The 143,689-nt window shown below is 42.7% G+C and overlaps 1 protein-coding gene and 24 non-coding genes across 28 annotated transcripts; 18 read left to right on the top strand and 7 right to left on the bottom strand.

Annotated features, from left to right (window-relative positions):
• Positions 1–28,375: 28,375 nt before the first annotated feature.
• On the top strand, positions 28,376–28,448 carry trnaa-ggc (transfer RNA alanine (anticodon GGC)). The gene has a single exon. It is a non-coding gene; the product is annotated as a tRNA-Ala (tRNA).
• Positions 28,449–42,174: 13,726 nt separating this feature from the next.
• Positions 42,175–78,171, bottom strand: LOC142391919 (NLR family CARD domain-containing protein 3-like). 4 transcript variants are annotated; one of them, XM_075478097.1, is made up of 21 exons: positions 78,097–78,171; positions 73,292–73,427; positions 72,439–72,549; positions 71,915–71,985; positions 70,416–70,700; positions 67,239–69,021; positions 66,978–67,151; positions 66,529–66,702; positions 66,112–66,285; positions 61,833–61,879; positions 61,177–61,706; positions 60,454–60,500; positions 56,484–56,524; positions 56,327–56,388; positions 51,396–51,451; positions 50,268–50,482; positions 49,771–50,039; positions 49,348–49,464; positions 49,104–49,245; positions 47,062–47,108; positions 42,175–43,475 (listed from the first exon to the last, which is right to left on the bottom strand). In XM_075478097.1, exons 3-21 carry the CDS (start codon positions 72,504–72,506, stop codon positions 43,185–43,187), a joined length of 4,593 nt encoding a protein of 1,530 aa, XP_075334212.1. In that variant the 5' UTR covers positions 72,507–72,549; positions 73,292–73,427; positions 78,097–78,171; the 3' UTR covers positions 42,175–43,184. The 4 variants fall into 4 exon arrangements, with proteins under 4 accessions (XP_075334212.1, XP_075334214.1, XP_075334215.1 ...); XM_075478099.1 differs by lacking the exons at positions 72,439–72,549; positions 73,292–73,427; positions 78,097–78,171 and adding an exon at positions 72,109–72,407; XM_075478100.1 differs by lacking the exons at positions 42,175–43,475; positions 47,062–47,108 and having other exon boundaries at positions 49,126–49,245; positions 49,341–49,464.
• Positions 78,172–90,231: 12,060 nt separating this feature from the next.
• trnat-agu (transfer RNA threonine (anticodon AGU)) lies at positions 90,232–90,305 on the bottom strand. Its single transcript has one exon. It is a non-coding gene; the product is annotated as a tRNA-Thr (tRNA).
• A 641-nt stretch (positions 90,306–90,946) lies between these two features.
• Positions 90,947–91,020, bottom strand: trnat-ugu (transfer RNA threonine (anticodon UGU)). Its single transcript has one exon. It is a non-coding gene; the product is annotated as a tRNA-Thr (tRNA).
• Positions 91,021–91,436: 416 nt separating this feature from the next.
• Positions 91,437–91,509, top strand: trnav-cac (transfer RNA valine (anticodon CAC)). Its single transcript has one exon. It is a non-coding gene; the product is annotated as a tRNA-Val (tRNA).
• Positions 91,510–91,951: 442 nt separating this feature from the next.
• On the top strand, positions 91,952–92,023 carry trnaq-uug (transfer RNA glutamine (anticodon UUG)). The gene has a single exon. It is a non-coding gene; the product is annotated as a tRNA-Gln (tRNA).
• Positions 92,024–92,359: 336 nt separating this feature from the next.
• trnav-cac (transfer RNA valine (anticodon CAC)) lies at positions 92,360–92,432 on the top strand. Its single transcript has one exon. It is a non-coding gene; the product is annotated as a tRNA-Val (tRNA).
• Positions 92,433–92,873: 441 nt separating this feature from the next.
• trnaq-cug (transfer RNA glutamine (anticodon CUG)) lies at positions 92,874–92,945 on the top strand. The gene has a single exon. It is a non-coding gene; the product is annotated as a tRNA-Gln (tRNA).
• Positions 92,946–93,281: 336 nt separating this feature from the next.
• trnav-aac (transfer RNA valine (anticodon AAC)) lies at positions 93,282–93,354 on the top strand. Its single transcript has one exon. It is a non-coding gene; the product is annotated as a tRNA-Val (tRNA).
• Positions 93,355–93,795: 441 nt separating this feature from the next.
• On the top strand, positions 93,796–93,867 carry trnaq-cug (transfer RNA glutamine (anticodon CUG)). Its single transcript has one exon. It is a non-coding gene; the product is annotated as a tRNA-Gln (tRNA).
• A 336-nt stretch (positions 93,868–94,203) lies between these two features.
• On the top strand, positions 94,204–94,276 carry trnav-aac (transfer RNA valine (anticodon AAC)). The gene has a single exon. It is a non-coding gene; the product is annotated as a tRNA-Val (tRNA).
• Positions 94,277–96,559: 2,283 nt separating this feature from the next.
• trnaq-cug (transfer RNA glutamine (anticodon CUG)) lies at positions 96,560–96,631 on the top strand. Its single transcript has one exon. It is a non-coding gene; the product is annotated as a tRNA-Gln (tRNA).
• A 3,955-nt stretch (positions 96,632–100,586) lies between these two features.
• Positions 100,587–100,668, top strand: trnas-aga (transfer RNA serine (anticodon AGA)). The gene has a single exon. It is a non-coding gene; the product is annotated as a tRNA-Ser (tRNA).
• A 304-nt stretch (positions 100,669–100,972) lies between these two features.
• trnas-uga (transfer RNA serine (anticodon UGA)) lies at positions 100,973–101,054 on the top strand. Its single transcript has one exon. It is a non-coding gene; the product is annotated as a tRNA-Ser (tRNA).
• Positions 101,055–101,746: 692 nt separating this feature from the next.
• Positions 101,747–101,828, top strand: trnas-aga (transfer RNA serine (anticodon AGA)). The gene has a single exon. It is a non-coding gene; the product is annotated as a tRNA-Ser (tRNA).
• A 690-nt stretch (positions 101,829–102,518) lies between these two features.
• trnas-aga (transfer RNA serine (anticodon AGA)) lies at positions 102,519–102,600 on the top strand. Its single transcript has one exon. It is a non-coding gene; the product is annotated as a tRNA-Ser (tRNA).
• Positions 102,601–102,726: 126 nt separating this feature from the next.
• trnas-aga (transfer RNA serine (anticodon AGA)) lies at positions 102,727–102,808 on the top strand. Its single transcript has one exon. It is a non-coding gene; the product is annotated as a tRNA-Ser (tRNA).
• A 2,955-nt stretch (positions 102,809–105,763) lies between these two features.
• trnaq-uug (transfer RNA glutamine (anticodon UUG)) lies at positions 105,764–105,835 on the bottom strand. Its single transcript has one exon. It is a non-coding gene; the product is annotated as a tRNA-Gln (tRNA).
• Positions 105,836–116,406: 10,571 nt separating this feature from the next.
• trnak-cuu (transfer RNA lysine (anticodon CUU)) lies at positions 116,407–116,479 on the top strand. The gene has a single exon. It is a non-coding gene; the product is annotated as a tRNA-Lys (tRNA).
• A 1,365-nt stretch (positions 116,480–117,844) lies between these two features.
• Positions 117,845–117,917, top strand: trnak-cuu (transfer RNA lysine (anticodon CUU)). Its single transcript has one exon. It is a non-coding gene; the product is annotated as a tRNA-Lys (tRNA).
• Positions 117,918–118,445: 528 nt separating this feature from the next.
• trnal-caa (transfer RNA leucine (anticodon CAA)) lies at positions 118,446–118,556 on the top strand. The gene is made up of 2 exons: positions 118,446–118,483; positions 118,511–118,556. It is a non-coding gene; the product is annotated as a tRNA-Leu (tRNA).
• A 13,974-nt stretch (positions 118,557–132,530) lies between these two features.
• Positions 132,531–132,604, bottom strand: trnat-agu (transfer RNA threonine (anticodon AGU)). Its single transcript has one exon. It is a non-coding gene; the product is annotated as a tRNA-Thr (tRNA).
• Positions 132,605–135,733: 3,129 nt separating this feature from the next.
• On the bottom strand, positions 135,734–135,807 carry trnat-ugu (transfer RNA threonine (anticodon UGU)). Its single transcript has one exon. It is a non-coding gene; the product is annotated as a tRNA-Thr (tRNA).
• Positions 135,808–138,981: 3,174 nt separating this feature from the next.
• On the top strand, positions 138,982–139,054 carry trnav-aac (transfer RNA valine (anticodon AAC)). Its single transcript has one exon. It is a non-coding gene; the product is annotated as a tRNA-Val (tRNA).
• A 2,940-nt stretch (positions 139,055–141,994) lies between these two features.
• Positions 141,995–142,076, bottom strand: trnas-uga (transfer RNA serine (anticodon UGA)). Its single transcript has one exon. It is a non-coding gene; the product is annotated as a tRNA-Ser (tRNA).
• Between the last annotated feature and the right edge of the window lie 1,613 nt (positions 142,077–143,689).

The raw sequence follows: 143,689 nt of genomic DNA, 5'->3' as shown, positions 1-143,689 counted from the left end.
GTGTTTTGAAAAACAATAAATAATTTGTTGCTTGAACTTCAATAGCTGTGGCTTGGCTCCATTTGTAGATGCAAGATCAAAGTCTCTTTGAAGCCTTATCCACTCTTTGAAGAAGTTATACGGTTGGGACGCCCATTTGTCCCCGACGTCCCTGTAATTTATGTGACTGTAACATGGGAGAGCTGGGCTTTGTTCTTTCTGTAATGGGGTTCATTTGAGCTGATCACAGATCAGTCTATCGTGAACCCAGGGTCTCAAAGCAGAGAACACTCATGACGGTCTACAGTTTGAAACCTGCCTTTACTGTACATACTCGGAGATGGTGTTAGTCTTATTTGGTTGGGTGGTTAATAACACATTTTTCTGTGATGTGACGTCTTTCTTCTGTACTCTGAGTTTCTATTCTGAATTTGACGTGAGCTCAGAAATATTTGCGATCCAGTTGAGAACCGTTTTTAAGTGTTAAACTTTCCTCCTTAACTCCCATTAGATGTTAAACACAAGGAGTAAAAAAAAAAGGGGTTATTTATGAAAACTGAACAAAAAAAACAAACAGTTTAAGGATACTTGTTTTTTTACACCAGATACAAAGAAGACACTGACTCTGTCCACGGACCAGAACCATTTACAATCATGGGGCTCCTTAGGCCTCCATCACAATCCACTCCAGGCACCTCTAAAAATGTCAACATAATCGCCATCATTATCTGTGAGTCACCCTTTCTTTTCTTTTCTTTTTTTGTCTTAAGTTTTATTTAAGTAAGGAAACTTTATTTATACCATCACAAATATGGAAAAAAATAAATTAAAAAAAAAGGTTTTCCTAACAGATCCCATCTCTCTCCAGTGGTCCTAGTGATTGTTTTAAGTGTGCTGCTGACTGAGGCCTTGGATTACCTCCAAAGGAAAGAAATATGGACCATGCTTCTAGTCTGTGCTCTTTTGTTGATGCTGGCCTTTGCAGTCTTTATCGTCTGGAGACAGCCACAGAGCACAAATCAAGCTGCATTCATGGTAAACTGGACAGTTGACGGTAGATGGAGCTTTGCTCAAAATACAAGATTTCATGCATCTTTAAGAGTTTTTCTGGTTTCTATTGGGCTTCAATTCTTGTTTGGTGAGTCAGTTCAGGGGACTGCTGAAAGAAACAAGACATGAAGTGCCAACTCAGACTTGTAACACGCTTAATGACATTTGCATTGAGGGGACAAAAATCTGGTCCACTTCTTATATAGAGCTGCATCATTGTATATAGATATTAGGGCTGGGCAACGATTAAAATGTTTAATCTAATTAATCACATGATGTCCCTGATTAATTGCATTTGTACGCAAAATCCAAAAATGAATCCAAAAGTAGTGTATAGCTTTTAGCATTTAGCTTTATTTTAAATTTGCTGCCATATGAATGAAAGTGCCATAACATTTGTTGTGCAAACACACTTTTAACATCAGCATCTTTCTGTAGTTCGCTCCACTGTCTGTTTCCTTGAATGACTTGCTGCTATCAGTTGTGTGTTTTGCCTTTAAGTGATATTTTAGACTGGAACTACTACGCTGAGAAGACAATTCAACTTGGCTGTAAATGCAGAAGTTTCTTTTTAAATTTATTTTTAAATACATGCTTTTATGCTGAAACAAGTAAAACAGGAAGTAGCGCCGGTTAGCTCCGTTAGCTACACACCTGTAACGGTGATGTTACCTGCTAGTTTATCTTTATTTTATTCCTCCATGCTTCGTGGTGTTTGCTGTAACTGTGTGAATGTGATGCAGGGGAGAAGTGGAAGTTAAAGAATCCTAGTTCTGACCGTGAAGATTGCCTCTGGGGAATGACTCTGCCGCTGGTTGAGAAGCAGCTAAAGTGCCCAGTATTACTCTGATTATTTATTGGTACCAGCGACAATGCTAAGAATGCTATTTCTTTAATGATTACAACAACTAATGTTGTTTTTTACTTTGTTTACTTGAACATTTAGTTCTACGGTGTTGATGTGGCGTCAATAAACATCTGTGAAAAGAACCGGAGTCTCGCATCCAATCAATGGGCGGCATATTGGCAGAGTTTACAGATGACTGTCGACTCCACCGTACCCTTCTTCATGTTTGGTGGATCCGCCATTTACTTTCTTTTCCGGTTCCGCAGAAGACTGCAACAGATTTTTACAAAATAAAAACCAATGAGCAACAGACTTTTACAGTAATAAAATAAATAATAAAACCTGCGTTAATGCGCGATACAATATTTATCGGCGTTAAATAATTAACAAGTTAACGCGATAATAACGAGTTAACTCGCCCAGCCCTAATAGATATATGAGCATATTGCACAAATACTAGCAAGAATGGAAACAAGCATAACTTTGAAAATATAACCAGTAGACATGCAAAACACGAGTTGGGTTTGTTTCTGTAGGTTCCTTTTGTGCCTGTGATTCCAGTTTTAAGCGTCATCATCAATACCTACTTAATGGTTCAGCTGAGCGGAGAAATATGGATCGGCTTTTTTATTTGGAATGCAATTGGTAAGTATGCAAACTACCACAAATAACCCCTTTTATGTTCAATTCCAGGTCTGATCACAATTCATAGATGGGTAAGACAAAGGGTGTCCAAGAATTAGTGTAGTTAATGACACAATTTCCTCAATGTCCCCAGGGCTGGTGATATACTTTGGCTATGGGATTCATCACAGTGTCGAAAAACGAAGACGTCATGAGACCCGAAACCAGCTCAGTATTGTTGATGTGAATATAAGTGTTGCTGATTTTGCGGCTTGATGGTGTGTAATATGGGTATCAAGAATTTGTCTGCCTATACGACATGCTTCAGATGATTAAGTAATCACCTTGAAATCCTTTTTTAGAACGCAGCCAGATTTCGACTGGACTGTCTCCTTTAATGTATATTTTTTAATGCTAATAATTGTCAAAAAATATATTCTTAACAAGCATTGTTATGCTACGCAGGTTAACGTCTTAGCTGTCATTTTATCCTTAATGGCTTGATCAGTCATTCAAGATTTTAGAATATTGGATATTGTTTGTCAGTATTTTCTGGAAAATTTTACTCTGTAATGTTTATTTAGATTAGGACAAATAAATGTTGATGTAAAAAAAAATCAAACTGAAGTTAATGAAAAATAAATGTCTTAAGTTTATACTAAATAAGCTGGCTTTTTGCTTTTTATGTTGCCACTTGTGGAGGAAGCTGATAAAGCAACATTCTATCGTCCTGACATGGTAAATTTGTTCTGATGAGAACTAACAGGAGAGATCATATATTTCTCCAGTTTTAGCTTCTCTTCATTGGCTCCCTGTTAAATTCAGAATAGAATTTAAGATTCTTCTCCTTACATATAAAGCTCTTAATGACGAGCTCCATCATATCTTAAAGATCTCATTGTAAGATGTTTTCCTAACAGAGCACTTCGTTCCCAAACTGCAGGTTTACTTGAGGTTCCCAGAGTTTCTAAAAGTAGAATGGGAGGCAGAGCCTTCAGTTATCAGGCCCCTCTCTTGTGGAATAAGCTGCCAGTAAATGTCCGGGAAGCAGACACCCTTTCCACTTTTAAGACCAGGCTTAAAACTTTCCTTTTTTATAAAGCTTATAGTTAGGGATGGCTCAGGTGATCCTGAAACATCCCATAGTTAAGCTGCTATAGGCCCAGACTGCTGGGGGGCCTCATCTGTCACACCTTTCCTCACTTTACTCTCTTTATGTATATGTGACATTATTGTGGTCATTGACTCGTGTTTCCCTGTTCCAACAGATATCCTTTGAATGGTGTTACAGTGCTTTTGAATTGGTTCTATATGAATGAATTGGATTATTTTATGAATAAATATGATTACAATTAATTGAATTCCAATTGGCTTGAATTGGACTTTATTATCTAAGTGCCTTGAGAGGACATTTGTTGTATTTGGCGCTATATAAATAAAAATTAATTGAATTGAATTGAATTGGAGCTCTGGCAGGAAGAAGCTTTTGTTCATGTCAGAATTCAACACTGTCGGCTGACTGGAGAAACCGTAAGTTTGGTTTGTTCGATACTTTGAGTAACACGACTGTTTCAGCTCTATAAGGTTTGGGCTTTTTCAGTTATTCTAATAGAGAGTTTGAATAGATTTTTTTTTTTTTAGATCTAAACCCTACAGAACAAATTTTGGGGGGGGCGCGCGGCGGCGGCGGCACTGTAACACCATTCAAAGGATATCTGTTGGAACAGGGAAACACGAATTAATGACCACAATAATATCACATATACATAAAGAGAGTAAAGTGAGGAAAGGTGTGACAGATGAGGCCCCCCAGCAGTCTAGGCCTATAGCAGCTTAACTATGGGATGTTTCAGGATCACCTGAGCCATCCCTATTCAAGGTAAACGCAAGAAACTTGTGCTAACGAAAATAAATAAATAAATAAAGGACCAGACTCAGTGAGTAATTCCCTATACTCCCTATATAGATCCATATATAGAACCATCTTTTACAGCCCCAAGCTACCTCAGCCTCTCACCAACTGCACACCAGTCACAGCGGGGTGGGGATGCAAACCCTGGTTCGGGTAGGGGGACAAATAAGAGGTAAGATAAGCGGGAATGGGATTCAAACCCTGGTTCGGGTAGGGGGTAATGAAAGTATAGAAGGTGCCAGAGGTGGAGGCAGGACAAGACACACTAGCAGATTCAGCAGACAAACTCACCTAAACAGTCCTATAATCACTAAAAATACCAGCAAAAACAAAGCCATACAACTCACTCTCACCAACTGCACACTAGTCACAGCGGGGTGGGGATGCAAACCCTGGTTCGGGTAGGGGTAGAAATAAAAGAGGTAAGATAGGCGGGAATGGGATTCAAACCCTGGTTCGGGTAGGGGGTAATGAAAGTATAGAGGGTGCCAGAGGTGGAGGCAGGACAAGACACACTAGCAGACACACTATCAGATTCAACAGACCTAACTATAAGCTTTATCAAAAAGGAAAGTTTTAAGCCTGGTCTTAAAAGTGGAAAGGGTGTCTGCTTCCCGGACATTTACTGGCAGCTTATTCCACAATAGAGGGGCCTGATAACTGAAGGCTCTGCCTCCCATTCTACTTTTAGAAACTCTGGGAACCTCAAGTAAACCTGCAGTTTGGGAACGAAGTGCTCTGTTAGGAAAATATCTTACAATGAGATCTTTAAGATATGATGGAGCTCGGTCATTAAGAGCTTTATATGTAAGGAGAAGAATCTTAAATTCTATTCTGAATTTAACAGGGAGCCAATGAAGAGAAGCTAAAACTGGAGAAATATGATCTCTCCTGTTAGTTCTCATCAGAACTCTGGCTGCAGCATTTTGGATCAGCTGAAGGCTTTTCAGAGAATATGTGGGACAGCCCAATAATAAAGAATTAAAGTAGTCCAATCTTGAAGTAACAAATGCATGGACTAGTTTTTCTGCATCACTCTGAGACAAGATGTTCCTGATTTTAACAATATTACGAAGATGAAAGAAGGCAGTCCTAGAAACCTGTTTTATATGCGAGTCAAATGATAAGTTCTGGTCGAAAATAACTCCAAGGTTCCTCACTGTAGAACTAGAAGCCAAGGAAATACCATCTAGAGTAACTATATAGCTAGACAATTTCTCCCTGAAACGCTCAGGTCCAAAGATAACGACTTCAGTTTTGTCTGAATTTAGAAGCAGACAGTTCTGAGTCATCCAGGTCTTTATGTCTTTAAGACATGCTTGTAGTCTGACCAACCTATTGGGTTCATCTGGTTTTATAGATAAGTACAGCTGAGTATCATCAGCATAGCAATGGAAATTTATGCCATGCTGTCTAATAATGTTACCTAATGGAAGCATGTATAAAGTGAAAAGAATCGGTCCAAGCACAGAACCCTGAGGAACTCCATGACTTACTCTGGTGTGTGAGGAAGATTCTTCATTTACAAGAACAAACTGAAATCTATCAGATAAATATGACTTAAACCAGCCTAATGCAGTTCCTTTAATCCCAATAACATGTTCAAGTCTGTGTAATAAGATACTGTGATCGACCGTATCAAATGCAGCACTGAGATCCAACAGAACAAGCACAGACACAAGTCCGCTATCAGAGGCTAAGAGGAGATCATTGGTAACTTTCAGCAGTGCAGTTTCTGTGCTATGATGCACTCTGAATCCTGACTGAAACTCTTCAAACAGATTATTTCTGTGTAAGTGATCACAAAGCTGAGCTGCAACTATTTCAAGACTGTAAATATTATTCGGACCATCTGCAACTTGTTTTCTAAAGCTCAACTATTTCAATTATTCGCCGAGTATGAATCCATGAAGTGTAGAGATGTTTAATACTCAGTGTTGACATTAATCAGCTCTGTTCTCACTGAAGTGGGAAGAAAAGCTGCCCGCCTGCCTCATTCCCACACTCATGAGAAGGTTGAACGTGTTTTCTTGTAAAAGTAGGCTGTTTTCCTGTTTCTGTTTCCTCTGTGAAATTCCAGGATGATGAAATCCCACTGGTGTCTACTCTCGGGTTCAGTGTTTACAACACACCCACGTGTCACGCTCAAGCGATACACGGACAGATTAATCTCATCACGTGTTCAAATCTGAAGTTAGTAAAGATAAAAAAAAATGTACACGTGACACACCAACCCTTACCTGAACCCTAACCCGTAGCTTTAAAATATTCCAGCGTCTATCTGGAGGGTATTCTACGGGCATCTGCCTTCTTTCTGTTGGCTCAGTAGAAGTCTGTGTTGATATAGGTGAGAAGACATTTATGTGTGTGAAAACAGCATTATGTTGGGGATAAAATAACTGCCACTTAATATTTACTTTACAGTGTAAAACATGATCAAAATGAGGTACCTCCATGCCTAGGTCTCACCTGTTTGAACAATGGGCCTCATGGAAGAACCGTTCGTACGCACACATTTGTTCTTAAATCGTGCGTACGAGTGATTTAAGAGAATTTGCGCATTCACCAATCTTTTCATATTTTACGTTTTCTTTCAGGTACGAACAGATATCACGAGTGATCCAGACCTGTCGTAGGAGTTTCCTAAAATAGTCTGCTGTTATTCAAATCAAGTTTGCTTGACTAATGAATTGTATATTTAATTACTTTGAAGAAAACATAAATAAATATACATTATACCCCATAATTATGCTGACATTATTCTGTTTGACTTAAATTATGCACTAATCGAAGGTTAATTTGACTCTGTATATAACAAGGTCAATGGGAAGCGTAACCAGCGGCTGTCTTGCTACTTCTGGATGCCTTAGTGCGTCAGGCTCTTGGAAGAGACCGTGTGGAGACAGACAAATGGCTGACATCGCGATTAAGATTCCCAAGGACTGTGCTGCTACAAATATACAGCTTGCTAGAGCCACAACTCCAGAGAAAAACACGCCGATCAAACCCAATTCCACCACACGCCCAGGTCCTCACCATCCTTGGATTTTTGGCCACTGGAACCTTTCAGAGGGAGACTGGAGACAGATCGGGGGTGTCCCAGTCCTCTGTGAGTCGTGCGCTCCCCTTGGTCATCAAAGCTCTCATCAGTTTATCACCCATGGTACATCAAATTCCCACACACCGCTGTCCAACAAGTACAAATTAAGAGGGACTTTCATGCCGTGGCTGGACTGCCAATCATAATTGGAGCACGAGACACATATACGCATCAAAGCACCCGTGCTGTCGTAGAGCGCACTGAGCTAAAGGCCAGGTGGGTGTGTCGATACAGCGGGGGGCAAACTGCTCTATAGCCCAGAGAAGGCATGCCAGATTTGCACAATATTGCCATGAACGAGGGTCTCCGCCTGAACCAGCCCTGGCAGACCAGAAGCTGTGGTGCCAGAAGACCCCCCCTCATGGACCACCCCATCAAAGTGCCATCATGATGAGGCAACAACTGATTGCACGGCTTTAGTTGAAGTCATTGTGCGCCTGGCCATGGTGAGACGTTTTTTTTTTTTTTTTAAGCCATTTTCATATCAAACCATTTCTTCTTTATTTCGTTGACATTACGAACTACAGGTGACAATAAACAGCACTCGTAATTGCTTCCCATTTCTTCGCTTTAGCAGGTCCCGTAATTCCACTGCTGACACTGCTAAAAATGACAGATTTTCCTTTTTGGATCTCTGAAAGCAGAACTTCAGTCTCAGAGCCCCTAAAGTTGTTCTTTCTGGATCTCTGAAAGCAGAACTTCAGTCTCAGAGCCCGTAAAGTTGTTCTTTTTGCGCCTTGATGCCATTCTCATGACTCAACACTCAACACTTCCTGGCACAGGAGCGAGGAAGCACAGCCTTATATGGTATCATTTTGGGCGTGGAGTATGCAAATCTACTATCCTCGTGCACGTGCACTTAAATACGCACGGGTGGGATTCATCATTTACGCAGGTCGTTTACACACTTTTTTACCGAAGTTAAGAGCGTTTGTTGAATCTGACGTGGCGTGTTCGTACGAGACCTTCGTACGAAAAAAGTGAGAGAAATTTAGAATAAAAATACGAAAATGTTCTTGCATGAGGCCCATTGTTTTTATATTTCATCTTAAGATGCTGCCAAGTGCACTTCCCCCCCGCGGGATTGCACCTAAATGAAATAAATGAATGGGTTACTGTTATAAATTGGCTTTATTCTTAGACTTTATGTATTCATATTCTGTAGTTCACTAGATAATCTATGTTCCTAGTTTGTACGTGTACACTCTGCTCATACAAACGCAATGTATGTCCAACACTTTAAGATGACGTAGCGGGATAAAATAACTGGGTCAGATAAAGCGTCTCTATTAGGACAGATAGGTCTGGTGCAGCAGATGCACGCCTGAAACAACACACACACGCACACATCGCTTATCACATCCAAAGAACATGACGGAGACGGTGGATGGCCTGCTCACATCACTAGTAAATGTTCAATGATACGTTGTCAAGTGAAGGTACAACCTCTGAGATAAAGGTGAACATAAATATGAAATGTTACTGAGGGGTATTAGAACACATCTCTAAAATACATTTGCTTTATTCATTTTTTAATTTAAATATTATTAAATATAATAACATCTATGGTGTTATATATGCTGTTATATATATTTACTTCTAGAAAAAGGCTACAAAGTATTTTTTCAGCAATAGAACTTTAATAGAAAGTTGAGACAACAGTGGTGGTGTCTGTAAAAGCAAACTTTGAGGAAAGTGTCAGAGGAGCCCTGTCCTCAGCTCAGCTTTATTTTTCTTCACTGTGCCCACCATGGTAAGTCTCCTCCTGAGAAGTTCTTGTCCGAGGCCACAGCTGGTAAAGAAATAGTCACGTGATATTGTGACCCTGAAGTCCAGCAGTCATATGGAGGACCACACGTTCTCCTTGGTTTCCCTCAGGGATCCACTCGCAGCTTTGCCTGTGTAAATCTGTAGATTCCAGGAATGGCTGGTTGTTGCATCACAGGCTGCCCAGATTTCTGTGCTGTGCTTCCCTGGCTTTCTGGGGATGTATTGCCAGAAGGGGCATTTTCCTCTGAAAGGGAGAAGACGTTCATCCGCTGTCACCTTCTGCCCGGGTTGAACATCAGTGGAAGTAGCTGCACCCATCTGCCCCAGACATCCCTGATGGGAGCAGGCTTGTCAGATCTCGCTCTGGTATCTCTGTTGTAGAATCTGAGGACTCTTGATATCATTTGAAAGGTCTGAAGTAGGTTTTTGCACTTCCGATCCGATACCGATACCGATTTAGCCTACTAACTTAGTTGTCAGACTCATGTTGAAAAGGGTTTTCCTGTTTATTCAGGGATAAACACAAAATTGACAAAATTATAAATAACAAACAGAAATGGCATCAGTTAACAGTAAAAAGTGCAAATAATATTGTAAACTGTATTAAAAAAGCAAATCACACAAACAACCTGAGTAGAAAATAGTCCATTAACTCAGCATCAGCACTCTGCTCTTGAACAAGTGTAAACCAAGGCTTTTAAAAAATCAGTGCAAATAGTATTGTGAACTATTTAAAAACAAACATGACTTCTACTCGCCAATCTCCTCCACACGTTGCTGCTCCATCTCCATCTACACACTCCTTTCAACTGTTTGCCCTGGCTGCAGTCCCGAGCATGATGGGGAGATTATTTTTTACAAAGACAAGCATTTCAAGATGCTCAGGTGTCAGCCTGCTCCTGTGTTCATCAATGATGAGTGAGACTTTGCTAAAAAGCCTCTCGCTCTCAACGCTGGTGCAAGGAGCACTGAGGAACTTGGCTGCTGTTGCTGCCAGGGTGGGTAGTCGAGCCTGATTGTCTCTCCAGTATTGAAAAGGATTGTGCTTACGCCCAAGTGGAGGCTCACTGAGGTAGCTCTCCAACTGAAACAGTGCCCCTGGGGTGATCTGCTGCTCAGGTGGACCTGCTGTCCCGCTCTTCTCCAGTATCTCGTCAAAGTAGCTGCCCAGGCTGCTGGTTGAGCTTCCGGCCTCCATTCCTGGTGTTTGCCTTGCTGTCTCAGCCTCAGCCACACCTTCCCCAGAGGGCATGGTCTTCAGTTCTTGTTCCATTTTCATCACCTCTACCTTTAGTGCCTCCTTTGCCTGATCCAGGTTGGTAGCATTAGTGAGGAACCTTAATATTTGGATATAATGTAATAAAGATGTATCAATTATTTTATATTGTTTCAGCCAGTCTCCATATATTAATGTTCAATGACAACAAGTAACACACAAAATAGATCACAAATGATCAGCAAATGATCAACAGTGATGTTAATTTCCTCACCCATCAGATAACTGAAGAAAAAAAATAATAATAATAATAAATTCCCATCACCTTATATAACCATAAATAATAATAATAATAATAAATTTCTATCACACTTATAAAACAATAGGCTACTGAAATACTGACAAAGTTGGACTTCTGTGCTCGTCACGGACTGTCCATAACGAACACCATGTTCAGGCATAAGGGTGTCCATATGTGCACCTGGCACCAGGACACCCTAGGCCGCAGCTCGATGATCGACTTTGTGGTTGTATCGTCGGACTTGCGGCCGTATGTCCTGGACACTCGGGTGAAGAGAGGGGCGGAGCTGTCAACTGATCACCACCTGGTGGTGAGTTGGCTCCGCTGGTGGGGGAGGAAGCCGGTCAGACCTGGCAGGCCCAAACGTGTTGTGAGGGTCTGTTGGGAACGGCTGGCGGAATCCCCTGTAAGGAGGAGTTTCAACTCCCACCTCCGGCAGAGCTTCAACCATGTCCCGGGGGAGGTGGGGGACATTGAGCCCGAATGGGCCATGTTCCGTGCCTCCATTGTTGAGGCGGCCGACCGGAGCTGTGGTCGGTGCCTGTCGTGGCGGCAATCCCCGAACCCGCTGGTGGACCCCAGTGGTGAGGGAAGCCGTCAAGCTGAAGAAGGAGTCCTATCGGGCCTTTTTGGCCAGTGGGACTCTGGAAGCAGCTGATGGGTACCGACAGGCCAAGCGGAACGCAGCCTCGGCGGTTGCTGAGGCAAAAACTCAGGCTTGGGAGGAGTTCGGGGAGGCCAATGAGAACGACTTCCGGACGGCCTCGAGGAGATTCTGGTCCACCATCCGGCGGCTCAGGGGGGGGAAGCGGTGCACCGTCAACACCGTTTATGATGAGGGCGGGGCTCTGCTGACCTCAACAAGGGAGTCGGTGGGGGGAATACTTCGAGGGCCTCCTCAATCCTACCGACACGCCTTCCGATGAGGAAGCAGAGTTGGGGAGCTTGGACGTGGGGCCTCCCATTTCTGGGGTTGAGGTTGCTGAGGTGGTCAAAAAACTCCTCGGTGGCAAGGCCCCGGGGGTGGATGAGGTCCGTCCTGAGTTCCTCAAGGCTCTGGATGTTGTGGGGCTGTCTTGGTTGACACACCTCTGCAGCATCGCGTGGACATCGGGGGCAGTGCCTCTGGACTGGCAGATCGGGGTGGTGGTCCCCCTCTTTAAAAAGGGGGACCGGAGGGTTTGTTCCAACAATAGGGGGATCACACTCCTCAGCCTCCCTGGTAAGGTCTTTTCGGGGGTACTGGAGAGGAGGATCCACCGGATAGTCGAATCTCGGATTCAGGAGGTGCAGTGTGGTTTTCGTCCTGGCCGTGGAACAGTGGACCAGCTCTATACTGTGGAGGGAGGATCCTGGAGGGAGCGTGGGAGTTCGCCCAACCGGTCTACATGTGTTTTGTGGACTTGGAGAAGGCGTTCGACCGTGTCCCTCGGGGACTCTAGTGGGGGGTGCTCCGGGAGTATGGAGTGCCGGACTCCTTGATATGGGCTGTTTGGTCTCTGTATGACCGGTGTCAGAGTTTGGTCCGCATTGCCGGCAGTAAGTCGGACATGTTTCCTGTGAGGGTTGGACTCCGTCAGGGCTGCCCTTTGTCACCGATTCTGTTCATAATTTTTATGGACGGAATTTCTAGGCGCAGCCAGGGCGTTGAGGGGGTCCGGTTTGGCGACCTCGGAATCGGGTCTCTGCTTTTTGCGGACGATGTGGTTCTGTTGGCGTCGTCAGGCCGTGATCTTCAGCTCTCACTGGAGCGGTTCGCAGCCGAGTGTGAAGCGGCTGGGATGACCATCAGCACCTCCAAATCTGAGACCATGGTCTTCGGCCAGAAAAGGGTGGAATGCTCTCTCCGGGTCGGGAATGAGATCCTTCCCCAAGTGGAGGAGTTCAAGTATCTCGGGGTCTTGTTCACTAGTGAGGGACGAATGGAGCAGGAGATTGACAGGCGGATCGGTGCAGCGTCTGCAGTGATGCGGGCTCTGCACCGGCCCGTCGTGGTGAAGAAGGAGCTGAGCCAGAAGGTGAAGAAGGAGCTGAGCCAGAAGGCGAAGCTCTCGATTTACCGGTCAATCTACGTTCCTACCCTCACCTATGGTCACGAACTGTGGGTAGTGACCGAAAGAACGAGATCGCGAATACAAGCGGCCAAAATGAGTTTCCTCCGCAGGGTGTCTGGGCTCTCCCTTAGAGATAGGGTGAGAAGCTCGGTCATCCGGGAGGGGCTCAGAGTAGAACCGCTGCTCCTCCGCATCGAGAGGAGTCAGATGAGGTGGCTCGGGCATCTGGTGAGAATGCCTCCTGGACGCCTCCCTGGTGAGGTGTTCCGGGCCTGTCCCACTGGGAGGAGGCCCCGGGGAAGACCCAGGACACGTTGGAGAGACTATGTTTCTCGGCTGGCCTGGGAACGCCTCGGGGTCCCCCCAGAAGAGCTGGAGGAAGTGGCCGGGGACAGGGACGTCTGGGTCTCTTTGCTCAAGCTGCTGCCCCCGCGACCCGATCCCCGGACCAGCGGAAGATAATGGATGGATGGATGGAATACTGACAAAGAAATAAATGCCCGCTGTACAGTCAAATATTTTCAATTTTGTACTAAAGCTTATAACATGCTCAAATAATTATAAACCACTTACTTGTCTTTGTAGCGTGGATCTAGCATTGTTGCCATGGCATAGAGGGGTACAGTTTCCACATGGTCAAAACGTGTGTGAACCGCATCGAGTAATGTGGCCTTCATGGTTTGAATCCCTCGGTGTTCTTCACTCTCACTGTTCAGAAAGCGTGGCAGGACACGGACAGATGGGATAACATCAGCTGCTGTGGCGGAGGCTGCACTGACCTCGGCTGTCAGCTCTTGAAAGGGTTTAAGAACTGTCGCCATTTTCTCTAGCAGCGACCATTGGTTGCCTGTTAATGTGGCTGGCAGATTGCTGTCGCTATCCGATGCATAGGCCTGCAGTGCCCGCTAACAATGCATCATCTTCGTACTGCTCCATCTGGTCTTAACGTCCTGTTGCAAACGCTTCGGGTCAACATTCAACTCTTCTTCAACATCCTCAAGTTCCGCGTAGGCCTTGGGGGAGTGTTTGAAGTGGGTCACAATTTTTCTCCCGTTGGCGATGGCATCGCTTACAGCTCGCTGTGCCAATAGGCCGTGTTGGACAACGAGCTGTAAGGTGTGCGTAAAACATCCCAGGCTAGGCACTCCAAGCTGATCCATTGCCTTTTTCATATTGGCCGCGTTATCTCTTAAAATGACATGGACCTTCTTTTTGTCAATCTTCCAAGCACGTAGCATATGTTCCATGGCGTCTGTGATGGCATTCGCTGTGTGTGAGCCTCTAAACTCACGCACATGTAAAACAGCTCTCTTTGGGGTGAAGTCCGGCCCAATCCAATGTAAACTTAATAAAGATAAAGGACGGTGATCACAGCTCCATATATCAGTTGTGAAACTAAGATAATTTGCACTCTCTACTTGTTTGGCAATGTAATCTCTAACATCTTTGTGAATCTGGGGGATAGTTTTCTCAAGGATGGAATGACGGCTGGGCATGTTGTACCGTGGTTCCAGGTGCTCGATGGTGCGTCTTAATCCCACTTTACTCACGAGAGATAATGGCTCGTCATCCAGAATGATTTCCTTGGCAATGACTCGTGTTATTCCCTGGGCTTTAGCACTGTTCAGTGGCAGCATGTCACGCTTCGCAAACGTTTCTGCTAGAGTTAGATGTGTTGGACCTTTCTTTTTCTTGTCTTCGGTTTTCTTTAGAAACTCTTCATGTTCTTCATGGTGGTATTTCGCTAAATGCTTGATAAGATTGGTTGTATTGAAATGTCTTACAACTCTACCACCACGCTTGACTTTATTGTGGCAAGTTTTGCACTCCACCTCTTCATCTGTTTCGTCTTTTAGGGTAAAATAATCCCACACAGCTGACATTTTTACCGGTAACTTGGCCGTCTTAATGGTTAGGACACCTGTGGGTTAGGAGATGCTAATGCTCGTGTGTTGAAGGTGTGCTGGAAAATGCGGACCGGATATTAGGGAACAACACAGAAAAAAGTGGAATGGATTATTTAAATCGGTGCGCTGGAAAACACGGACCGGATTTTAAAAAAGAACTGGATCGGCATTTTTCCATGCCGGCCGATACGCATTTTTTTGCAAATATCGGCGGCCGATCCGATCCAAATATCAGATCGGGACAAGCCTAATGGAGCTTACACTATCATGGAGGCATAAAATGGAGCTGAATTAATCACCAGCTAAAATTGCTCCATCGCGATGATAAAACAGCAATAAAATCTTTTTTTAGCTCCAGATGATCTTAATTTCAGATGGTGAAATACTCTGACAGTTAGACCTGAACTCACCTCTCTGAAACTAAAGCTTGAAAGGAACCTAAAATGATCCTTTAAGAAGCCATTAGAGGTGAGAGAAGTGGCTGATAAATGCTTTGACTTCCCCCCAAAGTAACAGTGACCATAAGAATACAGAATCCAATGAATACAGATAAGGAACAGATTCACTTCCGTGTTGTTCTGTGCCTTGTTTCAAGTTGTCTGACGGCATTAATAATCAAAAACAGACGTCATGCCATGTGAGTGACAGCGTTCGGTCTGACGTCTCCGAGCCTGTTAAAGCACAAAAAAACCAAAGCTAGCCAAAGTCACAGGGAGCTAACATGCTAACGCCGACAACGTACCGTGTTTGGGTCCCAGCGCAGTCAGCCTGCGAGTTCAAATGACCGAGAATGACTGAGAAATGCGAAGAAACAACAGCCTGTTTGAAACAGGACTCACGTTGCTTAACCGCTCTCTGAACACCGGAAGTAAACAGCATTCCTTCCGCTAGGTACTTTCAAAATAAAACGTTTCCCGTCACGAACAATCCGACGGGATTTCATTTACTTTCTATAAAGTTTCTATCGTTAGAGTCTTCTACTTCAACAGTAGAAGAGCGCTGTAATATATCCGCTAAATATCCTCCTTTAGCAATCATTTTCCAGAAATAAACAGGCATTTTTCAGCTGTTCAGCAGTTTTATCTTTATCATGTGCCATCTATCCTCCCACCAGCCTTTATTTTAGCTTGTGTAATTCAACAACATTTATGACAGATTTTAAAATCTTGGAAAAAATCTCATTGTGTTCATACAGCATTTACGCGCCGAATACATGTAACCTGGTTTGAATTTAGTGAAGTTGATGTTATTTATACCGTTTCGTACCATCCCTCTTTATTCACATGTTGGCAGAAAAATTAAAAGATCATTTCTGTAATTTCCTGAACATTGCAAACAAAACAGTCAGTATTTGAACACCTTTATTCTTCAACACAACCTGAACCCTCTAAAATAATCTTTCTTATCATTTCTTTAAATCAAATCAAATCAAATCACATTTATTTATATAGCACATTTCATGTACAAACAATTCAAAGTGCTTTACATAAAATAAAAGCATTGCAGCAGGGAGTGGAAGAAGCATTAAAATACATAAAAGAATATAAAGAGAAACAAATAAAATAATTTAAATGAATTTAAAAACAAGCAACAGTCCAGATAAATTAAAAGATATCGTGCAGATTTCATGCATAAACACATGAGAAAAGAAATGTTTTCAACCTGGATTTTAAAATGTCTACATTTGGGGAAAGTTTAATCCCCACTGGCAGTTTGTTCCACTTGTTTGCAGCATAACAGCTAAATGCTGCTTCTCCATGTTTAGTCTGGACTCTGGACTGGACCAGCTGACCTGAGTCCTTGGATCTAAGAGCTCTGCTGGGTTTCTATTCTCTGAACATATCACAGATTGTAAACCATCAGCAGGCTTTTAAAATCTATTCTGTGACTGACTGGAAGCCAGAGTAAAGATTTTAAAGCTGCTGTGATGTGTTCAGATCTCTTAGTCCGGGTTAAAACTCCAGCAGCAGCGTTCTGGATGAGCTGCAGATGTTTAATGCTCTTTTTGGGAAGTCCAGATAAAAGAGGGTTACAGTAATGGAGTCTACTGGAGACGAATGCATGGATGAGTTTCTCCTGGTCTTTTTGGGAGAGGAAACCTTTAATTCTGTTGATGTTTCTGAGGTGGTAAAAAGCTGCATTGGTGACAGCTTTGATGTAGCTGCTGAAAGTCAGATCTGAGTCTATCAACACTCCGAGGTTACCAACTTGGACAGTGATTGTAAGATCCCGAGTCTCAAGATATTTACCAACGCTGACCCTCTTCTCTTTGCTACCAAACAGAATGATCTCAGTTTTGTCTTCATTTAATTGTAGAAAATTCTCTCTCATCCAGGTGTTTACTTCCTCCAGACACTGACACAGTACGTCTGCTGGGCTGCAGTCGTCCGGTGACAGAGACACATAAAGTTGTGTATCGTCTGCATAACTGTGATAATTGATGTTAAAATTCTGCAATATCTGACCCAAAGGGAGCATATACAAGTTAAACAGAAGAGGTCCAAGAATTGACCCCTGGGGGACTCCACAAGTCATGGCCACTCGCTCAGATTCATAGCTGCCAATAGTAACAAAATAACTCCGGCCTTCTAAGTAGGACCTGAACCAGTTAAGGACCGCTCCAGAAAGTCCAACCCAGTTTTCCAGCCTGTGCAACAGGATTCTGTGATCTACAGTATCAAACGCAGCGCTGAGGTCCAACAGAACCAGGACTGAAACATTACCAGAATCAGTGTTCAACCTAATGTCGTTTAACACTTTGACCAGAGCTGTTTCAGTGCTGTGATGACGTCTGAAACCTGATTGAAAGTTATCAAGACTTCCACTTTCATTCAGAAAGTCGTTGAGCTGGTTAAATACAACTTTCTCAATAATCTTGGATATAAAAGAGAGATTAGAGACAGGTCTGTAGTTGTTCATCATAGAGGCGTCTAGAGTTCTCTTCTTTAGGAGTGGCTTAATGGCAGCTGTCTTTAGTGACTTGGGAAAAATGCCTGATGCCAGTGAGCTGTTAACTATTTGTTGGAGATCACTTTCTACTGAGGTAAAAACAGTTTTTAAAAAGTCGGATGGTATTATGTCCAGAGAACAAGTTGTTGATTTCAGCTGCCGAACTGTTTCCTCTAGGATTTTTAAATTAACAATATTAAATTGTGACATAACGTCAGAGTTATTTCTAGGTTTTAGACACAGATTAGTTTTCTTGTTTGTCTGTGTTGCGTGAATGTTTTGTTTAATTATTTTGATTTTTTGGCTAAAAAAGTTGGCAAATTCGTTGCATTGCTCAGTGGAGAGGTTTGGGTTTGACTGTTTAGGAGGATTTGTGAGTTTTTCCACCATAGCAAACAGAGTTGGAGAATTGTTGACATTCTTATTAATCATTTCAGATAAATGCAGCTGTCTGGCCTTGCACAGCTCATTGCTATAACTACGCAGGCTTTGTTTGTACAGCTCATAGTGAATCTGAAACTTTGTTTTCCTCCATTTACGTTCAGCTTTCCTGCATTCTCTTTTCAGGTTTTTGACCATAGTGGTGTTTCTCCATGGGGTTTTCTGTTTGATCAAGGTGCTCTTGATTCTTATCGGTGCAACAGCTTCCGTTACATTCAAAATTTTCAAGTTGAAATGATCCAGCAGTCCTTCAACCGACTCTGCGCTCATTGTTGGTAACATAGCTATGGCCTCCCTAAACTGAGCACTTGTGTTCTCATTAATGTACCTCTTCTTAACTGAGAAGCTGGTTGTTTGAACATTCTGAATGATCAATAAATCGAATAAAATACAAAAATGGTCAGACAAGGCCAAATCAATAACCACAACAGAAGAAATATCAACACCTTTAGAAATTACAAGGTCCAGAATGTGACCTCGAAGGTGGGTAGGTTCTGTTACATGTTGCCACAAACCAGAGCCAGTCTTCCTTCTCAGCAGGCGCGTCACCGTCCCCAGTGGAATGACGCCGGGGAAGGTGGGGACGCGTCCCCGGCACTTTGTCTGACGAGCAGATTTGTCCCCACCACTTTAAAAAAGTAGAGAAAGTGCAAACGCAAACGTGCTTTTGCTAAAAACTATAATTTTATATCATGGCATTCTCCTAACCAAAGACTATTTGATCCGCTCTGCTTTCACTCTCCTTGTATGAATGCGCTTGCGATCATCAGCCCCCATTTCTGAATAGCAACTATGTTGAATCCGCTCCGCTCCCACCAGGCACGGACTGAGCAGTCACGGTCGGTCATCACGCTCCCTCGTCATGCTAAAAAGTTCCTTCTTACTGACCTTTCAATGGCACCTTTTCGCTATTTTTTTTTTTTTTTTTATTCAAGAAAAAAAAACATGTTTTACAATACACATTAAACATTTCGATATTAAACGCCAGGGGACAAAAGAGGTCATAATAAAATATTCAGGTGTTCACAGATATCAACAGTCTTAATCGCTTTCTGATTATTTGAGTATTTAATGGAGGTCATGTACTGCCTGAGCTCACCGAGAAAGGCAAGAATACAAGGTTTTCTTTTCATCAATTTGCATTTATGGATATGAAATTTTTCCATTAAAATAATAAGGTTGATAATAAAAGTTATGTTGGCTTTTTCTTTGGTTTTGTTAATGTCGTGGAGCCCAAACAATACACTCCTCCAAGATAAAATAAACTCATTATCAATGTTGTTAGCGATGAAGTTACAAATATCACTCCACAGTCTTTGTACAATAGGGCAGTGCCAAAATAAATGGGTAACAGTTTCAGTCTGTATAGAACAGAAAGTACATTTCACATCAATGTCTTTTTTGAATCTTTTAACAATGTGCTCATTGGATGGATAAAATCTATGAATTAACTTAAAAGAAACTTCTCTGACTTTATTTGTTAACAGGTATCGGTTGGGTAAGAGCCAGATCTTCTTCCAGTTAGTGTGTTCCAAATATTTGTTCCAGTATGAGACCACGTATGGAATTGTGGTGTAATCCCTTTAAAACAGGAGTCTAATTAGTTTGTTATTTTTACCATTACTGGTCAAACAAGCTTTACCTACTGGGGTGTCTGACAAGGACAACAAGGAGAAATGTTTGGTTTCCACTCTTGGTTGATATCTAAATAACATGCAAACACCAGAAGGGATTGCTCCAAAGACTTTAGCAAAATCTGCAGGTGATACAGGGATATTATATTCAATTCAATTCAATTCATTTTTATTTATATAGCGCCAAATACAACAAATGTCATCTCAAGGCACTTAGATAGTAAGTCCAATTCAAGCCAATTGGAATTCAATTAATTAATAATAATCATAATTCATAAAATAATCCAATTCGTTCATATAGAGCCAATTCAAAAACAATTTCCTAGCTAAGAAAACCAACACATTGCACTGAAAACTTTTTGTTTTTCGGTCCAATCTCCCGGCCTGAGCGGCGTGCCTGAGGCGACTGTGGAGAGAAACGACTCCCTTTTAACAGGAAGAAACCTCTGGCAGAACCAGACTCTGGAAGGGTGGCCATCCGCCTCGACCAGCTGGGGTTTGAGAAGACAGAAAGGGAGGGGGGCCACCGCGACGGCGGCACTGTAACACCATTCAGGATATCTGTTGGAACAGGGAAACACGAGTTAATGACCATAATAATATCACATATACATTAAAGCGGCAGTAGGCAACTTTTTTTTAGTCATATTAGCTTGAACTGTCATGGGATTCTGGAAGTAGAATATTAAATAGGCTGTTTAGGAAAAATAACGAATTCTGTAGCTCCCTCTGAAGCCTGTAATCATGCTTACAAAAACCGAGCGCTCCCGGCTGTTTTTAACCAATCAAGTTAGGGTGGAGGAATCCTACCTGTCAATCACAGCTTGTGCACACGCTGCTGAGCGTGAGTCTTCCCCAGCTTGTGTGCGCTCACACTGGTGTGAACTCACGTGCACAACCTCGTCCACAGAGGGGGAGGGGTTTGGGGGGCGATTCGGAGCTTGTTAGAGGTTGGGGGAGGGACCTGAAAGTTGTATCAGTTCGAATTTTCCGACTTTAGACTCGCAATTTTGAAAACTTGCCTACTGCAGCTTTAAGAGAGTAAAGTGAGGAAAGGTGTGTCAGATGAGGCCCCCCAGCAGTCTAGGCCTATAGCAGCTTAACTATGGGATGTTTCAGGATCACCTGAGCCATCCCTAACTATAAGCTTTATCAAAAAGGAAAGTTTTAAGCCTGGTCTTAAAAGTGGAAAGGGTGTCTGCTTCCCGGACATTTACTGGCAGCTTATTCCACAATAGAGGGGCCTGATAACTGAAGGCTCTGCCTCCCATTCTACTTTTAGAAACTCTGGGAACCTCAAGTAAACCTGCAGTTTGGGAACGAAGTGCTCTGTTAGGAACATATCTTATAATGAGATCTTTAAGATATGATGGAGCTCGGTCATTAAGAGTTTTATATGTAAGGAGAAGAATCTTAAATTCTATTCTGAATTTAACAGGGAGCCAATGAAGAGAAGCTAAAACTGGAGAAATATGATCTCTCCTGTTAGTTCTCGTCAAAACTCTGGCTGCAGCATTTTGGATCAACTGAAGGCTTTTCAGAGAATATGTGGGACAGCCCAATAATAAAGAATTACAGTAGTCCAATCTTGAAGTAACAAATGCATGAACTAGTTTTTCTGCATCACTCTGAGACAGGATGTTCCTGATTTTAACAATATTATGAAGATGAAAGAAGGCAGTCCTAGAAACCTGTTTTATATGCGAGTCAAATGATAAGTTCTGGTCAAAAATAACTCCAAGGTTCCTCACTGTAGAACTAGAAGCCAAGGAAATACCATCTAGAGTAACTATATAGCTAGACAATTTCTCCCTGAAACGCTCAGGTCCAAAGATAACGACTTCAGTTTTGTCTGAATTTAGCAGCAGACAGTTCTGAGTCATCCAGGTCTTTATGTCTTTAAGACATGCTTGTAGTCTGACCAACCTATTGGTTTCATCTGGTTTTATAGATAAGTACAGCTGAGTATCATCAGCATAGCAATGGAAATTTATACCATGCTGTCTAATAATGTTACCTAATGGAAGCATGTATAAAGTAAAAAGAATCGGTCCAAGCACAGAACCCTGGGGAACTCCACGACTTACTCTGGTGTGTGAGGAAGATTCTTCATTTACAAGAACAAACTGAAATCTATCAGATAAATATGATTTAAACCAGCCTAATGCAGTTCCTTTAATCCCAATAACATGTTCAAGTCTGTGTAATAAGATACTGTGATCGACCGTATCAAATGCAGCACTGAGATCCAACAGGACAAGCACAGACACAAGTCCGCTATCAGAGGCTAAGAGGAGATCATTGGTAACTTTCAGCAGTGCAGTTTCTGTGCTATGATGCACTCTGAATCCTGACTGAAACTCTTCAAACAGATTATTTCTGTGTAAATGATCACAAAGCTGAGCTGCAAGTATTTTTTCAAGAACTTTAGACATAAAAGGGAGATTGGATATAGGTCTATAATGAGCCAACACTTCTGAATCAAGAGTAGGTTTTTTAAGTAAAGGTTTAATTACAGCAACCTTAAAAGTCTGAGGTACATATCCTGTCAACAAAGACAGATTGATCAAATCCAATATGGAAGTGTCAATTAATGGGAAAACCTCCTTGAACAGTCTGGTTGGGATTGGGTCTAAAACACAAGTTGATGGTTTAGAAGAGACTATTGCTGTTGTTAGTTCAGAGAGATCAACTGGGCAGAAGCCGTCTAAATACAAATCAGGTTCTAAAGATACTTCTAAAGCTGCTGTACTTGATGATACATCACTGATAATAGTGGGAAGGACTCCATCAATCTTCTCTCTGATAGAAACAATTTTACTAATAAAGAAGCTCATGAAATCATCACTGCTGAGAGTTAAAGGAATAACTGGCTCAGCAGAGCTCAGACTCTTAGTCAGACTGGCTACAGTGCTGAAAAGAAACCTGGGATTATTCTTATTCTCTTCTATCAATGATGAATAATAAGCAGTTCTAGCTTTACGAAGGGCTTTCTTATACGTTATTAAACTATCTTTCCAGACTAACTGAGACTCTTCTAAATTAGAGGAACGCCACTGTCTCTCCAGCTTTCTTGCAGTCTGCTTTAAAGCACGCAGCTGTGAATTATACCAAGGAGCCAACCTCTTCTGACTGATTACCTTCCTTTTCAGAGGGGCAACATTGTCCAGTGCTGTACGCATTGAAACTATAGTGCTGTCAACAAGAGAGTCAAATGCTGCTGGAGTAAAGTTTATGTAGTCGTCCTCTGTCATATCTGCACATGGCAGTGAAGAAAAGGATGATGGAATTAATTCTTTAAATCTGGTTACAGCATCCTCTGATAGACACCTTCTATATGTAAATTTCTTCTCAGAAACTGTATAGTCAAGTAATGTAAACTCAAAGGTTATGAGAAAATGGTCAGAAAAGACAGGGTTATGAGGGAACACTGTTAACTGTTCACTCTCAATGCCATAAGTCAGAACAAGATCAAGGGTGTGATTAAGGCAGTGAGTCGGTCTGTGTACACTCTGAGAAAATCCAATAGAGTCCAATATAGAATTAAAGTTCATATTCAGGCTGTCATTTTCAACATCTACATGAATATTAAAGTCACCCACTACAATGACTTTATCTGTACTCAGCACTAACTGGGATAAAAACTCTGAGAATTCAGACAGAAACTCAGAATAAGGGCCAGGTGGAGGATACACAACAACAAAAACAAGAGGTTTCTGGGATTTCCACTTTGCGTGGTAAAAACTGAGAATCAGAGATTCAAAAGAGCTAAAACTAATCTTGGGTCTGGGACTGATGAGTAACCCTGATCTGAAAATAGCTGCCACTCCTCCTCCTCTGCCTGTGGTTCGAGGAACGTGAACATTTAAACAGTCACAGGGAGTTGCTTCATTAATGCTAACATGATCCTCCTGCTGCAGCCAGGTTTCTGTAAGACAAAATATATCAATATGATGATCACAAATCAACTCATTCACTAACAGAGACTTGGAAAGGAGAGATCTGATATTCAGCAAACCACATTTAATAGTTTGATGTTTTTGTTTAGTTAAAGTTTTTGTTTTAATAATTTCTTTTTGCACAAGAGGATTTGCTCCTTTTGTGTTAATTGATTGGGTGGGTAGCAGCAGGTGGGAAGCTGCAGAGAAGTGTGTAAGACTACAACTCTGCATCCTGGTCTGAGCCCTGGGTTGTCATGTTTTAGGGTGGCAAATAAATTCATCCATATTTCTAGAAATGAGAGCTGCTCCTTCCAAAGTGGGATGGATGCCGTCTCTCCTCATCAGACCAGGTTTTCTCCAGAAAGATTGCCAATTATCTATGTAGCCCACGTTATTTGCTGGACACCATCTAGACAACCAGCGATTGTAGGACGACATGCGACTAAACATGTCATCACTGGTCAGATTTGGCAGGGGTCCAGAGAAAACTACGGAATCCGACATTGTTTTGGCAAAATCACACACCGATGCAACATTAATTTTAGTGACCTCCGATTGGCGTAACCGGGTGTCATTAACGCCGACGTGAATAACTATTTTACCATATTTACGTTTATCCTTAGCCAGCAGTTTTAAATAGGATTCTATGTCGCCCGCTCTGGCCCCTGGAATGCATTTGACTATGGCCGCTGGTGCCTCTAATGCCACGTTTCTGACTATGGAGCTGCCAATTACCAGGGTTTTGTCCTCAGCGGGTGTGTCACTGAGTGGGGAAAATCTGTTAGAAGCGTGGACAGGTCGATGGTGAACAACGGGCTTGACTTTAGAGCTATGCCTCTTCCTGACAGTCACCCAGCCACGATGTAATCCTGGCTGCTCAGGTTCTGCTAGGGGAAGGCTAATGGAGCTAGCTACGCTAGTTGGCTCCACACTGGCAAAAGGGGCCTGGCTCGCTATCGGTTGATTTTCAACAGTGCAGAGCCGAGCTTCCAATTCAGATAACCTCGCCTCCAAAACTACAAAAAGACTACATTTGTTACATGTACCATTATCGCTAAAGGAGGCAGAGGAGTAACTAAACATCTGACACACGGAGCAGGTGAAAGCAGGAGAAGGAGGAAGAGAACCGGTAGCCATGCTACGCTAGAGAACCAGACACACCGCTAAAAAGTGAGAATAAAGATTAAAGATCTGTAGGAGTGTGTTAGAACAGAATGGTAAGCTATAGAGTTTAACTATGCAAAATTGTGTAAGTTATAGATCGAAATAAAGTGATTATCAGTACTCCAAGCGGAGCAAGAAATTCCACAGTGCACAAGCAAGGTAACAGGAAGTGATGCAACACGTCTTACCGCAAAGCGTCACAGCGTCCATCCCTGTTGAATAATTGAGCCACATGAACAATGTTATTTTTAAACCAATACTCAATAAAAAGGGATTTGTGTTTAAACAGAATGTCCTTGTTGTTCCATATATAATAATTATGAGGTGAGAAATTATGCTTGAAAATAAGGGACCATGAGAGGAAGGCCTGCCGGTGGAAGGCTGACAATTTTACTGGTATTTTTTCAAAATTGTAGTTACATACTAAAAAAAAGTTTAGACCACCCATTTTTGACAGAATGTGAAAAGGAATAACATTCCAAATAGCATTAGGGTTCCTAAAAAATTGTTTCAACCAGTTTATCTTAAAAGTGTTGTTTAAGGTACAGAAATCTAGATAATTGAGCCCACCATTTTCATAGTCGTTCATCAGAACAGATTTCTTCACATGGTGTGTTCTATTTTTCCACAGGAAATTGAGAAGCAGTTTGTCAATCTGAGAGATACTTTTAGTGTCCACATAGAGAGATAAAGATGCATATATCAAGCGTGACAATCCTTCTGCCTTCAAAAGTAAAACTCTACCTCTAAGGGAAAGATCCCGTAAAAGCCACTGGTTTAACCTTTTTTGAGTTCTTTGAATTATAGGATTAAAGTTCGATGAAGTTCTTTTTTGTTGGTCCTTGATAATTGTGATACCTAAGTATACAATTTCATCTTTAACTGGGATTCCATAGATGGAAGATTTTGAACAATTCTTAATGGATATAATCTCACATTTATTGATGTTGAGACTTAAACCAGAGGCCTTGGAAAACTCTTTTATGGTATTTATTGCAGTGGAGACTTGGTTTTCAGTTGGGTGATGGTAAGTTCTCTGCCTATAATATTAATACCTTTCACCTCACTCGATTTGATGTGATCAGCCAAAAGTTGAGCCACAAGTAAAAACAGGTATGGTGAAGCAGGGCACCCTTGCCTAATGCCTCTAGATATATTGAATCTAGGGGACATGCCACATGTTAGTTTAATTGAGCTGTTACTTTTATGGTATAGACTTTTGATCGCTGAGGAAAAAAAATTGCCAAAGCCAAATTTCTTAAGGGATTGTAGAATGAATGGATGTTCGACGGTATCAAAAGCTTTGTAGAAATCTACAAACAGTATAAATCCATAATTTTCTACCATATCTGGATAATCCAAAATGTCTAGGACTCGCCTGACATTATTCGCAATATGCCTCTTGTTCATAAAGCCTGATTGTGTTTCCTCTATGATAGAGTCTAAAACTGATTTTAATCTTGATGCCAATAAGTGAGCTAATATTTTGTAATCGTTATTTAGTAGGCATATCGGTCGCCAATTGTCTAGGAGTAGATGGTCTTTTTTCGGTTTGGGTATTAAAACAGTAATTCCTTGGGTCAGTGTGGTGGGAAGAGATTCATTAGAAATACATTCTATAAAGACTTTATGTAAAAAGGGAGTCAGTTCCTCAATAAAAGATTTATAAAACTCAGCTGTTAGTTCATCAGACCCTGGAGATTTATTGTTTTTGAGATGATTAATAGCCTGCTGTACTTCTTGAGGAGATATAGGCCTGTCACAGGAATCTTTATCTGCTTCACCTATAATTTTAACTGATATTGGATTTAGAAAATTATCAGCAGCAGTTTAGCAGAATTTAGAACTATACAGGTCTTTATAAAAATTCGAGCAAAAGTCTGCAATTTTATGATAGTCTTCCATAACAGCACCCTTAATACTTAACTTACTAATGTTATTGTTAGTGAAGTGATGTTTTTCAAGGTTAAAGAAGTAATGTGTATTTTGTTCCCCTTATTCTAACCACTTAGAACGAGACCTGATAGAAGCACCCTTTGCTTTTTTGCGATATAATTCGTCAAGTCTAGATTGTGAGAATGCTAGCTCTTCTTTTTCTACCTCTGTTAAGGAGTCAGGGTCTTTGCTAGATAAGTTAGTTATGCTTAAGACAGTTTTTAATTCTTCTGCTTTCCTGGCTTTGACAACTTCAGCACCACTCTTTCTTAAAAATAGTCCTATCTCATATTTAAGGAGTTCCCTGTTAGTTCCAAAAGTGTTTTCCTTAATTGCTTTGGACCAATAAACTGAGATTAAATCCCTTATCTTTTTTTTATTTTCAACATTTTGTAGTATAGAGCAGTTGAGTTTCCAGTAACTATAATGAGTGACAGGAGTTGAACCATTGGAGAAATTAAAAGAAATGTATATAGCTTTATGGTCAGTCAACGGCGTTGGGCAGATGCGAACATCTATATTATTTTTGTCCAAAATGAAGGCTAGCCGCAAATTCAACATGGCAGACTCACCAGGTGTTGGCAATCGCTCATCAACTTCCAGGTGTTGGCAATCGCTCATCAACCATTCAGATCCACATATAAGGCGCTCCTGCATGGGGCTTTACCGGTTCATCGGCAAGCTGCATGTATTAGCTCTCGCTTGTTGGTCAACCCCACAGGATTATCATGTCTGACTCGGATTCTGACGCCGCTCAGAGGCCTCCGAGCAGTCATTCTGGCATTTCCAAACCTGCTTTACCCGCTCCCTTTCGTCGGAGCGCCCGGCTCGCTCCTCTCTCTGCTGCCGGCTCTTCAGCATCTGTTCTCCGGTCCAAGAGCATCCACCCAGCCGATGGCCTCGGCTCCGATCAGCTCGCTTCTTTGGCAGAGCTTCTCCAAACCGGCGATTCATCCTCTCCTTCCCCACCCACAGCTGGTAAGGTCCAAGAAGCGATCCCCGCCTCCGGCTAAGCGAAGCCGAGGCCGTCCCAGCCCTGCGGTTCCTCCGCTCCAGCTGCGGGGCCCACCTCAGCCGCGAGCCGCTCGGATTATTCCGCCCCGGTTGGTTCTCCGCTGGCTTCGACTTCTGCCCTTCTGCCCCCCTCCTCGCTTCCCGATCTGTCTTCAGCTCTGCCTCCCCTGGACGCCCAGCAGCTCACGGCAGCTCTCATCTCCTCCATGGATATATTGCAACAATCCATCGCAGCTCTCTCCACACACCTCCTGCCCGCCGCACCTGCTAGCCGCACAGCCCCCCTCCGACTTCTTCGGTGCAGCCGAATCAACAGGCTTCTCAACTTCTCCAGGGTGCGTTTTCCCTCGCCGAAGCTCGCCCCGGCTCATCACAGGGTAAGATGCGGGACTCTGTCTCTGTTGTTTTAACATGCCTCACCTGGTCTCCCTGTTTGCTTCCTCATGCTAGGCCGTCGGCCACAGTAGCGCCCTCTGTCCCTCCATTCCGTTAAGCCCGCCCCCTCCGCTCCCCCAGCTGATCACCGTACAGGTAACAGCCCGGCTAGCTCAGTCGGTAGAGCACGAGACTGGCAACCTCAGGGTCGTGGTTTCGAGCCCTACGTTGGGCGTAGCAGTATCATCAACAGATGTTTGCACTTAAGTCAAAGTTCAGCTCTGTTACCACCATCACAGCATCCGCAGTGGTGCCTCTTTGAATGATCACAAAAAATGATGTCGTGCTAACAAGGACCATTTATTTCTTAGTCTAACGAAATGATGTTGCAGCCCAAAGCCAGCCAAGAAATGACCAAACTGTTGGGTAAGGCATAACATATGATCAGCATGTAAAGATGTTGGTGACACCATGTTTCATAAGTGTTGCAGCTCAACTATGATAGATATTAACTTGTAATGATATTGACTAAATCAGACCAGGAAGAGAAAAGATGACCGGAATATCGATAACGATGGAACTGACTATGATGTTGACTCTGATGTGAAAACAGTTGTGTGCGTATTAAGTGAGAAATGCAGGCGTATTTTCTCTTGCTGTCTGGAAGGCAGAACTTTACAATTGGAGGAAATGTCTTATTACCTCATACGGTCTTCACATTGCATTTCCCACAAGGGAAGTCAGGGCTGTGCTGTGACACAATACGTTTGGTATGTGGATATGTTGCAGACCACATAAAGATCCTTCAGCGTGGCAACATGTACACAGCTACACCACTGCATTCAAATGTATAGAGGAGCTCCTCGAACAGCTAGCTGCGATTGTGAGTGCAGCCTTGAGATGAAATGGCTGTCACTGGGGCCGCTGTTGGCGTTGTTAGGATTATGGCGGCAGCACATTTGTTTTAGTGTTCATGACATGCAACAGCTCGACGCAAAGCGACGGCTGCTGCAATGCAGCATTACAGCTGCCGTGTTCTGGAGCAGCATAAACTGTTACAGCTGGACATAACCACAGCAGTAGTCATCACAGCGAGAGACTGCGCTCACATACCTGCTCTGCTGTGCTCTGCTCTGGTCTCCAGTGCTCTGCTCGGCTGTGCTCTGCAGTGCCCTGCTGTGCCCGGTTCTGCGCTGTGTGCTCTGCTCTGCTGAGCCCTGCTCTGCTCTGCCCTGCTGTGCTCTGCTGTACCCTGCTCTGTCCGGCTCTGCTCTGCTGTGCCCGGCTCTGCTCTGTTCTCCCGTGCTCTGCTGTGCCCGGTTCTGCGCTGTGTGCCCAGCTCTGCTCTGCAGTGCCCTGCGGTGCCCTGCTGTAGCCGGCTCTGCTCTGTTCTCCCGTGCCCTGCTCTGCTGTGCCCGGTTCTGCGCTGTGCTGTGCCCGGTTCTGCGCTGTGTGCCCTGCTCTGCAGTGCCCTGCGGTGCCCTGCTGTAGCCGGCTCTGCTCTGTTCTCCCGTGGCCTGCTCTGCTGTGCCCGGTTCTGCGCTGTGCTGTGCCCGGTTCTGCGCTGTGTGCCCTGCGCTGCAGTGCCCTACTCTGCTGTAGCCGGCTCTGCTCTGTTCTCCCGTGCCCTGCTCTGCTGTGCCCGGTTCTGCGCTGTGTGCCCTGCTCTGCAGTGCTATGCTCCTTGGCACTGCCTCAAGCCCTGCTGCCCCGTTAGACAGGGCTTTAATCTTTACTGCTGGCAGCTGCTCGAATGTTGTGACGCTTCTGCCTCTTGCACAAGGCCACACTGATCTGCGGGACATTTGCAGACTATCGTGCCGCATGATAGATTTTGTTATTAGTTGTTTTTAAACCGACGCCACCGTATTCTCAATCAGCCGCTCCCAAGGCAGTGTGACAGCAGTCATCTCTCATTGTGTCTGGGCGCACCTCACACAGCTACTTTCGTCCCAGATCAATGAAATATTGTTTTTAAAAGATTTTAGCCACTCGGAGCTACTCCGGACATTAGTTTCGGATTGGGGCAGCTACCTCCGCAGCCGTCCAGGGTGTTCCTGAGGCATCTCTCCAACAGCTCAGTCGCTGGTCTTCGGCAGCCTACTCCTCCTGCCTCCGTCCAGACCTTCAATCCGTGCTTGCTGCTCAGCGCTCGCTCAGCTTATAGGTAAGCTCTCGCAACTACTGGTGGTGGAGTCCTTCAGCTCTAATTGTCGCTTCTCTCTGGCAGCACTATCTCTTTGGCAGAAAAAGGGGGCTTTCGATCTCTATGGCAAATCAAGTGAGCTCACTCTCCCTGTTCTCGCACTTCCCCTGCAGCCCAGGCGGGCTCACTGTTCCTGCCGCAGCCCAGGCGGGCTCACTCTCTCTTTCTCTCTGTCCACAGGCAGCCCAGGCGGGCTCAATCTGCTGCAGCCAGGCGGGCTCACTCTCACGTTCTCTCTCCTCAGGCAGCCCAGGCGGGCTCAATCTCACGTTCTCTCTCCTCAGGCAGCCCAGGCGGGCTCAATCTGCTGCAGCCCAGGCGGGCTCAATCTGCTGCAGCCCAGGCGGGCTCAATCTGCTGCAGCCCAGGCGGGCTCAATCTGCTGCAGCCCAGGCGGGCTCAATCTGCTGCAGCCCAGGCGGGCTCACTCTCACGTTCTCTCTCCGCAGGCAGCCCAGGTGGGCTCAATCCACGGCAGCCCAGGCGGGCTCAATCTCACGTTCTCTCTCCTCAGGCAGCCCAGGCGGGCTCAGTCTGCTGCAGCCCAGGCGGGTTTAATCTCCCTTTCTCTTTCTCCTCAGGCGGGCTCAAATCTACTGCAGCCCTGGCGGGCTCAATCTACTGCAGCCAGGCGGGCTCACTCTTACATTCTCTCTCTCCTCAGGCAGCCCAGGCGGGCTCAATCTGCTGCAGCCAGGCGGGCTCACTCTCACGTTCTCTCTCTCCGCAGGCAGCCCAGGTGGGCTCAATCCACGGCAGCCAGGCGGGCTCACTCTCACGTTCTCTCTCTCCTCAGGCAGCCCAGGCGGGCTCAATCTGCTGCAGCCCAGGCGGGCTCAATCTGCTGCAGCCCAGGCGGGCTCAATCTGCTGCAGCCCAGGCGGGCTTAATCTCCCTTTCTCTTTCTCCTCAGGCAGCCCTGGTGGGCTCACTCTTACGTTCTCTCTCTCCTCAGGCAGCCCAGGCGGGCTCACTCTTACGTTCTCTCTCTCCTCAGGCAGCCCAGGCGGGCTCAGTCTGCTGCAGCCCAGGCGGGCTCAATCTACTGCAGCCAGGCGGGCTCACTCTTACATTCTCTCTCTCCGCAGGCAGCCCAGGCGGGCTCAATCTGCTGCAGCCAGGCGGGCTCACTCTCACGTTCTCTCTCTCCGCAGGCAGCCCAGGTGGGCTCAATCCACGGCAGCCCAGGCGGGCTCAATCTGCTGCAGCCAGGCGGGCTCACTCTCACGTTCTCTCTCTCCGCAGGCAGCCCAGGTGGGCTCAATCCACGGCAGCCCAGGCGGGCTTAATCTGCTGCAGCCAGGCGGGCTCACTCTCACGTTCTCTCTCTCCTCAGGCAGCCCAGGCGGGCTCACTCTTACGTTCTCTCTCCTCAGGCAGCCCAGGCGGGCTCAATCTACTGCAGCCCAGGCGGGCTCACTCTTACATTCTCTCTCTCCGCAGGCAGCCCAGGCGGGCTCAATCTGCTGCAGCCCAGGCGGGCTCAATCTGCTGCAGCCCAGGCGGGCTCAATCTGCTGCAGCCCAGGCGGGCTCAATCTGCTGCAGCCCAGGCGGGCTCAATCTGCTGCAGCCCAGGCGGGCTCAATCTGCTGCAGCCCAGGCGGGCTCAATCTGCTGCAGCCCAGGCGGGCTCACTCTCACGTTCTCTCTCTCCGCAGGCAGCCCAGGTGGGCTCAATCCATGGCAGCCAGGCGGGCTCACTCTCACGTTCTCTCTCTCCTCAGGCAGCCCAGGCGGGCTCAGTCTGCTGCAGCCCAGGCGGGTTTAATCTCCCTTTCTCTTTCTCCTCAGGCGGGCTCAATCTACTGCAGCCCTGGCGGGCTCAATCTACTGCAGCCAGGCGGGCTCACTCTTACATTCTCTCTCTCCGCAGGCAGCCCAGGCGGGCTCAATCTGCTGCAGCCAGGCGGGCTCACTCTCACGTTCTCTCTCTCCGCAGGCAGCCCAGGCGGGCTCAATCTGCTGCAGCCCAGGCGGGCTCAATCTGCTGCAGCCCAGGCGGGCTCAATCTGCTGCAGCCCAGGCGGGCTCAATCTGCTGCAGCCCAGGCGGGCTCAATCTGCCTTTCTCTTTCTCCTCAGGCAGCCCAGGCGGGCTCAATCTGCTGCAGCCCAGGCGGGCTCAATCTGCCTTTCTCTTTCTCCTCAGGCAGCCCAGGCGGGCTCAATCTCCCTTTCTCTTTCTCCTCAGGCAGCCCAGGCGGGCTCAATCTCCCTTTCTCTTTCTCCTCAGGCAGCCCAGGCGGGCTCAATCTCCCTTTCTCTTTCTCCTCAGGCAGCCCAGGCGGGCTCAATCTGCTGCAGCCCAGGCGGGCTCAATCTGCTGCAGCCCTCTCTCTCCTCAGGCAGCCCAGGCGGGCTCACTCTGCTGCTCTCTCTCTCTCCTCAGGCAGCCCAGGCGGGCTCACTCTGCTGCTCTCTCTCTCTCCTCAGGCAGCCCAGGCGGGCTCACTCTGCTGCTCTCTCTCTCTCCTCAGGCAGCCCAGGCGGGCTCACTCTGCTGCTCTCTCTCTCTCCTCAGGCAGCCCTGGCGGGCTCAATCTGCTGCAGCCCAGGCGGGCTCACTCTCACGTTCGCTCTCTCCGCAGGCAGCCCAGGTGGGCTCAATCCACGGCAGCCAGGCGGGCTCACTCTTACGTTCTCTCTCTCCTCAGGCAGCCCAGGCGGGCTCAGAATACCGCAGCCAGGCGGGCTCACTCTCTCGTTCTTTCTCTCCTCAGGCAGCCCAGGCGGGCTCTCTTCTTTTTTGGAGGGTGGGCAACTCTTCTCACAGGCTCCTTCATCACCTTGCAGCCAGTCCCTCACCAGCTCGGCCCCGGCTCAGTTTTTGGGGGGAAGATATTCAGCATCTATCTCCCTATGCCGGACTTGCAAGCTCACAGCGGTTCAGCTTGCATGTCCTCCGCCGGGGCCCGAGCGCCAAAGAAATATTGACAATAAACCTTGCAATTGTTTCCTATCTCTCCGTCTGAGTCTCTCCAGGTTGAAATGTCAGATATAAGCCAATAGTCCAAACGAGACTGTCTAGAGCCAGATTTATTACTCCAGGTGTATATTCTACTATTAGGGTTCTTCTGTCTCCATATATCAACTAGATTGTACCTTTCTATGAAGTCAGTTAGCTTAGAATCTGCTCTAGTTTGTTGAGAAGGTGGCATTTTGTCTAAAGAGTCATCCAAAATATTATTGAAATCCCCACCTAGTATTAAAAATGCATTTGGGAATCTAATCAGCCAACTTGCAAGAATATGATCTAACGCTTGCATTAGAGTTTAATTTTCTTTTTTTGTGTTGTAACCATAAATATTGGAAATAATATAGATTGAGTCATTATGTTTAATGGTTTGGCAAATGAAGTGACCGTTAGGATCACATTCTGTGATCAGAACATTACCTTTAAAACAGTTGTTTAAAGTAGCAACCCCAGCAGAACGCTCTGTTCCATGGGAGAGCCAAATAGTGTTACCCCATTGTGATCTCCAGAAGTTTATATTGTCCACAGTAGAGTGAGACTCTTGAAAGAAGAAAAAATCTGATTTGAACTGTTTTGCAAAAAGAAATGAAGCCTTTCTCTTAATGTTATTGCGTAACCCCCTGGGGTTTAGTGAAACAAGTGAGAACATGAATGAACAAACAAAAGGAACAATATGTAATAGGAAAAATGTAACCAAAACTTAAAGTCTTATGTTACAGAATATTGTTGAAAAGTAAAAAGTATTTATTGGGAAAACAACATTACCTCTTTATATAAAAGTAAACAAATCTTTATAAAAGTGCAAATTCCAATCAAAATCAAAAGGTAGGTAAATAACTTAACAACAACAAAAAGACTGAACCCTTTTTAGACCAGTAGGCATATTACCTGATATTTAAGTGGAACAGGGAATGTCAAGGAACTTGAGAAATTGTGAACATCTCGTATATGACAATTAGACAACCCTGCGTTTATAAGGACTGAGAAAAAGGCACTTATTCAAACCTAGGCATCTTCAATTTGACATATCAAGGGAGAATTTCTGACCCATTTATGTAGCCTTTACCTCCTACAAAGTAGGCTGTTTTCCCTTCATCCCGAGCTTTCTTTATAGAGGGCCACAGCTTTTCTCTGTTCTCTCTGTCCTCTTGAGTTAAGTCCTCTGCGAAGCGTAGGCCCTTATTCTGGAGAAAGGAGCTGCTTTTTGCCGCTTTCCAGACTGCATCCCTAAATCTTCGGGAGATGAATCTCATGATAACCCCTCATGGTTTCATGTCATCCTGTCGAGGTTTTCCTACTCGGTGCGCAACATCTACAGCGTCAGCAAGCTTCACCTTTTCCTCCGGTAGAACCGCCTGGCCTACGCTGATCACTCGTGCCCGTACATCCTCCTCCCTGGTTTCTGGCAAGCCATGTAGCCGCAGATTCCACCGCCGACTGTAGCGTTCCAATTCGGACACCCGGTTGGAAGTTTTTTGAGCATCGTTTTCTGTTCTTTCTACTCTTCTTTCGATGTGTATCACCTTTTCATCCAGTGCTTTAATTTCTCCGCGGACAGACGCCATCATTTTTTCGAGGGTGTCGCTTCTGCTATTGATGAGTTCAGCCAGGGATTGAACAGCATCATCAGACCCGAGCGCATATTCTTTATGCGGCTGGATTAGGGTGGGTTTCTTCGAAAGTGGGGGCTTACTTGGAGTGACCGGTAAGAGTGGGAATTCGTCCTCACAGAGTGTCTGTAGGTTGCACTCCATACTGTTTTCATAGTCATGGTCACTAGCTTCGAGGCTAGCCTTAGCCTCCTGGCTGGATGTGCTATGTCGCTTTTGTCCGATTTTTTTCGACATTCTGATTGGGTTAGCCTTAGTTTTGCACTACACTTGGCTTGATAGGTCACTGGTGGATTGTGCCAGCTATTTCAACAGAAGATAGACGGTCAAAAAAAAACTTTGTAGAAGTTTGGTGCTGAGAGCTCGATAACTTGGTACCGCTTACGCCGCCATCTTGCCGGAACCCCCCTTTTTGCTATTTATACCACTGAAATCGCTATACATTACATACTGACGGTGGGACCTTGATGATGTGTTTTATTATGGTTAATTTACATTACATTATTTTATTTTATCTGAATATATCTTCGTACGATGTAAAAATGTTTAAAATAAAAGAAATGTATATCTCTCTATATTTTGTATGTGTTTGAGACAACTGGAGTAAAGCACTGCCTTGTGGGAATTTCATTTACCCGGCTCCCGCCAAAAAAAACATAGAACGTAGAAGATTCAACATTCTGTAGCTTGTTGGTCAAAGTAAGAGATAAACGGGGACGGTAGATGTCACGGATGGATTACTTACAACAATTTTAAAAAATGAATCAAGGACCAGGAGGAGGTATTAAACGACAGAAGGGGGGAGCGGAGAAAAAGAGGGACAAATTGAACAGATTTGTCTCTGCAATCGCCAAGAAATACGTTCACAATGGGATAGCAACTACACAAATATGAATATTAACAAGATGTGTTGCACAGACGCTACGAACAAGACAAGGTAGGGGCCGAAGGATTTCCACTAATCATTGGGGGGGGGCGGCTTTTGGCAAATGCTGGTCTACTTGTGGTTGCAAAATGCCAGGCCGTTTTTTTACCCCAGTCCGTCACTGGCTCCCACACACTGCGCTTGCGGTCTGCAGTCTGTTACAGTGTCACGAGTGATGAAAGACGTCGCTGGTGTTGCAGGTGAAGATTTGTCAGTGTTTATGATGCATATCAGGTGAGATAGACAATGAATGAAAACTTATTTCATAGAGGGGTTGCTGCTCGTTCACTCTTGCCCGTCGTTTCATAGCCTGGCAATGTTTGAAAACTTTTTCAGGGCAAGGGCTGTTTGTAGCCAGGCTACGTCTCCTGATGCGCTCTTGCTTGGTCGAGGTTTGTCTGAGATTTGTTGGTGTGTCAAGGGCTGTGTTATAACCGAACAGGATGTTTCCGACGGCCTAAACAAGACCGCGCAGATGGCTTTTAACTTTTAATATGGGGACAATATGGCATCAATACGCATCATCTAATGCAATGCCTATTATTTATCATGAAACCTCAATTCGGAAGTAATGGACCTAGCTTGTACCCAGCACTTTTCAAACCTTACTCAGGTTTATGGTAATTGTCCCCAGCACTTCTGAAATCAAACTGACGCCCATGCTTCTCAGAATATCAAAAGACCCTGTGTGGACAATGATCCTCGTGCCATCTGGATGAATGGTCGGCAAAATATCTATCACTTCCCTGACTGATGTATCAGAAAAAGTTATATTTTCCGTCTTTGCCATTCTGACATGCTGTGTTATAGAGTCCCTGATTAGAATGGTGCCTATTGCTTTTTGTGTGGAGGTGTGCATCGCTTCTGTAGTCCTCACCTTGGTTGTGGGATTTGGGATTCTCCTGATGATCTGGTTAGCCCTTGGCTGAGGTTTGGAGCCATTTCTCTTGTTTGTCTTCATGTTTGGGTTACATTCATCATCACACACTCTATTTGAAATCAACGGATCGTATTTATTATGCAATAGAACTTCAGGTGGCGGAGTGAGTGCTGGAGGTTTAGGTTTGGTGCTGGGTTTACCTCTGCGACGGACAACATGAGACCAGATCCTGGCTGGGGTTGATGATTTGGGTTTTGCACCAACACTGTTCCAGTGGGAGATGTCAGTCGGACTGTCCGGTTTGGAAGCTTCACCAGATATTCCAGTGTCATTTGGACACATCCAGGGAAGTGTGTCAGCCAGGGCTGCAGTGTGAGATTCCACATCAGCTGTGATCCCGTGTAGAAAGATCCGAGTTAGTCCTTTGGTACATGAAGGCTCCACAGCCTGCACATGAGCTACAATAGAGTCAATGAATTTCTCGTTGTTACGAATGTCTTGCAGCGTTTCAATCCTCTTCTCGAGCTGTGTTATCCTAACAGAGAGTAGCTCACTGATACTGCAGGGTGAGGAGAGATTGTTCTGTCCGATTCTCTTTGTAAACAGGAGGGCTAGTACCGTTTACAAATATACAATTAAAAGAATAAAAGAATAAAATTTATATCCAAGACTTGTGGAAAGAAGTAGAATGATTTAAAAGCGAATAAAGCTGTAAGCAGCAGGAGGATATGAGAGGCCATTTAGGACTTAACTATTGAGATACTCTCACACTCACTACTGAGACACTCTCACACATACTAATGAAACACTCTCACACTCACTACTGAGACACTATAACACATACTAATGAAACACTCTCACACTCACTACTGAGACACTATAACACATACTAATGAAATACTCTCACACTCACTACTGAGACACTCTCACACATACTAATGAAACACTCTCACACTCACTACTGAGACTCTCACACATACTAATGAAACACTCTCACACTCACTACTGAGACACTCTCACACATACTAATGAAACACTCTCACACTCACTACTGAGACACTATAACACATACTAATGAAATACTCTCACACTCACTACTGAGACACTCTCACACATACTAATGAAACACTCTCACACTCACTACTGAGACACTCTCACACATACTAATGAAACACTCTCACACTCACTACTGAGACACTCTCACACATACTAATGAAACACTCTCACACTCACTACTGAGACACTCTCACACATACTAATGAAACACTCTCACACTCACTACTGAGACACTCTCACACATACTAATGAAACACTCTCACACTCACTACTGAGACACTCTCACACATACTAATGAAACACTCTCACACTCACTACTGAGACACTCTCACACATACTAATGAAACACTCTCACACTCACTACTGAGACACTATAACACATACTAATGAAACACTCTCACACTCACTACTGAGACACTCTCACACATACTAATGAAACACTCTCACACTCACTACTGAGACTCTCACACATACTAATGAAACACTCTCACACTCTCACACACACACACACACACACACACACACACACACACACACACACACACACATATATATATAAATAAACACTAATATATGATAGAGAAGCAGATTGTGTACTACTCAGCTATTTTATTAAGTTGAAAAATGAAGAAATAATACATTATACATATAAGATAAAACACAATAGACAGAAGTTATATATCAGAAAAAATAATATCTATATCTACATATATCTCAGAAGAAATGAAAATCTATATCAGGATTGATTCAAATTGTCTTTATTAGATTTCTCAGAATCTGCCGGACGACAAACCCTGCGATGTAGACCAGAGCTATTTCCACCAGAGCACCAAACCTAGTGGGAAGATGGCTCATAGACATTCCCTCCTCAAAGCAACTTCCTACTTCTTCCTCATATCTTTGTCTTTGGGAAACCTTGAAAATAAAAACGTGAGATTCGACAAAGTCAACACAAAAACATTTTAAAAAGGAGGTCAAGCTTATTTTCTTCCTTCTTCTTCCATCAAATTTCTTAAGAGGGTTCAGGTCAACAAACTGTTGATCCATCCATCCATCCATCCATTATCTTCCGCTTCTCCGGGGGTCGGGTCGCGGGGGCAGCAGCTTGAGCAGAGAAACCCAGACGTCCCTGTCCCCGGCCACTTCCTCCAGCTCTTCCGGGGGGACCCCGAGGCGTTCCCAGGCCAGCCGAGAAACATAGTCTCTCCAACGTGTCCTGGGTCTTCCCCGGGGCCTCCTCCCAGTGGGACGGGCCCGGAACGCCTCACCAGGGAGGCGTCCAGGAGGCATCCTAACCAGATGCCCGAGCCACCTCATCTGACTCCTCTCGATGCGGAGGAGCAGCGGTTCTACTCCGAGCCCCTTCCGGATGACCGAGCTTCTCACCCTATCTCTAAGGGAGAGCCCAGACACCCTGCGGAGGAAACTCATTTCGGCCGCTTGTATTCGCGATCTCGTTCTTTCGGTCACTACCCACAGCTCGTGACCATAGGTGAGGGTAGGAACATAGATTGACCGGTAAATCGAGAGCTTCGCCTTCTGGCTCAGCTCCTTCTTCACCACGACGGGCCGGTGCAGAGCCCGCATCACTGCAGACGCCGCACCGATCCGTCTGTCAATCTCCTGCTCCATTCGTCCCTCACTCGTGAACAAGACCCCGAGATACTTGAACTCCTCCACTTGGGGAAGGATCTCATTCAAACTGTTGATAATAAACCAAAGCTGCTGAAAGTGTAAGTAAGCTTGTTTGCAAACTGTTCTACAGTCAGATGTTGTGTTGTCTGTATTTTTAAGTAAGTGGGGTGGGTGTGAGACATGAGAGGTATCTTACTCTTGTTAGGATGAAAGAATTACATGTGAACAATACAGCCTGTGTCATCTGTAAAATTTGCTGGTCAATGTTATACCACCAATATTTGCATTATTTCTACAATAGCATTCTTGTGTCAGTTGTAATCTAAGCCTGTGTTATGGAATTTATGATTTATAATGTCTCCGTTGACCTAATAGCCAGGTGAACACCGGCTATAACCATAGCTTAGCTTAATGTTTGCTGGCTACGATTTCGCCGGCGGACATAAGTACAGTACAATAATATTTTATTCACAAAATACAACCAATAATAATGTTGAATCTTACTTGTGAAAAGTAATCCCCCGACCCTGTTTGCAATCGTCTGCCGATTTGCACAGGAATACGCCGCACAGTGCTCTGGCATGTTGAATATTTTTTGGGGCTTTTTTATGCCTTTAATGATAGGACAGTGTGAGAGAGACAGGAAGCACGGGGCAGAGAGATGGGGAAGACACGCAGCAAAGGGCCGCTTGGTGCGGGAGTCGAACTGGGGCCCGCTGCATTGAGGACTAAGCCTCTGTACATGGGGCGGCGGCTTAACCCACTACGCCACCGACCGCCCCCATCTTGAATACTTTATGGGTGTCTATGGGTAGGATGGCCGCTCCAAGATTGCTGTTTTTTGCAAGCTCTTAGAGCATCCCCGCTGGACACCCATTTCTTGCCATTTCTGTGAGATATCATGATGTGTCTCTCCACTCATGAACATATCATTGATTATATGGATGTATGGCTCGAGTGAGGCCATTATAACGTGCTCTGGACCATACCGTGGAACTTTCTGTAGCTTCCACTTTTGGTGCAAGGATCGGTCTGTTTCATCTTTCCCCATGGTAACTGTCGCTGAGGATCATGGGAACGCTAAAACAGCCTTCATGCACGTATGTATGTACGAATGTGCGCACGCAACACAAAGACACCGCGGGAAATGGGGAAACCAATAACCCAAGAACGTAAATTAGATTTATTATTTCGTTTCGGTTTCCCTGTTTATTATTTGTTCTGTTTTGAGCTGAAAATAGGAAAACAAACACCAATATTCCATTTTTTGGTTAAACAGAAAAACGAAATTTTGACTCGTTTTTTCGTTTTTCTGTTTGCCAGATGAATGGAATAGTTGAATGATCGGATGATACACGGACCGTACACAGACCTAGGTAGTAGACTGCATTTATTTTAGTTAAGTGAAACTACAACAGCTGGTTGTTTGGGAGAACGTCATAGCCTATATAAATTATGATAGGCTACAAAAAAGTGATCACAGCCAAATATGACAAAAGATTAGGCTAGCCTTTCATTTCTGACAGCTGAACATTGCACATCTACTAACCTTAAAACAAAATAAACGAGAGCAACAACCGTCTTTTTTTTTCATCTTAAAAGATGTTTTATATTATTTTCATATAATTTGCTGATGGCAATTATAGAATGTGAGTGCTTGTGTTGTATTGAAAGCGAGGCTGGGTGTGTCTATGAATATAGACAACAGTGAGGGTTTTTTTTTAGGTGCTGTACAAGCAAATCATAGCGTCTCTGTACAATGACAGAAGACTTTAGGTAACACTTCACAATACTGACTGTGTATTAGAGTGTACATCCCATTCACTTATTTCCTACTTTGCCCGGACTTCCAGTGTAGCCTAACTCCTGGCCAATTCCCACCTTCTCCAGTCTTACAGCATAACTCGCCGCGACACTTACCATGTAATACGCGAAACTACCCCAACTTTTTGCTCTTTGCTCATGGCAGTTGTGTATGTATACATGTCAGCGGACAAGCTTCACCCTTATTCCAGGGATTTATTATGTTTTGTCTTACGATGCGTTCACACCAGACGCGGTCGCGCGACGTGATTACATACAAAGTCAATGCAAAGACGCGCAAAGACGCGAATAGACGCGGATACGAGTTATATATATATATATATATATATATATATAACATTTTCATATGTGAATGCATGAGTGTTTCAGATAGATACGTATAAATGTTTCACTTGTATGCATGCAAGCATTTCATATATATGTGTATATGACACGGAAGTATTTATGTATGCGTGTGTGTTTCTCATATGTATGTGTAAGTGTTTCAGACGAGTGTGTATAATGTTTTATATATGAGCGTGCATAGGTTTACAGAGTATGTATGTATGTGTGAGTGTTTCAATAGTGAGTGTGAGAGTGTCTCAATAGTTAAGTCCTAAATGGCCCCTCATAGGAGGAAGCAGAGACACGTCTGCACTCTTCAGAAGCAGGAAGTAAAACTACAAGGTAAGTTATGAGAATATGTATCATATAGGCTATCAGTTTCACCTTAACATACTTCACATTATGGGCTGTGTTACAGGTGACAAACAGAATGACTTTTAATATGTAGAATATGTGAATATATTAATTTCATTACATGAATTCTGCATAAATATCAGTTTTAATGACAGAAACCACCACAAGTACAAAATGTTGAACATGTTTATATACAAAGAAATAAACATAAGCAAATGATTATTGAAAAAGTTCAAGCGAAATAAAAAAAAACAAATCCTCTTACTCTCAGTATACAAACAAACTATAGATTATCTGCTTAAACTGAACGTCGACGACAAATTTCAGATGCACGTTGATGTTGAAATTGTGAGGGGATTTTGATGCCAATGTTGAAAATAATAAGAATACTACTCAATGACATTTCAGCACGTGATTAACCCAACAAAGTGTTAAAAATAAATAGTCTGCTATGGAATTAGTCAAAGTCAATGCAACAGCACATAGAATTGGATAACAGCCTTTGGCCAATGTTTTCCTTTTTGACGATTACGGGCAAGCTAAACATCGGCCGACACCAAGGTTAGATCGATACATCTTGGCAACCCGACTACAATTGTATAACTCATGGAATATTTTGAGAAGGTAAGGCTGATCCTTGCAAGGTAAATGAGCTCTGAGGACTCAAAAACATGAATAGTCAGTGAGGATCAGCTTCTCCGTTACAGGACCTCACTACCTAAAAACAGATTTTTCAGCAAATGACTATGGATATGTACATATATGTGTGTTTGTGTATGGTTATCTATGAATGTATTGTATAAAGCGTGCTTCCTTATGTTTAATCCTTGTTATGCACTCTGGGTTTACATGTAACGAAATGTCCCGTATAAAGGAAGTTGTCATTGCCAAGATATCATCTCCCACTCGTTTCCAAGGGGCAGTTACTGGTTGATTGTGAAATATTTTACTCCACTGGCTGACTTTGCCGGATTAATACGAGGTAAACATTTGCGTTACACATGCTCCAATACCACCTTAAGATCCCCATAAGTTTAACATCTGCATTGTAGAAAAAGGTGGACAGTTTACCCAAGACAATTAATCTTCTTTTTTCAGGACATTGTGTCTGAGACAGATGAGTGGCAGGAAGTTCACTATCCCAACGCTCCAAAACGTCCAACTGATGTCACCACTTCTCTCTCACGGTTGATCCTCTTTTCCGGTGCTCAGTTTTCTCAACTCAGCAACGAGAATATTTTGCTGCATGTACCCTAAAATGCTCTCCATCACCTTCACAGCTCCAGTCAAACCAAAACGTTTCACCATCAGAGAGACCACATCATGTCTTTTCACATTCGACAGATCTGCCTCTGCGATGGCTGGGATGTTGTTCCAAGATTCATCTGGTAGACACCAAACGAATTTGGCAAAGTCATCTTCTCTCAAAGCGTTCAGGATTTCAAGGAGGTCCTTCTTCTTCATCTTGGTTTTCTGGTAAAAAAAAAAAAAAATCAGAGACTAATGTCAGTCTAAAGAAAAGGTTTTAAATGGCTGGCGTACATCTTGCCACAAGTCTGTTTGAGAGTTTTCTGCACATGCCACCAGATGTTCAAGTGTTCATGTTTGAGGCAGATTTGGTAGAAATCCTTTTGCTCCTGTGTAATTTTAAAAATAAAAACAATCTGTGAGATTTATGAAATGTCACTTTGTAGAGTAAATAAACACTGTTCAAGTCTGGATACCACAGTACAGCACTGTCACCATTCTTTATATAAATTTAGAACCAAAACCCAACAGCTGGCAGGTCGTCAATGGCAGATGAAAAATAATCGGGCAGGTTTGAAAGGAACTTTTGCTTGATGCAGCTCTGATAGCTGCTGTAAAGATGAGGCGCTGGAGGGAACAGAGAGCGTGTACGATGGAGAGGACAGGGAGAACTTACTTTTAATTAAAGAAAGGAAGTCTAAAACCAATTCATGGTTTCTGTGTCCACTTGGGGGATGGAAATTCCATCACCTGCACCCTATGAGGGTCCACCAGTTCCTCCCTGCAGCTGACTGCATGCTCCCCAGAGATTTGCAACCACAGACTGTGCATGCATCAGTCTCCACACCATACAAATAAGAGCGTAGCAGATAAAATCATGGATGCTTGTTTTGTGGAGTGGCTTTGAAGAAAAATCACTGTTATCCACAGACTGATCACACATGCATGCACAGGTGACTCAAAAGGTACACGTCTCCCAATCAGTTCCCAGACAGACATAAGACAAGCTGGAACCTTCAAGTGAAAGAAAACTATGACATCTTCATAGAGCAATATTAAGGTCACACTGAGAATTTAGCCTTTTTTGCTCTTCAGCTCCCCCTACATGTGTGGGTTATAACAGCACTGTCATTAAAAACTAATGTGAAATGTGAGCCCTGCACATGTACGGCCATACGCATGAGTTTGTTGTCATGTTGACGTACTGAAGGGGCCACAAAGAGGCCATAAAAATGTCCAGCAACCATAAAACAAAACGATGTGTTGTGCACTGGAGTATCGCAGCTTCAGGGTGCTCCAGTGTCATGATCCATGCTTTTCCTGTCCTTTAGTTTCCTGTCTAACAGTATGATTATTTCTTCTTTGACTTCCTGGTATCTTCACTGCCCAGTTTGTTTTCTCTTGTCTGGTTGTTTTATTTATTTAGTCTTTTGTACTTTAAGTTAGTGATGGGAAATCAAAGCTGTCTGAACCACTGAATCAGTATGATTAGATTAGATTAGATTAGATAACTTTTATTGGTACCCAAAGGTAGATTTGATTTGCAGTCAAGTGAGCCTCACTCATACAAAACATTCAGAACATTTAGGACACACATAACATACAAGCAACCCACAATAAACATTTAGACAATACCAAAAGAAGCCAAGTGCATCCTATTAAAAAGATATGGTGTCACATGAAGTGACAGGGGTAATAAATAAAAGTAGATTGATAAATATGTGATAAAGGTATATAAATATATGATAAGAGGCAATTATGGGATTGATAAGTACATAGTAAAATAAGGTAACTGTGTAGGACAATAAAAATATGATAAAAACATGATCAAATACAGAAAATCACAGTCTGTGCTTGGAGGCTATATTATTAATTTCTCTTATTGCAGATGGGACAAAGCTTCCTCTGAAGCGTTTTGTTCTGCAGGCAGGTTGGCTATATCTGTGACCAGAGGGCAGGAGCTGGAACTCTTTATATAGTGGGTGGGAGACATCTTGTAAGATGGAGTCAGCTATCCTCCGCAACTGTCTATTGTAGAGGGCTTCAGGGCTAAGCTGTGGCTCTCCAATGAGCCTGCTGGACCACTTCACTATTTGGTTGAGGGAGTTTCTGTTTTTCAAGGACAGATTGTTGTACCAGCACACCAAGCAAAAGGATAAAATGGATTCAATAAAAGCACGATAAAAGAGAGTAAGTAATGTTCGGTCAATATGAAAATAGGACAGTTTTCTTAGACAGTGCAGACGTTGGTTGGCCTTTTTAAAAACAGTTTCGCAATTTGTCTCAAAAGTGAGCTTGTTGTCAATAGTGGTGCCAAGGTACTTATATTTGTCCACAGTCGCCACACTCTGGCCATTAATTTCTGTGGGCATCTGGGTCTGGGGGTGCTTCCTGAAGTCAATAATCATATCCTTGGTTTTCATGATGTTCATCTGTAGGAATGATTTGTCACACCAGTCTTTGAATTCCTCAACAATTGGGCCGTGGCTTGTCTCATTGCCGTGTAACAAACTTAAAATTACTGTGTCATCAGCATATTTAATAATTGATCTGCCAACTCTGTTGCTACGGCACATGTCTGTATATAAAATGAACAGCAGGGGGGACAGAACACTTCCTTGTGGCAATCCGGTAGAACTGCAGGTCTGATCAGACAGGGTGCCATTGATTCGTACCCTCTGTGTTCTGTTTATTAAAAAGTCTAAAATCCACCCCAAAAGGTTCTTGCTCAGATTGAATTCCTCCTCTAGCCTTTTCATCAGAACATGTGGTTGAATAGAGTTAAAAGCAGACATAAAATCAATAAATAAGAGCCGAGCATGAGTGCCTTTCCCTTCCAAATGTTTAAAAATCATATTTAAAAGGGTGGCTGTGGCATCTTCAACTCCCCTTTGTGGCCTATAGGCAAACTGCAGCACATCCATGTCAGGCTGAGTCCTCAACATGACAACAGTTTTAACTAATTTTTCAAAAGTTTTCATCACTATGGATGTCAGTGCTATGGGTCTGAGGTTATTTAGTATTTTAGGGGCGTTGGATTTAGGAACTGGGACCACCACGGCATCCTTCCAACATTTGGGCACATGCTGAGTTTGCAGGGACTTGTTGAATATGTGGTGGAATATTGGTGCCAGTTCTTTTGAGCATGTTTTGAGCAGGCGACTTCAGATGTCATCAGGACCTTGACTCTTGTTTGTTTTTGTGTGTGTGAATGCTCTCACAATGTCCTCTTCTCTTATAAAGCAGTTGTGTAGAAATGGTTCAGTGTTTTGAAGCATTTCATACAATTAAACACGGCGATATCTGCTGGCCAACCTTCAACACTGCATTTGAATGGAACAATAAAAGACGAGGTGTCCAACACTAATGTTCTATGTGCATTTTAACATTTTTGACAGTTTCTTTTAAAGATGTGAATAATATACTTGTGCTATAATAGAGATGTGCTTTTGCAAGATTGATATATATATTTACAAAATACAAACATTTGGAAAATAACTGGGAAATGCTTGTGCAACTTGGGATAGTTAGGATAAGAGTTATGGTGAGGCTGGGAAGGGGATTTTGGGTGGGTTCAAAGATTTTTACTATTTTAATTCTTCATTTGATGCCTCTGGACTGCTGTTTTCCACATTTTGATGCTTAAAACCATTCACCCTGGACTTTCTGCCATCCAGGGCAGTTCCAGGCAGTGTTCTTAAGGTTCACAAACTTCTCTTATTTACTTTACCTACAGGACACTTATTTGCCTGGCTTAGTAAATTTGTTTTCAATTAAAAAAAACACTGTGTCTGAACTGAGACCACCTCACCTGTGCTGGGACTCTGACCCTCACTGAAACATCCCTCTGTAGAGGATCTGTAAAGAAAACATAAAAAACATAACAAAACAGAATAAATACTGGTCAATAATTGAAAAACCTTTAAAAAAAGATCCCACAAGTCTTGAAATGAAAGTCACTTTTACTGTTGCTGTGTTTAATTATCCACTAATCCCACATTGCAGGTGTGGTTTAGTTGTTTGTAGTTAGGGTATAGTCCTATAGAATGTGTCTGCTAGAAGTTTCTGCTTAAAATACAACAAATATCATTAATTTTACTATGGTTTTAAACCTGTAGTTTATTGGGCTGTTCCAGTGCTCCTACTGTTAATCAAACTTCAAATCTGCTGCTCCCAAATCCCATTTCAGAGCGCTGAGCTTTTGGCATTAAACCTAGACCAGGGTTGACCACAGTTGTCAGTGTAGCCTCATAAATGTGCACCCTCTGTGCAGCCACTCAAAAGATGGCTTTTGAAAAAGTTCATGTATCTGTGGGTAATGATATATCATGACATAATCTTCTCCACATTTATCTGGGATCAGAAGGCTACAAGTTGTCCTTTATCTGGTTCCTGTTGTTGGTCTTCATGTCCTTGACTGACTTTGAAGTTGTTGAAGTAGTTGAATATATAACTATATATAACTATAATATATAACAGATATAACTTGCAAAATACCCCAACAGAGCAGCTCCGGATGTAGATATTTAAGCCACATGCCACATTGAGCTTATTCTTTATGGACTGAACATTAGCTGTTGGGCTCTGCAGAGAACTCTCACACACTCACTTCCTTTCTGTGTTTTATATTAGACAAAAACAACATGACAGCACAGTAACTTGCTTCAAATTGGTCGGAAGGTTTCCACCATTCCTGAATGTCCCACATAAATCATAGGCAATACAACTAAAGCCAAAGGTAACAGTATCCACATCTGCAATGAAAGTAGGGAATCTAAGTAACTTAAACACAGTATATAGGGTATCTATTGTATGAAATACAACTAAACTCAGGGTGAAAAGACCTCAGCAGCATAAAGTACAGTACAGGTTATTGGAATGAATCTGTAGCTTGAAATCATATGTAAGTAAATTTTGGTCATGGTCCTAAGACAGCAATGCATCACTATGTCAGCCAGTGGGCAGTTCCAGAACTTTGATTAGGAAGTTTCTCTTAACTCTGTATGAATGGATTGATCTGAAGCACCTGTTTGATGGGAGGAGCTTACAAAGAAGGTGTCCACGGTGGATATGTTGTTAATGATATTCTGTACCCTCCTCAGGTGAGTACTAGGAGGATATTCGGATGATGGCCGCTCTCACGCAACAATTTCCTGTTTCCATAAATTACTGCGACTGAAAGCCATACAGATCATCCAGATCACAGCAGATCTGTTCGAGGAACTTTTTCTGCTTGTATTTCATCCTTTAAACAGATTTAGTGCTTAATGATTACACCATGGTTTCTTGTTGAACTAAAGCTGAAATGTTCATCTTTAAAAAACATCTGCTAAATGACTAGATGCAATGAGAAAGTTGAGGATCTTATTGTGAGCTTTGCTGTAGTTGTTGCACAAGGCTTGCATGCCCTTTTGAGATTATTATCTGTAAAAGAGGCAGACCAGATTCTGGGGGAGGTAGCTCTCCTGATTTTCCTCAGTAAATAAAGACACTATGTGTTTTCAGACTGTGGGAACATTTCCATAAGTCTTTAAACTATTTGAGGCAGATCTCCTTTTTTGTGTAGGAACCACAGAAACTGTGGGCAAAAGTAGTTCAAAGAACTGTTTTATTGGGTCATCTTTATATCTTTGTTAGGTTTAAACCTCCTCACATTCAGCTTTGCAGTTGCGGTGATGTGATTAAAAAAAAAACGAGGTGATACAGTCTCAGGCAGCTTCACAGGGAGAAAGGGGGCAAATAAACACATTTTCAAACTGAAACACATTGATAACTTTGACTGGAAAAGGGAACTAAATGGGATTTAATCCTTTCAAAATATCCCAGTATCAGCAGGAGAGTGAAGCTTTTTACCTGTTGGAAAAAAACCACATTTCCAAACTTCCATCCTGTTTTTATCTTGGACCATCAAAGTCACTTTCTTTGGCATCTCAGTCAGGAAAACCTGAAATGTTGGAAGGTAATTTCGTCCTGTCTTAATGCGAAACTGTACACTCTGAAAACAAACAGAAACACGTCATTATGTCAACATTATTGCTTCTAAACTGTGACTCTATTATTAACACAGTTGTGTGCTGTGACTTGGCCTACCTCTTACCTCAGGCTGTATCATCAAGGCTTTGGGTTCACAGTGGACACTGTAACTTTGACCATAGGTGAGAAGACAGTCAGCGGGGATCTTGATTTGCTCAGAATTGTCATGCTGAGCAGCAACCTTCAGCAGCAGGACATTTTTATGGAACAGAAGCAATTATGAGGGCAGAAATATATATTCTCTGAAAAAAGGTTAAGAAACTGAACAGAGACCTGGGATAAATAATACTAATTAGTTATTAAAAAGACACAACAGCAGTGCTCTGATATTGACAATGAATAAAAAAGAATTAGCAATGAGAATCACACCATCTAACAGTTTCAAGCTATGAACAGGATTTCCATTCAGAGCTGACAACATAATGAAAGAGTGACTGAGCAGAGGTATTCCGGTTCATCAGGTGTAATACACATCTTTTAGCTTTACCTCTGACAGAGGGATGTTCTCCTGCAGCACAAACACATCCAGTGTTCGAGGCTCTCTAACTGGAGTTCTGAGGAACAGCAGGATTTGGCCGTTTACTGGCTCAGTGATTTTCAGAAATCTGAGGAGAGCATCCCAGAGGACGCCAAAGGAGGATAGGTGGGGGACGTTCACAACTACATGAGTGTCTGTAATCTTCAGTGGCTTCAGGATGGTCATTCCATCAGAATCACTGATGTGTGCAACAGTCAACAGGCCATCGGAGCGCAAGGCTGTGAAAACACAAAGCTGTTAAACTTCTGTCCTTTCTATTTTTGTGCTATCAACAAGCCTACCTCTATCCTTTGCCTACAAATTTTTTCTTTTCTGTTTTCTAATCATTTATTTGGTCTCATGTGGATTTACAATGCCATGTTTTCTGGCACTTTAGTGAATGAATGACAAACTTTTAAACAAATCTTTGCAACTTTATGAAGCATTGAGGACAGGACAGTACTCACCATTTTTTGTTTCACAGTGTGGGAGGTGGAGCTGACGGACTGCACCCTCAGAACACGTGATGTTGAACAGCAGCCCTGCGGGGGTCTTGCCAGCTGACTCTAGGAGACTGTTGGGCCACTGGACAGTCCTGTACAGCAGCTCTGTCTTCTGAGTCACAACAAACACCATTCTAGTCAGAGTACACTGGAACGTACCTGGACCAGGACACCTGAACCTGTAAGACATGGAAGGGCTTGGTGATTTCAAAATTATGAATGTTTGAAAATCAGAAACGGTTTAGAGAGGCAAGGAGGGTGGGCCTGATGGCTTAAGTCTGTCTGTCAGTCAGTCAGTCAGTGGTGCCCCATGATTAATGATCAATTATTATTAGTTACTATAATGAACTATTTTCACCAAATGTTTTTTCTCGAATATGAATAACTTATTAATCACTGCTAACAACTGAACCAGCTCCTGGTAGCCCCCCAAACAGAAGAGTGAATTTAATGGGTTCAAATTGAGTCAACCAAAAAACAAATCAAATTATTCCACAATATCTTGCTGTAAATCAAGCTTTGTCATTATCTGAAATATATCTGCCAGGGAAATCTGTGCATGTATAAGAATAATTTGTAAATTTAAAGAAAAAAATGCATTTGTAAAAAACTAAAACACAAAATTTCATTCTAAATTACACAAGCAGTTGAGAAATTTTGAGAGCATCTGTTTACAGACACAAGGCATAGAACTGCATGTAAAACAAAAGCTCCCACACTGTGTGTGACTCTGAAGGTAGAGTGCAAATTCTAAACCTTTTCTCTATGAAAACACTTCTTCAGTTCCTGTCTTCCCTCTCTGTGTGGGATAAACAAAGTTCTGAACAATGCACAAAATTGGAGAGGACAAAAGTCTAAGGCTACGAAAACAGCAGTGGCTGAAATGTGGAGAGCTGAATCTTGATCAGCTCCAGATATGCCACACAGATATGTCATAGGAGCACCCAATCCCACAATATTCTACTTAAAATGTGACTTAATACTGTTAAAATGCAGCAAAAAAGTGAAACAGAGTTGAGGAGAATCTTACTGTGATTCATGAGCGAACCATTTAATTACAAAGAAAACTACTAAAAACAACAATTAAATTACCTGTATGAGATTGGTGAACATTTAGTTTCCATTTCAGGTGTAAAGCTGGATGGAAGCTGCAATTCAGGAACAATATTAATCAGGTTATGTTAAATAACCTACCTTTACAAAAAATATTCAATTGGAGTCCAAATCTATCTAAAGCATGATCTACAGTTCAAACATTATACAGTTTAAAGTAGCATTTAATGTGATGTGTAAGCTTGATGCAGCCAGACAAGATAAAACTGCTCAGTGCACAGACTGTAAATAAATTATGGATGAGGCTAGTGCTGGGCGGTATACCGGTTCACACCGAATACCGGTTTATAATTTCGTGATGATATGAATTTTTAATATACCGCCATACCGGTGTATTTGATTACACAACGGGGGGAACGCTGCGTCGCGCGACATTGTTTGAGACGGGACCCTTTTCAGTGTTGCGCTTCTAAACACGCATGTTTACTGTCGATGGGTGCAAGGTGGTAATAAGCACTTGCGTAAGGTGAAGGTGGATAGGATAGACATGGAAAGTTCTGAAATCGAAGCTGCAGAACTAGTAGAACATGCTGACACAGAAGAACTTGTGCCAAAAAAAGGAGCCGGTGTTCTGTCGATTTCTCCTACTTGTCGAGAATTGCTACTTTGTGGTTTTGCGCATGCGCCGAGCCGAGCCGATTTTCTAAGTTTCGTTTTCACGCCCATAATGTTTTGCTACCCTGCGTCTTGGTGTGTAACTGTAACATCCTCAAAATCCTGATGTTTTCTCTTTTGGAAGACATGCAAAGTAATAAAACACTTATCGTATTAACAAGCAGTTAGCTTAACATGCACAAATGGGGTGTCTGAAATATGGCGCATATTTGAGCATGTTGAATAAGTGGAAGGCGCCTATGAAAGTTACGTTATCCATGAGGCAGCGGCTTTTCTCTCTCACAATAAATACACAATTTTTCTCTTCTATATAAAAACATTAATTAATAACAGCAATGCTGTTTTTAGGAATGGAAGAAAACTGGACTACAGTTCACAAGTACCTTTCTGAGGGACACTTCTGTCTTTATTTAGGTGACTCTGCTCCATCATTGTCATGAATGCATTGAGAACAGGGGGAGCATTATTTAACAGGGTGTTATTGGATTATCAAAATGTGCTACCCTCTTAAATATTGATTAGAAAATGTTATGAACATGCTGCCATTCATCTTACAGTGGCAGTGAGGTGATAAGTCGTTTTACATGAATGCATTGAGAAGGGAGAGCATAATTTAACAGGGTGTTATTGGACTATCAAAATATGCTACCCTCTTAAAGCTGCCGTCGGCAACTTTTTTTTAGTCATATTAGCTTGAACTGTCATGGGATTCTGGAAGTAAAATATTAAATAGGCTGTTTAGGAAAAATCCCGAATTCTGTAGCTCCCTCTGAAGCCTGTAATCGTGCCTGCAAAAATCGAGCGCTCCCGGCTGTTTTTAACCAATCACGTTAGGTTTATTATTTATCTATTATCTGAGCAGAACAGTCACCAACCACGTCTTCCATGCTGAGCATGAGTCTGCCCCCAGCTTGTGTGCGCTCACACTGGTGTGAACTCACGTGCACAACCTCGTCCACAGAGGGGGAGGGACCTGAAAGTTGTATCAGTTCGAATTTTCCGACTTTAGACTCGGATTTTGAAAACCTGCCGACGGCAGCTTTAAATAAATCAATTTCATTACACTTTTTATAATTACACACGAGAGACAAAAAAAACGTACTTGACTGTAAATAAATGACTTTATTTGATATACAGAGGTAGAAACCCATCAAGTAGCATTTCTCGACGAAGTAGCACAAATCAACAGAACTCCGTGTCTGTAGTTTGGAAGTTTTTTGGTTTAAAAAAATCCGACGTCGACCAAACAACCATTTTATGCAAGTGTTGTCGGGCTACAGTTGTCGCTGGAGGTGGCAACACGAGCAATTTGCTCCATCACCTTAGCTGTAAGCATGTCTTAGAATATCAAGAATGCATGAAGTTAAGGTCAGCATCCGCCACATCAGCAGGTAACACGGGGAAAGCAAAAGAAAAGTGGAGCCAAATGTCACTTCAAGACGCACAGTAAAAGTTCTGTATTTTGACAGCAATTGTGTTTGCGTTCCGATTCTTCACTTCATTAGAATCATGAGTAGCACTTCTTTGTAAACAGCATCATTTTGTTGGGCGTTATTCTATGACGGTAAAATAGACCATCCTAAGTTAATCTACTGCAGTAATAGGAGGGTTTCAGTTACGTCATCACGGGAGCGCACGAATTTAGGCTGGTGGGCAGGAAGCTTGACTACAATAACAACAACATGGAGATGAGTGGTGGTTTGGAGCCGGCATATAGGGAAAGGTATTTGGCTTTAGTAGGGAAATACATTGGTCGTGACCCATATTTAATAAAAATGTCTGAATTTTCGCAAGACCGGAACGATTTGCCGAAAATAGAGGCTGTGGACATGACGAGCTACCTGGTTCTCCAGACGTCTTACTACACCAAGCAACAGATGAAGGCCCACAAAGGTTTGGAGGCATACAACTATTACCACAGCGGATGGATCAGCAAACTCGGAGTAAAACGTCTACAGAATGATTGTGTTTTGGTGTTGGCCAGGGTAAGTTTGTTTTCTGTGTTGTTTATGGTGCATTATCCCAGTGGAAAATGCAGTGTGTAGTGCAGGGCTGGGCAGTAAAGCAGAACTTAAAATGTTGAATGCCGAGCTGTGAATGTTGGCACTCAAATAACAATAAAAAATGTTTATGTTTTGATAAAATGCCGAGATCCAAATATCCAAATGCTGACATTGTGTCTTTGTTAGCCTAATGCACAAGAGAGAGAGAGAGCGAGCGATTCTGTTGTCAAGAACTTGGGAGCTAATGTGCCCTGTTAGCACTTAAGCACTTCGTGGATACTACTGAAACGTGAAGATTGTGACGACGGTACAAATTTGTTTGTTTAGATCAACCACTCTCAGAGATCGCATGAAACACTGATGACGGTGTCTTAGCTCTGTGTTTTGGTAACCCAGCTTGACAGTCGGAGCCCAGTCCACTGACTCAGTAGCTAACAACGCGCTGGGGCAGCCTTCAAAACAAAGCCCAAACGTAGCCCGTATTACATTACTGTTGACTGGCATTTAACAACATAATCCTTTACTGCACTACTACAAAACAGTTAGATTTCGCGCATACCTTTGACGAAGTGGTCACCGCAGACACAAGCATTTGCAGATTCAGCTCCTCCAGTCTGTAAACGTAGGTTAGCTATCCACTTTTTGCGGCGTTGTTCTGTGAGTTTTTTCCATTTCTCACCTCTATGGGCGATTATCTTAGGTACTCGATAGTAAGCCTTTCCCTTCTCTCGGTTAGACCGATTGCAACATCCAAAAACGGCACAAAACTGAGGCATTTTGGGAAAAAAAGTGGCAGACAAAACATAGTGTTTTCAATGGGCTCCAGCTCAGGTTGCCCACCACTTAGGTTCGCGCGCTTAGAAAATACGGAAGTGACGTCAAGTGAAACCCAGCTATTCTGTTCTCAATCTGTAGAAAATGCTGTGAACACCTAATTATGCATGAAAAAAAAATACTGTGATATGTATTTTTGGTCATATCTCCCAGCACTAGATGAGGCTATCATGACAAGACTATCCCAGCGATCACTGGACAATAGGAGGGTTTCACGTGACGTCACAGTGCTGCATCGCGAACGCGCGAAATCCAGATGGATGTCAGGAAGTGAATTCTGCCCATAGAACTGCAAGCAAGATGCCCGTGTTTTGTGCTGTTTACGGCTGCTCCAACCGTTCTACCCGTGAAAAGGACAAAAGTTTTTTTTAGAATACCAAAGGTGGTCGTACACAAAGGTGAGAAATATAAAAAGCTAACAGAACAACGCCGTAAAAAATGGATTTTAAACTTACGTCTGCAGTCGGGAGGAGCAGAGTCTGTTTACTCGTGTCTGCAGCGACCACTTCGTCAGAGGTATGTTTGCTAACTGCTAACTTTGTTTTTGTGGCTCTGTTTATATAGCATTGGGTTGTTGTTAAATACTCATTTACTTAGTAATGATTATTAAGTTTCCGGTAGTCTAATATGGGCTTCATTGTGACTTTTTAGGCGTCCCTAGCGCTTGGGGTGACGTTGAGTCGGTAGACTGGGCTCCGACGGTCAAGCTCGGTTATGAAACCACTAAGCCGAAATCCAAGGCATCTCTTCAACGAGAGCAAAGGATAATCTACTGTTCCATTCCCACTGATGCCCTCTGATTGTGGGTTGTCAGCTGGATGCTCGGCTGTCTGCATCAGATCTGCGCTCATACCCGGGCTCTCAGCTGTCTGTTGGAGATCCAACATAGCCACTGCACATGCCGACCGTGTTTGTTGCTCAAGTCCTCCTTGAGCTTCATCCTTTGCTCTCGTTGAAGAGATACAATTCTGACATCTGGAAATACTGGAAAAGCCAATTGTATGTGGGCCTATCCCCAATCTGATTTTTAATGAAATGATTGTCTCTGTGTGTGGGGTGGGGGGTTGTATGTCTTTTAATGTCTTTTTAATGTATTGCATATTCTTATCTGGACCTTGAGTCTGTGAAATAAAGTTTATTATTATTATTATAAATTTTTGACAGAGCCTAATTCAAAGATTTATTTGGGATTTATTTTTCTTGGTTCTTGGAAACATTTTACCTCTCATCAGAAAGGCTTCTCGTTGCCCTTATTGAAGCTCTCAGGATTACCAAGACTTGGATAATTTGGAGAATATTGGCTTTATGTCTGACAACAATTTTTTTTACGTTACTGCACACAAAGGTTACAGAAGCTCCAAGTTTTAGTAAATATAGATGGGTATATATATAAACACCAGCTGAGTGTTACAGCCCTTAAATCTGTATGGAACAAAGAAATAGTCTTTTGTCTCTCACCTCCATCAGTTCTGTGTCATCCTCAGACAAATCAGACTTGAATGTTTTGATGTCAGTGACACCTGAGAGGAGAAGAAAAAAAAATATTACGGAAATGTCAAAAGTTGAGGTTAAATTCAATGGATTCATTATAAGGAGACACATCTTCAATACTCACAGGTTTGGCCTCTTGAGGCTTTAACTGCACCTCCATCAGTTCTTCAAAGACAAACAGCAGTTAATAGAAAACTGTAAGTAAGACTGCAAGTAAGACTGTAAGTTGTTTTTTAAGGATCTTATCTGCCTTTAATGGTTGCTCATGGACATAAATACAACATACCATCAGGTTATAGATGCATATTGTTACAGATAAATGTTTTGTGGAGAGACTTAAAGGGGCATTTGAAGCGCAATCCCATTGCTAGAGGTTGTCAAATACTGACAGTAGGACACAGACAGGTGCAAATCGGCGCTCCCTGTGCGGCGATTGCGCTGTTTGCGCAGCCTGTCATGCTGGCAGGAACTTCACCGGCAGCGAAGCAAAACATAGCAGTGCTTATGAAGACGGAAAAAAAGTGGGGTTGGTAAAGCCACAAAATGGTGCGGGAATACTACATGTTGTTACATGGCCAGTAATATTGTTGTAATGTTTTAAATACTTGAATGCAGTTTTTCTAGAGAAGATAATTGCTTTGTATATGGGAGTATCGTCCATTGACTCTTTTGGGCTTTCACATGCGCGTGCATACCAACAACAGGTAAGTGACAGGCTGTTTATAAAGTTGTTTTGTAACGTCCCCATGCCAGTAATGTAAGAACCATGCATATGGTTTTGATGGTAAGACTTGTGACTTTATTGTCGGATGGTTTATAAAGTGGTGTGACGTTTCTGCAGTGTGCCAGTTGTTGTTTTACGTGGAAGGTTTAGAATTTGCCCCTTAGCCTCCACGTATTTGGCTAGCATGACAGGCTGCGCAAACAGCGCAATCGCCGCACAGGGAGCGCAGATTTGCACCAGTCTGTGTCCTACTGTCAGTATTTGACCACCTCTAGCAATGGGATTGCGTTTCAAATGCCCCGGAGTGGTCCTTTAATTAAGTGTCCTCTTCTCTGTTTTTTCTGCGACTGATAAGACAGCTGTTTTTTAACATTAAAAATAATTCTGTGATGGCTCTCAGAAGCAGCGCATTAGTCATAGTGCAGTCTGAACAACCTCAAGCTGTACCCTTCCACATCACTCCTGAAATGTCTGTCATGTTCCATGGTGCAAATGATTATCATTTATTATGGGCTGTCTCTCCAAAACTATGAAACTTTACAACTATGCCAAAGTTTTAATTATTGTGCTGAAATCAAAAGGGCAAACAAACTGTTCTGCCACTTACAGAGAGAGGATACAGTATTTGCCTGTTTTTGTGGGTGTATTCAAGGTAAACACAAGAAACTTGTGCTAAAGAAAAAAAATTTAAAAAATAAAAAAGGACCAGACTCAGTGAGTAATTCCCTATACTCCCCATATAGACCAGTGAGCAGTGCTGACCAACATATCATTTGGGTCATCAGGTGGGAACCTCCTTTCATCAGTGTTTCGTCTAGTTGGGCCCACGACACCTCCAGGAGGCTAGACAATGACCACTGGCGCCCAAGAGTCACGCCCCTAATGCCAGCCATCACTGCTCCTCACACCACAACAACCATCTTTTTTTTTCCTCCCACAGCCACAAGCTACCTCAGCCTCTTCACCAACTGCACACCAGTAACAGCGGGGTGGGGATGCAAACCCTGGTTTGGGTAGGGGGAGAAATAAAAGAGGTAAGATAAGCAGGAATGGGATTCAAACCCTGGTTCGGGTAGGGGGTAATGAAAATATAGAGGGTGCCAGTGCCAGAGGTGGAGGCAGGACAAGACACACTAGCAGATTCAGCAGACAAACTCACCTAAACAATCCTACAGTCACTAAGAACGCCAGCAAAATCAAAGCCATACACCTCACTCTCACCAACTGCACACCAGTCACAGCGGGGTGGGGATGCAAACCCTGGTTCGGGTAGGGGGAGAAATAAAAGAGGTAAGATAAGCAGGAATGGGATTCAAACCCTGGTTCGGGTAGGGGGTAATGAAAGTATAGAGGGTGCCAGAGGTGGAGGCAGGATAAGACACACAGATTCAACAGACAAACTCACCTAAACAGTCCTATAATCAGCAAAAATGCCAGCAAAAACTAAAATCACCCAAAATGGCCGCCTGTTTTCAAAAGGATCACATGGGCCAAACCCTCCACTTAAATATCTTGAATTTCTTCTTTGCTTTTTCCAAAAGTCTGTTTACCCTAAGTGCTGCCCCTGCTGGGCCCCCAGCTGCTATTGCCTCTTCTAATCCAAATCCACAGACTGGATTTTACTGCTTCATCTGACACTTCTTTCACTATTTTCCTCACATTCTGTCCACTTACACCCAGCTCCCTCAACAATGAGACAACAGACTTTGCAACAAATCCTCTACATCCTACTTCCACTGGACAAATTCTAACCTTCCATCCTCGCTGCTCTGCTTCTGCCCCCAACTCCACATATCTAAGCTTTTTCCTTTCATATGCTTCTGCTACTAATTCCTCCCAAGGAACAGTCAGCTCTATGAAATAGACTCTCATTCTACTCCTAGACCACAAATCTATATCAGGCCTTAAATTTAGTTTTAAGTCTGGTGTCAGTACATGCTCAGTCCGTTATAGTGAGTTTTACAAATTCATTTAGTATGAAAACCAAATTCAACCTGCAGAAGCTTGTTGTGCTTTGCTGATAACCGCTTGATAGCCACTCCCTGCTTCTTTACAGCAGAGCCAAAATTCAAACAGCTGGTATTGATAACAAGCTCAGAAAAACAGTCTTTTCAACACTCACTGGAAGATTCTCTGAGGTGATAGTTGTTCCTTAATGACATTTACAACATATGGTTGTTTTGTTTGTATCATGTGACAGTGATGCTAATTTTTTAGCAAACTCTGAATCTCTTGAACAAGATTTAATGACTGTTTTTTCAAAATGTTCTTTTACATGGTTGAATGCCAATAAATCTCCTTCATATGTTTTGAAAACTGATGTGTTTGCCCATTGTTTTATGGTAAACGATGATTCATAGTAAGGTTGTGTAAAGTTATTACACTTGGTTACAGGTCGTTTAGGCCATTGCCGTTTAGGCCCCAGTCGTTTAGGCCCCCCTGCAGTCGTTTAGGCCGACAGAGGAGTCGTTTAGGCCACAGGGAGCAGTCATTTAGGCCAGGCTACCTGAGCAGCTGAAATCTTTATTATTGTACATTCGTTATTATAAGATATAAGTCAGCTCTACTGGTCTGTCTGGGTAGCCTACATATCTATGGTAAATTATTTAATAACCAACTTTAGTGTTGAAACGTTTTTTTTTAATTAATAAATGGTGATTTATAAATTCATAAAATTGTGGAAATAATCATCCGCTTTGCCACATTCATTGGACAATAATGCTGTAATTATTTAGAAGCCCGCAACCACGTCCCATCTCGCAAACGGGCTTCTAAATAACGAATTATTATTAATAATTAGGCCTATTGTCCAACGAATGTGTGCATGTGGTTTATTTTCACACGTTTGTTGGCAGTTTTGCATCTCCTCTTCCAATTTCCAAGCAACTCGCAGTTCTCTTAAGCGTCTTTCGTGCGCTTGTGTGTGTTTTAATGTTTAATGTTTATATCCTATGAATAACTGCAAAATAAACATGGCCAATATTTACCATAGATATGTAGGCTACCCAGACAGACCAGTAGAGCTGACTTATATCTTATAAAAACAAATGTACAATAATAAAGATTTCAGCTGCTCAGGTAGCCTGGCCTAAACGACTGCAGGGGGGCCTAAACGACTGCTCCCTGTGGCCTAAACGACTCCTCTGTTGGCCTAAACGACTGCAGGGGGGCCTAAACGGCAATGGCCTAAACGACCTGCTCCCTTACACTTTCACAGCAGCAAACTTGTGACAAACTTAACATGAAAGTATTGTCCAAAGTTGTGAGCTCATCCTAACAACTTAAAACTTGACACTATACTTTGGTTGTTGAGGCAAGTGAGGAACATACAGAAATAATGAGATTTATCTCTTTATTCAGTAGCTCATACCTGTATGATACGCTGGCAGACTCAGGCAGAAGTTTGGGTCTGGCATCCTGAAATGGACAGTCACAAAATTAGTATCAGAGCACTAAGGGAAAAGCAAGAACTGGCCTCCCAAACAATTTGTATCGGATCATTTTTAATTCTTCACCACTTCATCAAATGAGATATTAAAGACACACTACTTTACATGTAACTGATACACTAATATTCACCAGAACTGGATTACGGATCCCGTATTAATTATTTAGGGAGTGGAAGAGGAAGAATTTTCCAAGGAATCATTCAGAACTAATCAAAATATAAATAAACTAATTCAAGATATTAAGGGGACAACTTTTCTTTTAGTGTGAAGGAGAAAGATAAGTTAAGACTGTTATTAATTATGTTCTCTAACAGGAAGATATTCTTTATAATTATATATAATATGGTTATATTAATTATAATTAATATAATATATTAATTATATAATATTTATAGGCTTTATAACAGTGACTGCTGAGTTCTTCTCAAATTCATTGATTGATTTTTATTTATTTGTTTATTTTGCCATTTAGTCATTTATTATTATTTAGTTAGTAGTAGTATTATTATTATTGTTTTTTATTGTTGTTAATACAATCATTGTAAATATTTTAAAAAATGTTGAGCTACTTGACGAATTTGAATTTCCCCCATTGGGGGATAAACAAAGTATTTTTCTATTCTATTTCTATTTTTATACTCAACTGAGTTTAGTGAGACTGAGGAACCCGGCCAGAACCCAAATCCGGGATGCAGAGGTTCTTCAGTGAATGTGGTGTTGAAGGTGTGGAGGTGGATCAGTGTGTCAGAGGAGACTCTGTAGAAGGACAGAGTGCCAGCAGGACGGTCCACATACACTGCTGCTCTGTTAGAGACAGAGGAGGAGGAGGAGGAGGGTGTTGTTTTTTTGTTGTGCCTGATAGAGTAACGGCCATCATCAGAGCACCTCAGACTCCAGGACTCGTCATTACTTCCAAACGCACAGTCAGTTCTGTCTCCTCTCCTTTCGATTCCTCTGTAACTCAAGGCGATATAAACAAATCCCCTCCACTCGACCTCCCAGTAACAGCGACCAGTCAGACCATTGCTACACAGCAGCTGAGGCCAAAAGTCAAATCTTTCTGGATGATCAGGATATGACTGAACCTCTGCCACAAGTGTCACCTTCCTGTTGTTGTCAGACAGTTTCAGGTATCCGTTCACTGTGTTTGTGTCGATTGTGAGTTGACAGGAATCTAATGGAGAGAACAAACACAATCCAGCTGCAGTTATTGATCTATCATCTGTTCACTTTTATCAATGAGTGATGTGACAGTGTGCAGATAGTTGGATGTCATGAATCAGATGAAGAACACACTTACACTTCCTCAGACCTGGTGTCAGCCATCGTTCTCCAGCAGGCTCCACCCTGAAAGGAGGAGGGGGGTCAGAGCAGCACAGACCAGCACAGTCAGCATGCAAACATGGACATTACATGGCTCTCACACACACATTGTTCTACACTGGGAAAGGAACAGGAAAACATCTGAACACCTTCACTGGAATGGAGCATCTGGAAACTAGACTGGAATGAAAGCAACACTGACATGTACAAAACTGCTTCTTTCAACCATCTTCTCCTTTTCATGTCTTCACTGTCACGATCCATTTATTTTTTGTGTGTTTTTCTGGTTAGTCTGTTTGGTCTCTTAGTTAGCCTTGCCATTTCCTCACCTTTCCTCAGTTCCCTCCTTCCAGTCGTCAGCTCCACTCACTTCACCTGTGTTTCTTCCCTCAGCTGCCTCATCACCCTCCTGTGCATTTAAACTCCCAGTTGTCATTCAGTCATTGTCAGATCCTCCGTCATAGCAACCCATGGTTTACCCTGGTTGTCTGGTTCCTGGTCCACGTAATGTACAGACTATTTTTTGTTATTTTTTCCTCAGGTGTTTGTTGTTTTTTCTAGTTTAGTTTTTTTTGGTATTTCCAGCCGAGCTATGATTTTCATTTCTATTATAAATAAACCGTTTAAGTTTCCTCCTGGCTCCTGTCCCGTGTCTGCATCTGAGTTCTCCTTCGCCTCCATCTCCAAAACATGACATTCATATATGAAGAACACTGTAAAAACTCCTTGAAAGTCACATCTCTCAGGACCTTTTCTGGAAATTTTACATTCAGCACAATATGAAGATTTTTTTTCTTGATTAAAGATTAATTTGTCAACTTCTGATGGTCAAGGTCAAATTTATTTATAGCTACATTTAGTACATTTAAAAGCAACTAAGGTTCAGCAGAGTTTTAAAGGTAGCAACATTCTGAGCTGATCTTACTGGTACAGGTAAGTTGTTCCAGAGAGTGGGACCAACTACTGGAAAAGCCCAGTCACCTCTATTTTTAACAATTAAGAAATTAAGAAATTATCATGTTTAAGTGCAATACCAGCCACAAAATGTGCAAAATCCAACTCACATGAAGTTAAGAAGTCCTTAAGCAGAAAGGTGTTATGAGCCAGCAATCTAACATTGAACAAAGCCAAATACAGAATGAGATCCTCTCAGGCAGATGTCGCCCGAATCATCTGGTGAAGGTTTTTTAAAATTTATGCCGCCATGGAGGATCCAAATCCTCGCAGAAGGAGCAGCCAGTTGGAGTGGGTCAGGAACTGATAGATCCAGGAAGCCAGGAACAATAGGATGAAGACACCGACCTTTTGGCCTCAGTGAACACTGAGTTGCGACCTTGGTTGTAACTAGCACACCTCCTTGTTTCCGCAATGTCTGAAGTATTTCCGATGTGAAGCATCCACAGATAAATGATGCAGGTGTGCCAGTATTTCTGTCAGCAAGGGAGGAAGTCTTGCAGTCCAACTTTCCAGATAATATTTTGATGCCGAATCCTCAAAGGCTCTAATTTCAAGAAGTGATTTGCGATCATAAACAAGAAAGGCTGCAACATCTTTACAATACATAGAAAACTAACAATAATAAACAAAAAACTTATCAAACCAGGAAGACGAACTGCCTTGTACACTGGCGCCATCCAACCTGATGGGACTAACTAAAAGTTTCCATCAGCTGTCAGTGTGCTAAGCCAGAATAAACATGTAAGGGACCTACCTTCATACAGTGAATAAACTATTCTAGAATAGAATAAACTAAACTGGCTAGAACTAAACTAAATAGAATAGAATAGAATAGAATAGAATAGAATAGAATAGAACAGAAGACAGTACCGTATCAGTGAAGCCTTGTAGGTCTTGTGTTATGGTCCCCTTGCCCTCTTAGGTGCTGACCCTCCTTCTACCTCATCTGTCTTTCAAACTTTCTCCTCCCTCTGTCTTGTGTGTCTATGGGTGTGAGCACCAACTCTGTGTACCTTCCCAGAAGCGTGTCCTCTGCCAGAGACCTAACTCCGTTGTGCCTGCAAACTTACATGCTGACAAATCCTGTTCTCGCCTTCAAGCTACATTAAAAGAAAAACACTCCTTGCCATATCCCATTTTGTGTGTCCAGCTATTGAGTCCTTTTGCACCCACTCCTTGTGACATCTTGTTGTTCAAAGACAATCCAATATGTGAGGGTGATGCGGGATTGCAGCTGAGAAAAAGCATCGTCTGGCCAGGTTTTAACAGTCCTTGTAACTGGCTTGGTTTGCTTCCTGAGGAATGTGTAGGCCAGGATACGGAGCGTGGAAATATGGGCATAAAAACCCAGATGTGGTAGTGGGATTGTTCTATATGCATGTTTGAAATTGAAGTATACACGGTCCAGTGTATTGTCCTCTCTGGTGGCACTCTGCATCCATCCATCAATCCATTTTCGTCTGCTTATCTGAGGTTGGGTTGTGGAGGCAACAGGTCCAGGAGGGAAACCCAGACATCCCTCTCCCCAGCAACACTCTCTAGCTACTCATGTGGGATCCCAAGTCGTTCCCGGGCCAGAAGAGATATATAATCCCAGGATATATAAGATGACCAGGAATCATCCTATCTAGATGCCCTCCAGATGGCCGAGCTCCTAACCCTATCTCTAAGGCTGAAGGAAACCCATTTCAGCCTCAGTAACTCTGCAAGGGTAAAGATCTAGTCCCGGTTATTCAATTGGTGGCCCCTGAGGAATTTTGTACTGCCTCTTAGAGTGTACTGTAATTATTACATATGGATAGTCTCATATAGTTCATGACTATGACTAACTGTACATTCTCCCGTGCAGTAGGAGGTGGTAAGGCAAGGCAAGTTTATTTGTATAGCACAATTAAAAAATAAGGTGATTCAAAGTGCTTTACAGAGACATTAAAACAGTATAAATAAAAAGCATGATGTAAAATTTAAACAAAAAAGAAAGAAATAAGAACAATAGATAAAATCAGTAGTGAAAATATGATTAAGTTTTGAAACTCAAGCTTCAGATTTGGAGCTTTATTCAAACGCAGCTGAAAATAGGTGTGTCTTCAGCCTGGACTTAAATCCACTGAGTGTTTCAGCTGATCTGAGGCTTTCTGGGAGTTTGTTCCAGACATGTAGAGTATAGAAGCTGAATGCAGCTTCTCCATGTCTGGTTCTGATTCTGGGAACTGATAAAAGCCCGGATCCAGATGACCTGAGAGTTCTGGAAGGTTCATACTGGGTCAGGAGGTAACTGATGTATTTTGGTCCTGGACCATTCAGAGCTTCATAGACCAGCATCAGAAATTTAAAGTCTATCCTCTGAAGGACAGGCAGCCAGTGTAAAGAACTCAGAGCTGGACTGATGTGGTCCACTTTTTTGGTCTTAGTGAGGACTCGAGTAGCAGAGTTCTGAATGAGCAGAGTTGTCTAACGGACTTTTTAGGTAGACCTGTTTAGGGGTGTTTTCTTTTTCTTAAATTCTTAAATGGGTTATACAAACAGTTGCGTTGTTAGTGTAATAAGTGGTTGTTTCAATTCAACCACTTCACCAGAAGGTTATAATGATGTGCTAAGTGTGGCTAACTATCACAGTTCAGATTACTGTTAGTCATTTAACATTCATTCCCAAAATTCCTTCATTTTATTTTGCAATTAACCAAAGCTGGCTCGTCCCTGTGTTCCTTGTGGCGGATTTGAGAGGGAGAGAGGGTAAGAAGTGACGTCAGATGGGACGAAATTTTGGCACCTCCCACTGAGGCTGGCTCACGCATGCCGTGGGATGGGCTCAGTTCTCTTTGGGATGTGGTGGTGTTGACATCAAACTTATAGCAAAGCACAGACAAGGGCACGGCAGCCTTCAACACAAACTTTAACAGCTTTGCAAAACAACAATGGTCATGAGACAGTCTCAGTTCCGAATTCTTTACCTCTTTTTTTCTATAGTGACAACATTAGAATGGCCAGAATCATTAATGGCAATGTTAATGAGCTCTGTATAGCTATAAAGAAAGCACCACATTCTGATACACACTACACTTCCTAAAAACACACATAACATTTTCCTAGACAGAAAGCCAAGAGCTTCCGCACTTTTGTGCGCTGCTATCTTGGAAATAGTACAAAAAAGAGGAAAAAGTACAATCCTGAAAAAGTAGTCTTCATCTAAGAAGATGAAAATAAATTGGCATTTAGAGATCTGTTTGAAATTAATTGGTTATGACAACAGGCAAAGTAAAAATGACAGGGCTTAACGAAGGAAGACGGAGAAAATGTACCTGAGAGTGCTCAGTTTCCACTGTGGATCCTCCAGGCATGTAGTCAGAATCGTCATCCCTGCCTCTCCTGGATGATTGTAGCTCAGGTCCAGCTCACTCAGGTGTGAAGGGTTGGACGTCAGAGCTGCGACTAGATAAACACAGCCTTCCTCTGTGATCAGACAGCCTGACAGGCTGCAGACACACAGAATAAGACACAAGATAGGCAAAACCGGGAAACAATGCACTCAATAATCCATTTTGTTAATTTCTAGTTGTGGAAAAGACCCAAGTAATCCCAAATGTAGCTCCCTTAAAGGTTTGTTAGACAACTGCTCTGACAATCAGAAATAAAAAACAAACTTTTTACATCTTCTATTGATAAATGAATTTGTACATGAAAAAAGTCATCAAGTGAATAGTTTAAGGAATCCCTACCTGAGAGTTTCAAGTCCACAGTGTGGACTCCCAAGTCCAACAGACAGCTGCTTTACCCCTGAATCTTGCAGGTCGTTGTTACTTAGGTCCAGTTCTATTAGACAAGAGGACTGGGAGCTGAGAACTGAGGACAGAGCTTCACAGCTTCTCTCTGAGAGGTTACACAGACTCAGTCTGGTTGACAGTGGACAAGAAATACATTTTGATGTTTATTTTTAAATTTTCTAATTTTTTGTCTAAAATTTTGGTCACACTTGATACACCATACCCAAATCTCAACTGAAAACAGGACACATTTTTTGTCTTTCCCTAATGAATCAGACAATGAATTGCCACGACTGATGAAAAACAAGAATCTCAATTTGAAATCTTGTTTTAAAACATTTCAAAGCTATGATTTGGTAGTCTTCAAAGCAACTATAAGATCTAATTCACAAACATGATCTAACCTGACAGTTTTGAGTTTACAGTGTGGACTCTCCAGTCCCTCAGAAAGCTGCTCCAATCCTGAATCCTGTAGGTCATTGTTATTCAGGCCAAGTTCTCTGACACTGGAGAACTGGGAGCTTACAACGGAGGACAGTGCTTTGCAGCTTCTTTCTGAGAGGTTACAGCCACTCATTCTAAAGACACAATGACAATGAAAAACATACTTTTGTTTTTTATTAAAATTACATTATTGTTTCGTGAAATAAAATATATGTACTCACAGAGCTTTGTTGGAAGCTTTGACCACTGGCAGCAGCCACAGAAGGTCTTCTTCCGAAGCAGAGTATTTCTTCAGGTCAAACTCATCCAGATCTTTTCCTGATGACAGTAAGATGAAGACCAGAGCTGACCACTGAGCAGGAGACAGATTATCTGTGGAGAGACTTCCTGAACTCAGGGCCTGTTGGATCTCCTCCACCAGAGAACGATCATTCAGTTCATTCAGACAGTGGAACAGATTGATGCTTCTCTCTGCAGACAGATTCTCACTGATCTTCTTCTTGATGTAACGGACTGTTTCCTGATTGGTCTGTGAGCTACTTCCTGTCTGTGTCAGCAGGCCTCGTAGGAGCCTCTGATTGGTCTGCAGTGAAAGACCCAGGAGGAAGCGGAGGAACAGGTCCAGGTGTCCATTTGGACTCTCTAAGGCCTTGTTCACAGCACTTTGGTAGAAGAGAGTCTCTTTTAGTGTTTCAGACTTCTGATACTTTGATTGTTCTCCCATCAGGTTGAGTCCAGAGTTGATGAAGGTCAGATGGACATGAAGAGCAGCCAGAAACTCCTGAACACTCAGATGGATGAAGCAGAACACCTTCTCCTGGTACAGCCCGCTCTCCTCTTTAAAGATCTGTGTGAACACTCCTGAGTACACTGAGGCTGCTGAGATATCGATGCCACACTCTGTCAGGTCTGATTCATAGAAGATCAGGTTTCCTTTCTGCAGCTGCTCAAAAGCCAGTTTTCCCAGAGACTCAATCATCTTCCTGCTCTCTGGACTCCAGTGTGGATCTGTCGCAGCTCCTCCATCATACTTGACCTTCTTCACTTCGACCTGAACCACCAGGAATTGAAGGTACATCTCAGTCAGGGTGTTGGGCAGCTCTGCTCCCTCTCTGGTTTTCAACACATCCTCCAGAACTGTAGCAGTGATCCAGCAGAAGACTGGGATGTGGCACATGATGTGGAGGCTTCGGGATGTCTGGATGTGGGAGATGATCCTGCTGGCCTGCTCCTCATCTCTGAATCTCTTCCTGAAGTACTCCTCCTTCTGTGGGTCACTGAACCCTCTGACCTCTGTCACCATGCCAACACAGCTAGAAGGGATCTGATTGGCTGCTGCAGGTTGTGTGGTTATCCAGAGGCGAGCAGAGGGAAGCAGCTTCCCCCTGATGAGGTTTGTCAGCAGCACATCCACTGAGGTGGGCTCTGTAGCATCAGTCAGGGGCTCCTTGCTGTGGAAGTCCAGAGGAAGTCGATACTCATCCAGACCGTCAAAGATGAACACAACCTGGAACTGTTCAAAGCTGCAGATTCCTGCTTCTTCAACTTCAGTAAAGAAGTGATGAACCAGTTCCACCAAGCTGAACTTTCTCTCTCTCAGCACATTCAGCTGTCTGAAAGTGAATGGAAACATGAGCTGGATGTCCTGGTTGGCTTTGCCTTCAGCCCAGTCCAGAGTGAACTTCTGTGTTAAGACTGTTTTCCCAATGCCAGCCACTCCCTTTGTCATCACTGTTCTGATTGGTTCATCTCCATGTGGGCCTTTAAAGATGTCTTCTTGTCTGATGGTTGTTTCTGCTCTGCCTGCTTTCCTGGATGCTGCTTCAATCTGTCTGACCTCATGTTCATCATCGACCTCTCCGGTCCCTCCCTCTGTGATGTAGAGCTCTGTGTAGATCTGATTCAGAAGGGTTGGCTTTCCTGCTTTAGGAATCCCCTCAAACACACGCTGGAACTTTTTCCTCAAGTTACACTTGAGTTTGTGTTGACACCTGTGAAGAAGCTCTGAATGACAAAATGGAAGATAAGAAGATTTCCTGTTACTGAGCAGCGTATGGAGCGTAAATATAAAGAAAATAAAGTCTGAAATCACATGCCTTTAAAGCTAAATTTCCCTCAATCTCTGATGAGACACTTATCTTAGTTACAGTCATGAATATAAGCTATTATTGCAAATGAAAGACACAAATAATTTCGATGTTTTTGTCCCTATCAATTCATTCTAACACGGGGAGGATCACATGTCTGCAAACCCTATAACAAAACAACTTGTAACAGTTTGGTGTAAAACATTTGGAGTTGTGAATCACACACCCAATTCAAAGCTCTCAGTAAGGGAAGCAACTCAAGAACTTTCTCAGAAAAACCAGAACACAACTTTTCCACAAACTACCAACCATAACAACCATAAGAACAACACAAACCAAGAAAAACAAGAAGATAATCCCACTAAAAACACTCCAAGTGAAAAAAATAAATACATCAAACAATTTTGAGCAACTGCAGAAGAGCCTCGACACCAAACTTTACTGCAAACCCTACATTCACCTGCTGCTGCACAGGTGGAGCTTCCTTCTGAAACACACATCCAAACGCATCTTAATCACAGATTCTTTGCTACAAACACATTAGCAACCATAACCCTGTTCAAAGCCCTCAGAAAACAGACTACTCCAGACATTTCCTAACATAAACCAAGAGGTACACCCTCAGAAAATACCACTGAAGAGCATCTCCCAAACACGTCTTTCTCCCACTGCTACCGAAGTTAAAGATGGACTCCACTGTATCTATCATGCCTCACAGATGCAGCTACTACACAAACTAATGTGGAACTGAACTGGTGTTGGTTCAAGTCTGTAAAAATGACACTGCTCCCCTACTAATGGCCCTCTCTGACCTCATGAGACAATCCCACCGCTTCACTCTGTAACCCATTCATTTCAACAGCTTGCATTGTGTAATGATGGTTTGTCGCTGTGCAGGAAAAGTGCACGTTATTAAGGCAAAAATGGAGGAGCTGGTTGTTTGGGTGAATTATTCACGATGATCCCTCCTGCACCCACAGAATCACTGTCAGTGCAGCAGTGCATTGCAACATAGATGGGAACAGGACAGATTAACCCTCCTTATTGAGTACAAATAGCCTACAATACATAACACCCAATAGCTTCCTGCCTGCCTGCCTGCCAACAACAAAATAATGTGTCTATTTTGCTCTGTAATTTGCGACCAGTGTGCTGAACTAAGGCTAAGCACATGTCACACTTGGTCTTAAAGGGCCCTAAGGGATGTCAGCTCTTTAAGAGATGTTTAAATTATTAGTCCAAAAGACTAATTTGGTCAATATAACTGAATATAAAAATATAAGCCCTTATAACAGAAATATGTGGCCTTACCTTTTTGTGCTGATGGGCCAGACAACAAACCCAGCTGAGAGGAAAGTGTAGGATCTAATTTTTGAAGACGTTCCATCATCTTCCTGCTGGCTTCCTCTCCTTTCCTTCTTACATAATCGATGAGGTTTCGTGCCTTATCTGCTCTGATGTGGTTCTCCTCAATTATTGCTTCTTTCTCCAAATCATTGAAGACACCATCTTCTAAGAGGGCATCAAGCAGCAGCTTGAGGATTATTGCTGGCACCCTATGCACAAACTCTGCTCGTATTCTGTTGAGTTCGCTCTCTGCAAGGTGTCAAAGACATGAACACGAATCTCACTTTTCAGTAAATGTTGTTGAAATGTAAAACTAATGTGTGTGAATCATGACTACTTCAGGGGTCCATGTACATTTTGAAAGCTGACAGTCAGTGGTGAATGATGGCATGAACATAGCTTTCATTGTGCTTTTGTTGATCATATGGCTGTGAGGCTCAGGGAAGTGTGGAAGATTTCCCAAAAAGTGTTTCTTCCTAATATCACACACCCAAACCAAATGAGAAAATGGGACCAGGGTGTTAAACAATATTTTAATGACATAAAAGGTTGAAAGTCAAGGTATTCCAAAAATTGGGGTAAATCACAAGAAGAGTGCTTGTGATTTTATGAACCTTCCAGGCTGTCAGAGTCATTGCTGTTGTCCCTGTTTCAGATCAAAGATAACTTGATCAGAAATGGTTTGTTCTATATTTAACCAGACGGTTTTTGATGGGTGGGTCTGTTTGAAGATAAATTAAAGCTAATACTATAAAGTAGTGATGAAAATCTGAAGCATTTTCAAAATAAACACAATTATAACTAAAACATTTTTAGACTTTTGTTTCCAAAACCAAAATGAAAACTTTTATAATTTGTGCAAAGTTTATATCTATCTGCCATTAATATCCAGACAGCTGCACATAAAGATCTGAACTTAATAAGCAGCGGAGTTCGCTCTGACAGTGACCAAAAATAATGTAGAGATTCAATGACCAAATCAAAGTTCATTTTAATCTGACGTATACTCTCTGATATGAAGGCTGATGTGTTGGATCAGATATCAGCGGGATAGAACAGGCTTCTATACTTGTTTCTGGTTATTCTGGAGAAGATATCACCTAAAAACTCATTCTACATTCTGTTTAATGATGGCATCAAACCGATGGCAGGCTGCAGAGATCTTTAGATTAAAGGAATTTCAATCACATAAGACTGTTAGGCACTTATCACCATGGTTACTGGTGTTTTTCCTTACATATCAGAGTTGACTGACAGGTGAATGTGGGGTGTTGTACCCTGCCTCCTGCCCACTGCTGCAGTTGTATTAAAGGGTTTATAACGTAGTTAAAGAGTCTAACGGTCACTGCTAACTGAAGGCTGAAGGAACCACACAGAAACACCCGGAGCTGTGATTGGTCAGACTCAGTTTAAGCATCATGTGTCTTACTGGTGTCTCCATGCAGAAACTGTTGGACTCCTACCTGCTGAAGGGGGTGGAGCTGCCTGGGTTAGAGGGTCCTCCAGGTGCTCCACAGGTGTCTCCATCTTTGCTCTAAAAGAGAAAAAGAAGCCGGAAAGTTCTCTATAATGCAACGAAAACTAATAAAACTGATGCAAAAGTAAATTACTAAGAACGTAACAAGAGTGTGTGTGAAGAAGGTTTAAAATATTTCACCATAAAGCTAATCTGAGTAACTTTCAGCTTCAGTTTACTTCAGAAGCTGTCTTTCAAGAGCTGAATGCAGTCCAGACTAGTCTTGGCTCGACTGATGGTTCATATTCAGTGTTTCTGGGTTAGAAAATATGAAGCTGGTGACAGAGCTTGGTCCGGATGCAGGTTGAAGTTTAGGTCCATGTCCAGCATCATGAGAAGTTTGTTGCTGTTCTGGTCTTTAACACAACACTTAACTTTTTTTTTTTACTGTGAATAAAGGTGGTTTGGTGATGTGAGTGCTGAGCTCTGACATGGAGAAGAGTCATGGACAGTTAGAGATGGTCCTCTCACCTCTGAGCTTTGCTCTTGCTCTCATGTTCCCCACACAGAGAGGTTTTAGTGTCCTCACACTGATCCATGCTGCTGAACTTACATCAGCTCACACACACTTTCTACCTTCATCTGCAGAGGAAACACAAATCATTCATCTGCACATCAACTCAAATCCTCCTTTCCATCATTTGGGCTGTAAAAAGATCAGCTGCTGTACTTTCATCAGTCCACTAGATGGAGGCATGGAGCAGCACAGACATCATGATCCTGATGATGATGATGATGAAACATTTCCATTCACTGACACACACTGATGATCTGAACCTGCAGCATGATGATAAATCTGCTCTGAAACTCTCTGATGGGCTGAATGCAGGACTGAACTGTACATGAAGAGCTACACTGCAGATAAGTAGCAGCAGGACTCCAGAAATCCATCCTGCAGGATCACTGCAGACTCACAGGAACCACCAGGGGGCGCTCACTGCTCTCTGTTAAATATTATTTAACAATATTATCCATATTATTATATGAACCCACTGATGAGTCCACATGGTCACACCCAGAGGCTCCAGACACACCTGAATTATGATCTTTCATAAAATAACTTGAACATTCAAGTTAAACAGGGTCAGATTCCAGTCCAACAGCTCTGTCTGGATGTCATAGTTTTTTAACAGCACATTCCAGTCAGAGTTCCTCTGTTGGAGGAGAAAACAGCAGCAGACTGAGTGGGAAACATTTCATGTTGCTAACAAGCTGCAGCTCCTCATCAGCACACTGATTGTTGCTGTTTACTCTCAGCTCACATGACCAGAGGAAATCTCTCTCTGCTCGGAGACTTTGTTAAATGAATCAAAGTGTCACTTACTCAGCTTCTTCCATGAACTTCTTCCCTCTGCAGCTCTCTGCTGTCTGGACCAGGTCTGTGTAGAAGAAGAGGAAATGCTCTGCTCCTTCTCCGACATCAGTCCTCTGTGTCTGCAGGCTGCCGTCACTCTGAAACTCTGCACACCATAAAAGAGTCTTAAAGTGATCACAGGTCAGCTGCTGCAGCTTTATATGACGTTAATTCATCAATAAGTAACCTGCATAGCAAACAGTTTAAACCGAGCTGAGGCCTTCAGTCCAATCACTGATCAGCACCTGAACCATCAACAATCAAATTATACACGCTGTCCGGCCGCTTCATTAGGCACACCTTACCATTACTGAGTTGGACCATTTTTCTGCTTTCAGAGCTGCTTTAATTCTTAGTGGCGTAGCTTCAACACAGTGTTGGAAACGCTCCTGAGGTTTTGGTCCATATCGACATGATTGCAGTCGACAGACAGATCTGGTGAACTCTGTGTCATGTTCCAGAAACCAGTTTGAGACGATGTGAGCTGTGTGACACGGTGCTTCATCCTGCTGGAAGTAGCCGTCAGAAGATGGGCACACTGTGGTTAGAAAGGGATGGATGTTCATGCTGTTTATGCCAAATTCTGACCCGACCATCTGAATTCAGACCAGGCAGCGTTTTCCAATCTTCTCAGTTTCTGCTGCTGTGTGTTGACAAGTCTGCTCATTGTCCTCTGGATGGTTTCTCTTCTTCGGACCATTCTCTGTAAACCTTAGTTTAGATACTCAGAGCAGCCCGGCCCTGTTCGCTCACTTAAATCCCCTTTCTTCCCCATCCTGACGCTCGGTTTGAACTTCACCACGTCTGGATGCCTCAGTACACAGAGTTACTTCCATGTGATGAAGTGCTGATGAGCTATTTGCCTTAACAAGCAGTTGAACAGGTGAACCTCACAAAGTGAGTGTGTATAAACACTGAAGGTTCCTGTTTATGCAGCAATATTTCAGTTCAACGAGTAGCTGATTATTTCTATTTAGTTTAAGAGAAATCATTGAGTCTCCACCACAGTTACACATATCTGACGGTAAAATGACACGTCACTGCATAAGCTGTAAGAAACACCATTTAATGCTGACAGAAAGGATCAAATACAGCTGTATGTAGCAACAAATCCAGGAAAATTCAAGGTCAACATACAGAACTTATAAAAAGGACAGAAGCTGCCCAAAGTGTTCTCCTGTCCAGAAAAAGTTACAACCAAACAAAAAGCTCTCAAATGAAGCAGGAACACCTCAGTTTGATCCGTTCCCGCTGCTCTTTTCTGCTTAGGAAGGTTCCTAAGTGAGTAAATAACCTGCAAATATCAGCAGCAGCCATGATAAGAGCTGGTTGAAGCCTCTCAATGCTTCCTTCATTATCTCCTCATGAAAAGGAAACAATGACAGGACGGAGATCAACTGATTTAACGTCTGAACCAGAAACTGACTGATATGCTGTTAATAAAAGAACCTTCTACCCTGGGAAGGTTCCATCTTTGTCTGTAGGTTCCATCTTATGTTTAAAAGTACAAATAAAATGTCCCTGATAACAACTTTAATGAAACATTTTAACTTTTAGTTGAATTCAACAAACCAAAAGAAACAAAGATGAAGAATTGTTACTGACATATAAAGGGAAGGAAAAAGCTGAATAAAACATCACAAACTGATCCATAAAGTAGACAGAACACCTGAATCTACTTCATTTCATAATGAGACAATATTAGTGGATTATATGTTCCATCAGAGCTGCACACAGCTTCATAACTGACTACAGTCAGACACATTTTAACTGTTATTTTATTCTGAAAGGGGACACAGGAAGCAGCAGGAAGCTGCTGTGTCTGACTGTAATGGAGGAGCTGACACTTTGACTCTATGAAGATCAGTTCTTCATGTAGAAAACAAACATCATCAGCAGATCATCGTGTTCTTTGATTCCAGTTCATCAATAATCTGAGAATCATGCAGATTTGTCTTAAAACTCAAAAGTGATCAAAGTTTGTCCTGAAATAAGAAGTGAACATGTTCCCCAAACATTACAGAGCAGAAACAAACAGCTCACAGGTTCCAGGCAACCGTCCTGTTGTCACCAGAGAGTCAAAGCAGAGAAAATGTTCAGAAATAATATTGTTATGAATGAAATGCATGCATGTAACAGTCCCTTGTTTTGTAGAATCTGTCAGATAATCTATAAATGATCATATTTATGATTTCATGCGTTTTCAATACATTGAAACATTGTTAATAAAAACATATTTATTGTAACATTTGGTTTAATTACACCATTATCACTAATATGTTACATGATCTATCTTCCATTTTTGTTATTTACTTTAAAATGCTTCTGCAAAGCTGTGGCAGTTCCGGTTGCCACCGGAAGTGCCGTACAGCTCAGGCCGCATTCAGAGGCTGGGCGTCCACTATTCCGGCACGTCAACGTAACTCGCCGGATTGGATGCCTAGTTGTCGCCGTGTTGCTACTACAGTGGGTGTGTACAGAGGGGCGTGTGAAATGGCTCCGGGGGAAAGTAAATAACTTGTGATTTTAACCAACCGAAGTTTCTCCCTCTAAAAATTTGAGTTTTGGAGGGAAATGAATGTGTATAAATCGTCAGCAATGGAACATTATTTCATATTGTACCATGGATCCGGATCTGCGAGCGAGGAGAGCTGCTATTGAGCTGCTGCTGCTGCGACACAGGAGAACACATGAACTACTGTCATTGGATAACGGTAGGCGTCCACTATTCCGGCACGTCAAGCCGTATCCAACGCATTCAGTTCATTTTCAATGAAATCCGGCCGATCGTTGTCGCCGTGCTCGCAAAGCATGCTGGGATTCCGGCACGGCGAGCGGCGGACCTGCGGCACGTCAAAAAGTTGGGCTCGGCCAAACTTTACGCAAATTTGCCACGGCACACGGAGTGCGTTATCCAATGACAGTAGATCATGTGTTCTCCCGTGTCGCAGCAGCAGCAGCAGCACAGCAGCTCTCCTCGCTCGCAGATCCACAGCCATGGTGAAATACGAAATAATGTTCCATTGCTGACGATTTATACACATTAATTTCCCTCCAAAACTCCAATTTTTAGAGGGAGAAACTTCGGTTGGTTAAAATCACAAGTTATTTACTTTCCCCCGGAGCCATTCTACACGCCCCACACACCCACTGTAGTAGCAACACGGCGACAACTAGGCATCCAATCCGGCGAGTTACGTTGACGTGCCGGAATAGTGGACGCCTAGCCTAAGGCGTCCACTATTCCGGCACGTCAAGCCGTATCCAACGCATTCAGTTCATTTTCAATGAAATCCGGCCGATCGTTGTCGCCGTGCTCGCAAAGCATGCTGGGATTCCGGCACGGCGAGCGGCGGACCTGCGGCACGTCAAAAAGTTGGGCTCGGCCAAACTTTACGCAAATTTGCCACGGCAGACGGAGTGCGTTATCCAATGACAGTAGATCATGTGATCTCCTGTGTCGCAGCAGGAGCAGCAGCACAGCAGCTCTCCTCGCTCACAGATCCGGATCCATGGTACAATATGAAATAATGTTCCATTGCTGACGATTTATACACATTCATTTCCCTCCAAAACTCAAATTTTTAGAGGGAGAAACTTCGGTTGGTTAAAATCACAAGTTATTTACTTTCCCCCGGAGCCATTCTACACGCCCCACACACCCACTGTAGTAGCAACACGGCGACAACTAGGCATCCAATCCGGCGAGTTACGTTGACGTGCCGGAATAGTGGACGCCTAGCCTGACGCACTCCGTCTGCCGTGGCAAATTTGCATAAAGTTTGGCCGAGCCCAACTTTTTGACGTGCCGCAGGTCCGCCGCTCGCCGTGCCGGAATCCCAGCATGCTTTGCGAGCACGGCGACAACGATCGGCCGGATTTCATTGAAAATGAATTGAATGCGTTGGATACGGCTTGACGTGCCGGAATAGTGGACGCCTACCGTCAGAGGCTGGGCGTCCACTATTCCGGCACGTCAACGTAACTCGCCGGATTGGATGCCTAGTTGTCGCCGTGTTGCTTCTACAGTGGGTGTGTGGGGTGTGTAGAATGGCTCCGGGGGAAAGTAAATAACTTGTGATTTTAACCAACCGAAGTTTCTCCCTCTAAAAATTTGAGTTTTGGAGGGAAATGAATGTGTATAAATCGTCAGCAATGGAACATTATTTCGTATTTCACCATGGCTGTGGATCTGTGAGCGAGGAGAGCTGCTGTGCTGTTGCTCCTGCTGCGACACAGACACATGATCTACTGTCATTGGATAACGCACTCCGTCTGCCGTGGCAAATTTGCATAAAGTTTGGCCGAGCCCAACTTTTTGACGTGCCGCAGGTCCGCCGCTCGCCGTGCCGGAATCCCAGCATGCTTTGCTAGCACGGCGACAACGATCGGCCGGATTTCATTGAAAATGAATTGAATGCGTTGGATACGGCTTGACGTGCCGGAATAGTGGACGCCTACAGCGGGAGAGCAGCGACTCATCTCCGCCTGAACGCGCTGAAAAAACGCAGGCACAAATGGCAGCTGTACAGTAACAACGACTCCGTGTTTAAACCTGGACCACCAGTCTAGTCTGCTGCTGCTCTTATTCCACATATTGTACTCACACAGTAACACAACATGGCGGACATTAGAACTACACGGTAAACTACAGTTTTACAGTTACAGCAGGGAATCAACAGAAAGGAGGACGCGGTATATTATGGCTGTTTCTGCTGGAACTAAGCGGCCAACAGCAGATATTATTATCAAACATTAAGAAGAGCTTTTATTACCTTCAGACAGAGAATTTCACGGAGCAAATAATCTGCGTCACAAAAAGGGAAGTTTAGTTTCGTTCTCCACTCTAAAGACACACCCAGAGGCGTTGCGAATCCATACAACAGAAAGTTCAAGAGCAGAGTTAGTATTAAAAGCAAGTGTTTACTTCCAGCATATGAATTTATCAAAATTATTCTATAAAATTATACCAAGAAAACGGAGCTTTTCCTGATAAGTTCAGGAAACTTTAGTGATATTAAGTAACTTCCCTCAAACAGATCGGTCAACATGTCTTGTACTGAAGTTACTGAATAAAGTCTGATATTATATTCAAAGTTTACTTTCATAAACTAAAAAGAGGTTGAGAAACAGTCAATTCAAAGTCATTATAGATTCACTTGCTGTGTCTTTAAAGTTTACTGCTCATACACAGAAGGAGGCCTGAAGAAATATTTTAATAGATTAAATGATGGACCCCGTACAGTTTAGTCCCCAGAATGACCGAGATTACACATTTACAAGCACATAACTTGTTACTTAATATTAGTTTACTTCTTTTACAAATACTACTTGGAGAATATAGTTAAACTTAAGTTGTACTTAAACACACTGACAAACAGACTGTTAAAGCTGTTTCTCTTGGTTTCTGTGGTGTGTGACTTCCTCTCAGGAACACAGTCACAGCACGCTCACACATGTGACATTATGAACAGAGAAGGAATATTTCTGTGAAACTGTAATGCTGTAACGGATCAAATACAGGTGCAGATGAACAGGTTTGCATTGTAATCGCACATGATATTCAATACACACATACAGCAATCTGTTGTATATTTTGAACTGGGTGTGGACTGTGCTTTTAAAATGGCTTCATTTTTTATATGCTGCTGCTGAATTCTGCACCGTCACTTTAACTTAACCATCATGCTGTCACTTTACTGCATCCTTCTGCACTGCTTATGTGTCTTACTCAGGCCTTACGCCTATGTACATATTATTCATACCACATGCAGCTCTTAGCACATGTAATCTGCATTCTTTAGGTCCATGTCCAGCATCATGAGAAGTCTGTTGCTGTTCTGGTCTTAAATTGTTTTTCCTGTGAATAAAGGTGGTTTGGTGATGTGAGTGCTGAGCTCTGACATGGAGAAGAGTCACGGACAGTTAGAGATGGTCCTCTCACCTCTGAGCTTTGCTCGGGCTCTCCTGTTCCCCACACAGAGAGGTTTTAGTGTCCTCACACTGATCCATGCTGCTGAACTCTCATCAGCTCACACACACTTTCTACCTTCATCTGCAGAGGAAACACAAATCATTCATCTGCACATAAATTCCACTCATTTCACTCCTGAACAGTTCTCTGCTTTCTGCAGGGCGGTCTTTGCATCAGAACAGGTGTGTTCATTTGTGCTCTGATGTTCATCAGCTCAGGATCCACAGTGACATGAACTCTGTGAGAACAGACCACCATACTGGCAGTCAGGGAGGAGAGGATGGGATAAACTGGATCCAGTGTTGGCTTTGTGTCAGTCTCTAATCTCAGTCTATATTTTGCTCTGATTTTCATGCTGATGACCAGTTTTGATCTCAGTAGAATAAACAAAGATGTCATTTTAAGTCTAAGACAAAGGTGTTTTTAGCACACTGGGTGGAAAGTTTCCCCAGAGCTTTAAGTGTGTTTCACTGCTCCTTTTGTCTTGTGTCAAACCTTCAAACTAAAGGTGTATTTCTCTCTTCCTACCAGCAGAAGCAGGTTTTAAACATGAAACAGCAGCACAGTGAGCCTCAGAGCTTCATCATCAACACTTCAGCCACAACAAGCTTTGTGTGTTTTACCTTTGTCTTTCTGAATATTTCATCATTTCACCTGGTGTTTCATGCTGTTGCCTCAAACAGCCCAAATGTAGTGTGGTGTGGACATAATTTATGCTCTTATGCTGCTGACTGTAAAGAAAGACTTTACTGCTCTTTTATTCTGAAATGTTCCCTTCAAAGACTCAGAAGTGTCTCCACAGTGATGCCTGCAGGATGAGCTGAGAAAGTCTGAAGCTGTTGATGCGGTTCAGCATGTTCCTTAGCCCCCTGGGATCTAACTGTGTTTCCATCAGCTGCTTTGGGCTGAGTAAAGTAGTGTGCGTGCTGTGGTCAGCAGGTGGCGCTACAGGCTACTATCCAGATAAACAGAGTATTGGTGGCTCACTGGAAACTAAACCCGAAGGAAGAAAACACAAGAAAAACCCGAGAAACATGGAGAGAGATCTGCAAGAACCCTTTTAAACTGCTGGGATTCTTCTTTTATATCAGTGTTGGTCATGCTTATTGTGTCAAACAGCTGATTGATCATGTGATCAGTCATGTGGGGAAGCTGTTTAGAAATGATTCACAAAAGCTGTTTTCCACAGCTAAAGGGAACAAAACTTTATTGTAATTTTCTGTTTGGTTTTAATGTGTTTGGTGGTTCAGATGGTGGATAAAGAGCAGAAATAATGAAAATCTGGGCCCTCTGAGGGCAGAAGCTCAGACAGTACATGTTCAGGAGTCCATCAGGACATCCGCCTCCCCTCCCAGAGGAGATTCATGTTATAATAACACAGAAACAAGTGATGGCCTTTATCCAATAAAAGCTACTGAACTGTTTCACTTGTATTTTGTTTTTAATACATTTTTAAAGGGTGGATATAACAAAAAAAGACAAACATTCAGAAGCACAGCTGCTTGTCTCTGCAGGCAGATATACTTTACAGGCCACAACGAGCAAAAAAACATCACTCAGCAGCGACATCTGATAGCCTGAGGTGTCAATAATTAATCTATTCTGAGCAGCTCACAAGTGACTTCATAAAACTGAGCCCATCATGGAAACTTCCAGGAATGGGTGTGACTAAATCCCACAGTTAGATAAACTAAAAACGGTCAGCGTTCATAGGTCGCATTTATTTCTGTGTTATCTTTGGAGGAAGCAGAATTTCATTTATTACCTGTAATTCTGGCCTGCTGTGGGAGGACAAGGCGTCTGTAAAGTGCCACACATATCTGTAATGGTGAATGATGAATAATTAGCCGTAATAATAAAAGGTGGCTTTAAAAGTCCTGAATTTGAGGAGCTGAAGGGGTGAATAGCTCTGTATTCACAAGTTTTCTTTTTCGGTATTATTTCTCATTTGTTTCACAATAAGAAATATTTACATCTTCAAGGTTTTTTGGGCATGTTATGTAAATTATGCTGATCTGAATACTGTGTCGTGCCAAACACATTCGCTTTTCCAAGGGAAGTGCTCACATTTCTGTCATCACATTTGCCCAGAATCCTTCCTGCAGCCGACAGCTTCAAACAGTTAAACACGGTGATGGGTGAGGACTGACCTCCTGCTCTGAATCTGCTGTGTGCACAGTTCCCTTTCATCATGTCATTAGTTACTGGCTCTTCCTGCTCAGTCTCTTCTTCTCTCTTTAGTTATTTTGTTGTGTCCCGTTACTGTCCCATCCATGTAGGCAGAACTCAGTCCTAATGTCGGTAAGGCTCACAGTGATGGAACAGAATAGGTCTGTTCGCTGATAATCAGCCTAAAATATACCAAAAATCAGGCTTTAAACTGGGATTTGTTCTGTGCAGGAGCTCTGGAGCTTTAGTGCTGCTCCAGATGCACCAGATGTGTGCAGGTAGGCTAAAAACATCTGTCATCATGTGACAAACTGTGAACACATCAAGGTGACATCTCTCTGGTCTGCACAGCAATCAGAGTCATCCTGGATGCAGCTGTCTGTGTGTAAAACTGATACTAATAAACTGTTAAGTCCTCTCTCCTGTGTTCATGCATCAGCTCCAACAGTGGTGTTGTCATGGTGATGATGGGATGAGACATGAGTACCACAGTTTGTCATATTTACAGTAAACTGGAGTGGATTTATCTTGATTTATCTATTGTCAGGAACAACTAAATAAAACTAAATTATAAAAAGATCAGGTTGAAATTATGACCTTTGTGTTGTTAAGGTCGGTTACAAAAATAAGATGATAAAGCAATAATTGGAGCCACAGCTGACATCATAAGTGCAGTGTCAGCAACACACTGACAGCAGCTCCTCTCCTCATCATGTGAGCTTCAGGGGATTCTCACTTTGCCTTGTTATCCAGTGTACCTGCACACAAACAGAACAAGCAAAGACGGGCATGTCCACACATGGGAGGTCGGTTCAGTATAGAGCTGGTGACCTGCAGAGGGCACATCTCCAATGTGCAGCACGCAGAGATGAAACGAAGATTTACAGTGGGAGAAGTTCTGGATAATATTTTGGGTGAAAATGAGAGAGAGCACACAGAGCAGCGTGGAGCTGGAGATACGGATGAGCAGGTTTCTGAGGAGGAAGACAAAGTGGAATATCATCCAGAAGTCCCTCATCTGATGAGTCTGATGAGGAGGTCACCGGTGCTGAAGCTGCTCCCGCTGAAAGTCCAAACATGGTCAGATCTGCTGGAGCTCAGGAGCTCCTGATGTACATGACGGCAGGGCAGCGGCTGCAGACGCCGTCAGAATGACCCCTGGAATCACAAGGTGTGCTGTGACCAGAACCAGTGACATCAGCACATGTTTGGAGCTGTTTATGCCATTGACACTAAAAAGAGTCATCGTTGCTGTGACAAACCTTTAAGGAAAAAGGTCCATGGCAGCATGTGGAAAGACATTAATGAGGAATACCTGGATGCTTATATTGGTGTTCTTCTTCTTTTTGCTGGAGTGTACAGATCCTGCAATGAGGCCACTGATCGTCTCTGGGAAGCTTCGACATGCAGAAATATTTTCCGAGCAACGACATCACTTCAGACCTTTCAAATGATATCAAGAGTCCCAGAGCGAGATCTGACAGGCCTGCTCCCATCAGGGATGTCTGGGGCAGATGGGTGCAGCTACTTCCACTGATGTTCAACCCGGGGCAGAAGGTCACAGCGGATGAACGTCTTCTCCCTTTCAGAGGAAGATGCCCTTTCTGGCAACACAAACCCAGTAAGCCAGGGAAGTACGGCACAAAAATCTAGGCAGCCTGTGATGCAACAACCAGCTACGCCTGGAATCTACAGATTTACACAGGCAAAGCTGCGAGTGGATCCCTGAGGGAAACCAAGGAGAACGCGTGGTCCTCCATATGACTGCTGGACTTCAGGCTCACAATATCACTTGGGACTATTTCTTTACCAGCTGTGGCCTCAGACAAGAACTTCTCAGGAGGAGACTTACCATGGTGGGCACAGTGAAGAAAAATAAAGCTGAGCTGAGGACAGGGCTCCTCTGACACTTTCCTCAAAGTTTGCTTTTACAGACACCACCACTGTTGTCTCATGTTTCTATTAAAGTTCTATTGCTGAAAAAATACTTTTTGAGCCTTTTTCTAGAAGTAAATATATATAACAGCATATATAACACCATAGATGTTATTATAGTTAATAATATTAAAATTAAAAAATCAATAAAGCAAATGTATTTTACAGATGTGTTCTAATACCCCTCAGTAATAGTCAGGTAACACAACAACCTTTTAATTATTTATATAATTCTCTTGAGCTTCATTTTATCATTTTTTTAAATTGAAATCGAGGGATGAATAAAAAAGACTGAGAGGCCCACACCAATAATATTAAAACCAACATTTTCATGGATAAGGAAGCCTAACAAGGGAACCAAGAGATGAGAATCAAATTGGATGATGGATAATTGTTTTTACTGTATTTTACAGCTGATTTAAGACATGAGTCAAAACCGGCCCATGAACATAAGAGGTGGTAACAGAAAGCTAACACAAGAGGAAGGTTAAAGGAAAATATTGTGAATGTTCATTAGAAAATAAGAGTAAAAAAGATGAAGAAACTAACAGAGTGAAGTTTAGTTTCAATGTGAGAGGAGGCCCAAAAGAAAGCAGCTAATTCATCTTCATTAGTTCACGTTATAGCTGGGAGTTGATCTGATTAGCACACATCACATCATTACATGATGGGATGCTGAGAGGTTTAAAGCTAATCTGCCTCATAGGTTAGTTTGAGCTGGAATTCAGCAGCTAGATTCATGTAACAGTAAATAGAGGAAAGTTACAGAATAACTGAAGTTACAGTATGATTTTGTAAAGTCTAAACATTGTTTAAGATGGATATAAAATGCTCTGATAAAGTATTGTGGTGTACCGTGGTGAAGTTGGTTTGATATTGGTTTGAAAAAAAAGACACCATATTTCCTTATTGTGAATATCTGTCGAATATCCAATATCAAACCAACTTCACCACGGTCTTTTGCGGCAGCTGCAGCAGCAACATTTCCGGAAAGGTACTGGCTTGATTAAATTAATTCTGGACTCTATTTCCGACCACATGAAGACCTCGGGACACTTCGGTTTGGCTTTAGGGACCCTCTACTCACTACCACGTAAGTGTTATGTTGTTTGGAGCTGTAGAAGAGGTATAAAAATAGCGTTTTGTAGCGGTGACATCATATGCCCCTCTGACTTCCAGGCTAATGACTTTTGGCTAAAAACGGTCAAATCGAAATTCTCAAAACACATCCGAATGACATGATTTTGATGTCAACTCAACGTATGTACTCCCAACATCCCGTAAATTGATCTAAAGTGCATTTTACTCTGGATTATCCCTTTAAATACACCTTGAGGACTCGTTTTTGCAATTGTATATGCAGTTCATGGAGATGTTATTTTACGGGATGTGGATGGTTACAACGTGGGATGCCGCCCGCCTAAGAACATATGCGGAGAATACAAGAGCACTATAGTCCCCGAAATGTGGCGGTAAATAACGTCCTCTGCTCGGAGGCTGAGGAGCATCACTGCCCTCCAGTGGTCACTGTCAGTAACTACAACTCCTCACATACATTTATACTGATGTTCTCACCAACATTACTCCTCTTATTGCAGTATTTTGGCACTAATGTTCATCAGTCTGATAATGAGTGTCAACAGAGAGATAACTGACTGATATGAACTGACGGTGAGAAAAAGTCTGCCATCACACTCGGATGCAGATGTGGTTCCAAGAACATCTGTGTTAGTTGAGACAACAGCTGTTCAGAGTTAGACATCAAAATGTTTAATATGTTAAAGTCATCGTCAAACAACATGTTGCAGTGCACAAGTTTCCTAAAGCTGTCCAATAATCAATAAGAATAACAATTAATAATCAAATCACAATCCAAGTTTTTTCTGATAAAGCAAACAAACGTTAACAACATCGAAACAACAAATCCTTCCTTCTTCCCTTCTTTCAGTGGATTCTTCCTTCCTTCCACTTATCCTCTCTCCATCCTTCCCCCTCCTTTAATCCATCTTTCTATCCCTTGCTCTTTTTTCCTTCCTTCTTCACTCATTGCAGATGTTTATTTATAATTTAGCTATTTCAAGCAAAAAAAAAAAAATCAGTTATCCTCCTGTCACTTTGTGTTATTCAGTCATTTGAGTCTCCTCAGCCAGCTGCTGCTCTTCATCATCATCATCATCATCATCATCATCATCATCATCAGTGGGGCATCAAGTTCACCTAAAGAAACCCAGCTGCACACACACAAACACACACACAGAGAAACACACACACACAGTATGAGGTGAAATGTTCAAGCTGAAAAGTGAGGAAACATTAAATTATACAAAATTTGAATGGAGTTTGGTTTGAGCTGCTGACACTTGAACTCAACTCTACTTAAAACCTAAAGATGCTTCAGCTTCTTCTCTTATTTTATCCCAAATCTGGGCTCTGAATTCTCCCTGTAAACTTAAGCCTGGTTTATAGTCGGTAACGCAAGACGCAACGCAAGACGCGACGCAAGCCCTTGCGCGGTTGCAAGCCCCCCCTTGCGTGTTTGCGTGTGTCACCTCAATTTTCTAAACTTTACGCAAGACGCAAGACCCGAGCAGAGCTATAGAGTAGCCACTCTGGACGCGAGCACAAGCCACTATCTAGTCCAGCCGGCTAGCTGCTAGCATGGCCCTATTCCAGCCACGTGATTGGTTCAGCGCGGCGCAACTCTCGTTCTCATTGGCTGTTCGTGTTGTCTGTCAAAAGATGGACGAATGGAATCTATGGAAAAGTATATGACCATGTTTCATATCTCTATCGAGGAAAAGTTATTCATCGATAGCTATCGTTATCGTTTTATCTCCCAGCCCTATCTGCACATGTACAGATATACAGTTATTCATTCTATGAAAATACTATCTGTAATAAACGTTCAATTAAAAAAACAAAAAAAACAAGCCACTATTTACATCACATCCGGCGGCGTGTTGATCTTCCGGTTTCATCCCCTAATAAAATACCGCTGTTTTCAAACGCCAAGGTAGAAAGCGAAGAAAAAGAAGAAAAAGCATGAATCCCATAGAATCCACTCGAAGAGAGACTTGCCGAAGAGGTCCTGGCGGTGAATTTCCTTTTATTGTAGTAAGCTTTTCATTGAAAAAACCCGCTACTCCACCTACTGTCCTGGCGGTGAATTGCCACGCAGCACACGCAACCGCCGGCAAAGCAAAGTGAAGCATAAACGTCTCGAGCCATTAACGCAAGAGAAAGACGCAAGCGCAAGGGCAGTTAAAAGAAGTATAACTCAGCCTTAACTTCAGCTTTGTCATTTTTTCAGTTAAATTCACTCTTTGTACTGTAAAAAAGCTCTTTCCAACAGCACTTTTATTTTAGATGGTTTTATCATTTATATTCAGCCTGATTTTATATTTTTAAATGAGACGTGTGTAGCAGTCACAGTGCCGTGTTGGATTAAGAAGCCTTGCAGCCTCTGAAGATACCAACATTCCTGTGGGGGGATGGATCTGGATAAAAACCAGATCTTCATTTTTTCCACAAAGGAGAGAGAGACAGAAAACTGCCTAAGTTACAACGACCTTCGGCCCTTTGAAAGCTTTTGGGGAGTGGAACTAGCAACAGACACTTGCCATAAATTGGAATAAGCTCAAATGAACAAAGAACCTTTCTTTTGGAAAAGTGTCTTATCTGGACCAATAAATCGAAGTTGACACTCTAACCCCATTTTCCCAGATAAGGAACCAGATGGCTTAACACGAACTGAAAAGACTTTACTAAATACCCACTTTTAGTCGAATCTTAAAACTGTATTGAATGTGTTTGATAACCTTATTCAAGTTTTTCAGGTTTCCAGCTTGATCACAAGACGCATATAGAGACAATTTGTACGATTCTGGCTTAAATATTGACGGAGAACTGATCTTGTTGGAAAATGACCAACCCGCCTATGGAACCACATTTCCCCCTAGTGGTCTGTAGTGTTGAACATTTAAATCCCCACAGACCCAATAAAATGGACAAGATATATGCAACAATACAACTTCTAACGATGTCCCTTCGGTATCTATTTGTTATTGTTTGGTATCTCCATTGTTAACACAGAAAATTAACATTGTGTCATTCGCTATTCATATGTCATGACTTTACAGATATTCATCTGAATTTTGAGACTCATAATCATCTGTATCATGTGTTATTTGATGTCTTTATATCACAAGTCTGTTATATCTTTAATCTGCATATCTTAACAAGTTGTGGTGTTTTCAGAATCACCGAGACAAATGTTCTATGAGACGGGAGTAATGGAGAAATAGAGTTTCTTTGTTTATCCAGAAATCCCCACATAAATGCTGAGCAGATCGCCTTACACAGAGACACCCAGGAAGACGTCACCACAGTTCAGGCATATCATTGGCTGAAGGAGCAGTGTAAGCTTACGTTATGCTCCGCCTCCGCGAGTCAAACCACGGACCCCGCGAATCCAGACTCAGTTAAGAGTTGATTTGTTCTTCAGTTGTTCAGTTTTTTCAGATTTGGAGAGATTTGGAGAGATTTGAAGAGAGCGGAAAGATGAGAGGATGAGCTGTGCAGAAGACGACAGGAGGGAGGAAGAAGATGGCAGAAGGACCCAAGGAAAGACGAGAAAGAAAGACCCGAACAAAGAAGCAGAATGAAGTAGTCTGAAGATACACGCTTTCTGTGTTTTGTTCGTCCATCGTCATCCATGTCCTTTTTACGTCGCACGTTCTAACCTCCGCTGTTGCATGCCATCACAGTTTTTCCTACCAAGAAAGCCAACTCCAAGCAACCTTTTATTAATCTTCTGTGAACTTAAGTTCACTTCATCAGAGGAATCAGCAACAGACCAACTCTGACACTCGGACGAGTTTAATCATCCTGCACAGTGAAGTCAACACCAGCGTTCCCGTCCAGGCAGCTGCTGAGAAGTCCGCTGAAGTCCGCCCCAACCAAGGAAGGCCCTGAGAGCGGACCCCGCGTGGCCACCACCTGCCGTGTTCCGAGCTGACTAAACAGAACTTCAGTAACCTAAGGCCGACCCGTTTTTCACCTTAAAGTGGGTTTGATGGATGTTTCGAGACTTATTAGAATGATAAATTAATCCAAGATGTCAGTCTTTAGCTTCAAATAGTAAGCCAACCTAAACTATTTGAATAAATCCAGTATCCCTCCATTCCCATAATTTTATTTTATAAAAGTGTTTTATATAATCACCCATATTCAATGCATCTCCTGTTTGTTTAAGGTTCATGTCTTTGATCATATCATTTTAATAAATAGTTCATATATCTATATATGTGTTATAATCACAGATTGTGTCGTATGCTTTCTTTACGTAATGTTTGTCCAACCAAACGAGAACTTTCATGAAAGTAGCGAGATATGAGACTGATTTTTAATTGAAACATTAATTTAACATACCAGGATCATAAGATTTTGTGTTTTCCTTCATTCGAAGGTGGTGCCCCTACATTCGAGGTTTAAGGTTTATTGAGACTGTGAGAACGTCTGATAAATTCTTATATTTGATACATATATAAATGCCCAATATCGCTACACGTGGCTGAAATCTGGAGATAATTCTAAGGTTTCTGAACTATACCCTCCTAGTTCTGATAGTTTGAACCAACCCAGATTATGTGGCAGAGTGGATTTTTAGATGTTTTTGATTCTCTTGATTTCTCTACATAAATATTGTAACTTGTGACATTCACATACCATGATGGGAATCTCAACCCTTTTATATTAAAAGTTCAAACCTTGTAGATCTGTCAACCCATCACCACGACTACGACAAGTGGACATTACTATAACTCATTTTCTGGTGAGACTGGACTGCAAATTCACAACAAAAGTCCTCTTTAAAGAAAAAATAAACAAATTAAAATCAAGTCAAATTTGATTAAATTATAATCCAATTCAATCCAGTTTAATAATATTCATAAAAACTCCTGTTCTTTCAGAAAGCTGTCAAGTCTCTCAGCTGGAAAGGAAACTAATACATTTCAAACAGAAACAGTGAGATCAGATATAGATCAACAAACCTGCTAACAACATGAGCTGGACCCAGAACTGCAGACATTTCAACAGTCATCAATACTCTTCTCTCTGAAACTCTCATTTCAGACGACATCGAAAAGGCTCTGCCCATGGATACCATGCAGCATTCCTGTGCTCAACCTGAAGTGTAGTGTGTGTTTATTGTGTCTGTGGTTCAATATCATTCTATTCTGACACCATTAATAGATGTGGAAAAAAAAAAAAAAGCCTTCACATGGGTACTGCCGTGATGTGGCGTGGGGGCTTACTGCCTGTGTAACCTTATGCCCCTTTTCCACCGCCGAGCTAGCCCTACTCTACTCGGTTCGATATAGCGCGACACTACACGGCACGGCACGGCACCAGTACCACGACCTCTTCCACCCAAACCGTGACCTGGAAGTGGGCGGAGTCGGCCCGTTCACCACTAACGTGACGTCGGTTTCAGGTGACTACAAAGTGTCACGCCGCGGTTAGTCAAAAGTAAACACAACGATGGAGTGTAATGTGTAATGCAGTTGACAATTCATATTGTTTAGTTAAACCAAGCTCTTTATTAAAAAAGACAGTACAAAAGTAAACAGCAGGAGTCGTCTCAGATACAGGCGTCGACACCAGTGTTGGTGCTGGTGGAATGCAGATAGCAGCTGTTGCCTCAGCTGCAGATTGCGATGGTGTGTACTTATTACACACCAAGTCATTTACTGTGTTTTTACAAGGCTTAGTAGGAAGCTTATAATAAGCTGTTTTATATGCTAAGTCATAGTTAGCTTTGAAGGCCCACAGGCACTGCTGGGATTTGAACCCAGGATCTCCTGTGTACTAGACAGGCACTTTGACCAACTAAGCCACAGCGCCACATAGTTCATAGAACTGATGGAAGAATAAAGAGCAGGAACTGGATCCACTTTAGGAAACAAGGTCCAGAGACTCTCCCAAAACTAACTGTGACTTCTAAAAAACATTTTAATGAAGTCTGACCAAAGAACAGACTCACAATAACCATGATGCTCATTTAAAGGTCCATCATTTGATGAAGACCAACAATGTAAAGCATTCAGTAGAACCCTGCTAACTACCAGTTTCCTCATGCTAAGTCATAGATAGCTCTGAAGCTCTACAAGCACTGTTGGGATTTGAACCCAGTATCTCCTGTTAACGAGACAGGCACTTTTACCAACTAAGCCACAGCACCACATGGTTCATAAAACTGATGAAGGAATAAAGAGCAGGAACAGGATCCACTTCAGGAAGTGGTTTTTGTGATTTATTTCCAATATTAATGTGATCTCTGCATAAATCAGGGCTTGATGTTATTCAAATTATCTCCATATGTGAAAACATTGGATTAAGTCCCAGTTAAATCTTCTGTAACTGAAGAATATTTAAAGCCATGAGATGAAGTGCCTCCAAGTACAGACTGCTTTGGAAGTCCAGCACTCCTGAAGCACTTCTGTAAACAGTTATGGCACCATGTTGACGTACATAATAACACCTTAAGGCAACACTGGGATTTGAACCCAGGATCTCCTGTTTACAAAACAGGCACTTTGACCAACTAAGCCACAGCACCACATGTTTCACAAAACTGATGAAAGAATAAAGAGCAGGAACTGGAACCCAGTTCAATCTTCTGTAACTCAAGAATAACTAAAGCCATGAGATGGTTGTGGTTGTGTTCTGGAAAGAAGATGAGTTGAGTAGGCTAGTCAGTTGTGAAAGGACACCAGAGTGCACGATTCCAGCTGAGAGGATCAGTGGTATGTGACGTCACACCTCTGTGTTGCTAGTTGAATCTTTTTTGGTTTCCTCTTGCATGTTCATTTACGATGCTTCTATTTATCCATGCTCTCCCAGAGGAGTGTGTTACAATCCCACTTCTGACTCAATTTGTTGCGACTCCAAAATCACTTTCCGTGAGCAACAAAATTTGGGAAAACTTACCTCATACTTTGGCGTCCGGAACACTAGTGAATAGGTATGGTTCCAGTTTCCGTAGTGTAGTGGTTATCACATTCGCCTCACACGCGAAAGGTCCTCAGTTCGAAACTGGGCGGAAACATTACTTGCTCCTCCATTATTTATTTCATCCTTGTGTGAAGATGTATGACTGCACGTTAATGATAGCAACATCAACATATTCATAATTATGGATAGGAGGGGAGCCTCATCTGCTATTGTTGACATGTAAAGTCAATTTTTTCAGGTTTTAAAAAGATTTTCCGATGCTGTTGTTTGAAACGGACTTTGGCAAACCCCTAGCTGCTGAGCGAAAATGGCAACCTTCCATCAAGGAATCGAACCCTGTTCCTCCGCTTGACAGGCGGATTCTAACCTTTGACCATTGAAGAAGATACAGAATGTGTTGCTTGACTGTCGTGCCAATTCTGAGAATACAAGCTGTAAGAGTATCACTGAAAAATTGACAAAAAAAAATCACGTTGCTAAAATCCTTCCATTGTCAAGCATTTGCATGACTGAGAGCGTAAATTGACTGTGGAAGGGGTTCCATGGTGTAAAGGTCAGCACTCTGGACTTTGAATCCAGTGATCCGAGTTCAAATCTCAGTGGAACCTTCAGGTGTGTGCTGTCATGGTTGTGTTCTGGAAAGAAGATGAGTTGAGTAGGCTAGTCAGTTGTGAAAGGACACCAGAGTGCACGATTCCAGCTGAGAGGATCTGTGGTATGTGACGTCACACCTCTGTGTTAATAGTTGAATCTTTTTTGGTTTCCTCTTGCATGTTCATTTACGATGCTTCTATTTATCCATGCTCTCCCAGAGGAGTGTGTTACAATCCCACTTCTGACTCAATTTGTTGCAACTCCACAATCACTTTCCGTGAGCAACAAAATTTGGGAAAACTTACCTCATTCTTTGGCGTCCGGAACACTAGTGAATAGGCATGGTTCCAGTTTCCGTAGTGTAGTGGTTATCACATTCGCCTCACACGCGAAAGGTCCTCAGTTCGAAACTGGGCGGAAACATTACTTGCTCCTCCTTTATTTATTTCATCCTTGTTTGAAGATGTATGACTGCACGTTAATGATAGCAACATCAACATATTCATAATAATGGATAGGAGGGGAGCCTCATCTGCTATTCTTGACATGTAAAGTACATTTTTTCAGGTTTTAAAAAGATTTTCAGATGCTGTTGTTTGAAACGGACTTTGGCAAACCCCTAGCTGCTGAGCGAAAATGGCAACCTTCCATCAAGGAATCGAACCCTGTTCCTCCGCTTGACAGGCGGATTCTAACCTTTGACCATTGAAGAAGATACAGAATGTGTTGCTTGACTGTCGGGCCAATTCTGAGAATACAAGCTGTAAGAGTATCACTGAAAAATTGACAAAAAAAATCACGTTGCTAAAATCCTTCCATTGTCGAGCATTTGCATGACTGAGAGCGTAAACTGACTGTGGAAGGGGTTCTATGGTGTAAAGGTCAGCACTCTGGACTCTGAATCCAGTGATCCGAGTTCAAATCTCGGTGGAACCTTCAGGTGTGTGCTGTCATGGTTGTGTTCTGGAAAGAAGATGAGTTTAGTAGGCTAGTCAGTTGTGACAGGACACCAGAGTGCACGATTCCAGCTGAGAGGATCTGTGGTTTGTGACGTCACACCTCTGTGTTGCTAGTTGAATCTTTTTTGGTTTCCTCTTGCATATTCATTTACGATGCTTCTATTTATCCATGCTCTCCCAGAGGAGTGTGTTACAATCCCACTTCTGACTCAATTTGTTGCGACTCCACAAACTCTTTCCGCGAGCAACAAAATTTGGGAAAACTTACCTCATTCTTTGGCTTCCGGATCACTAGTGAATAGGCATGGGTTCAGTTTCCGTAGTGTAGTGGTTATCACGTTCGCCTAACACGCGAAAGGTCCTCAGTTCGAAACTGGGCAGAAACATTACTTGCTCCTCCATTATTTATTTCATCCTTGTGGGAAGATGTATGACTGCACAATAATGATAGCAACATCAACATATTCATGATTATGGATAGGAGGGGAGCCTCATCTGCTATTCTTGACATGTAAAGTCAATTTTTTCAGGTTTTAAAAAGATTTTCCGATGCTGTTGTTTGAAACGAACTTTGGCAAACCCCTAGCTGCTGAGCGAAAATGGCAACCTTCCATCAAGGAATCGAACCCTGTTCCTCCGCTTGACAGGCGGATTCTAACCTTTGACCATTGAAGAAGATACAGAATGTGTTGCTTGACTGTCGGGCCAATTCTGAGAATACAAGCTGTAAGAGTATCACTGAAAAATTGACAAAAAAAATCACGTTGCTAAAATCCTTCCATTGTCGAGCATTTGCATGACTGAGAGCGTAAACTGACTGTGGAAGGGGTTCTATGGTGTAAAGGTCAGCACTCTGGACTCTGAATCCAGTGATCCGAGTTCAAATCTCGGTGGAACCTTCAGGTGTGTGCTGTCATGGTTGTGTTCTGGAAAGAAGATGAGTTTAGTAGGCTAGTCAGTTGTGACAGGACACCAGAGTGCACGATTCCAGCTGAGAGGATCTGTGGTTTGTGACGTCACACCTCTGTGTTGCTAGTTGAATCTTTTTTGGTTTCCTCTTGCATATTCATTTACGATGCTTCTATTTATCCATGCTCTCCCAGAGGAGTGTGTTACAATCCCACTTCTGACTCAATTTGTTGCGACTCCACAAACTCTTTCCGCGAGCAACAAAATTTGGGAAAACTTACCTCATTCTTTGGCTTCCGGATCACTAGTGAATAGGCATGGGTTCAGTTTCCGTAGTGTAGTGGTTATCACGTTCGCCTAACACGCGAAAGGTCCTCAGTTCGAAACTGGGCAGAAACATTACTTGCTCCTCCATTATTTATTTCATCCTTGTGGGAAGATGTATGACTGCACAATAATGATAGCAACATCAACATATTCATGATTATGGATAGGAGGGGAGCCTCATCTGCTATTCTTGACATGTAAAGTCAATTTTTTCAGGTTTTAAAAAGATTTTCCGATGCTGTTGTTTGAAACGAACTTTGGCAAACCCCTAGCTGCTGAGCGAAAATGGCAACCTTCCATCAAGGAATCGAACCCTGTTCCTCCGCTTGACAGGCGGATTCTAACCTTTGACCATTGAAGAAGATACAGAATGTGTTGCTTGACTGTCGTGCCAATTCTGAGAATACAAGCTGTAAGAGTATCACTGAAAAATTGACAAAAAAAATCACGTTGCTAAAATCCTTCCATTGTCGAGCATTTGCATGACTGAGAGCGTAAACTGACTGTGGAAGGGGTTCTATGGTGTAAAGGTCAGCACTCTGGACTCTGAATCCAGTGATCCGAGTTCAAATCTCAGTGGAACCTTCAGGTGTGTGCTGTCATGGTTGTGTTCTGGAAAGAAGATGAGTTTAGTAGGCTAGTCAGTTGTGAAAGGACACCAGAGTGCACGATTCCAGCTGAGAGGATCTGTGGTATGTGACATCACACCTCTTTGTTGCTAGTTGAATCTTTTTTGGTTTCCTCTTGCATATTCATTTACGATGCTTCTATTTATCCATGCTCTCCCAGAGGAGTGTGTTACAATCCCACTTCTGACTCAATTTGTTGCGACTCCACAAACTCTTTCCGCGAGCAACAAAATTTGGGAAAACTTACCTCATTCTTTGGCTTCCGGATCACTAGTGAATAGGCATGGGTTCAGTTTCCGTAGTGTAGTGGTTATCACGTTCGCCTAACACGCGAAAGGTCCTCAGTTCGAAACTGGGCCGAAACATTACTTGCTCCTCCATTATTTATTTCATCCTTGTGGGAAGATGTATGACTGCACAATAATGATAGCAACATCAACATATTCATAATTATGGATAGGAGGGGAGCCTCATCTGCTATTCTTGACATGTAAAGTCAATTTTTTCAGGTTTTAAAAAGATTTTCCGATGCTGTTGTTTGAAACGAACTTTGGCAAACCCCTAGCTGCTGAGCGAAAATGGCAACCTTCCATCAAGGAATCGAACCCTGTTCCTCCGCTTGACAGGCGGATTCTAACCTTTGACCATTGAAGAAGATACAGAATGTGTTGCTTGACTGTCGTGCCAATTCTGAGAATACAAGCTGTAAGAGTATCACTGAAAAATTGACAAAAAAAATCACGTTGCTAAAATCCTTCCATTGTCAAGCATTTGCATGACTGAGAGCGTAAATTGACTGTGGAAGGGGTTCCATGGTGTAAAGGTCAGCCCTCTGGACTCTGAATCCAGTGATCCCAGTTCAAATCTCAGTGGAACCTTCAGGTGTGTGCTGTCATGGTTGTGTTCTGGAAAGAAGATGAGTTGAGTAGGCTAGTCAGTTGTGAAAGGACACCAGAGTGCACGATTCCAGCTGAGAGGATCAGTGGTATGTGACGTCACACCTCTGTGTTGCTAGTTGAATCTTTTTTGGTTTCCTCTTGCATATTCATTTACGATGCTTCTATTTATCCATGCTCTCCCAGAGGAGTGTGTTACAATCCCACTTCTGACTCAATTTGTTGCGACTCCAAAATCACTTTCCGTGAGCAACAAAATTTGGGAAAACTTACCTCATTCTTTGGCTTCCGGAACACTAGTGAATAGGCATGGTTCCAGTTTCTGTAGTGTAGTGGTTATCACATTCGCCTAACACACGAAAGGTCCTCAGTTGGAAACTGGGCGGAAACATTACTTGCTCCTCCTTTATTTATTTCACCCTTGTGTGAAGATGTATGACTGCACGTTAATGATAGCAACATCAACATATTCATAATTATGGATAGGAGGGGAGCCTCATCTGCTATTCTTGACATGTAAAGTCAATTTTTTCAGGTTTTAAAAAGATTTTCCGATGCTGTTATTTGAAACGGACTTTGGCAAACCCCTAGCTGCTGAGCGAAAATGGCAACCTTCCATCAAGGAATCGAACCCTGTTCCTCCGCTTGACAGGCGGATTCTAACCTTTGACCATTGAAGAAGATACAGAATGTGTTGCTTGACTGTCGTGCCAATTCTGAGAATACAAGCTGTAAGAGTATCACTGAAAAATTTACAAAAAAACACGTTGCTAAAATCCTTCCATTGTCGAGCATTTGCATGACTGAGAGCGTAAATTGACTGTGGAAGGGGTTCCATGGTGTAAAGGTCAGCACTCTGGACTCTGAATCCAGTGATCCGAGTTCAAATCTCGGTGGAACCTTCAGGTGTGTGCTGTCCAGGGGCGTATCTAGACATTTTGGGGCCCTAGGCAAAATATAGACATGGGGCCCTCATTTTTTAAATACACACATAAAACAAATTACCATCCCAATACCCTTACTTTAAATTGAGATTAAAGAATCGCAATAAACCAATACTGCACTGCCACTAACAATGGTATCAACTCTCCACAGTAAAATTAGTTTCAGATTTCTCCAGCATTTGCCAAAATTAGATGTTTATTATTCAGATCAAACGAGAGAGAGCACGAGAGAGAGAGTGATTAGAATTTCCATGACACAAGTAAGTTACATGTGAAAATCAAATAATCTTTTCACTGCCAGAGATACAAAATGTTCTTTTGCTTAACAGAACTAAAATACAAAATGGACATGAGTAAAACCACCATTTACATTTACCAATGAAAGGACCAACGAAAAGATTTTGTGTGTGGACAGGAATAACAGTGGTTCAGTGTTTGCTTTGAAAGCAAAATCAAGCCATAGGAATGATTTAGAAATTTGAGGACTTCCCAGCACTTTACAAAATTCCAGCATTATCCTAGAAGTAAAGCCCTCCCTCAAAGGCCTGCCTGCCAAAGTATTTTGTGAGTGCATGTGTACAGAATAACAACAATATATCAACAAGTAAATTGGGGATTTTTTAAAAGGCTTAGACAGGCTGGATATAGATAGTTAGAGCAAGCAACCTCTCCCCACACCTCTCTCTCTCTCTCTCTCGTGCCGGCGCAGTCCAAACGCGCATGGTGCACGAGTTATTGTATTGCCTGCACGCTCTCACTCGCATTGAAAAAAAAAAAAAAAAAAAAAAAACACTCCCTCGCACTGGGATGGCAGACCCCTTTTCAGGGGTGGCGGCTGCCACCCCGTGCCGCCCTGGTAGTTTCGCGCGTCTGAGAGTTTCTCACAGTCTGTTACTACGGTAACTGACCGTGAGGTTAAGTTACCTCCCTTTGTGAAACGGAAAACTCAGGGTTTCCCTCATTTCAGGGTTAACCAACTCAGAGTTTTCACTAAACCTGCTTCGTGAAACGGACCTCTGATCAATCATGGTGCATTATAAATAAATATAGCTTTAGAAATAAATATCCAAGTCAAGTATGTTTTGTCTCTTTCTCTCTATCTTCTTTTTCTCTGTCTGTATCCCTGTTACTCTTCATCTGTGTCCCTGGTTTGCCTTCAAGCTCCTCTGCTTCACACCTGTCTCACTCATCTCTTCTTCATGTGCTTTTCCTGCCCTTTATCAGGTCTCATTCTCTCATTTTTTCAGCAGTGCATCTGCAATTCTTTTGTTCTCTGTCCGTTTCTTTCATTTAGCATTACCACTATCATAACTCCGCTTCATTTTTCACCGAGTCACACACAGTTCCCTCGCTTTGATTTGAAATCATGTTATGTCGCACATTGCTACGTCATCATATTCTGGACTAGTCCAATGCACAATGGATGGGGGCATGTGTGCTTGGACAATTATTATTTAGGCATTAGTTCGGTGTTATGCTGATATGTCTGGGTTTTTTTTCATAGAAAAATGTTTTTTTACTTTACATAAGTAACAAATTAACATTGTTTTGCCCCTATGAAAGACAGATTTGGTTGGGGCCCTAGGCAAATGCCTAGGTTTGCCTAATGGGAGTTACACCACTGGTAGTGACATTCTTAACACAGCCATGATGTTAAAAGTGGTTATCAATAGAGGTTCTGTGGCTCACCTTGTGATAGGCGCCGATAAATCTCTGAGTTCCGAAACACTCGGGAGTCGTGGACCGAGCCGGGCCACTTTGCCACAACATTACTGATCAAATAGTCAGCATTGCAGACCATCTGAAATGATAAGATGTTAAACCAATTAATGCACATCACAGGCAATGTACAGTGTTCATTAATTAACTTTATCAAAAGTCATGTTCACCTGTACATTGATGCTGTGGAAGTTTTTCCTTTTCACAAAATCCCCCTCATGGCCACCTGAGGGGGATTTTATTTTGATGTGTGTGCAGTCCACTGCATCAATGACAATGGGGAAACCTGTAATACGATGCAATGAGTATCTTACTCTGAATGTTAACATTGTAATTGTAACTGTAATTTAAAAAAAAAAAAAATTCTTACCTGCAATCCTATAGAACTTGATGTCACAGAGTCTTCTATGCCCAGGGAAGGAGATGAAGATGCTTGCAAGTCCTTTATTTGCGTTTTTTATTTCACTGCTAAAACAGTACAGCCAATGTGTGGGCAGGCACATTCTTAATAAAAAGTTGCTGCCATGTCCATTTTGGTTGCTTGCTTGCGCTTGACTCAGAGCACGGATCTCGAAAACACATGAGAAGCTATACAGAATCATACGCGGCGGACAGCACAGCTTTATGCCAATTACGCACACAGGCTCCACACCTCCACACGCATCGCGTCTACAATCATAACTCATCAGGGGAAATCACATTTTGCCAATATTTTAGAGACCCCCCAACATTTCCCAAATCATGTTTTCAGGGGGGTCTCTTGTCAGTTTCAGGGGGTCTCGGATCCCCCGAGTCCCCCGTAGTTCACTACCTAATTGTGATAATTTCAGTGGAGTGGTGAGTGTGATTTGTGCACTACTTACGCATTCAGGCGGTCAGCAATGGTTTGCCACGCTTGCTCCCTTTGTTTTTTAACTGTGGCAGTATTTCCTTTTTGTTTTATTTTCTCCGTCACCTCTTCATATACTTCCATTAATAATTATTGCTCAGCTGGGGAGAAATACGCCGCCCTTGTTGCCATGGTGAATCAGTGAATCTATGACCGATCGTGGGGTCTATTTAAGAAAGCCGTGTGCAGCACTTATCCAGGATCGCTTTCAGCTGGCTTAATGAATCCGTGTCTGCTCATCCTGGATTGGCCTTTGTGCTACCAACTAAGCCTGGGCGCCCATGTTTTGGATTCCTTGAACCTGGCTAAGTAATTCATCCTGGATGTCTAAATCCTACTTTTGTGCAACGCGCCCCTGCACAGATTGATCTCTGAAGACACAACTCCTTCCTCTCACATATTTCGAAGACTGACCATTTCTAACAAACAAACAAAAAAGCTTTTTCTTGATCGTCATATCTTAGGTCTCTCTCAGGAGTTGAAGTCCTTCATGAAAATGATGATTTGTAACAGTTGAACGTCAAAGATGAAAAAACATGTATGTCGTTGTCGTGGCCGAGAGGTTAAGGCGATCCATCGGGGTCTCCCCGCGCAGGTTCGAGTCCTGCCGACAACGATAACATTATTGACTCAGGGTTGCGAAAAGTTAACCTGGAAAGAAGCACAAGTTCCTTGGACCATTTGATTAAACAAAACAAAGACCAGATAACATGTTGATCACATGAACTCTTGCACAGATTGATCTCTGAAGACACAGCTTCTTCCTCTGACCCATTTTGAAAGATTGACCATTTCTAACAAACAAACAAAAAAGCTTTTTCTTGATCGCCATAACTTAGGTCTGTCTCAGGAGTTGAAGTCCTTCATGAAAATGATGATTTGTAACCGTTGAATGTCAAAGGTGAACACGAGTGTTTGTCGTTGTTGTGGCCGAGAGGTTAAGGCGAAGGATTAGAAATCCATTGGGGTCTCCCCGCGTAGGTTGATATCCTGCCGACAACGATAACTTTACTGACTCAGGGTTATTGAAAATTAACCTGGAAAGAATCACAAGTTCCTTGGACCATTTGATTAAACAAAACAAAGGCCAGATCACATGTTGATCACATGAACTCCTGCACAGATTGATCTCTGAAGACACAGTTCCTTCTTCTGACCCATTTTGAAAGATTGACCATTTCTAACAAACAAAAAAAGAGCTTTTTCTTGATCGCCATATCTTAGGTCTGTCTCAGGAGTTGAAGTCCTTCATGAAAATGATGATTTGTAACCGTTGAATGTCAAAGGTGAACACAAGTGTATGTCGTTGTCGTGGCCGAGAGGTTAAGGCGATGGATTAGAAATCCATTGGGGTCTCCCCGCGTAGGTTCGAGTCCTGCCGACAACGATAAAATTATTGACTCAGGGTTGCGAAAAGTTAACCTGGAAAGAAGCACAAGGTCCTTTGAAAATTTGATGAAACAAAACAGAGGGCAGATGTGTCTTTGATCACATGAACTTCTGCACAGATTGATCTCTGAAGACACAGCTTCTTCCTCTGACCCATTTTGAAAGATTGACCATTTCTAACAAACAAACAAAAAAGCTTTTTCTTGATCGCCATAACTTAGGTCTGTCTCAGGAGTTGAAGTCCTTCATGAAAATGATAATTTGTAACCGTTGAATGTCAAAGGTGAACACGAGTGTATGTCGTTGTCGTGGCCGAGAGGTTAAGGCGATTAATTTGAAATCCATTGGGGTCTCCCCGCGTAGGTTTGAGTCCTGCCGACAACGATAACATTATTGACTCAGGGTTGCTTAAAGTTAACCCCGGAAAGAAGCACAAGTTCCTTGGACCATTTGATTAAACAAAACAAAGGCCAGATAGCATTGTGATCACATGAACTCTTGCACAGATTGATCTCTGAAGACACAGCTCCTTCCTCTGACCCATTTTGAAAGATTGACCATTTCTAACAAACAAACAAAAAAGCTTTTTCTTTATCGTCATAACTTAGGTCTGTCTCAGGAGTTGAAGTCCTTCATGAAAATGATGATTTGTAACCGTTGAATGTCAAAGATGAACATACATGTATGTCGTTGTCGTGGCCGAGAGGTTAAGGGGATGGATTAGAAATCCATTGGGGTCTCCCCGCGCAGGTTAGAGTCCTGCCGACAACGATAACATTATTGACTCAGGGTTGCTTAAAGTTAACCCCGGAAAGAAGCACAAGTTCCTTGGACCATTTGATTAAACAAAACAAAGGCCAGATAACATGTTGATCACATGAACTCTTGCACAGATTGATCTCTGAAGACACAGCTCCTTACTCTGACCCATTTTGGAAGATTGACCATTTCTAACAAACAAACAAAAAAGCTTTTTCTTGTTAGCCATAACTTAGGTCTGTCTCAGGAGTTGAAGTCCTTCATGAAAATGATGATTTGTAACCGTTGAATGTCAAAGATGAACATACATGTATGTCGTTGTCGTGGCCGAGAGGTTAAGGGGATGGATTAGAAATCCATTGGGGTCTCCCCGCGTAGGTTCGAGTCCTGCCGACAACGATAACATTATTGACTCAAGGTTGCGAAAAGTTAACCTGGAAAGAAGCACAAGTTCCTTTCACCATTTGATGAAACGAAACAGAGGGCAGACGTGTCTTTGATCACATGAACTTCTGCACAGATGGATCTCTGAAGAGACAGCTCCTTCCTCTGACCCATTTTGAAAGATTGACCATTTCTAACAAACAAACAAAAAAGCTTTTTCTTGTTAGCCATAACTTAGGTCTGTCTCAGGAGTTGAAGTCCTTCATGAAAATGATAATTTGTAACCGATGAATGTCAAAGGTGAACACGAGTGCATGTCGTTGTCGTGGCCGAGAGGTTAAGGCGATGGATTTGAAATCCATTGGGGTCTCCGAGCGTAGGTTCAGGTACTGCCGACAACGATAACTTTACTGACTCAGGGTTGCGAAAAGTTAACCTGGAAAGAAGCACAAGTTCATTAGACTATTTGATGAAACGAAACAGAGGGCAGACGTGTCGTTGATCATATGAACTCTTGTACAGATTGATCTCTGAAGACACAGCTTTTTCCTCTTACCCATTTTGAAAGATTGACCATTTCTAACAAACAAACAAAAAAGCTTTTTCTTGTTAGCCATAACTTAGGTCTGTCTCAGGAGTTGAAGTCCTTCATGAAAATGATGATTTGTAACCGTTGAACGTCAAAGATGAACATACATGTATGTTGTTGTCGTGGCCGAGAGGTTAAGGCGATGGATTAGAAATCCATTGGGGTCTCCCCGCGCAGGTTGGAGTCCTGCCGACAACGATAACATTATTGAAAATAAGCTTTTTATTGATCGCCATATCTTAAGTCTGTCTCAGGAGTTGAATTCCTTCATGAAAATGATGATTTGTAACCGTTGAATGTCAAAGGTGAACACTAGTGTATGTCGTTGTCGTGGCCGAGAGGTTAAGGCGATGGATTAGAAATCCATTGGGGTCTCCCCGCGTAGGTTCAAATCCTGCCGACAACGATAACACTATTGACTCAGGGTTGCGAAAAGTTAACTTCAGACTTTTGCTGCACAACGCCTCTTGGTGTAAAATGCAGTGAAAGTTCCAGAATACCTGGTCTGGGTTAGCCTCTCGTACCTTTTCTCTCAACTTGACGACCTCTCCGGCCTTTCTTCCTACCGTGGAAGGTGCGCCATCCGTAGCCACACTGACAGCGCGACTCCAGTCCACCTCCAGATTGTCAAGGGCCCCGACAAGGCTAACAAACACGTCATTAGCTGTAGTTGTGCCTGTCATGGGTACCACGGAAACAAACTCCTCCGTGACATTCAAGGCAGCATCCACTCCGCGAATAAATATCGCCAACTGAGCCGTATCAGTCACATCAGTGCTCTCGTCAAGAGCAATGGAGAACGCGACGAAGGATTTAATCTTTTCTTTAAGTTGGCTATGCAAGTCGCTGGAGAGCTCTTCCACTCTCTCGGTCATTGTTGGTCGGGATAAGCTGATGTTCGCAAGAGCTTGTCGATTTTCTGAACACACTAGCTCGGCTTCCTTTATCATGCAGGTCCTCACGAATTCGCCCTCAGAGAAAGGCTTGGAAGCTTTGGCTATCTCCCATGCGATGACATAGGTCGCCTTCACTGCCCATAAACAGAAATAAAATGTTAAGTTAGTATTGAGAATGAGGAGTCCCGGTCGGCCATGTTGGCAGGAGACGCTGTTGGTTGCCAGGGGCAACGCCATCAGAACTTAACGGAGGCGCGCCGAGACAGAAATCCCCATTCGAAAACAGCTGCAGTTAACGTAAAAATAAGAATTTGAGAAGATATACAATTAAAACGAACCTTCATATGTCTCTCGGCATTTCGAGAAAGCCGCTTGCTGTTTTTGGAGGGATGAGGCTAGCTCGTTGAGCTTTTGTGTCCTACGTTGCCCTGTGTAGTCGTTGTACTTCTCCTGATGGGTCTCGTAATGTTGTCTGATGTTGTACTCCTTTGGCACAGCCACTTGTTGCGAACAAATTAAACACACTGGTTTGCCCCTCACTTCCCAAAAGAAATACTTTTCTTTCCATTTCTCCTGAAAGATTCTACATTCAGAGTCAACCTTCCGCTTTTTAGACAACATCCTTCCTGACTGATGTCGCGCGACTCGTCAGTCAGTACCTTAGACAGTGCACGCGCTGCCGGTCTCCGTTGCAGCGCGTGCACTGGTCTCTGTCCAAGGTCCTGAGACCGGCACGCGCGAGGGACAAACTGTTGGATTACGTGGAAATTAATTAAATGAAAATTATACTTAAAACCATTAACACTCTGGGGTCTAATGCCCACCGGTGGGCATTTTTGACACATCTCCAAAAACACATCTGTAACTCTGTGAGTTTTTGTCATTCTAACATATAAGTGACACCATTAAAAACCTTGAAACTTCTAGTTTTCAAATATATATATATATTAAAATAAATTATATAGCTGGCCCTTTTTAAAGAGAGTGAACAGAAATCTTTGGATTTTTTGTAGTCGCAGACTGCAGCAGCTTCCTCTGCCACACCCATTGCTATTCACATGTAAAGTACCAGGTGACTGAGTGGCTATTCACAGGTGAGAACACGCCCCATTCAGCCAGCATGTGGGGGAAGGCAGCAATGTCCTGCCAGTGACAGACAATTATCACATGGAGAGTGACAGGGGGGTGGGGGGAATCAGGGGTGTTACACACCCATCTAATTAGTATTCAACTAACAGAGACACTGACTGGAGTTACAAAAACTTTTTTACAGTTTGTGTGAAAACAACAAAACATTTCTGACTGCACTTTTTACTTTTATGCAGCCAACACTTTTGTTTACAAGGTTCAACCCTCAAAAGTCTTGGCTAGATTTATTTATAGTGCGTTTTCTTGCACTGTTTGAAGACCTCTAAAACTTGTTTTTTTGTACAGTTGTGTTTCCCCTCAATTGAAATAAAACTTGTTTGTATTACATTCACTCACTCTCATATTGTTTTTTGTTAGGCTTTTCAGAATACAACCATATGTGTCACTTTTGCATAGATGTTTACAGTTGCTTGAAATACTTGAAAAGTCAAGGTGATGACAACTGCCTCAAAGTCTCTGAAAAGGCCTTGGACACAAGGGGGTTAAGGATAAAAAAACAAAAGTAGATTTAAATTTGTTGATAATAGTATTATTTATTTAAAAAAAAAAAAAAACTTCTCAACCACTGATGTAACCGGGCCGGTTCCAGCCCGCGGGCCGTTACCATGGCATCAGTGTCATAGACCAATTCTAACTTGTTTAAAGAGGTAAAATATGTCTCCTTTAATACTCATAAAAGCTGCAATTTTCGCTCAGCAGCGAGGGATTCGCCAAAGTCCGTTTCACACCACAGCATCAGAAAATCTTTTGAAAACCTGCAAAAATTGACTTTACATGTCAAGAATAGCAGATGAGGCTCCCCTCCTATCCATAATTATGAATATGTTGATGTTGCTATCATTAACGTGCAGTCATACATCTTCACACAAGGGTGAAATAAATAATGGAGGAGCAAGTAATGTTTCCGCCCAGTTTCGAACTGAGGACCTTTCGAGCGTTAGGCGAACATGATAACCGCTACACTACGGAAACTGGCGCCATACCTATTCACTAGTGTTCCGGAAGCCAAAGAATGAGATAAGTTTTCCCAAATTTTGTTGCTAGCGGAAAGAGTTTGTGGAGTTGCAACAAATTGAGTCAGAAGTGGGATTGTAACACACTCCTCTGGGAGAGCATGGATAAATAGAAGCATCGTAAATGAATATGCAAGAAGAAACCAAAAAAGATTCAACTATCAACGCAGAGGTGTGACGTCACAAACCACAGATCCTCTCAGCTGGAATTGATCAATGGTGCACTCTGGTGTCATTTCACAACTGACTAGCCTACTCAACTCATCTTCTTTCCAGAACACAACCATGACAGCACACACCTGAAGGTTCCACCGAGATTTGAACTCTGATCACTGGATTCAAAGTCCAGAGTGCTGACCTTTACACCATGGAACCCCTTCCACAGTCAATTTACGCTCTCAGTCATGCAAATGCTTGACACTGAAATGGTTTTAGCAACGTGTTTTTTTGTCAATTTTTCAGTGATACTCTTACAGCTTGTATTCTCAGAATTTGCACGACAGTCAAGCAACACATTCTTTATCTTCTTCAATGGTCAAAGGTTAGAATCCGCCTGTCAAGCGGAGGAACAGGGTTCGATTCCTTGATGGAAGGTTGCCATTTTCGCTCAGCAGCTAGGGGTTTGCCAAAGTCCGTTTCAAACAACAGCATCGGAAAATCTTTTTAAAACCTGAAAAAATTGACTTTACATGTCAACAATAGCAGATGAGGCTCCCCTCCTATCCATAATTATGAATATGTTGATGTTGCTATCATTAACGTGCAGTCATACATCTTCACACAAGGATGAAATAAATAAAGGAGGACCAAGTAATGTTTCCACCCAGTTTCCAACTGAGGACCTTTAGCGTGTGAGGCAAATGTGATAACCACTACACTACGGAAACTGGCGCCATACTTATTCACTAGTGTTCCAGAAGCCAAAGAATGAGGTAAGTTTTCCCAAATTTTGTTTCAACAAATTGAGTCAGAAGTGGGATTGTAACACACTCCTCTGGGAGAGCATGGATAAATAGAAGCATCGTAAATGAATATGCAAGAGGAAACCAAAAAAGATTCAACTAGCAACACAGAGGTGTGACGTCACATACCACTGATCCTCTCAGCTGGAATCGTGCACTCTGGTGTCATTTCACAACTGACTAGCCTACTCAACTCATGTACTTTCCAGAACTCAACCATGACAGCACTCACCTGAAGGTTCCACCGTGATTTGAACTGGGATCACTGGATTCAAAGTCCAGAGTGCTGACCTTTACACCATGGAACCCCTTCCACAGTCAATTTACGCTCTCATTCATGCAAATGCTTGACAATTCGCTGGTCAAAGGTTAGAATCCGCCTGTCAAGCGGAGGAACAGGATTCGATTCCTTGATGGAAGGTTGCCATGTGATTGCTGCTGCTTGTGCTTTTTTGTTTGTGTGTTTGTTCTCTGCTTGTCTGCTTACAGGTGCTCCTGGTTCCTCTAAGGCTAGATTCCGCACAAAAGCCTTGGATTGTCTTCAGTTTTGTTTTTACAGGTGTAGCAGCAGGTTGTCTGATTTTTCATTGTTTTCTATGTTTGTCTCTTCATATTTCTGTTCCTTTTTTTCCCTTCTTCGCTCTCCCTCTCTCTCTGTCCCCCGGTCCGGTTCGGCACTATCACACTATCACATCATGTAACAAAAGTATTGTAACAAAAATAAATAAATAAAAATAAGGAGTTGAGTGGCATCAAGGGGAGCTTTACATTCATAAAGCTTCCCTTGGTATAGCAAATGTGTTTGGCATAAACGGTATTCAGATTACAATTCTGCTGCCATAATGCTGGACAGGACAAGGGGTTTAAAAAAAAAAAAAAGAAGTGAGTGCTCATCAAACACAGCTCCAAAGCAGTCCCCAGGTCAGAGCCAGCCTTCTTTAGCAGTTTGCTCAGTTTCTTTGAGTCGCTGGCTCTGATGCTGCTGCCACAGCAGATGGTGCTGAAGAAAGATGCACTCTGCACCACAGACTCATAAGAGATATGCAACAGGTAAACTCCCAGGTGTTCCTCAGCCACCTCTTCTCCTGGGATGGAGACGCTGTTTGGCTTATTGGGGCTCCTCCTAAAATCAGCAGCTGAGGTGATTATTCCCACACCAGGCCACACAGTGGCTGCCCACCTCCCTGCCTCTTGTCCTTCCTTCCCTGGTTACCTGTCAGATTTTATTACTCATTTTAAAAACTTTGAATAGTTGGACGGTTGCCTCTGTCTATGATCTGTGAACTCCTTACTCCCCTGATTGCTGCTCACACGGCCCACTGTTTAATATAACTGAGCTGTTCATTAGATGGAAATGAATCCCTGCATACTCCTAAAAATCACTTTATTTTGAGGCTTTTTCTTCAAATTAAAACCCCACTTTCATAATTACTCGGGACTCTTTGTAAAATGCAAATAAAGCCAGAAAGATATGATCTTAGAACTATTAAAAAGTTCTATCTAATTAAAATAGTGCAAGTTCAGTGCCATCTGTTGGTGTCCTTAGCTAGGAAATAGTTTTTGAATTGCTCTGTATGAATGAATTGGATTAATTCTGAATTTAATTAATTGGATTATAATTACAATGAATTGAACTCCAATTGGCCTGAATTGGACTTTTTTACTGAAGTGCCCTGAGATGACATTTGTTGTAATTGTAATAGTTTATTTTGGCAACATTTTAAACAAACTGACATTATTCTGTCTTGGGAAACACTGCTGGTGGAAAACATGATACTGGCTGCTGAAAAACTGGCAGAAGTGGACCTTCCAACGTGACAGTGACAGGAAGTAATCAGCTGAAGTCGTCCAGAGATTAACAGAGAACACAAATCAACATTCTGGAATCCGGACTTCACTTCCATCCAGAATCTGTGGTTGGAACCACAGACCAGAAGAGACAGAACAGAAGCCTTCACAAAGCTGTGATGTCATCACTGTAGTGACATCACAATCCATGTCATCTCTGATCTTGTTTGACATCACAAAGTTTATACAGGCCAGACATTTTCACTGCTTTTTCACAGCTGGTCAGGAGTTTATCTGAAGAAACACGTCCAGTTTCTGAAGCAGATTTGAAAGTCACAGCAAACGGTTTTCACATCACCTAAAAACACTTAATTACTATCTTAAATAATCATTTTAACAAGCGCTTAGAAACAACGCTTACTGTTTCCCTTCCTTAAGAACGGCTTCCTGACAGCCACCCTTCCATGGAGCCCATCTCTGATGAGGCTCGGGCCAACAGCCGATGGATCAGCTGAAGCTCCAGATGCATCTCTCAGCTCCTGTGTCAGGTCTTTGCTGGATTCTTTCCTCTTTCTTAAGGACATCACTTTCAGATATTGTTCATCTTCTGTAGATAGTTTTTTAGGTCTGACACTTCTTCTTTTGTCCTCCACTTGTCCAGTTTCCTCAGATGTTTTAAGGACACACTGCAGAGCAAGAGGCTGGAGCAGATTCTGGCAGGCGCTGACGCTCAGAACTGTGACAGCGACACAAAGGAAGCTCATTTAGAAACACCTCCTGGGACGTCTGAGGAGAGCCCATCTGCACCTGTTCAAAACGTGGCAAAGAAAGCCCTCAAAGTGTGCCCCGTTTGCTCTAAAGCATTTGATTGTGTCAGAACACTGAACAGACACATACAGTGCCACATGGACGATCGGCCCTATCACTGCATCCACTGCAACAAGCATTTTAAACACATGCACGGCTGAAAAGACACCAGATTTACGCCATTTGCCAGAAGAAGAGCTCCCGTTTCTTTTGGAGAAAAGAGTCAAGAGCAGAAGTGAGCGGCACCGACCACCAACAGGGGTCGTCGCTGAAGATACCCGTGTGGTGCTCAAACTGCGGCAAACACTTCCAGTACGCGTCCGCCCTGAAGGAGCACCAGGAGAACCTCGTGGAAATGAGGGACCTCATGAAATGTGACGACTGCGGGAAGGAATTCAAGAGCATGACGATGCTGAACGTGCACCAGAGGATTCACGAGCCGCTGTACTGAGTTCCATTCATCAGCCGCTTCAGTCAGATTGCCAAACACCTTATTGTCCTTTATGAAACACTTAGGTTGATCTGGTGATAAGGCTTATTCACCATTACATTATTTAGGATGTTCCATGTGCGCCTCATATTATTTTGATTTATTTGTAACATTTTATCATAATGTTGCTTCTTTGCTTGCCTCAACATGTTGGTCAGCCTGTTTTTGTACATCTCAGCGTTTTTCAGCAACCTCTGTTCTAGTTTTGATGAAGTCTCCATAAAGTTTATTTTTCTTCTTACATGCATTTTTTAATGCCTTTGTTATCCGAGGTTTCTCAGCATAACTATGCTTATGTGAACATAAACCTGTTGGACAGTGTTTATCATAGAGAGATAAATAACAGTTGAAGAATGAATTGTCTGCAGTGTTTACTTCATCTGTATGAAACTCATTCCACTCTTGTTTTAAAGCTCATTTCTGAAGCATTAATTGCTTTAACAGTCCTTACCCTTTCATATCTACGCTTTTCTGTTTTCTTCCTCTGTAGCTGATCATTAAATGTTGCAAATACAGCTAAATGATCACTTACATCACTTATTACCAAACCACTATTTATACCAGTGTCCAAGGAATGTGTAAAAATGTTGTCAGTTAATGTTGCACTATCTGTGGCTCCTCTGCTCGGCTTTGTGATCAGTGGATACAAGCCTCTACCGTATAACGCAGCCAAGAAATCACAAGTTTGTTTAGGAGTATGTACCTTTAAGAGGTCCATGTTGAACTCACCACAGATCACAAGTGTTTTATTATCTGCTATAATTGTCTGTTTCAACGCTTCAGTCTTGTGCCTCTTGTTTAAAACTTAATAACAATTGCAGGCTTGGATTTGTTATCCTTTCATGCAAAAGTGCAGCAAGCTGATATTTATTGATTTTCAAGATGAATGTTCTTACTTGCCTTGAAGTGAACCACTTGTTCATTTACATCCTCCACTCAACCTGATAGCCATTAAATACTGTGTCTTCTGAGCTGGTTTGGTGGTTCAACAACAAAACAAATGTAATGAAGTTTTAAAACTGCAGCGAAAGAGATGGAATAAATGGAGATCTGACACATTACGAACTACAGGACAGTTAGGATTAGCTGTTGTTTGCATGGAGATAAAACAGGTTTTAAAGGTGTTGCAGCTAACATTCAGAAACACTTGGTGTAACTCCAGAGCACCAGAGCCTCTGACCAAAAGAGAAACTAATATAAACTTATTTACCTGAAGAACTTCAGCAGCTCGTAAGGCCTTTTATCTGGAGAGTGGGTGGCTCTGGTCTTATCTGGCTCTTTGCTAGAGGCCTTTTAGGCCAGAGGATGTGAGCTCTTAGGAGTACCATGACCTGGATGAGTGAGAATCTTCATCAACATGCTGTGTGTGCTGATGCTAACTGTAAAGATGTGACGCTCAGACAGGAGAGCTGCTTGTTGTATGAGGACACAGTGTGTGTCTTATATGGAGGTGGAAGCCTGGCTCAAATATAGAAATCATTTCTTTGTATGTTACTGATTTAAATGTGTCCTCTCAGTGGCTGTGAAGTACTGTCAGTAATACTGAGCGGGACTCTGCATTGATGGAGATGTGTCTCCCTCTGGTGGCGAATAGAGAAACTGCATTAAATGCAGATTGATGAAGCGTTCAACTAAAGAGGAAGTGAAAGTCTTCCAGTGGTTCCTGCAGAATCCTGACTCACTGGATGGTTTCCTGCCATGAAAAAGCTCCGTCTGCAGAAGACGAGCAGAACGGAGCCAGCGGGCCTGATGCTGCAGATGTGCTGAACACCACAGATGCAATGGTTGGGACAAAGATGGTTGGAGAGAAGACACAGAGGAGTGAAGGCCAGCTGTAGAGAGAAAAGCACCTCCAGGTCTACTGTCTGATGCTGATATCAGTGAAAATGGGCTTCTTCTTCTCCTGTCTGATGATGTGCTCAGTAATTTCAGTGATACATCCCTCAGGTTCAGGCTTGGTTGGTCTGGTGAACACCTTTACTTTCTCTCACAGCCTGCTGGGTTTTTCACTGACTGATTCCATCTGAGTTATGAAGGCAAAACAGGAAACTATGAAAAGATGAGAAAAATATCTGGATTGGACTGATGTGTGTGTGTCCCGTTACTTTAGAAAGCCTGAACTTATAAAGGTTCCTATGGTGACCATGTGTTCTGATAGTGTTGTATGAGTTTTATAAACTCTGAGGTGTCAAACAGAAGCTGTGAACATTACAAGTGTCGCTGCTGCCTCCAGAACCACTTCCGCTACACCGGCTTCAGGAGCCAGTAGGAACTTTGTCCGTCTCTGACGTCATAAGTAATAACCAATGGGAGAGCAGCTGAGCGTTTGGAACAAGCCCCGCCCCCTCGCTGGCTGCTTCTGCCGGGGTGAAGCACAGAGATAAATCCTCGTTCCCTCTGTTAAAGACACCTTCATGCCCACTGAATACAGTCTGAGGAGAACTCTGAAATGTTTCAGCTCACAGGAAAGTTGTCCACAAGAACAAACACAAGAGGCTCCATGTTTTTAAGTGTATACAGTAGAAAGTTTTCAGCTGTTTGGTTTGATTACTCTTACCTTCTTGGTCGACATAGCTTGCACCTTCTGACTCCTCGCCGGTTCGGTGAAAAGCGAAAGGGTTTTGTATTTACGACAGTGTAACCGTACATTACCTCCAAGCCTGTAGGGGGAGCTCCATAATGGGCTTTTTGAGAAGTTACATTATATTGCTTTAACGCGGACACTAAAAGATGGAGGCAGCGGTAGAACAACAGCAACAGGGTTCGGTAAAGTTTGACACATATTGACAGATTCGCACTTGCTGAATAAATACCTCCAAAATAAAGCGTCGTTCCAGATCAAATCACACCTCTCTCCATCAGATTAACATTTGAATCCAAATAAGCTGTCCTTGGAGCAGGAAAATAACATTAGTCTCCATGTGCAGCCGGCTGCAACACCTGCTACAGAAATATTCAATAACTCCGCTGTAATGAGTCTTAATGCCACTAAAATCACTGCAGACATCAACGGCCTCCTGTTGGTTCCACAAACACAGCTTGTGCTTCATTTGGTCCGTGTGTGAGTGTGAGTATGTTGTTCTGAACAATTAACCAACATCTGCATTCCAGACTGTGGTGTCACCTCAGGAGACTCTGATATCCTGCTGCTTATACTACAACAGGTGTGTGCAGCAGGAACAGGGAAAGGCTGGATGAGATCTTTATGATATGATGGAGGTTGGAGCTTCAACAAGAAGATGAGAAAAGTCTAAATATTTCTACATTTATTTTCTCCATCTTTGACAGATCTGTCCTTTTTGTGGCAGTTCAGTAAAAATATGGAGTTTCTGCAGTCCGAGAGGCCAAACTGACATCATGCAGTTTATATTTACACCACAAGAGGGCGATATCACCATAAATGAAAAGTCCCCTTCCGTCCCAGTTTCAGCAGATATGAGTTACATTAGAGCTGAACTGAACATGGATCAGTAACATTTATTCAGTCCTGATCATCAGTGTTTGTCCAGTTATGGTAACAAAGACAAACTGAACACATGTGGCACCATTAAAGATGATTTACAGCCCTTAAATGAACTCTCCGTCTCCTCTGTAACTGATGAGTTCAACATGTTGAAGAGCTGTTTGAACCAACTCTGAACTCATTCATTCATTCATTCATTCATTCATTCATTCATTCATTCATTCATATCGTCTCACACTTTGATGGAAACGTGTCGCACAAAGAAAAGTGATCATTCATTTCTTTAGATCTTAAATAATCAGTGTTGATAATCTGAGGCTCTTTTGTACAAATCTAACATGTTTTTAATCCTATAAATGATGTGATCATGTGACCGGCACTAAATCAGCTGTCTTCAGATCAGAGGTTATCGTTTTATTTGAATAAAATACTTTATAAAGAATCATTTCAGATGTAGAATATCTAAGTTACACAAAGAGCAGAGAGACCTCGATAAAATGACAAACTGACTTTTCAACAACATATCTTCTTCTTTTGTGGAGACTCAGAATGTGTCCAAAGTTTTGGTGGACTTTCTTTAAAGAGTGATACATCAGCTATATTCCTGAGGAGCCCTCTCCACATCTGCTGAATACAGAAAGTTTGGACGTGTCTGTGGCTGCTGCTGCTGTCCCAGCCATGATGTGTCCACACTGGGTGTTGTGTTCAGAAAGAAGCATGCACATGCACATGCACATGCACATGCACATGCACATGCTAAAACAAGGGCACGGATAGAAATGACCTTTGGCCAAATTAAATACAGGTTCATTGCTTAAAGTTCTCAGGCACCATGGCTGACTTCTGACAGAGCCATCTTAAATTAATAGTTTACTTCATATTTTATACATTTTGTCTTGTGGACAACTTTTCAGGCTCAAGTCTTTTCTTCGTTGAGTCCCTGGGGGTTCTAGTGCCTGAAAGGACTCAGTTTCTCCTGACACAGTGAGGGACCTGTACAGGGACACATATTTCCTTTGATCCTTATTGTTGTGACCTTTGAGTTAGAACTTCTTTTCATAATTTAGCATTGACACAGTAGTAGTTTAAGTCAGAGCAAGTGTAAGAAGGCTAAATGGACGGAGATGATTTATAACTTTCCACACGTATAGGTCATGGCACCCCACTGTGAATATAAATGTATAAAACACATTTCTAACACGTTGCATGAACCGTACAATAATGACAAGTTTGAGTTCAAGTTGTGTTGAATTGTTTAATTATTATTACATGTTTCTCAAGCTGTGGAGAGAAAACAGAATTAAATACCGTTCACAACACGAAATTCTCCTTTATCTGAATATATACTAACATCCCTCTCCAGTTTCATAATCTCTAGCTTGATCTTTTTTATTTTCAGTTTCTTGTATTCCATATCTAGTTTGGCGCTCTCTTTATTGGACAAACACATTTCTTCAAAGGCTACTTACCACTCTGAAATATTTTCCTGTACTTTACCTTCACCTGCTGACAGGTACGCTTTTGGCTGTTAAGATTGCTCCTGGTGAGATGTAACAGTGAAAAATTAATATCTGGGTCACACTCACAGGATAATATAGTCACAAAGTGTGATGATGCATGTCGATTATTGGGTTATTAATAAAGTGAGCAGGGCCAGTATATTTGTGCTGTACATCTGATACAGAGACAGTTCAGCATGCTTTATGTAAACACATTATAACACAAAGAGGAGAGCATAAATACATGAGGACAGTAAAATAAATGTCTAACAATTGACAATGGTATGAAACTTTCATAACTTATTTAGTCTGTCTGCAGTTGTTAGCCATGCCGTTTCTTCGCTTTATTGATCACAGCTGTATTACCATTTCTGGCGATGAGCTTTTAAAATCCTCATACAGCTCTATAAGCATTATTTGTTCAGCTGCCGAAAAAATAAAAGCTCTTGTCTTGCTCTCCTTTTCTGCCATCTCTGTTTTTCCACCATCCACTCGTCAGGGCTTCTTACGTTCCTCGTACACTCGCACTTAGCTAGGCTATGTAAGCCTCGCTTGGATTAGCCTCACTGAGATGCAGCTGAGCTGGCTTCATGGAACGACTTGAGGCTTAATTGGGAGATGGTGTCAGTTAAAGCGACGCTTTCCGGCTACAGCCTGGCTTTCTTTAGCTACTTTCTAGGAATACCCCCCTTGAGTGCCTATGAAAGGTGCTTATAAATAAAATGTATTATTATTATTATTAATTCTGATGTGCGATGAGGCAGTTCTCCAGCAACATTAAGCTCTTTTCCACCAGTACTTACTCACAACCACCTCAATGTGGGTGGGATCGTTATAGCAAGGAGGTCCAAAAGTCCTGTGATGTCAGTCTTATGTGACACAAACATGACACAACAATTTAGGACATTGAGGCAAAGGTTTACCTGCTGCTTGGTCTATGTCTTTGCGTCTAGCAATCCACCTCGTTGACGATCACAGAATACATCAAATCCAACTGTTGCTGTTGCCGGTTCTTGTTAAAGCTGCAGTCTGCAAGATTTGTTGTTGTCATACGTAAAGTCCTACTTTTTGGCATTTTAAGAGTTTACATGATCTATCAGAACGCTTGAAGTTGAAAACGGTGACCTCCGTAGTCGCAAAATGCAAGAAATGCTTATTTTTTAACCGAAAAATAAAAAGTTATTCAACTTCCTGTCCCGCCCCTTCAAAACACATGAGAACTCGTGCACGTAGACGTGCACGCCAGATGCGCCTACACGACTCCTCATTTATCCACTCACCTGTCTTTTGCGATCATGGAAGACACAGTAAGTAGACAAGCCCGTAATGAAGTTCAATAGTCCAGATAAATAAGCGTGGGGACGAGCCTACCTTGTATCGCGCGTGCACAATCGGTGATTGACAGGCAGCAGAGCCCAGCTCGTAAACCTGATTGGTTACCTTTTACCGGTCTGGTCTGCAATTTTGTAAACAAACCTGCTGGCTTTGGAGGGACCTAGTGGGACATATAGGGGACCTAGAGAACTCTTTTTTTTTTGTATTGGGGTATTTAATGTACTACTTTCAGAATCCCCGGACAGTTCCAGGCATTATGCTTGAAAAAGAGTTGCAGACTGCAGCTTTAAGGAGTGGCTTTCATGACTCATCCAGTGACATCACTCCCTGGCCAATCAGTGGACTGCAGTCTGTAGATGTCACATTTTCGGCTCAACTCAACTCGACCCCGACCGAGTAGGTGCTAAAAATGTACCACCTGGTGCCAGGAGGTATTACCTCATGGAAAACCCTAATAGCTGAGTGGGATCCAGTCGAGTGGAGTAGGTTGAGGTTGAAAAGGAGGAATATGTTCTGATGTCATTCTAAATCTCTGAATGTTGACTTAGGCTTGTTTTATCTCGTCTTTTTTTTCGGAAGGCATATTTTATAACATGTAATTAGCCCGGCTAGCTCAGTCGGTAGAGCATGAGACTCTTAATCTCAGGGTCGTGGGTTCGAGCCCCACGTTGGGCGTAGCAGTTGTAATAACAGTTGTAATCAACAGATGTTTGATCCAGCCCTTAAAGTCAAAGTTCAGCTCTGTTACCACAATCACAGCGTCCTCAGTGGTGCCTCTTTGAATGATCACAAACCTCCTGAAATGCACAATATGAATCAAAAACATTCAAACTTGCGCAAGAGAATTATGTTTACCTTTCTTTGGGCTTACGTCATTTCTGTATTCCCTTTTTGCTCAAGTATGATCATTCACTTTAAAACAAAATAAGAAAAATCTGAATAACGACCCATGGCCTCTGGCCCTCTCTTGCCTTCATTACTCATCCAGTGACATCACTCCCTGGCCAATCAGTGGCCTGCAGTCTGTAGACATCACATTTTCGGCTCGACTCAACTCGAATCCCTGCCGTGTAGGTGCTAAAAATGTACCTGCTACCAGCTGTTACTCCCTCATGGAAAACCCTAAAACCTGAGTCGAATATAGTCAAGTGGAGTAGCGTTTTGCATTTTGGTTCATGTTTGTCGTATTTTACACAGTCAGGGAAGTAATGGTGTCAGGATGGCTGAGCGGTCTAAGGTGCCAGACTTCAGGCTTCATTCCTTCCTTAGCACAGGGACTTCTGGTCTCCCAAAGGAGATGTGGGTTCAAATCCCACTCCTGACATTAATTTCATGCTTAAATCTTACTTGCATATTAGAAGACCATGAAGAAAGCCATGTCAGGCCATGGTGAAAAAAGGGCATTTATCTCTGAAGACGGGCCTTCAGTTCCTCCCATTAACATACACAATTCTGATGTGCGATGAGGCAGTTCTCCTGCAACATTAAGCTCTTTTCCACCAGTACTTACTCACAACCACCTCAATGTGGGTGGGATCGTTATAGCAAGGAGGTCCAAAAGTCCTGTGATGTCAGTCTTATGTGACACAAACATGACACAACAATTTAGGACATCGAGGCAAAGGTTTACCTGCTGCTTGGTCTATGTCTTTGCGTCTAGCAATCCACCTCGTTGACGATCACAGAATACATCAAATCCAACTGTTGCTGTTGCCGGTTCTTGTTAAGGAGTGGCTTTCATGACTCATCCAGTGACATCACTCCCTGGCCAATCAGTGGCCTGCAGTCTGTAGATGTCACATTTTCGGCTCAACTCAACTCGACCCCGACCGAGTAGGTGCTAAAAATGTACCACCTGGTGCCAGGAGGTATTACCTCATGGAAAACCCTAACAGCTGAGTGGGATCCAGTCGAGTGGAGTAGGTAGAGGTTGGAAAGGGAGGAATGTGTTCTGATATCATTCTATATCTCTGAAAGTTGACTTAGGCTTGTTTTATCTCGTCTTTTTTTTCGGAAGGCATATTTTATAACATGCGATTAGCCCGGCTAGCTCAGTCGGTAGAGCATGAGACTCTTAATCTCAGGGTCGTGGGTTCGAGCCCCACGTTGGGCGAAGCAGTTTTAATAATCAACAGATGTTTGATCCAGCACTTAAAGTCAAAGTTCAGCTCTGTTACCACCATCACAGCGTCCTCAGTGGTGCCTCTTTGAATGATCACAAACCTCCTGAAATGCACAATATGAATCAAAAACATTCAAACTTGCGCAAGAGCCTTATGTTTACCTTTCTTTGGGATCATGTCATTTCTGTATTCCCTTTTTGCTCAAGTATGATCATTCACTTTAAAACAAAATAAGAAAAATCTGAATAACGACCCATGGCCTCTGGCCCTCTCTTGCCTTCATTACTCATCGAGTGACATCACTCCCTGGCCAATCAGTGGCCTGCAGTCTGTAGACGTCACATTTTCGGCTCGACTCAACTCGAATCCCTGCCGTGTAGGTGCTAAAAATGTACCTGCTACCAGCTGTTACTCCCTCGTGAAAAACCCTAAAACCTGAGTCGAATATAGTCAAGTGGAGTAGCGTTTTGAATTTTGGTTCACGTTTGTCGTATTTTACACAGTCAGGAAGTAATGGTGTCAGGATGGCCGAGCGGTCTAAGGCACCAGACTCAAGGCTTCATTCCTTCCTTAGCACAGGGACTTCTGGTCTCCCAAAGGAGATGTGGGTTCAAATCCCACTCCTGACATCAATATCATGCTTAAATCTTTCTTGCATATTAGAGGACCATGAAGAAAGCCATGTCAGGCCATGGTGAAAAAGGGCATTTATCTCTGAAGACGGGCCTTCAGTTCCTCCCATTAACATACACAATTCTGATTTGCAATGAGACAGTTCTACTGCAACATTAAGCTCTTTTCCACAAATACTTACTCACAACCACTTCAATGTGGGTGGGGTCGTTATAGCAAGGAGGTCCAAAAGTCCTGTGATGTCAGTCTTATGTGACACAAACATGACACAACAATTTAGGACATCGAGGCAAAGGTTTACCTGCTGCTTGGTCTATGTCTTTGCGTCTAGCAATCCACCTCGTTGACGATCACAGAATACATCAAATCCAACTGTTGCTGTTGCCGGTTCTTGTTAAGGAGTGGCTTTCATGAATCATCCAGTGACATCACTCCCTGGCCAATCAGTGGCCTGCAGTCTGTAGATGTCACATTTTCGGCTCAACTCAACTCGACCCGCGACCGAGTAGGTGCTAAAACTGTACCACCTCGTGCCAGGAGGTATTACCTCCTGAGCTAGCTGGGCTCTACCGACTGAGCCCAGCTAGCTCAGTCGGTAGAGCATGAGACTCTTAATCTTAATTTTAAAAGCCACAGGTTCCTCTCTCAGTGACAGTCAGCCAGACTCCACCTGATCTGTACAAAGAAGAGAAGCAAACAGTCGAAATGAGCTACTTTTTTTGTACTTTACGTTCAACAGACACTGAGGGTGGGGGTATTTCTACATGCATTCCACTTCTTTTATATTACATTTAGCAGACACATTTACAAATTAGGATAATTAGGATATGATGACAGACAGTCATCATTGAAAAAAATAAACGTGCACAATCGGCCTCCTACAATGCAATCTATGCAATTTCCAAGTATAGAATCGAGTGTAGTAGCGAGTGAAATTAAAGAATTCCTGATTTCCATGTCTTCTTTTAAATTTAAAAAAAAAAAAAATTAAATTTTAAAACTTTTTTTATTTTTCTTTTTTTTTCCCGGTTTGGAATGTCTCGCGGACCGGTACTGATTTAAGAGATCAGTATTTAACAACTTTGTTGCACAAGGCTGGGTGGCCTCTCGCAGCCCAGTTTCCCTTTTTAAATAAACATTCCAGTCATTCGTATTGAATGTTGACAACGTGGTTGAACATCAAACATTTAGATGCAAACCTTGAAGACGTAGAACGTTTCAAACTGGATGTTTCAGCTGTTGTCTCGAAGCAAGTTCATCAACAGTTTCAAGTTCTCTGCCCGACTGATGTACTTAGAAGGTTTTGGATCAACATCAAATGAATCCCTGGAGTCAAAAGAACCACCACTTTTATTATGGGTTGTCCAACAGATAATGGTGAGAATATAGTGGGGGATGGCCACTATATAACGCTGTTTTCACGTAGTTGTTAGCTGCTCACTGGTGTGAACTGTGAACCTGAACGAGTGTGTACAAGTAAAGCAGATTTTCAGCTTCCCACATGAGAAGCCTGGACAGAAATGTTTGTTTTGATTTAAAAACCTCTTTACTCCATGACCCTTTCTGTTAGTGCAGAATTAGAACCCCAGAATGTTCTAATTTATTCGCTGAGCCCCCTGTGACATCACACAGAACCCCCCTTAATGTACAGAATACGGAACCCGTGGCAGTCGGATCCTTACCAGACCGGTGCAGAGTAACACCTGTTTCAGTAGTTTGTGAAAGCCTTTAACTAACTTCAACACTGCTGATATACAGCTTGCAGACAGCCATTGCATCTCTCAGTGTTGAATGAAGATGATGCCCTTCAGTGATGATGACATAATGTGAGTACAACCAACTGCTCGATGCTGTAAATTGTCTCTTTGGGTCTTAAAATTCTTTTGGGTCTATCATAAAGGAACATAAACTCGAGAGTGATATTACAGCTCTTAAATGGTGCGCCTATGACTCAGAGTTTACACCTAACAAGTTGGACTCTAGATTCAAAGATTGGATAGCTAAGGGTATAACAGCCTTATGCAGGGTAATGAAAGATGGAAAAATGCTCAGTTTTGAAACGCTTAAAAGGACACATTTAGTCGAAAAACAAGACTTCTATGGATATCTGCAGCTACGTTGATACGAAGATGAAAAATGTAACAAAAACTGGCACATGTTTGATTGAACTGTTTACAAAAGCCTATAATTCAGAAACTATTGATAGAACTGTTTCATGCTTACATAAGAGTCTGTCGAATTTGAAATCACATTCAACTTCATATATTAAAACAAAATGGGAGAAGGAAGGAGGAATAATTATATCTGATGAAGAATGGACAACAATATGGAGGTATCAATGGATGTGTACCAGCTCACAGAAGTGGAGGGAGTTTGGCTGGAAAAGCCTGATTAGGTGCTTTATTACACCCTCCCAGAAATCTCACTATGACAATAACTCCTCAGTCTGCTGGAGGAAGTGTGGAAATCAAAATGCAAACCATTATCACATTTTCTGGGACTGCCCGCTCATGAAGGACTATTGGAAAAAGATACACAACGCCCTACAGGACATCTTCAAATGTGAAATACCCCTCGACATTAAGACCATGTTTTTCGGACACATACCTGAGGGATGGCTGAAAAGAGATAAGCACCTCATAAATATCCTGCTAATGGCTTGCAAAAAGAATATCACCAGGAAATGGCTATCACAAGAGAGCCCAACTGTCAACATCTGGATGGACATCACAATGGACACATATAAAATGGAGAGAATAACAGCATTTGTTCATTTTAAACTGGAGAAATTCACCTCATACTGGGAAAACTGGGTCAACTATGTCACGCCCCATAGGCCTGATTTTATTTTTACTAATCAATAACTATGCCATATAAAAAGGATCACTCCCCACTTAGTACACATTCTTGTGTGTTTTTGTTGTTGTTTGGTTCTTTTTTTTTGTTATCGTTTAGACATAAAATAAAAATACCACTTTGGCATTTAGGACAGACAAGAGATGTAAGATGTATGCACATGTACCGGATGTGAATGTTTGTTTCTGAATGTCAATAAAAAAAGAATCATTCTTTTGGGTGGGCATTGATGACAGATAAGCCACAGAAATGTATCACTGCAGTAATGGACAACTGTCGGCCCGGTTAAAGTACATTACAATAATTTGTCTGAAATCACTAAATTCCTGACATTTACCATTTCTCATGATCTAAAATGTTCTATTGTCTTTCTGTTTCCAGCTGTTAGTCTGGGTCTTGAGGTCCGTCAGTCTCCCTCTGATCTCATCAGAAATCCTGGTGCCAAAATGCAGATTTTCTGCAGCCACAGTAAAAGTGACTACAGAGTGATGCTCTGCTACCAGCAGTCACCTGGAGACACAGCTATGAAACTCATTGGATATTTGAACTACAAAGCTGTCACAATGGAAGGCAAATATAAAGATGGTTTCAGTCTCGCTGGAGATTTGGGTGGAGACGCAGCAAAGAATGGATCTGTGCACATCCCAGATGCAGGAGTGAATTCCAGTGCAGTTTACTACTGTGCAGCACCAGAAGCACAATGACACAAATCCCCTCTGAACTCTACGAAAACTGCACACGACTTATAAACTTCAGTGGTTTTGAATTTTAAAAAATGAAAAAAAACTGCTCTGGGACACCTGCTGAGGTGGTTTTATTATAATGGGGTGTGAGGGTGTAAATGCTAGATCCTTTAGACAAACAGAATTTCTAATGTAATGAAGTTTGCCAAGAAAAAAAAAAGGGAATTAAATCTTCCATCTTCCATCTTCTTTCATGTAATTTCCTTCATGGTAATAGTCATTAAACAGAAGTGTCCTTGTTGGTACCCTATGGCAGAGGTCTTCAACAGGGGGTCCGCGACCCCCAGGGGGTCCGCGGAGGTACTGCAGGAGGGTCACGAAATCTTTGGTTGATTAGACAATTTTTAAGATTTAAAAAAATTATTATTTTTTTTTTCAAACAGATTTTTCTCACAAATTGTGTGCCATCCACAGATGCTTTGAGGATTCATTGTCCCATCTACATGCATGTTTAAAGTTAAAATCTGTGAAATATTTGAATAGCTCAGTGTTGTATGCAAGGTGTTTGTTTATAAATGGCAGTGGCACGGCCACCTTGTACCTTGCACTTGTTTAAAATAAAAACATGAATATATTAACCCTTGTATTATTTGAATAGCTTAGTATTGAATGTACAATAACAGAGTAGCTCCGTAGGCCCCGTTATATATAAAACACAATTGTATGCCATATAAATAGTAGGGGGGTCCCTGCTCCAACTCTCCATCAGTTTGGGGGTCCCTGGCCTGAAAAACGTTGAAGACCCCTGCCCTATGGCATCCAGAATCTGCAGATGAGCTGCCCCTCACCTCTGGAACGCTCCCACCAGACACACATCACATGTCTCGCACTGTTGATTGTTGAAGTTGATTTACTGTTTGTTGGCCGCTCCGTTTGGAAATGTGATGTCACGTGTTTTTGACACGTTGCCATAAATCAAATGACTTCTTTCTTCTTCCTCTCCTCATCTTCCAGTTTGGAAGATCTCACTACACAAGGCAGCACTTTGGGTTTTAAAAAAGTGTAATGAGCCTTTTTCATGTTGTCTGAAAAAGCAAAAGTTTAAGAATGCAGGTAAATGATGGATAACTGCAGCAACAATGGGAGCCATCAGTCTGCTTTACAGCCACAGGAAGCCACTCCTCTCTTGACATCACATCGGTTGGCTCATAAAATCCCTCTCAGTTCAGTTAAAAGGAGAAACCCTGTCATGATTTCACTCCTGTGTTTCATTGCTGACGTCAGAGTGACTGCACTCATGTCAGACTTCTACAGAATCATCATATTTCTTATTTATCATTTCCTCACAGGTAGCGATTGTTTCATTGTGAATTAAGATGTCTTCTACACCAACGGTGAGTCATTCACAAACTTAACTTCACGGTGAAGAAAACTGGTGAATGTGCAGACAGTGAAACAAACAAAATAGACAAAAAGCTCAGAAGTTCTGTGACAAACCCCAAATAGTATATCTATATCTGTAGTATATCAGATAGTATATCTATATCTGTAGTATATCAGATAGTATATCTATATCTGTAGTATATCAGATAGTATATGTGCCTCTGTCTTTAAAGCACCATCAGCTCCGTCAACATGTCCAAAGACACTGACGAACTCCTGTACCGACCACACACAAACCCGCCTCCGTTTAACGTGTTTGAATATTTGTTAAGGACAGAAAAATGTTCATTCCAATATTTCAAAGTGTTACAAGTGTGCACGTCAATATCAGAACGGATCACATGGTGGAACTTCTCCATCAGCTGATTCATACTTCACACAGTGTAATCTTCCTGGTTTCACAGCTGTGTTCACTTCAGTTAAGCTCCTCCCACATAACAAACGTGGCCTCCTGTTGGTTCACAGGATCAGAGAAGGTCACACCTTGCAGTGACACACCTCCCTGCATCTCTTCATATCTGGGACTACACAGTGAGATACTGTAACTGAGAGCCTGAGTTTTACAGCATGACCTCTATCAGACATCGGCTCCTCAGCTTATTGGTGCTTGCTCACTGGATCAAAGGTAAAGTAGTATGTTATCAGCAGATTCATTTCAGCAGTTAGATGGTGTCTGCACCGCTGAAACCGTTAACTGGTAAAATGCTCATTTGTGGTAACTTTCTCTGTTGTACTCACAGGTCATGTTGATGGGAGTGATGTCTACCAGACTCCCATACTGTGGGAGCAGCAGGGTGAAAATGCAACAATACACTGTAACCACACAAAGGGTGGAGGCTATCACCAGATGTACTGGTACAGACAGCTGCCTGGAGAAACTATGAAACTTATCGTGTTCACAGCTACAGGTAAAACAGATCACGACTTTGGAGAATTCAGCAAAGACAAATGCTCAGCCACCAAGACTGAAGCTGAGAGAGGAACATTCACAGTAAAGAATCTGCAGCCAGAAGATAAAGGCTGGTATTTCTGTGCTGTGAGTCAACACAGTGATCCAAACACATGTGAACACTGAACAGAAATCTCTGCACACTGTTCCCATCTGTATTTATCTGCTCTCCTGTAGGGGGAGCTCAAGTACAAGCTGACAATGTCTCACAGTCATGTGACACTCCCATATGCAAGTCTTCATATCTGTGCTGTGATGTCAGAGCTGCCATCACACACACTGACAGTGACTGTGGTCTCCAAGTTCAGTCTTCTCCCAACACAATAATGATCCCAGCTGCTCTGATCAAACTCTCTGCAGCTCTGCTCTGTATTGCAGGTACTTTATGCACATGATGATGCTGAGGACTGAAAGGAGAAGAAGTTCTCTTCTCTTTTAATTCATAATCAGAATTTCATCTTGTTCTTTTTCATTTGCACACAGAAGAGTTGTTGGAGCTTCTGTAACACAATGTGACTTTGACTCCTGCAGGTCTAACTGACGGGAGTGATGTGAGCCAGACTCTTCTGCTGTGGAAGAACGAGGGTCAGTCTGCCACGATGAACTGCAGCCACACTAAGGGCGCTACTTACTTCCTGATGTACTGGTACCAACAGCTGCCGGGGGAGGGCATGAGGCAGATAGTTTTCACCACTCCATCTCCTCCACATAGATATGAAAGCGGCTTCAGTGAGGACAAATTTCCTTGTTCCACACTGTGGAAAGATTTAAGAGTCTGGATTCATCATACAGTGAGGCAAGAATCCCACCCCAACCTCATGCACTTTCCACCATTTTCTCCAAAGAATGTGCATAAAGTTGAAGTGCATGTCCTACTGAGGAATCCACGTGAATCTTCAAGAATTTCCTACTATTTGGTTGACAGTCCTGGAAACTTGTCCAATAATTGAAGCAGTCAGTTAAGAATCACACCCAAATTTCAAAGCACTTTCCACCATTTTCGCAAAAGAATGTACATAAAGTTGAAGTGCATGTCCTACTGAGGTATCCACACCACTATTTGAGATAATTTCTTATTCTTTGGAAGACAGTCCAGGAAATGTCTTCAATAGAGATGCTTAACTCGAATCTTTTGGGCGATCCGGGCTGATCGGATCATTTCGAGGAGGGGATTCGAGTTATTCGGATCACTTGAATCACTTGAGTCACTTATTAAAAAAAACAAAAACAAACAAAAAAAAACTTTCTGCCGTTTAGTGGCTACACGCCTCGCCTTTTTTGTCCCATTTATCAATTCATTTTGATAAATCAAAGAGCAGCCTATGGCTACAATTTCATTCATTTATTTTTGTCAAGTAATAATTCAATGCCATTTTATCTGAAAGCCGGACACAACAGCTAGTGTGTGCATTTACACAGCGACAAATGTGGTAGCATTAGGTGAGGCAATGCTGAGTTTAGACCTACAAGTAAACAACATGGAATGATCTGGCCCTCCCTATATCACTAAATGATTATTTTTCAACGACTGTACAAGATGCATGAAGCCACGCTAACCGAGCCTGTAGCGAGCTACAGAGGCTTCAGCAGTCAGATGGGTTGACGAGTCGACAATCCTTGCTGCCGGCAGAATCGAAACTTAAAATGATCCGAGTTGGCATGGATCCGCTACTTGCTAGAGATGCTTAACTCGAATCTTTTGGGTGATCCGGGCTGATCGGATCATTTCAAGGAGGTGATTCGAGTTATACGGATCACTTGAATCACTTGAGTCACTTATTAAAAAAAAAAAAAAAAAAAAACCTTTCTGCCGTTAAGTGGCTATGTACCTCGCCTTTTTTTTGTCCCATTTATCAATTCATTTTGATAAATCAAAGAGCAGCCTACGGCTACAAGTTCACTCATTTATTTTTGTCAAGTAATAATTCAATGCCATTTTATCTGAAAGCCAGACATGAAATGATTATTTTTCAACGACTGTACAAGATGCATGAAGCCACATTAACCGAGCCTGTAGCGAGCTACAGAGGCTTCAGCAGACGGGTTGACGACGACAATCCTTGCTGCCGGCAGAATCGAAACTTAAAAAGATCCGAGTTGGCAGTGATCCGCTACTTGCCCGTCTGACCCGCTGAGTCACTCAGAGCCAGCGATTCAGCGGTCAGACGGGCAAGTAGCGGATCACTGCCAACTCGGATCTTTTTAAGTTTCGATTCTGCCGCGTGACTCGACTGGCCGTGAGTAGAGCCGAGTGCGCCGCGACCCGCGACTCGCAGAGTGATCCGTTCGAGCAGTACGAGTCAGCGGGGATCCGTCCCGTCCGGACGGATCGCAAATCAGGACGGATCAGTAGGGGGCATGGCTCACTTAACCAACAACAAACGGGCTCGTGACAAACGGGGCGGGACTAGCTAGCTAGCACCCAACTACACCAGTTCTAACATGATTATTACAATTCTTCCTCTTTATTTTTTTATTATTTATCACACAAATACCAGTCTGTGAAAACTACCAGTCTGTGATTGGCTGGTGGCGTGGCTCATTTATACAACTAGGAGTTGCGAGCGAGCAGAGCCGAATGCGCCGCGACCCGCGACCCGCAGAGTGATCCGTTCGAGCAGTACGAGTCAGCGGGGATCCGTCCCGTCCGGACGGATCGCAAATCAGGACGGATCAGTAGGGGCATGGCTCACTTAACCAACAACAAACGGGCTCGTGACAAACGGGGCGGGAGTTAGGTTTCGTTTCACTCAGTGTGTGCCTGTGACTGTGTGTTCGTGACTGAACTAGTAGGCAACTAAAGAGGGATATATATATATATATATTCCGGTTTCATCATTTCTCTCACGACAAAGGTGCAAGAGCGCTGTAACTGCCATTTGTTGACATAATGAAATGCCGTCTGGCTCAACTTGGGCGGATCTTTTTTTTTTTTTTTTTTTTTTTTTAAGGCGGATCAAATGCATGCCACCATCCGGTCTGCCCGGGTGACGTATTTATCCGGGTTGAAAACCGGATAACCCGGATTTTGTTACAGCTCTACTACTTGCCCGTCTGACCGCTGAATCGCGGGCTCTGGGTGACTCAGCGGTCAGACGGGCAAGTAGCGAATCCCTGCCAACTCGGATCATTTTAAGTTTCGATTCTGCCGCGTGACTCGACTGGCCGGAGCCAGCATGATTCGCCAGACTCAGGCACCCGCTTCCACACAGAAACAACTCAATATACGATCTGACCGAGCAATGATCCGTCATGAAGTGGCTGGCTTAACTAGAGAAAAAAATGCAACGCTACGAAGTTGAAACATAAGTGGTGGTGTGGTTCATTTATACAACTAAGAGTTGCGAGCGAGTAGAGAGATAGAGCCGAGCGCGAGCAGATGAGCCGTTCGAGCAGTTACGAGTCAGTGGGGATTCGTCCCGTCCGGACGGATCACAAGTCAGGACGGATCAGTAGGGGCCGGGGGCATGGCTCACTTAACCGGCTCATGACAAACGGGGCGGGAGTTAGGTTTCGTTTCTTAGTGTGTCTGTGACTGTGTGTTCGTGACTGAACACCATGCTAGAAAAAGACTGTAGCCTAGTAGGCAACTAAAGAGGGAGATATATATATTCCGGTTTAATCTTTTTTTTAAATTTTTTTTTTAAGGCGGATCAAATGCATGCATTGCCACCATCCGGTCTGCCCGGGTGACGTATTTATCCGGGTTGAAAACCGGATAACCCGGATTTTGTTACAGCTCTAGTCTTCAATCGCTGAAGGAGTCTGTTCAGAATCACACCCAAACTTAACAGGACTTTCCACCATGTTCTCAAAAAAAAGTGGATAACGGTGAGCTTGCCGTTCAGCTCACAAGAGGAAGATCTGCAGGTCATGAAACTACCCCAACAAGAAGAACTTACTATGATGAGGAACAGCTCAGTGTTTCTATTAGGGCACTTATCATGACAAAGTCTCGCTTCTGCTAGAAAATAAGTGTCATTCTAATCGTGACCACAATATTGATCTTCTATTTGACTTGGAAAATCACATGTCATCCCTGGAAGTAATCCACAGTTTGTTTCAAAGGTTCAGATCTTGTACATTTTCACTACCAAGACAACCCCAAAGAGAAGCACTTTTGAGCACAAGAATCAGGAGTGACTCCTTTGAGGTGATCTGAGAGTGATTTGCCCCCAAAAATGAGGCTTCACATTTACGCAGTGGATGTGGTCTGTCCCAGAGTGTCACACTCTTTCACTTCAAAGCCATGTAAATGCTCAAATTAGGTGGAAATTAAATAGAAATTCCTTGTAAATACATTTTTTTATCTATTGTTAGATTCGGTTCTTTAATTGGAAGTTCAAGAATGGACCGGAGTAATTCAAGTGAAAATGAAGTGTTTATAGGAGGGTTTCATTTGACTTCACTTCTGTATTTTCTAAGCGCGCGAACCTAAGTGGTGGGCAACTGAAGCTGGATCCCATTGAAAACACTGTGTTTTGTCTGCCACTTTTTGCCCAAAATGCCTCAGTTTTGTGCCGTTTTTGGATGTAGCAATCGGTCTAACCGAGAGAAGGGAAAGGGTTACTATCGAGGACTAAGGTTATCGCCCATAGAGGTGAGAAATGGAAAAAACTAATAAAACAACGCCGCAAAAAGTGGATAGCTAACCTACGTTTACAGACTGAAGGGGCTGAATCTGCAAATGCTCGTGTCTGCTAAGAAATTCTGCTTAAGTGCTAACAGGGCACATTAGCTCCCAAGTTCTTTACAACAGAATCACTCTCTCTCTCTCTCTCTCTGCCTTGTGCATTAGGCTAACAAAGACACATTGGCCCTCATTTATCAAGCCGTCGTAGAAAGCATCGTTGATATGAGCGGAGAACTCGTCGTACGCAGAGGCTCAAGTGAGATTTACAGAACATGCGTACCACACCAATCCCATCGTAAGACCGAGCGGCTGTTGATAAATCCGGTGGCTGAAATCCATCGTAATGATCCTAACCACGCCTTCTACAATAGGCCGTACCTCTAGAATTTGCGACATGGATAGACGAAAGGCGGCAAAGAAACGCTGCCAACGCTGTTGACAGCTGGGACGGCGATGTAAATCGCAGACCGGACGAGTTATGTATTTTCCCCTACTGTGATGGTCAATAAAATGTGATAAGCTCCAGATTAAATGAAATCTAGAATTGAACAATGTTTTACTTTTTCTCCAATAAGATCAGGAAGAAGTGGTCCGATATGAAATTTGCCACCAAAGAAGGTCGCAGCTCTCCAGTGCCTTGGAGGAGAGAGTGGCTGGCCTGATCGGAGCTACGTCTTTTTTCCTTGAATAACAGAATGCTTACCAAAAGTCAGAATCGCTGAATAAGTTCCTCTCTCCTCCTGAGCGCTCTTGGCTGTGCAGGCTGGTGGTAGGGATCTCTGGGTGCGGGGTCCTTTGGATGTACATCTGGAAATGGCACTCCGCATGCAATAATAATATTGCATACCTTTTCGGGCGTATATAGAAGGGTTCCCCCCGCAGCCGAGAGACAGATCCACCTGCCCTTTAGGAGCCCCGTACACCTCTCCACAGTGGCAAGCGTACTATGCGCAGTGTTAAAGCGCCTCTCCTGTACGGCTCATAAGCCACTCATCATTTTCCCGAAAGAAATCCTGCCGGTCCCGGAACACTCTCTCGCGTCTGATGCGCGCGTTCAGGTCCTCTAACAAAGCCAGATCTGCCATCGTTTCGCCATTACCGCGCCGCTAGAATCACCTCTTAAATAGGCGGTTGAATAATGAGCCATCACTCTTCCAATTACGGAGTTGTACTTGTTTAATTTTTTTATTTATTTAATTTGCGTTTATGTTTATATTAATGTTGAAGTAATAAAGAAATAAAACATGGGCCTTCTTTGAAGTGATAAGTCTGTAATTTTAACCTAGGGATTTGTTGTGACTCATGAGGCACGCACTAGTGACGCTGCTGTTTATGTATGCTATTGCAGTCACCGCAAGTCAAAATGGAAAAGTGCGTACACTGCCTCAGACCTGTCGTGGCGATTTCATCTTTCCTGCGCTCACGATGTATTTGATAAATGCCAACCTTTCAGCAGAAAATAACGTACACACGACCTACGCACGTTTTTCGTCTTACGCAAGTTTGATAAATGAGGGCCAATGTCAGCATTTGGATATTTGGATCTCGGCATTGTATCAAAACATAAACATTTTTTATTGTTATTTGAGTACCAACATTCACAGCTCGGCATTCAACATGTTAAGTTCTGCTTTACTGCCCAGCCCTGCACTACACACTGCATTTTCCATTGGGATAATGCACCATAAACAACACAGAAAACAAGCTTACCCTGGCCAACACCAAAACACAATCATTCTGTAGACGTTTTACTCCGAGTTTGCTGATCCATCCGCTGTGGTAATAGTTGTTTGCCTCAAACTTTTGTGGGCCTTCATCTGTTGCCTGGTGTAGTAAGAAGTCTGGAGAACCAGGTAGCTCGTTATGTCCACAGCCTCTATATTCGGCAAATCGTTCCGGTCTTGCGAAAATTCGGACATTTTCATTAAGTATGGGTCACGCCCAATGTATTTCTCAACTAACGCCAAATACCTTTCCCAATATGCCGGCTCCAAACCACTACAATATTCATTCATCTCCATGTTGGTGCTGCTGTAGCAATTACAGCAGCAAGCAAGTCTTCATTGCACAGGCATGTGGAAATAATAGAAAACAATTCTAATACGTTAGCAAAAAACCTTCTATATCAGGAGTATTGATAAAGATTCTAGAAATAGAGACTCTTTTCTAGTAAGTTTAAAACCTTCCTCACTCAACTGATAATAACTCCTAATATGTAGAAAATAATATTTTGCTATATGTATTGTGTGTATGTGGCCCCGAACCCATCCTCTGTGTGGACTCTTTGTTCATAATGGCCTAAAACTCTATGTGGTTCTCAAGGCCTTGCTCCCTCATAAGTACCATCACAACACACAACACTGATTTATCAAAAATTATCACATAATTTCAAACCTAATGACACTCAAACATTGCATAAGGCAATTACATTACCAGCAGGCTCGTCCACCGTTTGCAGTGAATAGGAGCGAGAACCCGATGGCTGAACCGGGAAAAATTCTCCTATGGCCCCAGTTCCACTTGGCGACCGACCAACTCATTACCTTTCAAAGTCTAAGGTCCCGCTCCAAACAGCCGAGTCACCCCACTGGCAATGATCATACTAATGATTGGTTGATTTATACCCACAAAATGATTAATCAGCTTAATGATTACATGAAATACAACAGATGAACAAATACAATTTTTTATGATGTCGTGTAGTCTCTTCTGGTCCAATCCTGTCACTGCTTGGTGCTCGGTTCTCCTCTTGGCTGAACGTCTGTTCAGCATTCTGATCCGGAACTAATCTTGGAAGGAGAGGTCACCAGTACATCAAAGCATATCATATCCCACAGGATGTCCGTCAGACTGCACCTCGACTTCCGGTTATCATTTGTATTTATAGCCTCATAGGTTGGAGTCACACTCGACCGAGTATGATTGGACATGAGTAGGTCCAACATGCTTCGTCATATTCTCTGGATCAGCCCAAAACAATGTGTACGTGTGAATCTGCCCTTGCTTTCCCAATTGTTTTGTCTCCGTACTCCTGGATCACTTTAGGTCATCATGGAAAAGTACTGAGACTATTTCATTCATAATGTCTAAGAACAAAGCCAATTTTTACACTAGACAGCACTTTGACCAACTAAGCCACAGCACCACATGGTTCATAAAACTGATGAAAGAATAAAGAGCAGGAACTGGATCCATTTCAGGAAACAAGGTCCTGAGACTCTCCCAAAACTAACTGTGACTTCAAAATAATTGTTTTATCAAGTCTCACCAAAGAACAGACTCAAAATAACCATGATGCTCAATTAAAGGTCCATCATTTGATCAAGACCAACAATGCAAAGCATTCAGTAGAACCCTGATAACATCCAGTTCTCATGCTAAGTCATAGCTAGCTCTGATGGACAACAGGCACTGCTGGGATTTGAACCCAGGATCTCCTGTTTACTAGACAGGCACTTTGACCAACTAAGCCACAGCGCCACATGGCTCATAAAACTGATGAAAGAATAAACAGCAGGAACTGGAGCCACCTCAGGAAGTGGTTTTTGTGATTCTGTACCTCAAGAATAGTTAAAGCCATGAGTAGAAGTGCCTCCAATTGGTTCAAAACTTCATCATATTTTGCAGATATTGTTGGGTTTTCAACTCAGACCCTGCTGTTCATGAGGAAGGCACTTTCACCAGTTACAGCCAGATCTCATGAAGCGGTGTACTTATTACACGCCAACTCATTTACTGTGTTTTTACAAGGCTTTTTTATGCTTTTGCGTATTATTTTCCGCTACATATTTCAAGGAAATGACTTCCTGCCCTCAGCTTTTACTCTAACTCTGACTATTTCACGGTTTGTACGTTCATTTTGATGTTATGTAGTGTGACAGGAGGAGAACCTCCACCGTACTGTAACCTAACCATTTGACATGTTAAGTGAACGGAGGAAAATTACACTCTGAAAGTATAAAATAGGCATAAATGAGACTTTAAAAGCTGTGTGCTATTTATACGCACTTTCATTAAAGCTGCAGTCGGCAGGTTTTCAAAATTCCGAGTCTAAAGTCGGAAAATTCGAACTGATACAACTTTCAGGTCCCTCCCCCTCTGTGGACGAGGTTGTGCACGTGAGTTCACACCAGTGTGCGCGCACACAAGCTGGGGGTAGACTCATGCTCAGCATGGAAGACGTGGTTGGTGACTGTTCTGCTCACATAATAGATAAATAATAAACCTAACGTTGGTTAAAAACAGCCGGGAGCACTCAATTTTTGCAAGCATGATTAAAGCTGCAGTCTGCGAGATTTGTTGTTGTCATACGTAAAGTCCTACTTTTTGGCATTTTAAGAGTTTACATGATCTATCAGAACGCTTGAAGTTGAAAACGGTGACCTCCGTAGTCGCAAAATGCAAGAAATGCTTATTTTTTAACCGAAAAATAAAAAGTTATTCAACTTCCTGTCCCGCCCCTTCAAAACACATGAGAACTCGTGCACGTAGACGTGCACGCCAGATGCACTTACACGACTCCTCATTCATCAACTCACCTGTCATTTGCGATCATGGAAGACACAGTAAGTAGACTAGCCCGTAATGAAGTTCAATAGTCCAGATAAATAAGCGTGGGGACGAGCCTACCTTGTATCGCGCGTGCACAATCGGTGATTGACAGGCAGCAGAGCCCAGCTCGTAACCTGATTGGTTACCTTTTACCGGTCCGGTCTGCAATTTTGTAAACAAACCTGCTGGCTTTGGAGGGACCTAGCGGGACATATAGGGGACCCAGAGAACTCTTTTTTTTTTGTATTGGGGTATTTAATGTACTACTTTCAGAATCCCCGGACAGTTCCAGGCATTATGCTTGAAAAAGAGTTACAGACTGCAGCTTTAAAGGCTTCAGTAGGAACTACAGAATTCGGGATTTTTCCTAAACAGCCTATTTAATATTCTAAAAAAGTTGCCGACGACAGCTTTAAAGCGGCAGTCGGCAACTTTTTTTTAGTCATATTAGCTTGAACTGTCATGGGATTCTGGAAGTAGAATATTAAATAGGCTGTTTAGGAAAAATAACGAAATCTGTAGCTCCCTCTGAAGCCTGTAATCATGCTTGCAAAAACCGAGCGCTCCCGGCTGTTTTTAACCAATCAAGTTAGGGTGGACGAATCCTACCTGTCAATCACAGCTTGTGCACACGCTGCTGAAGCGTGAGTCTGGCCCAGCTTGTGTGCGCTCACACTGGTGCAGGGCTCTCAAGTCTCACGCAATGAGCGTGAGACACACGCATTTCAACAAGTTCACACGCTCACACGCCACACATGCCATTTCTCACGCTGAGAAATGATCAACTTCGTCGCACAGAAATTCTAATGGCCGATACTATAAACGAGTCAATGGCAGGTTACTGTGCGCTCGTACAGCTCAGAACGATAGCTCTGGTACAGCTGTCTTGATTTAGCAACCCATCGGCAAATCACAAAATAGAATTTCTCAGCCAATCAGAAAACAGAATTCCTTGTTGCCGGGTGTGAAATAGCTTTCAGCCGCAAGCACGCTGCAGAAGTTGTAGACGAGCTGGAGGTGGAAGAGAACCGTCAGGATCATCAGCAGGTCATATCTTCATTTATTTCAATCTTTTGTTAGTTACTATAGTTTTCCTACTCCTTGTAAAAGACCAATACCCGCCGATTAAAGTGTTCGTTGGCGTGGTAGACCTAAATATTCAGCACACACCCTTTGACATGAGCAACTTAATGAAAAATGAAAAATATGTAGGAGTGTAATTAGGCTTCCGTGGTTAATTCTTTTCAAAGGTGACTGGTATGAGCAGATTCCCAATAAGGCTATCTACAATTGCCAAACTGGTATTAGTTCTGCCGCACTGAAATGCTGATGCAGAGAGGGTTTTTCCATGGTGGGGCTCAATAAAACCAAGACCAGGAACACGTTGGCTCTGAATGGAACTCTGTCATCCATCATGACTGAAAATGGCTGACATTGAGCCACAGTGCTTTAAATGGGAGCCCCCAATATCAGTCATCAAGCATCAAAATCTGCCAAAAACACTTACAACAACACTCATAAACAAACACACACAGAGAGGGACTGCTCAAGGGGCCCATTTGGGGTTATGTTTGTTTTTCTTAATTTAATTTGTCTGTTTTTTTTGTTTGTTAAGACTTTGCATACCTAAAACAATTTATTTTAAAATATAGCAGAATTTAGTGTAAAAGTGAAGATTTGTGATTTTGGTATGAATAAAACAATTTCTTTGTTCTTTAAGTAGCTAGTTTATGGCGATGGGATACTGCAAGGGAACCCCCCCCCCCCCAAAAAAAAAACCCCGAAAGAAACCCCCCCACGCACATGGCCCGGCCCCTGCCCCGCCCGAATCTCACTCCAAGCAAACTTGAAAACTTGAGAGCCCTGCACTGGTGTGAACTCACGTGCACAACCTCGTCCACAGAGGGGGAGGGGTTTGGGGGGCGATTCGGAGCTTGTTAGAGGTTGAGGGAGGGACCTGAAAGTTGTGTCAGTTCAAATTTTCCGACTTTAGACTCGGAATTTTGAAAACTTGCCGACTGCAGCTTTAAGTGGACCAGTGAAAAGTCATAGGACTACAGGCACTGCTGAGATTTGAACCCAGGATCTCCTGTTTACAAGACAGGCACTTTGACCAACTAAGCCACAGCGCCACATGGTTGATAAAAATAATGAAAGAATAAAGAGCAGGAACTGAAACCCAGTTCAGAAGTCTGGAAGTTTTGGAAGTCCTGAGGGGTGTTCCATGAAGCTGGATTCGCAGAAAGCCTGGCTTTTCTCGATAGTTCTGGCTAATCAAAGAGAGAGTTCCGCTCCACCAACGTGGCTCTTTTCTTTCAGTTGCTCTTTCCAGCTCTCTGCCTCTTTCAGAACTGACTGATATTCACTTTCTGCTGCTGCTGCTTTCAGAGTTTCACACAATCCTGCAGTGACTCGGTTGCACTGCTTGAGCTCCTGCTCACACTTTTGACGGAGATGACGCTCACACGTCAAACAGTTTTCCACCTTCTTTAGTTTTTCCTCAGTCATGGAGCAGCCGCTCTCTGCTGCCACTCTTCTGTCTTTTTCTCCTGTCAGAAAGAAATGTTTCTTCAGCAGCTTTGTCCTCAGAATATCCATCCAATGCTATAAATAGCTGATCCTGTCATTCTTCTGTCGGTAAGAGTTCTGTCATTTCTCTGATCCATAATCTCGGTCGGCAGCAGAGGCGTTAGAGGGAATCCCCTCGGTTTGTGAAACTGGAAACTTCCACTTGACTGGAGGAACTACGGAGGCCTGGAGATGATCCTGCAGGAGCTGGACATCCTCTGAGTGAGGAGTCCCAGCTGCAGCAGAGACCTGGGGTTGTTCTTTTTCCAACAGTTGCTGGGTTCCTCGTAACTTTCCTCACTGCCAAAAGTAATGGGACACGTGTAGAAACCCTCGGGCAAATCGTCGTCTGCCATGTCACACCACTGAAGTGGAGGAGATGATTTCTTGGTTTGAATGATTTTGCTTGTTGTTTTTAAGTACTTAAAATAAAAAAAATTTAAGATAGTAAGTAAGCATTGTTTCTAAGTGCTTGTTAAAATGATTATTTAAGATAGTAATTAAGTGTTTTTTAGGCGATGTGAAAACCGTTTGCTGTGACTTTCAAATCTGCTTCAAAAACTGGACGTGTTTCTTCAGATAAACTCCTGACCAGCTGTGAAAAAGCAGTGAAAATGTCTGGCCTGTAGAAACTTTGTGATGTCAAACAAGATCAGAGGTGACATCGATTGTGATGTCACTACAGTGATGACATCACAACTTTGTGAAGGCTTCTGTTCTGTCTCTTCTGGTCTGTGGTTCCAACCACAGATTCTGGATGGAAGTGAAGTCCGGATTCCAGAATGTTGATTTGTGTTCTCTGTTAATCTCTGGACGACTTCAGCTGATTACTTCCTGTCACTGTCACGTTGGAAGGTCCACTTCTGCCAGTTTTTCAGCAGCCAGTATCATGTTTTCCACCAGCAGTGTTTCCCAAGACAGAATAATGTCAGTTTGTTTAAAATGTTGCCAAAATAAACTATTACAATTACAACAAATGTCATCTCAGGGCACTTCAGTAATAAAGTCCAATTCAGGCCAATTGGAGTTCAATTCATTGTAATTATAATCCAATTAATTCAATTCAGAATGAATCCAATTCATTCATACAGAGCAATTCAAAAACTATTTCCTCGCTAAGGAAACCAACAGATGGCACCGAACTTGCACTATTTCTAATTAGATAGAACTTTTTAATAGTTCTAAGATCGTATCTTTCTGGTTTTATTTGCATTTTGCAAAGAGTCCCGAGTAATTATGAAAGTGGGGTTTTAATTTGAAGAAAAAGCCTCAAAATAAAGTGATTTTTAGGAGTATGCAGGGATTCATTTCCATCTAATGAACAGCTCAGTTATATTAAACAGTGGGCCGTGTGAGCAGCAATCAGGGGAGTAAGGAGTTCACAGATCATAGACAGAGGCAACCGTCCAACTATTCAAAGCTTTTAAAATGAGTAATAAAATCTGACAGGTAACCAGGGAAGGAAGGACAAGAGGCAGGGAGGTGGGCAGCCACTGTGTGGCCTGGTGTGGGAATAATCACCTCAGCTGCTGATTTTAGGAGGAGCACCAATAAGCCAAACAGCGTCTCCATCCCAGGAGAAGAGGTGGCTGAGGAACACCTGGGAGTTTACCTGTTGCATATCTCTTATAAGTCTGTGGTGCAGAGTGCCATCTTTCTTCAGCACCATCTGCTGTGGCAGCAGCATCAGAGCCAGCGGCTCAAAGAAACTGAGCAAACTGCTAAAGAAGGCTGGCTCTGACCTGGGGACTGCTTTGGAGCTGTGTTTGATGAGCACTCACTTCTTTTTTTTTTTTTTTTTCCTTGTCCTGTCCAGCATTATGGCAGCAGAATTGTAATCTGAATACCGTTTATGCCAAACACATTTGCTATACCAAGGGAAGCTTTATGAATGTAAAGCTCCCCTTGATGCCCATCAACTCCTTATTTATTTATTTATTTTTGTTACAATACTTAACATGATGTGATAGTGTGATAGTGCCGAACCGGACCGGGGGACAGAGAGAGAGGGAGAGCGAAGAAGAGAAAAAAAGGAACAGAAATATGAAGAGACAAACATAGAAAACAATGAAAAATCAGAAAACCAGCTGCTACACCTGTAAAAACAAAACTGAAGACAATCCAAGGCTTTTGTGGGGAATCCAGCCTTATAGGAACCAGGAGCACCTGTAAGCAGACAAGCAGAGAACAAACACACAAACAAACAAACAAAAAAGCACAAGCAGCAGCAATCACATGGCAACCTTCCATCAAGGAATCAAACCCTGTTCCTCCGCTTCACAGGCGGATTCTAACCTTTGACCAGCGAATTGTCAAGCATTTGCATGACTGAGAGCGTAAATTGACTGTGGAAGGGGTTCCATGGTGTAAAGGTCAGCACTCTGGACTTTGAATCCAGTGATACGAGTTCAAATCTCAGTGGAACCTTCAGGTGTGTGCTGTCATGGTTGTGTTCTGGAAAGAAGATGAGTTGAGTAAGCTAGTCAGTTGTGAAATGACACCAGAGTGCTCAATTCCAGCTGAGAGGATCTATGGTATATGACGTCACACCTCTGTGTTGATAGTTGAATCTTTTTTGGTTTCCTCTTGCATATTCATTTACGATGCTTCTATCTATCCATGCTCTCCCAGAGGAGTGTGTTACAATCCCACTTCTGACTCAATTTGTTGAAACAAAATTTGGGAAAACTTACCTCATTCTTTGGCTTCTGGAACACTCGTGAACAGGTATGGCGCCAGTTTCCGTAGTGTAGTGGTTATCACGTTCGCCTAACACACGAAAGGTCCTCAGTTCGAAACTGGGCGGAAACATTACTTGCTCCTCCATTATTTATTTCATCCTTGTGTGAAGATGTATGACTGCACGTTAATGATAGCAACATCAACATATTCATAATTATGGATAGGAGGGGAGCCTCATCTACTATTCTTGACATGTAAAGTACATTTTTGCAGGTTTTCAAAAGATTTTCTGATGCTATGGTGTGAAACGGACTTTGGCGAATCCCTAGCTGCTGAGCGAAAATTGCAGCTTTTATGAGTATTAAAGGAGACATATTTTACCTCTTTAAACAAGTTAGAATTGGTCTATGGCACTGATGCCATGGTAACGGCCCGCGGGCCGGAACCGGCCCGAGTGGACATCACAACCGGCCCGGTTACATCAGTGGTTGAGAAGTTTTTTTTTTTAAATAAATAATACTATTATCAACAAATTCAAATCTACTTTTGTTTTTTGATCCTTAACCCCCTTGTGTCCAAGGCCTTTTCAGAGACTTTGAGGCAGTTGTCACCACCTTGACATTTTCAAGTATTTCAACTAACTGTAAACATCTATGCAAAAGTGACACATATGGTTGTATTCTGAAAAGCCTAACAAAAAACAATATGAGAGTGAAGTGAATGTAATACAAACAAGTTTTACTTCAATTGAGGGGAAACACAACTGTACAAAAAAACAAGTTTTAGAGGTCTTCAAACAGTGCAAGAAAACGCACTATAAATAAATCTAGCCAAGACTTTTGAAGGTTGAACCTTGTAAACAAAAGTGTTGGCTGCATAAAAGTAAAAAGTGCAGTCAGAAATGTTTTGTTGTTTTCACACAAACTCTAAAAAAGTTTTTGTAACTCCAGGCAGTGTCCCTGTCAGTTGAATACTAATTAGATGGGTGTGTAACACCCCTGATTCCCCCCACCCCCCTGTCACTCTCCATGTGATAATTGTCTGTCACTGGCAGGACATTGCTGCCTTCCCCCACATGCTGGCTGAATGGGGCGTGTTCTCACCTGTGAATAGCCACTCAGTCACCTGGTACTTTACATGTGAATAGCGATAGGTGTGGCCGAGGAAGCTGCTGCAGTCTGAGAGTACAGAAAATCCAAAGATTTCTGTTCACTCTCTTTAAAAAGGGCCAGCTATATAATTTATTTTAATATATATATATTTGAAAACTAGAAGTTTCAAGGTTTTTAATGGTGTCACTTATATGTTTGAATGACAAAAACTCACAGAGTTACAGATGTGTTTTTGGAGATGTGTCAAAAATGCCCACCGGTGGTCATTAGACCCCAGAGTGTTAATGGTTTTAAGTATAATATTCATTTAATTAATTTCCACGTAATCCAACAGTTTGTCTCTCGCTCGTGCCGGTCTCAGGACCTTGGACAGAGACCAATGCACGCGCTGCAACAGAGACCGACAGCGCGTGCACTGTCTAAGGTACTGACTGACGAGTCGCGCGACATCAGTCAGGAAGGATGTTGTCTAAAAAGCGGAAGGTTGACTCTGAATGTAGAATCTTTCAGGAGAGATGGAAAGAAAAGTATTTCTTTTGGGAAGTGAGGGGGAACCAGTGTGTTTAATTTGTTCGCAACAAGTGGCTGTGCCAAAGGAGTACAACATCAGACGACATTACGAGACCCATCAGGAGAAGTACAACGACTACACAGGGCAACGTAGGACACAAAAGCTAAACGAGCTAGCCTCATCCCTCCAAAAACAGCAAGCGGCTTTCTCGAAATGCCGAGAGACATATGAAGGTTCGTTTTAATTGTATATCTTCTCAAATTCTTATTTTTACGTTAACTGCAGCTGTTTTCGAACGGGGATTTCATCTCGGCGTGCCTCCGTTAAGTTCTGATGGCGTTGCCCCTGGCAACCAACAGCGTCTCCTGCCAACATGGCCGACCGTGACTCCTCATTCTCAATACTAACTTAACATTTTATTTCATGTTTATGGGCAGTGAAGGCGAGCTATGACATCGCATGGGAGATAGCCAAAGCTTCCAAGCCTTTCTCTGAGGGCGAATTCGTGAGAACGTGCATGATAAAGGCAGCCGAGCTAGTGTGTCCAGAAAATCGACAAGCTCTCGCGAACATCAGCTTATCCCGACCTACAGTGACCGAGAGAGTGGAAGAGCTCTCCAGCGACTTGCATAGCCAACTTAAAGAAAAGATTAAATCCTTCGTCGCGTTCTCCATTGCTCTTGACGAGAGCACTGATGTGACTGATACGGCTCAGTTGGCGATATTTATTCGCGGAGTGGATGCTGCCTTGAATGTCACGGAGGAGTTTGTTTCCGTGGTACCCTTGACAGACACGACTACAGCTAACGACGTGTTTGTTAGCCTTGTCGGGGCCCTTGACAATCTGGAGGTGGACTGGAGTCGCGCTGTCAGTGTGGCTACGGATGGTGCACCTTCCACGGTAGGAAGAAAGGCCGGAGAGGTCGTCAAGTTGAGAGAAAAGGTACGAGAGGCTAACCCAGAACAGGTATTCTGGAACTTTCACTGCATTTTACACCAAGAGGCGTTGTGCAGCAAAAGTCTGAAGTTAACTTTTCGCAACCCTGAGTCAATAGTGTTATCGTTGTCGGCAGGAATCGAACCTGCGCGGGGAGACCCCAATGGACTTCTAATCCATCGCCTTAACCTCTCGCCACAACAACGACATACATGTATGTTCACCTTTGACATTCAACGGTTACAAATCATCATTTTCATGAAGGACTTCAACTCCTGAGACAGACATAAGTTATGGCGATCAAGAAAAAGCTTTTTTGTTTGTTTGTTAGAAATGGTCCATCTTTCAAAATGGGTCAGAGGAAGAAGCTGTGTCTTCAGAGATCAATCTGTGCAGGAGTTCATGTGATCAACGACACGTCTGCCCTCTGTTTTGTTTCATCAAATGGTCCAAGGAACTTGTGCTTCTTTCCAGGTTAACTTTTCGCAACCCTGGGTCAATAATGTTATCGTTGTCTGCAGGATTTGAACCTACGCGGGGAGACCCCATTGGATTTCAAATCCATCGCCTTAACCTCTCGGCCACGACAACGACATACACTTGTGTTCACCTTTGACATTCAACGGTTACAAATCATCATTTTCATGAAGGACTTCAACTCCTGAGAGAGACCTAAGTTATGGCGATCAAGAAAAAGCTTTTTTGATTGTTTGTTAGAAATGGTCAATCTTTCAAAATGGGTCAGAGGAAGGAGCTGTGTCTTCAGAGATCAATCTGTGCAAGAGTTCATGTGATCAACGACACGTCTGCCCTCTGTTTCGTTTCATCAAATGGTCTAAGGAACTTGTGCTTCTTTCCAGGTTAACTTTTCGCAACCTTGAGTCAATAATGTTATCGTTGTCGGCAGGACTCGAACCTGCGCGGGGAGACTTAACCTCTCGGCCACGACAACGACATACACTCGTGTTCACCTTAGACATTCAACGGTTACAAATCATCATTTTCATGAAGGACTTCAACTCCTGAGACAGACCTAAGATATGACGATCAAGAAAAAGATTATTTTTTGTTTGTTAGAAATGGTCAGTCTTCGAAATATGTGAGAGGAAGGAGTTGTGTCTTCAGAGATCAATCTGTGCAGGGGCCCGTTGCACAAAAGTAGGATTTAGACATCCAGGATGAATTACTTAGCCAGGTTCAAGGAATCCAAAACATGGGCGCCCAGGCTTAGTTGGTTGCACAAAGGCCAATCCAGGATGAGCAGACACGGATTCATCAAGCCAGGTGAAAGCGATCCTGGATAAGTGCTGCACGTAGCTTTCTTAAATAGACCCCACGATCGATCATAGATTCACTGATTCACTATGGCAACAAGGTCGGCGTATTTCTCCCCAGCGGAGCAATAATTATTAATGGAAGCATATGAAGAGGTGACGGAGAAAATAAAACAAAAAGGAAATACTGCCACAGTTAAAAAACAAAGGGAGCAAGCGTGGCAAACCATTGCTGACCGCCTGAATGCGTAAGTAGTGCACAAATCACACTCACCACTCCACTGAAATTATCACAATTAGGCAGTGAACTACGGGGAACTCGGGGGATCCGAGACCCCCTGAAACTGACAAGAGACCCCCCCGAAAACATGATTTGGGAAATGTTGGGGGGTCTCTAAAATATTGGCAAAATGTGATTTCCCCTGATGAGTTATGATTGTAGACGCGATGCGTGTGGAGGTGTGGAGCCTGTGTGCGTAATTGGCATAAAGCTGTGCTGTCCGCCGCGTATGATTCTGTATAGCTTCTCATGTGTTTTCGAGATCCGCGCTCTGAGTCAAGCGCAAGCAAGCAACCAAAATGGACATGGCAGCAACTTTTTATTAAGAATGTGCCTGCCCACACATTGCCTGTACTGTTTTAGCAGTGAAAAAAAAGTGAAAAACGCAATTAAAGGACTTGCAAGCATCTTCATCTCCTTCCCTGGGAATAGAAGACTCTGTGACATCAAGGAGGAGTTCTATAGGATTGCAGGTAAGAATTTAAAAAAAAAAAATTAGTTACAATTACAATGTTAACATTCAGAGTAAGATACTCATTGCATCGTATTACAGGTTTCCCCAATGTCATTGGTGCAGTGGACTGCACACACATCAAAATAAAATCCCCCTCAGGTGGCCATGAGGGGGATTTTGTGAACAGGAAAAACTT

This window comes from Odontesthes bonariensis, chromosome 11 (genome assembly GCF_027942865.1).
Source record: "Odontesthes bonariensis isolate fOdoBon6 chromosome 11, fOdoBon6.hap1, whole genome shotgun sequence".
In the NCBI taxonomy this organism is placed as follows: Eukaryota; Metazoa; Chordata; class Actinopteri; order Atheriniformes; family Atherinopsidae; genus Odontesthes; species Odontesthes bonariensis.
This window is presented reverse-complemented; position numbering and strand designations above follow the sequence as displayed.

Coding starts and splice junctions, on each gene's coding strand:
- LOC142391919 (XM_075478097.1), bottom strand. CDS start 72,506: ATGGATCAGTGTGAGGACACTAAAACCTCTCTGTGTGGGGAACATGAG. Junction 51,452..56,326: donor ATGACACAGAACTGATGGAG/GTGAGAGACAAA, acceptor CCTGAATTGCAG/CTTCCATCCAGCTTTACACC. Junction 47,109..49,103: donor ATGTGGTTTTTTTCCAACAG/GTAAAAAGCTTC, acceptor TTTTCTTTACAG/ATCCTCTACAGAGGGATGTT.